General features: G+C 56.3%; 19 protein-coding genes across 19 annotated transcripts in view; 12 read left to right on the forward strand and 7 right to left on the reverse strand.

The window, feature by feature from the left end:
* Positions 1-4,761, forward strand: part of BESB_027330 (uncharacterized protein) — a gene marked incomplete at both ends in the record, with an annotated part of 8,828 nt that extends 4,067 nt beyond the window's left edge. Inside the window, 11 exons of the mRNA XM_029361407.1 lie at positions 109-246; positions 593-747; positions 998-1,077; positions 1,510-1,621; positions 1,854-1,938; positions 2,561-2,622; positions 3,095-3,225; positions 3,428-3,519; positions 3,682-3,813; positions 4,140-4,281; positions 4,662-4,761. Coding sequence (XP_029215307.1) covers positions 109-246; positions 593-747; positions 998-1,077; positions 1,510-1,621; positions 1,854-1,938; positions 2,561-2,622; positions 3,095-3,225; positions 3,428-3,519; positions 3,682-3,813; positions 4,140-4,281; positions 4,662-4,761 — 1,229 coding nt within the window. The remainder of the gene's footprint in view (positions 1-108; positions 247-592; positions 748-997; positions 1,078-1,509; positions 1,622-1,853; positions 1,939-2,560; positions 2,623-3,094; positions 3,226-3,427; positions 3,520-3,681; positions 3,814-4,139; positions 4,282-4,661) is intronic.
* A 3,967-nt stretch (positions 4,762-8,728) lies between these two features.
* BESB_027340 (Tubulin-tyrosine ligase family protein) lies at positions 8,729-14,210 on the forward strand (the record flags this gene model as incomplete). The annotated part of the gene is made up of 15 exons (XM_029361408.1): positions 8,729-8,800; positions 9,168-9,253; positions 9,602-9,638; positions 9,948-10,066; positions 10,328-10,461; positions 10,818-10,870; positions 11,130-11,211; positions 11,485-11,590; positions 11,971-12,049; positions 12,522-12,589; positions 12,936-12,976; positions 13,314-13,389; positions 13,511-13,560; positions 13,840-13,890; positions 14,119-14,210. 15 exons carry the CDS (start codon positions 8,729-8,731, stop codon positions 14,208-14,210), a joined length of 1,146 nt encoding a protein of 381 aa, XP_029215308.1.
* A 980-nt stretch (positions 14,211-15,190) lies between these two features.
* BESB_027350 (uncharacterized protein) lies at positions 15,191-18,169 on the reverse strand (the record flags this gene model as incomplete). Its single annotated transcript, XM_029361409.1, has 5 exons — positions 15,191-15,301; positions 15,763-15,880; positions 16,276-16,534; positions 16,926-17,065; positions 17,382-18,169. 5 exons carry the CDS (start codon positions 18,167-18,169, stop codon positions 15,191-15,193), a joined length of 1,416 nt encoding a protein of 471 aa, XP_029215309.1.
* Positions 18,170-21,340: 3,171 nt separating this feature from the next.
* On the forward strand, positions 21,341-26,501 carry BESB_027360 (putative O-acetylserine (thiol) lyase 2; the record flags this gene model as incomplete). The annotated part of the gene is made up of 8 exons (XM_029361410.1): positions 21,341-22,132; positions 23,318-23,455; positions 23,882-23,925; positions 24,254-24,453; positions 24,998-25,101; positions 25,351-25,459; positions 25,806-25,888; positions 26,382-26,501. The coding sequence occupies 8 exons, from the start codon at positions 21,341-21,343 to the stop codon at positions 26,499-26,501; spliced, it is 1,590 nt and encodes a 529-aa protein (XP_029215310.1).
* A 987-nt stretch (positions 26,502-27,488) lies between these two features.
* BESB_027370 (putative protein kinase) lies at positions 27,489-31,045 on the reverse strand (the record flags this gene model as incomplete). Its single annotated transcript, XM_029361411.1, has 5 exons — positions 27,489-27,526; positions 27,959-28,103; positions 28,458-29,011; positions 29,495-30,206; positions 30,863-31,045. 5 exons carry the CDS (start codon positions 31,043-31,045, stop codon positions 27,489-27,491), a joined length of 1,632 nt encoding a protein of 543 aa, XP_029215311.1.
* Positions 31,046-33,127: 2,082 nt separating this feature from the next.
* On the forward strand, positions 33,128-39,210 carry BESB_027380 (uncharacterized protein; the record flags this gene model as incomplete). Its single annotated transcript, XM_029361412.1, has 9 exons — positions 33,128-33,659; positions 34,471-34,638; positions 34,807-35,210; positions 35,617-35,733; positions 36,096-36,245; positions 36,669-36,757; positions 37,080-37,248; positions 37,455-37,823; positions 38,149-39,210. The coding sequence occupies 9 exons, from the start codon at positions 33,128-33,130 to the stop codon at positions 39,208-39,210; spliced, it is 3,060 nt and encodes a 1,019-aa protein (XP_029215312.1).
* Positions 39,211-40,912: 1,702 nt separating this feature from the next.
* BESB_027390 (GDA1/CD39 (nucleoside phosphatase) family protein) lies at positions 40,913-41,566 on the reverse strand (the record flags this gene model as incomplete). Its single annotated transcript, XM_029361413.1, has 1 exon — positions 40,913-41,566. The coding sequence occupies one exon, from the start codon at positions 41,564-41,566 to the stop codon at positions 40,913-40,915; it is 654 nt and encodes a 217-aa protein (XP_029215313.1).
* Positions 41,567-41,719: 153 nt separating this feature from the next.
* On the reverse strand, positions 41,720-43,747 carry BESB_027400 (GDA1/CD39 (nucleoside phosphatase) family protein; the record flags this gene model as incomplete). Its single annotated transcript, XM_029361414.1, has 1 exon — positions 41,720-43,747. The coding sequence occupies one exon, from the start codon at positions 43,745-43,747 to the stop codon at positions 41,720-41,722; it is 2,028 nt and encodes a 675-aa protein (XP_029215314.1).
* A 3,200-nt stretch (positions 43,748-46,947) lies between these two features.
* Positions 46,948-59,122, forward strand: BESB_027410 (myosin F; the record flags this gene model as incomplete). Its single annotated transcript, XM_029361415.1, has 20 exons — positions 46,948-47,182; positions 47,576-47,760; positions 48,148-48,584; positions 49,005-49,177; positions 49,666-50,035; positions 50,456-50,910; positions 51,171-51,373; positions 51,434-51,900; positions 52,284-52,706; positions 53,138-53,379; positions 53,720-53,860; positions 53,999-54,973; positions 55,307-55,830; positions 56,146-56,394; positions 56,758-56,849; positions 57,014-57,158; positions 57,593-57,751; positions 58,090-58,235; positions 58,646-58,805; positions 58,982-59,122. 20 exons carry the CDS (start codon positions 46,948-46,950, stop codon positions 59,120-59,122), a joined length of 5,922 nt encoding a protein of 1,973 aa, XP_029215315.1.
* Positions 59,123-61,691: 2,569 nt separating this feature from the next.
* On the reverse strand, positions 61,692-65,293 carry BESB_027420 (uncharacterized protein; the record flags this gene model as incomplete). Its single annotated transcript, XM_029361416.1, has 6 exons — positions 61,692-62,606; positions 63,330-63,433; positions 63,688-63,760; positions 64,182-64,228; positions 64,729-64,799; positions 65,238-65,293. The coding sequence occupies 6 exons, from the start codon at positions 65,291-65,293 to the stop codon at positions 61,692-61,694; spliced, it is 1,266 nt and encodes a 421-aa protein (XP_029215316.1).
* A 4,895-nt stretch (positions 65,294-70,188) lies between these two features.
* On the forward strand, positions 70,189-73,076 carry BESB_027430 (DHHC zinc finger domain-containing protein; the record flags this gene model as incomplete). The annotated part of the gene is made up of 6 exons (XM_029361417.1): positions 70,189-70,775; positions 71,387-71,509; positions 71,791-72,004; positions 72,275-72,358; positions 72,738-72,851; positions 73,071-73,076. 6 exons carry the CDS (start codon positions 70,189-70,191, stop codon positions 73,074-73,076), a joined length of 1,128 nt encoding a protein of 375 aa, XP_029215317.1.
* Positions 73,077-82,334: 9,258 nt separating this feature from the next.
* BESB_027440 (uncharacterized protein) lies at positions 82,335-84,786 on the forward strand (the record flags this gene model as incomplete). Its single annotated transcript, XM_029361418.1, has 3 exons — positions 82,335-82,641; positions 82,856-84,244; positions 84,530-84,786. 3 exons carry the CDS (start codon positions 82,335-82,337, stop codon positions 84,784-84,786), a joined length of 1,953 nt encoding a protein of 650 aa, XP_029215318.1.
* Positions 84,787-86,559: 1,773 nt separating this feature from the next.
* BESB_027450 (glucose-6-phosphate 1-dehydrogenase) lies at positions 86,560-97,571 on the forward strand (the record flags this gene model as incomplete). The annotated part of the gene is made up of 21 exons (XM_029361419.1): positions 86,560-86,613; positions 87,605-87,659; positions 87,984-88,217; positions 88,874-89,274; positions 89,468-89,628; positions 90,055-90,184; positions 90,714-90,889; positions 91,435-91,492; positions 91,897-91,958; positions 92,183-92,260; positions 92,834-93,000; positions 93,525-93,622; positions 94,008-94,091; positions 94,460-94,550; positions 94,792-94,926; positions 95,497-95,564; positions 95,780-95,878; positions 96,127-96,243; positions 96,505-96,598; positions 96,843-96,938; positions 97,363-97,571. 21 exons carry the CDS (start codon positions 86,560-86,562, stop codon positions 97,569-97,571), a joined length of 2,667 nt encoding a protein of 888 aa, XP_029215319.1.
* A 3,729-nt stretch (positions 97,572-101,300) lies between these two features.
* BESB_027460 (uncharacterized protein) lies at positions 101,301-103,002 on the forward strand (the record flags this gene model as incomplete). Its single annotated transcript, XM_029361420.1, has 3 exons — positions 101,301-101,788; positions 101,849-101,884; positions 102,315-103,002. The coding sequence occupies 3 exons, from the start codon at positions 101,301-101,303 to the stop codon at positions 103,000-103,002; spliced, it is 1,212 nt and encodes a 403-aa protein (XP_029215320.1).
* A 779-nt stretch (positions 103,003-103,781) lies between these two features.
* On the forward strand, positions 103,782-106,481 carry BESB_027470 (chloride transporter, chloride channel (ClC) family protein; the record flags this gene model as incomplete). The annotated part of the gene is made up of 4 exons (XM_029361421.1): positions 103,782-104,006; positions 104,247-104,318; positions 104,989-105,081; positions 105,627-106,481. The coding sequence occupies 4 exons, from the start codon at positions 103,782-103,784 to the stop codon at positions 106,479-106,481; spliced, it is 1,245 nt and encodes a 414-aa protein (XP_029215321.1).
* Positions 106,482-107,972: 1,491 nt separating this feature from the next.
* BESB_027480 (uncharacterized protein) lies at positions 107,973-115,495 on the reverse strand (the record flags this gene model as incomplete). Its single annotated transcript, XM_029361422.1, has 6 exons — positions 107,973-108,362; positions 108,591-108,673; positions 109,025-109,678; positions 109,742-112,249; positions 112,539-114,092; positions 114,565-115,495. The coding sequence occupies 6 exons, from the start codon at positions 115,493-115,495 to the stop codon at positions 107,973-107,975; spliced, it is 6,120 nt and encodes a 2,039-aa protein (XP_029215322.1).
* A 2,915-nt stretch (positions 115,496-118,410) lies between these two features.
* On the forward strand, positions 118,411-120,358 carry BESB_027490 (Tctex2-related light chain; the record flags this gene model as incomplete). Its single annotated transcript, XM_029361423.1, has 5 exons — positions 118,411-118,484; positions 119,015-119,148; positions 119,403-119,472; positions 119,930-119,993; positions 120,311-120,358. The coding sequence occupies 5 exons, from the start codon at positions 118,411-118,413 to the stop codon at positions 120,356-120,358; spliced, it is 390 nt and encodes a 129-aa protein (XP_029215323.1).
* A 2,229-nt stretch (positions 120,359-122,587) lies between these two features.
* Positions 122,588-125,308, forward strand: BESB_027500 (uncharacterized protein; the record flags this gene model as incomplete). The annotated part of the gene is made up of 4 exons (XM_029361424.1): positions 122,588-122,920; positions 123,384-123,498; positions 123,932-124,039; positions 124,362-125,308. The coding sequence occupies 4 exons, from the start codon at positions 122,588-122,590 to the stop codon at positions 125,306-125,308; spliced, it is 1,503 nt and encodes a 500-aa protein (XP_029215324.1).
* Positions 125,309-127,472: 2,164 nt separating this feature from the next.
* The window catches only part of BESB_027510 (uncharacterized protein), a gene marked incomplete at both ends in the record, with an annotated part of 5,556 nt that continues 993 nt past the window's right edge, over positions 127,473-132,035 (reverse strand). Inside the window, 6 exons of the mRNA XM_029361425.1 lie at positions 127,473-127,802; positions 128,257-128,332; positions 129,100-129,316; positions 129,876-130,170; positions 130,597-130,664; positions 131,036-132,035. The exon at positions 131,036-132,035 is cut by the window's right edge and continues 993 nt beyond it. Of these exons, the coding sequence (XP_029215325.1) occupies positions 127,473-127,802; positions 128,257-128,332; positions 129,100-129,316; positions 129,876-130,170; positions 130,597-130,664; positions 131,036-132,035 (1,986 nt within the window). The remainder of the gene's footprint in view (positions 127,803-128,256; positions 128,333-129,099; positions 129,317-129,875; positions 130,171-130,596; positions 130,665-131,035) is intronic.

Raw genomic sequence — 132,035 nt, forward strand, 5'->3', positions numbered from 1 at the left:
ACTTTATTCAAGGAGTGCATGCCCACAGTTCACGCATCCCCCACGTGCTGGTCTGTCGGTCGATGTCGCAGAACCTGTCCTCCTTTTCTTGTGTTTCTTCCGTCCCAGCGTACAGAAAATTCGGCCAGGCGAACTGCGACCAGTTTGTGGAGCTGGCGAGCTTTCCTTTCAACGTCAAAAAAGACTGGTTCTACGCACAGCTGAGCAGCATGAGGGTCCACTTCGCGCATTCCTGGGTTGTGATAGGTGAGCTGAAGGGTCGCCAAGCCGCCAGCCGGAGCGCGCGTCTCGCGCCGCATCTCGTCTTGCGTCGGCTGCAGCTGGTTGCTCAGTGTCTGTCGGACCGCGTAGGTGGGGCCGAGTAGACGGCGGCGCGCGCTAGGCTGCAGCACAGGTTTGAAGAGGCCCGTTCGACCGGATACGTCAGGCATGCGTCGGTAGTTGTCTCCACACCCTCCCTACTGGGATTGCAGGGGAAGAGAACTCGCTGGCACTCTGCCCTTTGATAGAGTTGCACGTAAGTGGAAAGAGGGATTCACGTGTCTCGCACGTACGGCGGTGGCGTGCGTGGTGACTGGCGCTCTTCGTCCAGATGTCCGTCGACACGAGCTCTTAGAAGCGGCGTTCGAGCGGATGCAGTCCCTGTCGCCGCACGACTTCCACAAGGAGTTCAAATTCCAGTTTCAGGGCGAGTGCGCGGCCGACGCAGGAGGCCCGACGCGCGAGTTCTTCACTCTTATCTCACAGGTGCGCTGCAGCGCGTTCTGTCGTGGAGAGTCGGGTTCGGGGCGCCGAGTGCCGGAGCTGGCAAGCGGTATAGGGTCGCCAGAGGGATAGCTTCTAGCCACGCATACTGAAACACATGAGAGGGCGCGGGAAGGTGTGGACGCGTGGACGCCGACGCACGGGTGTTTTGTAAGTGTGCGCATGCGTCTGTAGATCCAGTTGCACGTGACTCGTGACAGCGAGTGTTGGACTGCTGCGCAACATTTCTCAGAAGATTTTGGACGCGAACGTGGGGCTCTTCAAGCAGTGCGAGGTCGACGAGATCACTTATCAAATCAACCCGCTCTCTGGGTGAGACTCCACCGGAAAAGGAGCGATGTATGCATTCTTTCGCGGTGGATGAGCTTCCACGTTTGCGACGGCGACATTTCGGCCCGTAGTCACACGCGCCCGAATCGCAAGCTACAGGCCGACTAGTCACGCGTCTACGCGCAACGGAAGTTGTGCGGGCACTGAGACATCGATGGACACACAGGGACTGACGCCCCCTATTTCAAAACACAGATGCTTGTAGAAGTGGAGACAGACAAACACGCGTCGAAGTTAGCAGGGGAATAGAGCGATCTCGAGTGAGCGACCGCCAGTATGTGTGGAGCTGTAGTTATATACACATATATGCATATATATACATGTAAATCGATGTCTCCCTCCGTTCCGGTCTCTGCGCGAACGCTCAGTTCCCTCTGGTTTGTCTGTTTTGGCGGTTCGCGGTGCTCGATGCAGGATAAACGAAGGGCATCTCGACTTCTTCCGCTTCGTCGGGTGTGTCCTCGGCAAGGCGGTCTTTGACAGGCAGATTCTCGCGGCTCCCTTGTGCCGACCTCTTCTGAAACAGGTACACGGATTCAGAGAGACATACGTTGCGCGAGCGTCTGCAGCAGATTCGAGGTGTAAACCGACCCGGCCGGGCTCCACGAGATGCTAGAGCACGGAAGGCGCCGCCGTTAGATCAGGGAGTCTCGTCTGGCTCTCCTTTCACAACCGCATGCTTCGTAAGGGCTTTTCTGCAGAGGGCGGGGTCTCACCTCCTTGCCGCGGCGTCCTGCTTGTGCTGATACGCTTCTCAGCTGCTGCTCCAGTCTCTCGAGGTTCAAGATCTAGCGCAGATGGACATCCAGCTGCATCGCTCTCTGCAGTGGCTGCGGCGACATCGTAAGTTCACGCTCGCCGAGAGTTTCTCTCGCAGCCTTCTGGAAGCGGACTACTTTTTCGACACGGTCTCTGTATCTCTTTTGCCGCTAGGGTCTGCGCCTGTCCGCTCGTTTTTCTGCGCGACCGCATCTTCGGCTCCGTGCGCGCCGGGAGTCGTTCGGGCACTCACCCGCATGCGTGGTAACAGCGTTGCTGAATACCTTGTTACATAGCCGTGGACAGATGCGTGTCTGTGTATCTTTTGACGCATACTACGTACATACCTGGTGCTCGTCGCTCTGCTTTGCTGCCTCTCCGATATTGAGAACTGATGCGCGATTCTTCGAGCTCGCCCGGGCTCTCCTTAGTACCTCCTTGGCTGTACGGACGTCGTTCGTGAAGCGAGTACTTCTCTGTTCCTTTAAAAATTTGGTTATAGACCATCTTTCTGAGAGCGTGTGTGAATGCAGCGACTGCCGGCGCACAAGTATATGTTTATCCATATATATCCACGTCTTAATGTGTATCCGTATATATGTATCTATATATGCGGACATAAATGCGCTGAGGAAGTCAGAGGCTAGTCCTTCAGCTCGTTCCAATCTGTGGCGAGCCACGGACGCTTGGCTGTATGTGTCTTCAGCAATCGAGGAGACAGTTGAGACGACTTTTGTGGCGGTCGAGGACTACTTCGGGACATCTCAGGTACGGTTCGTCTCAAGTTTTGGTTCACTGAGCTGCCGGTTAAGCCTTCGTTTGTCCAACATTTGTCTCGTCGTGGCGACGCGCTGCGGACTTGCAGCGGGTGTATTCGGTTTTGTCTGCGCTGCCCTCTGAACATTTGCTCCGCGGCCGCTCGATGTGTCCATGCGTTTCACTTGGTGCGCTGTCTCACCCCCCTTCTTGCAAGTTTTCGGCGAGTCGCCTCTCTGAACCGCAGGCAGCTGCGAGGTGTTGCATGCGTGAGCCTAGGCGCGCTTTGCGCGGCGGTTCACGACTGCGGCAGTCCCGAAGTCCGCGCGGCAGAGGCGGCGCATACACGCAAGGCGTATGTGGACGCCTTCATATATGTATGGAAATTAGCAAAGTATGTGCGCCGTCTGGGAAATGTTGCTTGGGGCACGCGGAACAGATTGATGAACGGAGGCGTTTTGTTTTTTGTTTTCTCGTTGCCCAGGAAGTTCCTCTGAAAGAGGGTGGCGAGCGGGAACGCGTGACCGACGCGAACAAAGACGAATACGTCTACCTGATGGCGAAACGCAAGATGGTCGATAGCGTTCGCCTACAGCTTCAGGCTCTTCAGCAGGGGTAGGAAGAGCTCGGGTCCTCCATGCGCCTAGACATCAGGCACTCGCGGCTAGCTCGCCTTTCTAAGATTTTTTGGGAGATCTTGCGCCACACAAGGGACGACCCGAGTGCTGCATTTTGGAAGGACGAGAAGTCTGCATCTCGTGATTCGCGGCGCACGCCTACATGGTGGCTGTGCGGCGCGCGGGCGTTCTGTGTTTAGGTTTTGGAGCGTCGTTCCGCTTCCCCTTCTTCGGGTCTTCGACGAGCGTGAATTCGACCTCATTTTGAATGGCCGGCCTTACGTCGATGTCGGTAAGCGTCTCCGCCCTGCGGTCGCTGCGAGGCGTGCTGGAGCATGAGAGGCTGAAGGCGCTTTGCTGCGTTGGCGACTCTCGCGCCGGGAGGAGGCTGCCTCGAGGGAAAACGTGTGATGTCTGTGTGTTTCTCGCGTGCGAGACCGCCGTTGTGCTGCAGAAGACTGGAAGCGACACACGCAGTACGTTGGCGAGTTCCACGACAGCCACCCCGTCGTTCGCTGGTTCTGGGACATCGTCGCAAACACATTCAACGACGACGAACGCGGGCGCCTTCTGCAGTTTTGCACAGGTACAAACCGTCAAGCGCACCCCCCCCCCAGGGTCTATCGATTTTTATTTTTTTGTGCACACTCTAAACCTGTTGTGAGCGAAATATCCAAGTCACGAGTGTTGATTCACCTAACCCCAGTCGTCCCACTTCTTTTCTGCAGACACTCATCTTTTTTCGGGTTGCGGCTGCGTACCTGTCGCCCACGTGCTTGTCTGCACCGGGAAAGCCAGTTCGAGGGGGCGGCCTCCGTCCGCCGAATGGACTTTTTCCCGATTTTTGTACCTGGCACAGTGATAAACCTGAGCACTACGCTTTACGCATGCGTCGCATCCATGCCTGTGCAGGCACCAGCCGAGTGCCGTCTGAAGGCTTTCGAGTTCTGGAGAGCAACCGCGGGCAGCTGGCTCGATTCACCTTGCAGCCCATTGAGCGCGGAGGCGAGAGCTGTCCAGCGCCGCTGCCGCGCGCTCACACGTGCTTTAATAGGTACGGCTGGCACCAGAACTGTAGAATATCTGACGTCACATATATTCCCATTCATCTGATTATCAGTGGGAAGGGGCGTATGTGAGCGCGGCGGTGCATGCAAACGTCCGTTCGCTACCCACACGAGCTAGAGATAAAGGCAACGTGGGGGGATGGATTGTCGCTCTAGTGTGTTCGTTGAGAAAAGGCACTCCGGTTTTCTCTATATTTGGCTCGCGGTTTAGGGTTCGCGATAAGAGGCGCGGAGAGCTCAGGAACGGATGAAGAGCCGCATGTTTCTGGGGGCCGCTGGGCGTGGACGGGACCTCACGGGGAGGTGTCTGAGCGCTGTGCAGTTATGCGCGTGTGCGGTGGATGCGCGCTGCTGTGGTATTTTTCAGGCTGGACTTGCCCAAGTATCATTCCCGGGACGAGCTGCTGCACTACATGGAGATCGCGATTCAGATCGACCATCTCACGGGGTTTGGTGTTGATGAATGAAAACGCAAGCGTCACGCGTAGAGACGGAGTGATTGAATCACGCGCTTCGAAGTTTCATGGGCGTGTGCAGGCCGGCGAAAAATGCCTGGTTGGCTACGGTTCACGAGGCAGCATCACTGATGCTACCACGACGAGATGACTTGGAGGGAAGCAGCAGGAATTCGATGAACCTGCAGATACGACAGAGGACACAAAGCGGCGTGCGATAGACCAGCAAGAGAGACTTGTTAACGCTATGGCGAAAACGGTCCCGCCGTTCAAGTGTGTGCCGTAGGCAGCTGACATTTTCTGTATGCGGGAGCTCCGCAAGTCAGCGCGGCCAAGTGTGGCGTTATAGGGTGGTATAATTTGACGGATATAGTCGTGTGGCGCATATGGTCGCGCACTTCTGGAGCGAGACATAGTTACGGAAAACAAAAGGTTTTACCAAAAAACGGATAACAGGTTGCTACGTGTGTGCCTCTCCGGGGCAAGGGAGACTTTTGCACCATTCTCATAGCTAGAGAACAATATAAATACCCGGTGAAGGCCTAATGTTTTTTTATTGACTGTGGCTGGACTCAGTCTGCCCTGTAGAACTTTTCTCACTGCGGTACTTCCTAACTTCTGAGGGATCCCACGAGTTATCCGCGGAATGTACGGGTGGACCGACGAAAAAATGGTTTAGTGAATTGGGGTCCATGGGTATCTATCTCTATGTTGGTGTGTGTTCTCTACACGTGAAGAGGGTCGAGGAATCAGTTTTTTTCTTGAGAACGTAATAACGGGTGTCACAGGACCTTCCCCAATGGGGTCTGACGAGAAATTCTCGTGTACATATCGGTATTCACAGGTGCATTCGTTCTTGTTCTGTAATAGTAGATTTTGTCAACAGTGTAGCCTAGTCGCCCCGCGGCGTATGTTAGCGAGCGCGGTGACCGAGCTTCCCTGCGCAGACGTTGCACAAGGCGCGATTACGGTGATAGATACAAGGTTGAAGCGAGCAAACGTGCTGTGTGAAGGTCGGAAAGGGTCGGAGGTAGAGCGCTGTTTTTCCTAGGAAATGGAAAACACAAATCATAGATCTATCGTGTACGTATGCTGAGTCCATGCTTTGGGGCCGTGTTAGCCGTTGTTTATGCGGGGGCCAAAGATATGTATGTCTGGAACTGCATATACAGGAGCGCGATGGCGTATACGCTTTGACACTACTTCCTTGCGCGTCCGGTACGCTTTCGTGTATCGTCTTTCGTTCCAAGTGTCAATCCAGAATGAAGCCAAAGTCCTGAAGAAGGGCTTCTCAGAAGGGGATGCACGCAGGCATGCGTTCTCAATCCTAATTCGGAACGGAGGCTGCACTGACTAGTTCACCGCTCAGACTTTTGGAAGTCTAAACATATCGACTTGTAAACCCATGCGAGCCCACGGAAGCGAACTGTAGACTATGGGAATGGTAGCCCGCGTAAAGTATCTACCCCAGTTCGGGATATCTGTATGTCCTGTCTTTCACGGATCCGCAGCACCGCTGTATACGGGTTTTCCCTCGTTAACGGAGTATCTCCTTCTTGTGTAGGGGGGGCAGACCCCTATTGACGTTGTCGTGCCTTTAGAGTCATTTTCCCGTTTCCGCCCGTATCTTTATCGGCGTGGTCCTGGTATTTATTGTATCAGTGTTTCAGTGTATGGAAAGGGGTCAGCGAACACGTAGTGCTCTACCGGAAAGCAGTTCAATCTGTCGTATGTCCTGCTATAAGCTTCTCAAGCCCTGTGCGCATGTATCGTGAGGCGCGACTGCGCAGCAGCCCTCCGCCCTTCTCGACGGATGAATAACGAGAGCAGTTGCGTGGCTGGATTTTCCGAGCACACAGCGTCTGTGAGATCAACTAGTCTCAGTGAGAGTGATACGTGGTGGAACGTGTCTGAGTTGCCTGATCTGCTGCTGGCAAATATGAGGCTGTACCGAATGGCTGCTTGGGTTCGCTGTGGCAGGATAAACTAGTAAAAATCCACCACATCCGGAGAAGAAGAAGTTTGTGAGCAATATTTCATCACATGTGTCTCCCCTCACTTGACGACGGTGCCCAGGAGCACTCCTAGAGTCCGCACACGAGGAGACATGACAGCAATAACCAGGCAGTTGGCAGTGCAGAAGAAGCTGGGAAGCTCGCACACACATGAACGCACGTACTCTCCATTTAGTGCAAATATTACCATTTCGAAACGGACTCGGTTCGGACTGGCGACAGCATTCTCTTATAGCCCTGCATGGGCGACGCGCTCCATCTCTAGGCGGCAACTGGTTTGTCATCCTGCAGCTCTCACGAAGGCATAGAAACGAAGTCTCCAGTGTTGCATTACGTCTTCTTCAGCATTTCCACTCTCAAAGCGAACCAGCAGGTGTGCGAGCGTAAATCACTGGAAGCGTGGGCATGAAAAGAATGCCTTCTGCCGGTGTGTGGAGGGAGCGGGTGTGCGGTGTAGCCTGCGAGTGACCCGATCGCCCCTTCGCCCTTCATCCCTGAGTCACAGTAACCAAGATCTCTTTCTTTTCCTTTTGTTCATGTGTAATTGTAAGCACTGCGAGTGGTCGGAAGCCTAGAGCAATGTGGCTGCGGAGCCGTCAGGCTGTGTTCGGAAGTCGATTTGAGTAGACCCGTAGGCTATGCGTCTCATGAACTGTCCGGCTCGGCGACTTCGGCGTCCTCCTTGGAGGGGCGGTTCGTTCTGCTTTGTCTGCGGGAAACCGAACCCCTGCTTGCTCACGCCGAGAAAAGCGGCTCACTGACGTAGCTCGGCCGCTGTAGTCCTTCGCCGTCAGGTTTACGTCAAATTGCATGCCGAGCGCCCCGCAGAACGGCTGAGCATGACGCATCGCTCTTGCTTGGTGAACAACACAATCAGTATCTAGTGACGTTGAACAAAACCGGAGAGCTGCGATCTGACACCCCACCGTTACCTTGTATTACTTCTCATGGCAGCACCTGCCGGCTCGCTTAAGTAGTTGTCGGTCTGGACTATATCGTTTTGTAGGCACCACGGCTGAACATAGGCAGGCGACGGCATGTCTGCTATCATGGAAACAGCATGCGAACGTGTGCATGCTTATACAACTGTTGTTTGACTGACTAGGTAAGCGGGCTGATGCGCTGAAAAAGCTGAGTTCCATGTGGATCGGGTCCGCTGTGTTCCGTCCACTCCCATCTATGAAGAACAGAAAATAATCTGTATTCCTATCAATGTTTGGGGGCCTTTCAGCTATCGGAAAAACGGGGAAAATGCGGATGCGCCACTGATTGATCCACTGCGAGCGAGTGCCCCTGACCGCCACACGGGCAGTATCATCAGGCACATTACACAGCATGCCATGCGACTAGAAAACATAACCCTGGCAGCTTGGCAAGAAGAGGATGTCGGAGTATCTCAGGAAATACCTGACCAAAGACGGACAGCACAGGTAACTCCTTCTCCGAGCACTGTTCTGAGGATGACGCGTGTCGCCACTTCAGCATGCCGGTGGCGCGCAAGAAGGGTGTGCGTGGAGGGATGCCGCAATGTTCTATGTGCCAGTCAGAAACTGTTCATGCGGTCATCCCTTTTCTCCAAAATGGATGTTGCGTATTTACACACATGTTGTGCCCAACTGTGCCCCGAAGAAATGGAGGGTATTCGAGTCACGTGTCACGTTCTTGTTTTTACAGGCCCTCTGTGCGCTTCCGATCGGCCTTCCACAACACTGTGTATGATGCTTTAAAAAACAGGGGATGGAGAGAGACTGACAGGTGCGATTGCTCACGCCCTGAGAACAGGGGAGCGCATACTTTTCATTCAAGACGCATCCAGTGGACGCCTGTAAAGTAATACGGATGCTGTAAGCGTTTCCCAGAACAAAACGGAAGAGACGATTGTCAGGCTTTCTTCATCGGAGGCCGCTTTATGTGTCATATGCAGCGACACAGATTGGGATTTCTTTTGGTGCGACAAAGAATGGATGTCAGAGAACTTTGATAAATTCCGTTTCCTGCCTCATCAGCGAATCAATCACTTCCGCAATCACTACGAGGTGAGCTGAAGGAAGGGTGAAAATTCGGGAATGCCACCCGTGATGTGAACAGCCATCTGACGCGGCGAGTTCGTCGACTCTATCCCGAACTACGTCCTGCCTTTATACCGCATAGACTCTGTTTCTTATATTTTCTCCGTACACGGTCAATCCTCTTGCCACTCAAAGTGGCATTCAGAAGGCTCATCACCGAAGATGGCTACCATAGATGCCTCAATTTGGCGAAACAGACGGTTCCACAGAATTCTTCAGCTGTAGATTCTGAAGTAACACTAGTCACCACGCCGCGTGGTAACGCCAGTGCCCCAAGGTCAGCGCTGACGCGAAGTATCATTGTCTGTGTCCATGCGAGCGCAATGTCGTTCAGTTGACCCGGAAGGACTTGCTCATTAGGAACCTCAGACGTCATCGGCGGCAGCTGGAACGCGATGGCAAATTAAAAGAGGCTCAGAGGTGCGACTGTGCACAGTTGTTGCTGGCCCGCACTGTCAAGGGGGCCTCATCGTATTAGTATTAGGTTTAGCGCAGCAGCAAAGTGCGACATCCGGAACAGAGTTTGCGTGCGCTCGCCTGTACACTCCCGCGTACAATGCCTGCACCCTGGTAACTCGTTTGGCGCTTCCCGCGGAAAAGATCGATTCCCCTGGCGACATGCTGGTGCTACCTCAAGTCACTCGTTTCTCGCTTCCGCAGCATTTGTTGCTTCAGTGAAAGTGGCGCTGCTAAGCAGCATGAACAATGAAGCTGATGTTCCTCGCGGGGATCTTAGCCAGCATGTCTAGCTTTGCGTGTGCGGTGCAGCTTCAACGTATGTCCAACGACCTTTCTGCTTCCACTGGTGAGACCGAAACCTGCGCGTGAAGACAGTCCGGCTCCACATTGGAAGGCTGGCGCCTTCTCTCACGGATGGCTACAGGACGAGCTTCGAACTGTTGGAACTCCCAGCTCGCCCTTTGAGTTTCGTGGATTCGTGAATAAGACCCATCAGCGGTCTAATTTTATGTCATCCAGAGCTTGCGCCTGGCGGCAGCACATGCCGCCTATCGACGGAGGGCGGACTCGCGGCGGAGCTTCCTCTGCATCCGTGCTGGGGCTGATCGTGCCTCGTATGTTGGTGGTCGTCTGTGCTCTTCACTGTGACGCCCAGGAGTACTCTATGTTTGTAGAAGAGTTCCGCAAGACCCCGAATGCCATGTGGATTATGAAACCTATTGGACGGTCGCAAGGCAAAGGCATATTTCTGTTCGAGCGTCTCTCTCAGATTAGGTTAGTGGAGCGTTATGCATGGGGATGAAGCGGCCATCAACTCATCGTATAGACAGGTCCACGAAAAGGGCGATCCTTCTTGTGATGGCATTGGATAGTGGCGCGGTGTCACACAAAGAGGAGCCAGCTTCACTTCTGCGCGGAGACGTAGTCAGCACTACGACCGAGCCGAGCAATCATTCCGACTGCTTTGCTACATAAATTGACGGATGCTGACAGATACGGTTCGCGAATCTACTCTGTCGAAAACGTTCTCAACAGTGAGTGGAAGAGCGACTTGAAATGGAGAAAGACTGAAGCAGCGAGCTCGAGGATGGACAAGGCAGTCGAGGAACCGCATCAAGCTGAAGCGTATGTCTGCCAGCGTTATATTGAAGATCCTCTTCTTATTGGCGGTAAGACACGCGCATGCAACTATCCCACGCATGAGGAAGCGATAGACCGAAGAGATGCGAAAGACGGAAGAGAAGTCATGCAACGTGAAAGCACAAGCTTGGCCCCCGGAAGCGAAGTGCGCAAAGCGCATGCAATCCGTCGGCGTGGTGCCTCTGTGAGGGCGCAGTCCCATCAATATGAACGAAAATCGCCACTTCCGGAGAGCGAAGCACAGCAAAAATAACGTATTTGTAGCTACGGCATGGCAACGAAATGTGCCGAGCAAAGGGATCACTTTGCTTTGAGGTACCAGTGTTCGCCGCCGGATCTGGCTGGTAGCGAAAAGTGTTTTTTGTGGCTGCTGAGTCTCGATTAGGGAAGAAGTTCGATCTTCGGCTGTACGCATGCGTCACGTCGTATTTACCTCTCGTAAGATGGATAACGCTGCCGATGCCTCGAACGATGCACAGAGCCTCGCGGGGCTAGAACACAATTAGCTTCGTTCCCGCGATAATGTTTGCCTCTCGAAGAAGTAACAGATGCACACTGACCCCCTTCGTTCACGGTAGTAGGCATGTGAATACGTCTGTATGAACGCAAATACGAGGGGCACATGTGAGAGACCCACGGATGCGACGTTGTTTTCTCTTCTGTCGTGTATGTCGCGCATGCCTTGCTCCGCGCTCAGACTGTGTACGTTCATCGCGGAGGTTTCGCCCGCTTCTCACACATGCACTTCAGCATGGAAGACGAGCACAGGGGAAATTTATGTAAGTCCCCGGAGCGAAGGGCGCTGGCAGGCGGCCCCCTCAGAGATTCAGTCTAGGAGGTCGACGTAAAACAGTAGATAGGCACTGATGAGCAAATTCACAGGAGGCGCGACAGAATAGCTTTATTTGACGCATGCGCTGCGGTCAAACTGAGTGCGCAGAAACGACACGGGGCTGATATCAGACTGCCACGCGGAGAAGAGCTGTGCTTTTCTTAAAGTCTAAGTGAGCTGTTCTCCCGATTGCTCATTTGGCCTTTGGGCGATCTCACAGGCATGCACTTAACGAACGTAGCCATACAAAAGCTTTCTGACAATTACGACGAAGAGCTCGGGGGCAAGTGGCTCCTGCGCAATGTCAAGCAGTTCCTCATCACCAAGTGAGGTTCTTCTTTCGATGTTGTATCCATATATGGGCACAGACAGCCTCCATAAGAACGTATTTTGGACCTGTCACACAGAGGTCGGCTGGCACACGAATGACGCAGAGACTTCGCTGCAGCGAGCTCCTCATATCCTTCTCCGATGCCGATGAACGGAAGCCGCAGGCACCTGTTTCAAGCCGGGTCCGCTATACGCTTTAGTTTTGTGGACTTGTGCGTGCGCCGGCACCTACGTATGATTCGAAATATAGAGCAGCATAGGTTCTAAGGGAGGTAGAAGAATCTGAGAGGACTGCCTCTGGATAGACGACTAGCGCAACGGGCGGCTCAGGTGACTGGTTGGCTTTTCCGTTTCGTCCTGGGTGGCGTGCGTGCAGGTTCGGGGAGGAGCGGGTCAACGAGCTTATGTTGCAAATTCAGCAGCTTATGTTGAAGCCTTTGATTGCAGTCTCAAAGGTACATGTGCGGGCTTGGAAACGAATCGATAGTTCAGAGCCTGAAATATGGTATACATATATATGTTCATATACTTACCGGCATATCTGGGTGCTGCGCACTTTGCGGGGCGGGCGAGACATCGGTGCCTTCTCACACAACAGACGTCATGGCGCTCCTCGAAGCCGTGAACTGGTGCTAAGCTTCAACAGCATCGCCCCTTATGACCCTCTATTCGCGAATATGCCTCTTTTTTCCGTTGCCTTTCTGCCATATGAAACACACGCCTCTGCATTGCTTTGCTCGGAGGCCCGTGGGTGCTGAGTGGACAGCTCGCTTGGCGTGGACTAACGCCGCCGCGGCAAGTGAATTGTCTGGATCGCCTCACGAGCTGCCTGCTTCGGATGCCGTGGCACTTTCAACGATGTGTCTGGGGACACCCTTTGGATCATTGGAGAGTTCGAAGGCAACGTGTAGTCCGCTTGTGCCTCAGGTCATGATGAATGACAAACACTGCTTCGAGCTGTATGGATACGACATTATCATCGACTCGCAGCTTAAGTGAGTTGGATCCAGGCACTGTCTGCTTTCCTGTCTTAAGTCGACGGCCTGCGTTGATTTCTCAGGCACGGTGAACTCGTTGTTTGCGTGTTTTGCCACCAACGCTGTAAACAATCAGCATCCGTAGATTAGCAGCATACACGCATTCGGTCGTTCTCAGGCCATAAAAATCTCTGTCATCGACGGCATCTGCAACCAATTAGCCGTTCAGGTGCTGTTCTCAAGCGTTCCCCTGGGGCGGCGGTCGCTCGCCCCACAGTTTACGTCGCAGCTGCCTGCATTTGCCGTCGCTCGGCGCTTTCCAGAATTCTTGGGAATAACTCTTTCTCTGCGTCCTGGCCTGCAGGCCCTGGCTTCTGGAAGTCAACGCTTCTCCGTCTCTCACAGGCAAGCCTAAATGCTTACCACTAGACGTCTTGCACGTGCACGTGGCAAGAACGCGACGAAAATGTTTTTCTACTCCAAGGTCGGGCGTCGCCTGCAGTCTCAAGACTACAGAGTGAAGAGACTTAGTCGCGACTGGAGGGTCATCAGCGTACTGTTCGCCCCAATAAGATACCATACACGGGGAATGCAGCATCTCTCTTGTGTTCGTCCCCGTTCGCGATAGGCTATAAGTCTTGTCTCGTGCAGGTACCGAAGCTGGTAGCCTTTGTCGTCTGCAATCAAATTCTGAGAAAGCATCGCGACTCCTGCGTACACGATTTCTTCTGTGTTCATTCAGCGAGCACGCAACTTGACTACGAATTCAAAACCGGAATGCTCGACGACGTTTTGACGATAGTGGACATGGAAAAGTTGTAAGGCATACGTCTGCGAAACGGTGGCGAGTGCCAGAACGCTTGCTGTGCCCAGAAAAGGATTGATCCCGCGAGACAAAATGACAAAACGGCGTCGCGCCTTCCCATCCGTGTTCTTCAGTTTGGCAGGCGACGAGAAACTCATCGGCGGATTCGTTCTTCTCTACAAGGGTGAGACCTCTGAACAGCTCACGAAACGCTGCGCGCTCTGCGGGCCTTGCAAGTCTGACAACATTTGAGGATGCGCGAGGCGTCTCCCGGGAGCCGTGAGCACCACCATCAGCCGATGGGCAGTCCAGAGGGCAGCATCCACTTTAGGGATTCGAAGCAACGCAAGTAACAGCGACCGTGACGGGGCTTTGGCGCCGAACGCCAGCTTACCCCGGTGTCCGCTTCTTCACCAGTGTAAAGCAGACTGCTGTGCGTGGTGTCGGGTGTCTTGATTCTCAGGAGGCCCTGTCAACGAAATGCCCCCAGAGTGCGCAACGCTCAGTTACCTAGGTACGGAGCTTGGCCTGAATGGCATCCACTGCTTGCCGCGTTCCAAGCGATTCTCTCACTGATTTCCGCAGGCCCGCAACTGGAAAACTTCGTATGGCTCGAACGCCATCACACCGTCAAAAACGCAGCTCCAGTCGGTTGAGGCGCAGCGTCCTGTGGCTGAGGCCGCGTCCATTCCTGCCTTCTCAACTGGGTTTTCGTGATAGGCAATACGTACGCTGTGTTCAGGCACTGACACCTCGAGGACGTCCTGTCTCAAGCGTCTCGGGAAGAAACTCGCCGCACAACGCGACGGTGCCGTTGCTGAGCGAGCCAACTGAACTAAGACTCGCTCCTTTGTCCTGCGGCATATCCTCCTCTCGCTTACTGTGCGCATGCCCAAACTGACGCCACCCGCCGCTTCGCATGTCGCTGTGCGTTTGCGTGGGCATGGTGCGCCGCGCCATTGTGTCTACCCCAATATTTTATCTGCGGAGAGGGAAGCCGGCGTCGCTGTCGCCTTTTCTGCAGCGCGACTCTGCAAATCCCACCCGGCTAGAGTCTCGCGGCGTTTCACACACTTTCTCTCACTTCTGCCGCTGCACCGCTCGGTGTCTCTCTCTACCGCTCGGCTGCGCGGAGAGAGAGGGCTCGCTGAGCTCTCTTTTACATGCGGCTTGCGGCTGCCTGTCTTGCCTAGCCGTCACCCGGCGCGAGCCTCGCTCTTAGCAGTTCTGCTTAACTTGCAGTTTCGAGGCGAGAAAATTCTCTCTCGAAGAAGACACCGCCCGCGCGGCCATAGAGAGCCACTCCATCCCCAAACAGCTTTTTTGTATGCACGATCTGCGAGAGCGCTTTCCGCCAAACTACAGCAGAGAAGCAAAGTCATGCCACAGACAGAAGCCTCGCGTGATGCTCGAGCGACACTGGAGACGAGTGAAGCACATGGTGTGCTGGCGTGTGCCACAGCACACGACACAAAAACAAACGTGCACGAAGGGAGTTTTTTCGCGCACAGAAAAAGCAGAGAGGCGGTGAAAAATGGCTGCATTCAAAAATGTATTCAAAAGCCGGCAACGTGAACGTGACACTTGGGCATTTCCATGCAGCCCCGCGGTGATAAAGAGAGAGAGAACCGCGCATGCGTCGACTTCGATCAAAGCTGCGTTAGAGCTTTTTCACGTTCGGAGCCATTTGAAAATCGGGATCGCCGACCGGATTCGATTTGATGAGGTCAGGGTTCGCGCGAAAAACGTTTTTCAGTTTTCAGAAAGCAATGCAGCATTCTGGCGCGAATCGCTTCGCTGTCCTCGGGTCGGCATCACGCCAAAGGAGCTTTGCGAAGCCTCGTGAGGCTGAAGAGATCGACTGCAGCGAGGATGAACAGGACGCCCGCCATCGAGATACCGACGTACTCCACGAACTTCACCCGCTGGAGCGCAGTCGTGCCGCAGAAAACCACAGAACACAGAGCAAACGCGAATGGGGGTTATGACGAAGGCAGGGGGAGCTGAACTCGTGAGACTATGTCAAACAGACCGGCAAACGCGAACGTTTCCAGCTGCGAGTCCGCGCCTGTGGGTACTCAACCCAGTGGGGACTGGCAATAACATGTGGACGCGAATGCCGAAAATTACACACGCGCGACACGAGCGCGAGCTACCTGAGCACACGCCCATGGAAGTGGGGCTTTCTCCATCCCCCCCCCCGCCGCAAAGTTGGGAACGCATGCAGAGTTCTAGAGAAGTTTGTGTGACAGACAGCGGCGTCTTCTACTCCGCCAGCACTCACCCCCGGCGTCCCTTTGGGGGAGCACTGAATCCTCTCAGTCTTTTGAGCATGAACGTCCAGTTGTGCGCGGGCAGCTGCTCGTGTAAAGCGGAGAAGTCTCACCTCTTGCGCAATACCGACGATCGAATCGGCTTTAGCGACGGCAATGCAATCGTAGAAATGCGTCCAGCCGTTCGTGAGGCTGACAACAACCTCGGCGCACGCGGTCACCGCACTCGCTCTGGGGAAATAGAAATAAAGCAGCGAAACGACACAGAGCGAAGACTCACACCTGCACGCCGAGACGTCCCTTCAAGTGTAGGGAGATACAGGATGGCCGCTTTCGTGCGCACCGACAAACCAGACGCATATTCAGGCTGACGCGTGGGTCGTCTACTTTTTACAGTTTTGCCTTAATATGTATTGCATCCGCTCAAGAAGCGGCGTCCGTAGCGCCACAGGCGAGACACCGTGTGACACAGCCTAACGCGCTGAACGCCTCGCGCGGTTACCCTCAGTTGAGAGAGGGACAGAGCGCCCGGTTAAAGGAGTGGAGGAAAGGTGAAGTTTGGCGGTGGTGTATCCCACACAGATGCGGTAAGAAAGCAGGGAGGCAGGTGGAAGAAGGCGTCGTACTGCATTGCTTTGCTCGCGATGAGCCGCGCCGCGAGCCACGCGTAGACGGCGAGAACTGCGAAGACGAAGGCGCTGGCGAGCTGGCAGATGGCGACGATGAGAATGGTTTTCTTCACCGTGCGGAAATCGACACGGCCTTCCGCTTCTTGCTGGTGCGAGTGCAGGCTAAAGGCGGCGACGATGAGGAGGAAAACCGCCAACATAATTCGAGAGACATTTACCAGGAAGAAGGCGCGTCGGTCCCGTGAGAACGCTCTCGCTGAAGCGCGAAAACGCAAACGAAAGCCGTCAAACGCGCGCAGCAAGACATCTCATCTTCGTGCCAGTAGAAACTGCAGTCGTAATAGTCATAGCAGAAAAACTGTAGTCTTATCACATGCGTGTGTGCACATACACTCGTCCAAGAGACGCGTGGACAGACAAAGAAAAGCCTCGACATTCGTCTGCAGCTGAGCAACTTACCCCCTATCGCCTGTCTTGCACGAAGATGCATGTGTGGGTCCAAATATGGAGGAACAGAGAAAGCCGCCGGTGCGCAGAAAGCCACAGAGAGGTGCAGATGTTTGCACAGATCCCGGATTGCGATCCGATGCGAAGCCGGAAAAGAACAAAACGAACTGATGAAAGTGTTATTTTTGATCTCTTCTCACCGCTGTTTGCTTCCTCGTCGTCGTTTCCGTGGAGATTCCAGAGGACAATGGCCGCCGGCAGAGCGTACGCGAGGAACGCCTCGCCGCCCACTGCAGCCAAGAGAAACTGGTAATGCGGATGACGGATTCCCGTGCCCTTTCTGAAGGGAAACGCAGGGTCGGTAGCGCAAGAAGAGAGTGTTTCAGCGCCTCGCCTGAGGCCGACGGAGCGCACAGCGGCGCTGGCTGCAGATCGCAAGCGACCTCGCCGTCAGACAGTGCTCACAGGCACCTCGTGCGCGCGAATGCTGTCCACTACATACAAGTATGTGCGTAAAAAGCAACCACGAAGCCGGTCGGCAGATGAATGGGGCCGTAGCAGCAATACCGCAGATGAAATATACACGCTGTGAACTCAATTACGCAGTTTTTTATACATGTATAGACATGCGTCAGGGTAGTTTTCTGGGGACTTACAAGCAGCTAAGGAGCATGGGTACGAGTGCGGCAGCGAGGGCGAAGAAGAAGGTAAACCAGAGGATGATTTTGGCGTTGCTGGTTTCGTGTGAGACTTCGCGGAGCCCCTTGAAGAGGCGCTTAATTGCATCGCCTTCTCGGTCTCGCTCAGGGAAGCCCGCGCTGCCGGCGCTGAACAGAGCTTCCGCGGTTTTTCGCGCGTCTTCGCCTCCTTCTTGGAGCAAGAGAGCCGCGCGGGCCTCATCCTCCGGCCCAGTAGGCACGGGAAGCAGGTCGGCGAACCCGCGAGGTGGCAGGCGCCCCAGCCCGGCTTCCCCCCCCATGCCGCGCGATTGCGACGGAGACAGGAGACAGTAGGTGGGGTCACTGACAGTCTTGAGCCGCGGCGAAAGAAGCGGCTGCTGCTCCTCAGGCGATTGCGAAGACGCCCGCGCCGCAGGGACGGACTCGGACGGCGAGGTGCTGAGGAGGAGTGAGCCATGCGAGAGCGAAGACGTGGGCGAGGAGGAAGAAGAAGACGAAGAGAACGACGAAACAGAGGGAGATGCGGAAAGCAGGACGCTCGAGCCTTCTGCGGACGTCGAGGCCCGCGGCGGAGGAAAGGCAGAAGAGGCCAGAGAAGAAGAAACGGAGAAAGAAGCAGAGGACGAATGCGCCAACGACCCGCCGGTGTTGCTCCCAGGTTGCGGTGTAAGTACACCCGAAGTTGTCGAGGGAGCTGCGCGGGAGCCTGACGCCGAAACTGTCCAAAAACCGGAGGAGGAAGGAGATAAAGCCGACGAAGTCATGGCGGTGGAAACGACGTGATCCACCCAACGGGGAGGGCGAGGAAAGGCGAGAAAGCAGGATAGGCATCAAAAAGAGAAGTCTGAAAATGGGCGAACGACTTCCAAAAGGCCTGCCGGAGACAGAATCAGAGGGACCGTACCAGCCGTACATGCGACGGCATTCTCGGTGAAGACGAAGAGGAAGAAACACGCGCGAGAGAGAACGAAGAGATAACGATGCCACCGGAGGCAACTCTAGATCAAAAACGATACCGACAGATTTACCAGTTTACCCTGATTTTGAAAAGAGGGGAAGTAGAAGTTGACGCGAACTGAGGAGCGAATAATATACACAGACACCATTCGTTCTCCCCATAAGAACCCCTTTTACTTATTTTTTTTTTATACAAGCCCTAGGGAAGTGCCGAAGGAGCAGGGCGCCATTTTCCTTCCTCCCTCCTATTTCGTTTCTTCGCACTTCAGTCGACGGCTGAGGTTCTACAGCGTTCTGTGTAATTCGTTCGCCGCGCTGCGAAGAAAGAGCAGTGATCCAAGTGAGTGAGCTACTCCACTCTCAGAGGGGCAGAAACAGGTAAAAATAGAGAAAAAACTCGATGGCAGAAAAGTAGGGGCAAAGACGAACGAGATCCTGGACAAGGGCAGGGAAGTTCTACGCGAGCGGGGCGGCCGACCCTAACGAAAGACAGCCAAGAAGACGCAGGGAACGCGAAAAAGCGAAGAAAACTCTGCACGCCAAAGAGAAGAGAAAAGAAAGTCCAGCCCCGCTGGATGGGGAGCTAGGGCAAAAAGCTTATTCAAAAACATGCGCTGGCGGAAGCCACGCCGAGGGAGTGACGCAGAGGAGATGAACGCGAGTCGCCGGTCAGGGACCGTGAGAGCCGCAGACGAAAAATGTTCAGAGAAGAGAAAGGAAAAGCGACTCTTCTCAGTTGATTTTAGTTGAAGGGCGTACAGTATATGGATTCCGAGGGAAGAAAAGAGCAAAATCTGTTCTGTGTGACACATTCAAACTCCCAGTCTGCGCCCAGACACGCGACACGCCGGAAGAAAACTAAGGAGATTCGCCGGAGGCCACTTACCCTCCAAGACAAAAGAGGTAAAGGAACGGTTGGAATGAAAATGTTCCGGCGGAAACAGCAGCAAAACATGGCGTAAGGAACTCATTTCTACGGGCTCGCACTGCAGCTGTTGCCTTAGCTCGTGAATGGCTTGGATGCCGAACTTGACACGTGTCTTGTTGGCGAAAGCAAACGCCAGCCGTTCACCTTTTTCTCTGCCTCTCATCACGCCTTGGCTTCGACGATTTCTTGAACCATGACCTCTTTTACCAGGGGAAAACCCCAGAAAAACCGAGTTCGCGTGTCTAGTTCTCGACGGAGACTCTCCTCCCCCGCGATTGCCACATACTGCCGTCACCGCTAACTAGCTGGAACAAGACAAGCGCTGGCTGGGTAACGTACCCGCGGGGGGAAAAGTTGCGGGTTCGAATCCCCCGGCAGCGTACATTAAAACGGGGAAATCTGGTGGCTAACTGTCACTCTGCGGATCCGAAAAGCTTAGAGACATTCGAGTCTGGTATTCAACACGGCAGTGAGTAGTTAAGACACATTCAGCTGATCAGGTACGTCGATTACACATATGTAGCGCCGATGCAACGCTGAGCTGCTCGGGAGTGTGCGCATTAGAGTTGTGAGCAACTTCTACGCAGATTGCGGAGACTGACTAATCAGGTCGGCAGCGCAGTCAACCGATGCAGCGGCAAGCGGTTTCAGGATGGGGTCAATAGCAGGATGCGAACTCGGCACAGTTTTCCTCGATACTCAAAGCCAGTGCGCGTCCTCCAGGCTCCCTCCATGTCAACACCGCAGGCCGCACTTATGATCAAAGAGTGAATCATGCTGCTATGACCAATGTGCATCATCTGAGTCGTCTAATTCATCCGCTGCCAGCACACTGGCGTTGTTTATACACGGGAAGGCGACAGACATCGACACTGAGGCTTCCTCGTCGAGGGTGTGCATCGGCTCCGTTGTTCTGAAACCAGCGCAGAGATATGGAAGCCGCTCTTTTCTTTCGGGGATTTGTATGGTGGCGCGTGCTCGTTGAAGCAGCTGTCGACCCGGCAAGTGGGCACAGAAATATCTAAACGCAGTAGCTTAATGTCACTGAACTGGCGTGACAGGTCGCCGCGTTACGTCATGTCGCACAAGTTTAAAACCGTCTAGGCGCATTGGCGGGTCTCCCAGCTCCAGCTCATCGCCTTCTGTCCGCAAGGCTGTTCTCCTCCAGCACGCGCAGTGTCAGCAAAGCGGTGTGCTGCTGCGCGTTTGCCTCCAAAGTAATCTAAATTTGGCTGCCCTGTGCACAGTTGTGTTTTGCCTCGTTGCCTCATCACGAAGGCTTTGCCTGGCGTTAATGCTTCACCACTGACACACTAGGAAAGTTCATAACGCGCAAATAGGCTGATGTTCCAGACCAAAGTCTACGAAAAAGCCGTGAGCGGAGTCTTCGAGACCGCGGCCGTTGTCGGGAAACCAGCGCATGTCAATTAGCGTCAAGCGCGCGCTCTGCTCATGGGCTGTGTATCGAGAAGTACCGGCTGCCGTGTGAGCAGCCATTTAAAAGAGTTTTCCTGTGCCTTTGACTTACACTTTCAACCGTTCAATTAGTTAAAAAACCCGACCAGAAGATTTACACGTGCGCCCTTGACCTTGTTCCATGTAGGCGCCGGCTAACACCAAGACTTGCGTGCGAAAACGTCTCATAGTTTTGTTCAGAGTGCTCTCTATTAGTGGTTCAGACCGAAAAATCGGTCGGCAGCCAGCCACCCAATGTGCCTGCGTCGTCCTGCACTCCACGTAGTGTGCTGACTGACTCTTACAGTTTGTCCATTTCCATTCTCGCTGCGTCACCGTCACACTGACGCAGCTGATTCTCAGTGTAGTGTTTATTCAGTGCAGTCTCGTCGCTATCAAGTTTCACGTGTTTATCGTGGCGCTGCAGTTATACCCATTCGGCTGAAGAGCTCGTACCTGAGCACACCTCGCCTCTCGTTTCTGTTTGGTTGGCGTTCACGTCCCCAAAAGACTGAGGAATCCCCGCAGCCAAGCTGGGCTCTGCGCTGCTTGACACGTTGTCTCTTTTCCCAAGACTAAAATGAAGTTAGCCAGAATGGCGCAGGCCAAGCCGCTCTTGTCTGGTGCGCCTTTCGCAGCGGTCGCCTGCCGGAGGCTCGCTTCCTGCACTGTCAGTTCGTTCTTCAGGTCTTCAGCTTCGATTTTCTGCCTCTCGCAGGGTCAGCAGCAGGACAGGGGTGCAGAGCATCTGGAACCGGGGTTCCTTCAGTTGTTCTGTTCACCCGAGAAGCACTCAAGCCGGAGCTCGGCGGCAGCGAGTGCAGCGGGTGCTATCCGCGCAAGCTCGCATCTCTTACCGTTTAATGGCTCATGTTTCACTCCGCTGCTCGCCTATCGCCCTGCGTGTGCAGGGGCTTCAGGGTCACCACGCAGACATACGGTTTCCTCTTTTGGCGAGAGCAGGCGGCACATTTCATCGGCCGGAGGCCAGGAGTCAGATCCTAGTTCGTCACCACGCCAGAGCAAACGTAGATTGTTTCGCACACAGTCTATTTCGAGCGACGATAAGAAGTTGGACACGATAAAAGGTGAAGGTGTCGCCCCCTTGTCTCGGAAGACCAACTGTGCTCCCTCCCCGCTAGGACGCGACGAAGGAGGTGTTTTTGCAGCTGAAGCCAAAGAGCCAGGGAACCAAAGGAATCCGGCTCTGCGTGTTTGCAGAGACTTCCTCGATGCCGTTGGCATGACGCCTCTGATTTACCTGAGACGGGCGAGTGAAGAGGCGAGATGCGATATCTTCGCAAAATGTGAATTCAACAATCCTGGCGGGTCCGTCAAGGACCGACCCGCGAAATACATTCTCCAGCAAGCTGAAAGAGAAGGTACGGTGAGAACTCAGGATCAGAGAAGAACCAGCAGCGTGAGAGGCGTCGCCAACTACTTAGATACCGAAACGGATTGTGAGGAAGCACCAGCGCACATATCTGCCTTGCACAATGTATCGAGCCGGCATCCGCCAGGCGCTGACTAAACTCGAACCTTAGACGCGGCGATTTTGCACGTGCAGAAGTCTACAGTTCCACAAGCGTTCTAGCACAGGCAGAAGCGTGTGTGTCGCATACACCTGTGTATGCTCTCGGTTGCTCCTGAAGGCATGCTTCCCTCGCGCGTTCATAGGCCTCAGTGAACGCGCACTTTGACGCCCATACACACCGCTACGTAAACGGCGCACGCGCAGACGTACGTCGTCCCCTTACCAGTTTCAGACCCTGTTTCGATCCAGCTGGACATGCGGCGCCGTTTCTTCTCTACAGTGCCCAACGATCGGTGCTCCGTGCCTGCGATTTCGGTTTGCTCTGTCTCAGGTCGGCTCAGCGGCTCGCAGAAGTGGATAGTTGAAGGATCCGCAGGGAACACGGCAATTGGACTAGCGCTCGCCTCCAAGCCCCGTGGCTACCGCGTCGTCTGTGTCATTCCCGACACGCAGACGCAGGATAAAAAGGCACGCGAGTCTTCACACACTACGAGACGGGAGAACGGAATCAGCTCATGAGCCCTGCATTTTAGCGAAGCACTGCCGTCAGCCAACGTGTCCGTATCAAAACCGCGCCTGAGTAGTTGCCGACATTGGTGACGTACATATTCATGCGGGCAGGCAAGCATATACTTATCCACTAGCAGAAGTCAGATCAACCTTGCGCCACTCCGTGCCTATTCGTGCGTGTATAGTCATATATACGTATATATGTATATATTATCCCTCGCGGCAGTCTCGCAAAACAGAGACAAGTGCGTCGCAACGTGGGCGCGCACCATCGACAAAGCTCTGCTCAGCCGGAGAGTACTGCCTTCTTGGGCTGGCGGCCAGCGAAACTCGAGCGTCTCCTTAATCGTTTCTAGGAATTCACCTACCGCTGAATAGACACTAATTCTGCTGAGTCACGGCAAACGTATCTATATCTATGAATATAATATGTATACGCCTGTATTTGTTGCAGAGGGGGTCGATCGCTGGAGCAGTGCCTAGAGCACGTTTTCTGACGTTTTGTTTTCGGCTCGTCTCGGTGCTCAGGACATGCTGAAGGTGTGTGGGGCTTTGGTGGTTGAGGTCCCTTTCAACAAAGTCTGGCATCCAGATCATTTTGTTGCCTTCTCTGGACGCCTCGCTTCTGTTCTGAACGCGTGCTGGGGGAATCAATTCGATAATTTGGTATGTTGGACATTCTGAGTCACTTCTTTCGCTGGAAGCCGATCCTCTCATGCATCTGTTCCTGCACTCTATACACCCGAAAACTGCGTAGGGATCCGCACACATGTGTCGTGAGCTTCTTCACCTACTCGTCTCGGTGCACTCTCGAGTTTTATCACTCTTCTCGCATGCCGGATCAGCGCAGTGGCCGCAAGGCAATCCCTAGCTGCGTCTTCGTAGTCTCTTGTGTGTTCCGGTATTCTACATTTTCTTACCTTGCCTTTCAACACTCGCCGGAAATATTGGCATGATTGGTTTAGTTCCGCTGCACGCCGAGTCGCGGCACAACGTTTCCAGAAAACGTCCCCCTCCCCCTCTTGTTACTGAGTAGTCGGAGCTTCTCCCGCTCTCCGCCAAGACTTTTTTTTTTCTCCGGCCTTTTCACAGGCCAACAAGCTCTCCCACTTCGAAACCACGGGCCCTGAGATCTGGTGAGAGCCCACTGAGCCACCTGTCTTTGTTGTTTACATATATAATTGTATTGTTGTGTGCCAAGCGCATTAAGCTTCCTGCGCACTTCGGGTCCCCGTTGCATCCTTTCTGAGGGTCCCCACGAGCATCTTGCGGCTGAGAGGAAAGAGAAACTTCTGTAAAATCCCGAGTCATGCAACTCTGATTCGCGAGGCCGTTCTCGGCCGCATCGTACCCTCCCACCAGCTGACGCGACCAACAGATCTACAGCCATGCCTCTTTTTTTTGGGTACAGCGTCTCGGGCGCATGCATCGGCGGCGGCAGGTTGCCGATGTGCTTCAACTCAGGGATCAAATGGACGGCCGCGTCGACGGCTTTGTGTCTGCGGCTGGCACCGGCGGGACTGTTTCTGGGGTCTCGGAGTTCCTGCGCACTCAGAATCCAGACATCCAAATTTGCTTGGCGGACATCCCCGGCTCAGCGCTCTTCCGCTACTTCACAGAGGGCGCGCTGCGCGCAGAAGGCTCTTCCGTAGTCGAAAACATCGGTGAGAGGGCCGGCAGCGGACGCGCACCACGGGAAAAGTGACTGACAGAAGCCTGGTGGCGAATGAAGTTGAGAACCGCGTGCCTCCGCGCGAATGCACAGAAGAATGAAGTTGATCGCTGTACAGCGGACTCCACCTTGCCGTTTAAGCGGAGCTGTACGGAGACGCAACGGAGACAAACTGCCGCGTGGCTCCTCAGACTGGTCCAATCGGCACAGAAACTGTTTCCAAACCCCGTCTTTCTCTCCATCCAGCCTCGATGCAGTCCTCCCCGCTAGGGAAATATCCAAATATATACATATACATATATATTACTTATATGCAGTCGCACGAGTCGACCTCCATAAGCATATATATATATATATATATATATGATTTTGTTTTTGTACACATACGTGTGTGCAGTCTCCCTAACGACTCTCTTTCCACAAGGATTTCCTCGCCGCCGCGGGCAATCCTTTGGGTTTTTCGGCTCGTATGCTTGGTCTACGTTGTGCCGCTCCATGTTTGCTTCCCTCTGGTCTTCCGTTTTTTTCGCTGGCAGGTCAGGGTCGCATCACGGGGCAGCTCGCGGGCTTCCGGCCGAACGTCGCCTACGAGATACCCGACGCTGAGTCTCTCTCTTGGACGCACTCGCTTCTTGAGGACGTGAGAGAAAGCACAATCGAAGAAAACGTGGCAGTCTTCTGTGAATGGATAGCGCAAAATGATGTGCTGACACAAGGGCAGCTCTCTGGAGCGCGGGGGCAACTCAAGCACACATGAGGAGGAGACAGATGTGCTGTGGAATAATAGGGCGGCATGCACACAGAGGTCGCAGCTCGTTTTTCTCAGACCTCTCCAGATTTCCTCTAAGCACAGACTGGGACTGTTTCTATGTGACGATTATTTCTGCAGGAAGGCCTGGCTGTCGGCATGAGCAGCGGAGTCAACGTGGCAGCGGCTGTGCGCTTCGGAAAGAAGCTCGGACCAGGTCATCGCATTGTAACAGTCCTGTGTGACTCAGGCAAGCCTTCCTGCAGAACGCAAAAAGACACGTTTCGTAAAATTCATATACATATATATAGGTGGACTTGGATATTCTTGCCTTGACGAAGGCAGGCATTGCAGATATATATACAAGCACTGCGCATCCGTATATAATTCGACTTGTGAGAATCCTTTTCGCTGCTCAGGAACGTGAATATGGTCATTCACTCGTCAGCAGTCTTGTTTACTATGTCCACATATATATATTTATGTATATGTATGAAGCGGTGCGGGATGGCTGAACAAGTGTGGACCGGTACGCGCGGAAATCCAGCTGGTCTGCGAGTGTATTCGTGCTCCTTCCATTTCACGTGATGACGCAGGTGTGAGGTACGCCAAGAAGCAGTGGAATGTCCCCTTCCTGCGAGAAGAGGGGCTGCCTTATCCTCGACTCCTCGCCGACCAGGTACGCCGCTTCCACGTGGCCTGGGGATCCTCGAGCCGCACTCACAGTTTCAGATTCCTCAGCTGCGGTACCTCCCTCTCGCATATACATGTATATAAGGACAGAAGACGGATGTAGTTATAAATAGCTAGATAAATAGATAAGTAGACAGGTAAATGTGTATTTAGAGGTGCAGATAAACCGACAGATAGATAGGTAGGTAGATAGGTATATCGACAGATAGGCAGATATATAACTTGACAGTTAGATAGAGGAAGAGACAGGGTATACAGAGAGACGTAAGAGTAGGTGTATACCATTCGGACGCTTTTACTGGAGCTGGAGTCTCCTTTCTCACTATCGAAACATTCTGAGAAGTCCGTTCCGCCGAAAGTTCGCTTCCGCCTTCTCTCCGTCTCTACCTGTACCTCGCTCTAGAGGGTTGTGCAGTGGCAGGCTTGTGGAATTCGCCCTTTTCTCTTCTGGTTTCTCTGTATTCCTCTGCTTCTGTCAGAAACGCGAACTCGGTGGTATCATGGAGGCTGTCCATGCCGCGTACGCGCCTCGTGACCTCGTCGCGAAACTCGAAAAAGCGCACGAAAACGATATTTCGCCGCCCGGCAGCAAGTTGTAGCCCTTTTTGCCAGCTTCCACGAAACAGCATGTACCTTCGCGTATGTTTTGATATTCTGGTTACTGGACATGAATATCTGTTCACGTATGAACTCCTGGCTCTTCATCGGCTCACACACACGTTGCCTTAGGCGCACGTGAGCAGTGTACCGAATTCTACGCGCACGCAGCCTTTCAGATGTGCATATATCGAATGCGTCTTCGAGTATCGACTTGAATAAGGTGCTCTCAAGTCGACGGCCGTAGAGTTCGAAGGTGAAGCAAACAGTTGAAAAACGCCACGGTTGTGTCAGCAGCGGAGCGAGTGTAAACTTATATGTTGGCGTAGTGCGGATAGGCGTCCATACCTATACAGGTGCCTAATACTGAATGTGTCTGCATGCCTCGAACTGACGATAGCGCACAAGCATATCATCTGCCTCCTCTCAGTCTGAGGGCCTCGTGGTAGGACGGGATCGCGCAGAGTGACTGGCGCGCATCGTGTCCTGTCATTTTCTTTCTTCCTCTTTTTTCGACGTGAAAAGATAGGTTCAAGCAAAGAGTCTCTGTGGATCTTTCCCTCTCCTACGCATTTTGACTCAACAGAAAAAAGACACGCCGAGCATGCGGGCCAGAACATTGAGACAACTCTCTCTCTACACGCTTCAGCGGAAAGAGATGCCCACCTCGAAAGCGGCAACTCAGCCTTCGAGAAAAACCGACAAAAACAGACGCCTCCACAGATATCCGTTCACGCATGCGTAAGAGGCTGACTTACAGGCCGAAGCAGTTACATGTATATGAATGCATTCGTTATTACTGGCAGACGGAGCAAGTTTCCTGGCTTCTTCTCCAGAGTGTCGATAAACGAATATAAATCTATATATATGTATCTGCGATGGACGTGCAAATGCTTCTTATGCGCAAAATACGCTCCGCATCAAGATTCACAAACACAAGTCTGAGCGTCTGCCGAAGACGGCTGACTGAGGAAGCTGCTCGCGAAGCTTCAGCCAATCATCAACCTCTTGCGGCCGCGCATCCGAACTGCAGAGCAAAAACAGGAAAACGAAGACCTCAACGTGAAGGAAAAGAAGCTCGCCCTTTCCGTGATGCGACAGTGCGCTTTTCGCGCAGACATACAACTCAGGAAAATCTGGCGTCCGAAAGAAACGAGAAGAATCACAGAAATGAAAACAGTTCCTGCTGCCCGTCCGCAGATTAGCTCGCGTCCTCAGCACAGAAAACTCACGCATGTATACTCGCGTGTAGCTCGGCACACACGCCTGTACATGCATGGGTGTAAGTATACTAGTTAATTTTCAGCGCCGCGATACGCGCCACACGGGGCCTGGATAGAAATACAAACGTCTCTCTCTACCTAGAGAAGCGCCTCCCTGCAAGCCTAATCGTCGCTCCACAGTGCCTCTCGCGCTCTTTGGTGGCGATTTTTGCAGATATTTTCTAGAAAAAACTCACCTGCGTCGAGTCGTGCCAGTGTCTGAGCCGCGCCCTGCGCGTAGCGTTCATACGCGGCGAGCACGGCCGCAAGAAAGGGCGTAGAAACCGAGAAATGGGTGCTGTGAACTGCGCGTTCGAGGACGAAAAGGTCCACGGCGCGATCCTGGAAGCAAAGAAGCGCCGCTCTCTCTCTCGTATCGAAACTGTGCTTCCCCCCCAGCACACACCGCCGCACATGCAGCCTCCAAGAGAAATACATCTACACGCGCGACCGGAGATACACGTGCATCTTGTCACAGCTAGCTACAAGTTATCCATGCTCGGCGACGCAACCATAAATATACGGGTTTATATATAAATATATATATGCATATATTTATATATACATATGTTTATATTTATGTACGCATATATTTATATGTGTATGCATGAAAGGGTATGCGCCTGCAGGATGGCTTCCTTGTCTAGCTCGTTGTTGGTTGCCTGAAAGATAGGCAGCACACTCTCTGCTTCTTACTTCCGGCAGCGTCGAGGTCGACGCCAGGCCGAAGTCGATGATGGAGACGGCTGGCAAGTTCTCTTCTTTCCCTTGTTTCTTTTTCCCGGTCTCCTCGGCGCTCCTGTCTGCTTCGCCCCCCTTCGATCCTGCGGCTTTCTCTTCTTCCTGAGTCCCAACGGCCGCCAACAGCGCCCGCGCCTCCTGCGCCGCGACTTGCTGCAGGGCCTTCCCGACGCGTCGCCGGAGCGTCGCCTCCACAGACAGTCCCTCGACGGTCGTTTCAGCGCAGGCCTCGGCGGCGGCCTGTGCGGCCGCGGCGGCGATCGGCGCGTGAAGCGCCTCGGCAACTGCGACCACACAGGCTGCAGAAGTCTCCTGAGGCGGCGCCGCTGCCGCCTCCAGGCGCCCGAGCGTGCAGCGCGGCGGCGCAGGCCACGTCGCGCAGAGAGACGACGAGGGCGCCGCGCTGGAGGCCGCGGAGCGAAGAAGGAGATTCGACGTTGTGAGGTCGCCATGCACCAGACTCGCGTTGTGCATGCGCGCCACCGCGCGCCCGACAGCTCGACCGAGGCCTGAAGACGCCCTCAAAAAAAAACCAGGCAACTGCAGAATGCAGATGAGAAAATGGAGCATGCAGCAACATGCACACAGCAGCGAGGGATTGGGAGGGGGGAGGGGAGGGGGGGGAGACGGGGGGGAGCGGCGCCCTTCGGTCGAGCGGGTGTGGGAGAGAGAGGAGAAGAAAAGTGCGGAAAATTGAAGAAAAACAACAAAAAAAAGCCTGGAACTGCGAAGTCAGGGAGGCTTTGTGGTCTGCGAAGAAGAAGGTAGCGCAGACGCAAGCCGAGCGAATTCAACGAAGAATCCCGTAAAGAGACGGATGCATCGCGTCACGTATGCGGCCGCCAGGCACGCAATACCAATCAGAAGACAACAGAAGCTAGATTCCCCGTTGCTTTTGCTCAAACGAGATACCGAACTATATTCAGACTACCTTTTTCTGGGGAGTATATCCTACGAGTGGAACGACTCAGGACCTGTCGTTCGGCGCTTACGCTCGATCGCTTTCTCCTCCCAGACTCCGCAGGCGCAGGAGTTCTCAGGAGCCACGTCCTCGTCGCTTTCCGGTTCGTCTTCCAAGAAGTCTTCAAAGTCTCCACCCGCCACGGTTTCGTTCTTTCTCTCCTCTTGCCTCTTCGTGTTCTGCTTCCTCTCGTGTTGCATTCTCTTTTCTTTCCTTTTTGCGCCTGCAGGCGCGTCAGGGTCCCGCGCGTTTTCGCTCTCCTCTCCCGAGCGCGGCGCCTCCGTGGCGTCTTTCTGGGCAGGGCGCCGGTCGCTGGCCTTCGTCGCCGCGTGCGACTCTGCGTGTCGTGGCTTCTGCGTCTGCGCGGAGGCGATACTCTTCTTCTCGGGGTCCTCGAGCTCGTGCAGCACGGCCTTCACCGCGACGCTCTCCAGCCACTCCATCAGAATCAGACCGCCCTCAGGGTCGCGCGCCTCCACGCCGCCTCTGCCGACGGAGCCCGCGGTCGCCTCCGCCTTCGAAGAGGTGTTCGGACGGGCTCCGAAGGCGCGCGCCGGCAGCCGCACCCAGAAAACCTGCGGCGCGTCGACGCCGGCTTTCCGGCAGCGCGCCATCGCCCGGACTTCCTGCTGCATTCGATGCACATGCAGCTTGAAGTCCAAACTCGGGTGAATGTGAGGCTTCCGCAGACGCTGCTTCAACACGCCCAGCCGCCAGGGAGATAGCGCCACTAGGAAGAGCCGCTGAAGCACAAAAGCAGAAACAAGCCAGGCACCGCGAGCGCTCATGCACGCACATCGAGGCGCACATGCATCTCCCCCCCGCCATACAGACAGAGGCAGCGCGCAAGAATCAGTGCGGAGGCAGAGTGCCGTGGCGGCTTCCGCGTGTGCGAAGAATGAAGGATGAGCGTGCCTTCAAGTGCAGATCACAGAAAAAGTAAACAATCTGTGAGAATGCGAGCATGCACACGCTGAGACGCCCCAATTGGCGCCCATATACAGTCATCCTTTAAATACATACATATATACATATATATATATATATATATGCGACTGTACGTGAAGACATGTGTATAGAGATACAAAAATGCAAAGGTTTACATTGGCGAAGTTGTATTTGGCTGGATACGTGACGCACGAGGGTCGGTGAAGGCCGGCAGTCTCCATGCTAAAGGGCGCTACGCGCTCGGATACCAGAGTCAAGAAGTTGAAGACCTGGCTGTCGTTGTATGCATTTCCATCGCCACAGCAAGGCTGGAGATGGCCTGGCGCATGAAGCCAACCGACAGAGGCAGCGACACCTCGCGAAATCGATCCACAAGTCGCGACAAACATTAACAGTTACGGACATCTCGCCAGCAGGCGATGCAATCTGCCTCCACGAGCTGGATGCTTACAGCTTCCGCGCCTTGGTAGAGAAGCACGCTGTCGTCGAGGAGTCTCTGCAGCTGGGCTCGGTCGGGGTCTGCATGCGCCACTTCGTGGTAACCATTTTCGAGGGGCGGTTCAGAGAGCCGCGCGCGATTCATCGTCGCCTCTCCTGCGTCGGTCTGCGAGTCTCCACTGCGCTGTCTCTTCATCGCGATCGGCGCCGCCGGGAGACAGGAAAGAGGCACACACGAGGCGGCAGGCAGAGAAGAACGCGGACGAACAGAGAGGAAAAGAGGGAGGCAGAGAGCAGAAATCGCTCGCGAAGGACCGGCAAACGACGAAGAAGAGAGCGAGGAGACGAAAGAACGAGGCAGGCGCGTTGGGCGAACAGAGACAGGGGCGAGAGAGGTTAGGCGGGCAGGAACGAAGGGAGGACAAGAGCGAAGCGCAGGGTTGACTGTTGGACTGAGGCACGCGGAGAAAACCGCAAGAGAGAGAGGAGAGGAGGGCGAAGAGAAGCCGCGAAGCGTAGCGGGGGCGAGGCGCTCGGAGCTGGAGCGAAACGCCTCAGATCTGGACGTCGGCGAAGGGGAAATATTCCCTCGCGGAGAAAACGAGGGAGTGCGAATTCGAGGGCGAGACAACAGAAGGGCAACGACTAAATCGAATGGGAACACGCCAGCCAGCAGCGTGCATGACTTTGCGCAATGCGACTCGACCCGTTCGACGCGGAAGGCGCGGAGAAGGAGAACAGTTCTGGGAAAAGAAAAGATAAATCTCCTCGCTCTGCTGCGGTTGTCCTCTCGGTCTAAGGAATCGAATGGGAAAGAAAAGTGCGGAACAAACGCCAGGCATCGACCACAACTAGAGAAATGGGGTCGTTGTCGCTGTGAGTGTGTCAAGCGTCTCGCTCTCGCTCTTTCTCTGTCGCAGCGAGAGACTACTAGCGTGCCTCGAGACTTTCTGTTTTCTCATTTCCGCCGGAGTCGAGAAGTGCGCGCTTAACACATCCGGATAGGACAGGCGTCTACTGGTGTCTGCAAGGAGACACACTCGTTTCGTGTAGGTAAAGTCGCGATGGACTTCAATATTCCGCTGCCGAGAAAATCACACACAGGTCTCAAGGCTTGAGAAATCGCGGGAGACAGGCCGACTCTGAGAGCGGGTGTCTCGGAAGTCTCTCTCGAGTCTGAGAAATGCCCAGGAAATTTGAAGAACTGTAGAACCGACTCGCGAATCGTTCGTTGAATGCGAGAAGGGACACGGAGAAAAGGCGAAAAAAAGCAGTGCGGCTGTGTCGCGGCTTCCCTCCCGCGGCGGAAAGCGAAAAAAAGGAGCCGACAGACGCCGTGAGAGGATTCAGTCTCTCTTTCGCGTGCCTGAAGTATCTTCCTGTCCTTTGGAAGGACATATGGATTAATTTCTGCGTTTTGTAGTCGAGTTACTTTCCAAAATGGGGGAAGGTGGAGTGTCAGAGCCTTGAGACGCTGGGAGACAGGCGCTCCTTCTCGCTGGCGGTTCTGTCCTACTTTCGGAAGAAAGAGAAAAAAGCAGATTCTGCGAGCATCAACTGCATTTCCTGGCCTGGCAGACGCCGAGAAAAGGAGAAGAATGTCGCCAAGTGAAACTACCTTTTTTTCTCCCTTCGCTCCTCAAAACCGGCGCCGACCGACACGCGGAAAGGCACGATCCGTGTATCTCGCTTCTGCGTGAGGACGAGCCGGGTCGTTTGCTTTGAAATCTTTCTCTTCTCTAACTTCTTTCCTTCCTCTCCTGCGAGTCCACAGGCAAGCGCAACACCACGCGTCTTCTCCACTCCTTTGGTTTGTCTCTTCTCCCTCCGTTTTTCGCCTTGTCTGCCTCGCGTCTTCTCTCCTCTATTTATTCGTCGCTTCCTCTTTCTCGAGTGAGATGTACCGCCTGTCGCAGCTGCTCTTTTTTTGCGCCGAGAGGATCCGTGAATCTCTCTCTCTTTTCCTCCCTTTTTTCTCCCCTTCTGTCTGGCCTTCCCTCCTGTGACCGCCCTGTCTGCGGCATTCGTTGTCCCTGTCGGGACATCTGGTTCTCCTCTTCTCTCTCATCCTTGCCGTCTTCTTCAGGTTTATCTCTATCTCTCTCTGTAGCCATCTTTCTCCCTTCCCGTCTTCTTTTGCTCTCCCGCGTGTTTTTTTCGCCTCTCGCTCTCCTCCGCTTTCGTTTCGCTTGCCTCTTCGTTTCTCAGCCGGTTGTCTCTATTCTTTGTTCCGTCCGGTTCTGCGTTTGCGCTGCTTCCCTTATCTCGCGCTTCGACAATGGATTCTCCAAAGTTCTTCACGGAAGAAGAGGCCGCGACCGGCTCGGCGGAGGTGAGCGCGGAGTCTCTCGGGCTTTCACCACAGAGTTCGCAGGGCGCCGACTCCCTCCCCGCCTCCGCGGCGCGTCTGCCTTCTTCATCTCGTTCTGCCTTGTCTACCGCGCTGCCTGAAGAGAGAGATGGTGCCTCTTCTTCTTCCCACTCCCTGCCGCTACGCAAAGCCAGCTCGAGGGCCTCTGAAGCGCCTTTCAAGCCTCCCGCGGCTGCGCGGCATCGCGATCGAGACGCTTCAGCGCGAGCTGAAGGACGCGTGGAGACTTCGCCGCAGGGAGACGGCAGGTGCGCGACTCCGCCTTGCGCGGCGACGCACTCCACTCACGCGGCACGCCTCACGAAGCGCGACGACGCCGTTCAAGCCTGGATCCGCGTCTGGGCGGAGCTGGGGCCGGCGGCGAACTTCTCGCGGGAGATCGAGCGCGCCAAAAAACAGGCCGTCGAGTCCCGGAAGAGACTCGCCAGCGACACGAAAGGTAAAGAGGGTCTCTCTGAGAGTACACGAAGGACACTTAGAGCTTCCGCAGCTTCGCGGTTTCGCGCGCCGAGGAGAAACCTCCATCCTACACATTTTTCTGGCGTTCTGCACGCGTTTTTTTTCGTGCGAGCCCCTCTGCCGCTCTCCCGAGAGGAAGATCTCTTCTCAGCCTCTGTTGGCGAAAAACAGCCTCTCGGCGACTCGAGGCCTCAGCGGGGGTGGGGTGGCGTTTGAGGCGATCTCGCGTGCTTCACCGCGTGCTGGATAGAACTCGCCGCAGACCCTCTCCCTTTGCCTCCCGCGTGTCTTGACTCTCTTCGCATGCTCACACAGCCTCTCGAAACCGTGCATAAGTGTGTCAGTATGCTGACTCAAGAAGTAGGGGGGAAGGGTTTCCTCTCGCTGTTAAGATGAGTGGATACAGGAACATACATATGTTTCGACTATAGGGTAACTGACGTGGAATAGTTTTTATGGGGGAGCATATTGGACTCAGCGTTTTCGGCTGGTTTACGCCGCTTGTATGGATACTCAAATGGGTGTGCGAGGCTTCCCTTCTACTGGAAACTTCGTCGGCGCTGCCGCAGATCGTCTCTCGCTCTGTGTCTAAGCGGCGCGCGGCTTCAGGCGGGTTTACGGTGAACACGTGCGAGGACTCGGACGCCTGGAAGCGCGCTTGCGCGTGAATGCGTGTTCCGAACTTTTCGAAAAAGTGTACAGAGGCCTCGCAGCGCGTGTGGCTGCCTACGGAGGACGGCCGTCGCGCGAGGCGTCTGCGTCGGCGTGCGTTGATTATTTTGCATTTCCAGAGTTCCGGCGCCTGGCGGGATCTGCGCAGGTCTCCGAAGAGCAAAAGCTACGGTCTTCAGACACCCTCTTGAGGGCCTACCAGCAGGAAATCGACAGTTTGACGCGCCGCGCGAAAGGCGCCGAGGCGACTTTTCTTTCGCTCATTCAACTTCTGCTTCAGCAGCCCGGTGAGTCACCGCTGTCACCGCGTAGGTGCGCTGGCGTGTCTGCCTCGTCTTCTTCTTACACCGCATTGCCGCGTTGGAGCGCGTCGGCTTGCGCGTGTTTGCGTGTCGGCGGCCTTCTCTCATTTCTTGCGGCGCTTCATCGCGCGTCTGCGGTTCCCTTTCGCTCAGACCTCACGGGACTCCTCCTAGGGCTGCAGACGGATGCGGCGGCGGCGCTCGCCTCCGCCGCGGCGTCGCAGCAGGCGGCGCTGGTCGATGAAGAGCATCAGTCGCAGCTTCTGGCGTCTCTGCGCGAGGAGACGGCGTGCCGGGAGGCTCTTGAGCGTGAGCTGCAGCGGCTGGAGGAGGTCGCTCGCCAGCAGGACCGCGCGCGGGAGAAGCTCGCGTGCGAAAACGAGGCACTCAGGCAGCAAATCCAGGACTTGGAGAGCGAGTTCGCCACCCTGACCAACCAAGCCGTCACAGTTCGCAGACTCGAGGAGGAACGTGAGCAGAACAAGCGCCTTTTCGAGCAACGCGTCCAGACGGCAGTCGCCGAGAAGGAGAAACACCTCCGCGCGCAGATGGGCGCAGTACGTGAAACAACAGGAAAAACAGAGAAGAGAGAGGACACGCGAAACACGCGGGGCATGCACAGAGAGACGCAGCGACAGAAACGGCTGCGGAGAGGGAGAACGGGGGGATGTCTGTGGCTCTCGAGAAAGTAAGAACTTGCAACCTGCGCAGTGCGTGAAAGAAAATGGGCGAGACGGGAGAAAGGCCCGATTGCTGGAGTCAAGCGACGTGGAGGCCCTCAGCCGGAGAAAGGCTCGAGCAGCAGGAGACTGAAAACGAAAGAAACTTGGAGAGACGGTTTGTATGTCTCTCGGCGGCCTTCGACTACCATCGGGAAGGGGGCTCGCCCCCCAGTGTGGGTCGGTGCGGCGTCCATTTCCCCTTTTTTCCCCTTTTTTTTCAATTTTTCCCATTTTTCCACAGAAGGATCAAAAGCAGGCGCGGCTAACGGAGCTGTTGAAGCAGACTGCACAAACGCTCGAGGAAAGAAATCTTGTTCTCGAAGGAAAGGTTGCCGAGGGACAGCAGCAGCTCATCCAGGTACGCTCTTAATTCGTGCTCAAGGAATTTCCAAAGTGCTACAAAAGCACGCGTAAGCATGCATGCAAATATAAAAGGACAGCGTCAGTGTGCCGAGACTGCAATAGGTTTTACTATTTACACGCGTGTATATCCCTGGAGGGAGTAAGGTCATCCGCGTCTGCCTCGCGTTAACGGTGTAGGGCTCTCACTCACATGTGTCTGTGCGTATGGAAGCAACCTGTGAGACTGTAGATGCGTCGTCCTCTGCGGGCGCACACACATAAAGACTGGTACAGATACGGCAAATGTTTTCCAGTCCAAAGTGCGCCGTCAGCTAAGAAAAAATTGCCGCTCTTTCATTCGCTGCGGCTTTTTCTTAGCTGAAGGCGGAATCGGAGAAGAGGTGTGCGGCGCTGCAGAGCGAGATCTCGGTGTTGAATCTGCAGCTGGAGCAGGCGCAGAGAGAAGACGCAAACGACAAAGCCTTTCCCTCCCTCGCCGCGGAGGGAAGCGGCTTCGCGCCGAATGCCGCGACGCAGCAGAGCGCCGCCCAGCTGGTCGGTGGAGTCGTATGCAGCGTCACGAAAAAAGCTGCCGGCAGATGCGGGAGGGCACGAGGAGAGCGAGCGAAGCCCGAGTTGCTTAGGGCAGCTGCGCGCTTCTTGAAGCTAGCGAGTGTAACGCGCTCTGCTGTCTCGAAGAAATGGAGAGGGAACAACCGATCCAAATAGAAGGGCTGAGGAGGCAGGGGGCGCGGCAGCGAAAGGAGGGAGGGCCTCTGGAGGAAACATGGAGGTGAGACGGAGGAAGGGGGTGCTGCGGTGTCGCTGGAGGATGAAAAGAGGGCAAGAAAGACGCGCTCGGGCGCTGGAAGTCGCGCTGTCTCCCTGTGCCGCTGCCAATCATGGTTGCGATGTTTTCCGCAATTTTTCCGGTTTTTTGTGTTGTCCCAGAGAGCCCTCGAAGTAGCCCAGCAGCGCATCGCCGCGCTCCAGCAGGAGGAACGGCGTCTGCTCGAGCGGCTGAAGCAAGTTGAGAAAGAGTGAGTGTGCGTTTTCTTTCTCTCTTCGCGTCTTTTCATCTTTCTCATTCTTGCGTATTATTCCTCCGACTTTCTTATCGGCCCTGCGCCGCCTTCGCCGTCGCATGTGGCTAATTCCGCGGCGCTGAGAGTCTCTACGGTCTGCAGCACATTCCCCCCCTCCCACCTGCCCTCCATTCTGGTGAAGTTTCTTCGTGCTTTTCATCTTCGTCCGCGTTTCCTGCTCTCCGCATCTTTCCCAAGTGTGTTCACGTCCTTGTGGGTCCAGGGTTTGGGGATGTATCGCGTGTGTCTGTGGATTTCCTCCGTTTCCTCTTCGCAGCAAAGAGGCCGGCGAGCGTCGCTGGCGGGAGGAGAGCGAACGTCTGGCAAAGACACACGCACAGGAGGTTGAGGAGCTGCGGCGTGCGCTTCGGGAGCGTCCAGCCGAGGTAGGAGACCCCCAGGCAGAACGAAGTCTCTCTGAGACGGAGCCGTGGATGGAGAGTCTCGTGCGCGAGGGGATTCTCCTCTGCAGCTCGACGAGCGGCATTCAGGGCGTCGGCGTGTAGTCTCTGCACCCCTCGGCGCCTCGTCTCTCGTGTGTCGCTTCGATTGTCCGCAGGAAGAAGTTCGTCGCCTTCGAGAGCAGGCCGAGGCGCTTCAGAGTCAGCTAAATCCGGTTCGGGCTGCCGCGTCTGCGTTTTCCTCGGCGCAGGCCGCGCCGCGCGACGAGAAAGACGATGCACCTGCGGCAGCCGCGCTGCTTCAGCGCCTCGAAGAGCTCGAGAGGCGCCTCCAGACCAGTGAGAAGGAGTGCCAAGCGCGCGAAGCGGATCTGAAGGCGAAGCTCGAGGAGGAGCGCAGACAGCACATGGAGGTTGTGGCGGCGCTGCAGCGCAACGCGGGAGAGTGCGCCGTACGCGAAGGAGCGAGAGGCGGAGGCCACGCAGATGCAGATCAAGATCAGTGCGGCGACGGGGGTGACGAATGCGGAGACGAAGGCAAGCGCAAACTCCCTTCGATGCTGCAAGTCGTTCTGAGCCAGCGCGAGCAGTACCGGCTGCGCGTTGCTGCGCTCGAAGAGGTACGTGACGACAGGCTGATGCGCGAGGCCTGCAGCACGCATACGCGCTCTCGATGAGGGAAATTGAGTCAAAAGGAAACGTCTTGGCGAGGTCGCGTCGGTTTCCGCAGAGAAGACGGCGGGTTTAGGGTAAATGCGCTGCGATTTCGCGCGGGAGTTGGCACAGTACTCTGCGTGAGAGAAACCTGCGTCGAGAAACGTACGTGTCGGCGTGTGTGTGGGAGAGTCAACGCGGTGCGGGTCGCTTTGCTTCCTTCTCTCTCGCGCCGCTGTGGCGCACCGCGTCCCTCAAGAGTCGCTTCCGTCTTGTTTTGAGTTTGTTCAGGAGCTGGAGGCGGTGCGAGCGCGGTTGATCATGCAGCGGCAGGAGCTACTATCACCGCGGTGTGCCGCGGCTTCCGCCGGCGAGACGCCGGCGGGTCTCTCCTCGCAGGGCGACCCTCTTTCGGCTGCCTCGCATGCAGCGCCTCGATTTGCGGGCGCCGACGGTGAGCGAGACGGCGCGGCCTTCGCGTTTTTCGCCGGCGCGCCGCGGGTGGATCGCGAGACCGAGGAGGCGCAGCCGCCCGCAGCGGGCTTCGGCGCGGCACTTCTGGCTGTCGCCCGGGGCGTCGCGCGGGCTGCGAAGCACACGGCCGCGAGCGTGTGGGGGCCGCCGGCGGAGCGGCGGCGGAAAGGCAAGCGAAGAAGAGGCGAGCGGAGACAGAGCAGGCAGAGGAGAGGCGAGCGCGGAGACTGGCGAGCGTTGCCCGCCGCAAGCCCCGGGGACGCGGCGCGAGAAGGCGACGGGTGGAGGCGAGATCGCGCGTGCGGGCGAGACGAGGAAGCGTGGCTTGGAGGAGGTTTCTCTTCCTCTCGCAGCGACTTGAGTGACAGTGCAGACGCCGCCGCGCTGGCTACTTCGGACGAAGAGGACGCGAAGGCCGCCGCGATGGCGCGCGCGTGGTCAGGTCAAGAAGACGAGACGCGGGGGGGCGAGGGGCCTCGGCGACGCGAGGACGGAAAAAGGAAGCGAGAGAGCGAGGCTGGCGAGTTTTCCGTGTATGGGTCGAGTGGCGTGCACTCTCTCTCTCTCCTTCCTGTGGCTTTCTCCGCGTCCGGAGGCCGACGGTCGTCTCGCGAGGGAGCCGCGAAGGAGACTGCATTCTTGAATCAGCTTCAGACGCTGAGCGCCGCCGAGCGCATCGTCCTCATCTGGGGGCGGATGCTTCTGTCCTGCCGCGCCACGCGGCTCTTTGCGCTCTTTTACTTCCTTCTTCTGCACTTCCTCGTCGTCCTCATTCTCTTTTACCACGCAGATGTCCAGAGTCGAGGCGCCGCGGAGCGCGGCGGGATCCTCGACACCGACGCGCCGCATGCGCACTACCACTACTACCTCAACGAGTGAAAGAAAGAAGAAACAGGAGACGGAAAGGTGCCTGGACCGCAGGAAAAGGGGGGGGCAGCAAGGAAGACTTTGAAAATAAATTGGCTGGCTTTTCAATCAGAGAAAAAGGGGCCTCGCGTCTTCTGTCGCGGGGGGGAGGGTTGCAAACTTTCGAGCGAGCTTTTCCGGGGGGCAAAAACAAATCTGGATGGTGCGAGACTCGGTCCATAAAAAGGCGCCTCTCCTTCGGCTTCTCAGGGCGACTGGAAATGAGCACCTTCTTCCGTCACACGTGATGACGCGCTTAGCAATGCACGAGGCACAGCTGAGGCTCTTCCTTTGGGAGCGTTTCGCAGCCTCAGCGGGTAGTCGATCAGACGATTTTTTTTCCTCTATCCTGACTTAGGCATCCTCAGTTGCTCGGCTCACAGTCGCCGGCGCCAAGCAAGTCACGGGGTCGCTCAGCGTGGGCAGCCGGGTGCGGGCTGCGGAAAACCCTAAACCTTCAAGTCGAGCGAGAGCGCGGCGGAGCAGCGCGTTTGAGCGAGTCGCGTGGTTTTCTAGACTTAAAGTGTCTGAGTTGGATTTTAGATTCACAGCGAAGCGCGAATCCGGGGGCAGTACCCCCCCCCCTCTCACGCACTCCCCACAGGTGGCAAAGAAGACGATTCCGCAGCACGTCGGTGCACAGCGAGTTGGAAGTTTTTGTGCCAGTAGGACTCGCAGTCACAGTCATTACAGAAGAGAAACAAGATCTCGTATCTCGTACCTTTAAGCAGAGACGCCGCAGAGGCTCTTTTCCACGATAGAGGAGTCCCTTCGAGCACCAAAAGCGAAACGGCGCGCGGGCGCGGATGCTCTGGACTAGCTCTGAGCATCGTGAAGTGTGAACTTCACAGAGGGGTTAGCAAGGCACGATCTGCGTTGCATGGCCTCTTTTACAGGGTGTGTGACTAGAGTGTGAAGTAGATGAAGTCGACAGATAAAAAAACAATATGGGAACCTTTGACTAAAGGAAGATTCCGCACCCCGGCGTCCGCCGCTCGGTAGTGGGCACGGGAACCGGTCGGCGACCACTTCCGAAATATCTGCTTGCCTCGCTTGGCTCTCAACGTGTGACTGCGTATCTATGGTCGTACCAGTTCGTAGTCAACGCCACTGCGAGGCTGCGGCTCCTTTCTGCGTTTGAAACTGGGAGCTGTGGGATGGGAGACAAGTCCCATTCGTCGTTGCAGGAGGAGACTGAGGGATGAAGCGCGTCGAGACGGAGCGCTCTAACGGGAGTATCGGAATTCGTTGCTACCTGCGAGGAATAAGTTATGGTCGCGGAGTGAACGCATCCCCCTCACCCACATACACGCAGCAAAAAAATACCGTACGTCGGAGAGAAGGCTGAGCCGGCAATTGAGTCCGACCAAAAAAATACCGTACGTCTGAGAGAAGGCTGAGCCGGCAAATGAGTCCGACAATTCAGCACATTCCTACATGTGGCAAACACCAGTGCTAGTCGAGAAAGCGGACATCACTCCAAAAAAGACGCCAACTAAAAATACATGCCGGCGCAGCCCCAGCGGTCTACGCTCTCCACCGCAATCACGCTACGCCGGCGAGCTCCTCAGATGTAGGTCGTCCGCAGACATCATCAGCGCCTGCAGAGATACTCTGTCGGTGACGGCGCAACAACTCAATGATCGTAATCAGACTCAACGCCAGAGCCAGCGCTTCACAAATTGTAAGTCCATCCGGACTCATATGCCATGCGGCCAAACTTCTCGACATCAAGAATCTGCTGCAAGATGGCTCCAACGTGCCAGCCGAGATCCGCAACTTCTACGCCTTCGTCGTTCTTCACGCTCTTCTCCCAGCTAATCGACGCCGGTCGCTTTTCGGCTGCCATCATGTGCTTGACTAGGGCGACATTCATCGCGATGACTTTGCAAATATCGTACGTCCACACACCAAGCTTCTCGTGGTGATTGGGGAGATGAATTGCGGCGCCTTTTCCGTCCTCTACCTTCACTGACGCACCGCAGAATATCCGCGCCGCTTTTTCAAGTTCGTGAGGGTCGCCAGAAAAAGAGCTGCCTAGAAGGTTAGCCCTTTTCAGAACGCGGATACTTCCTACCATTGCCCCCCCGGTGATCACCATTGCGGCACTCGTGGACGCGAACTGAAAGACCTGCTTTAGAGACTCAAAGCCGGAAGATGCTGCCTCGATATTCGCTGGAAGGGGATATTTAGGCCCGACAATGAATCTTTCAACCAGGGCGTAGCACCGATCGAAGTCTCCTGTGCCTTTGATCCTCTTGCAGCCTTCAAATTGCAGCCGTTGCTCCAGAGGCTGGCTAGGGTCAATCCGGTTTTCCCTACAAAGCATCTCGTTGGTCGCCTTCATCCGGATTTCCGAATTGCTCAGTGAGCAGTAGGTTGCAGTCGGCTTGAGCTTGTTTTTCCTCGTTTCTGTACTCACAGTAACGTCCCCGTCAGGGGGTCAATGATCGTAATCAGACTCAACGCCAGAGCCAGCGCTTCACAAATTGTAAGTCCATCCGGACTCATATGCCATGCGGCCAAACTTCTCGACATCAAGAATCTGCTGCAAGATGGCTCCAACGTGCCAGCCGAGATCCGCAACTTCTACGCCTTCGTCGTTCTTCACGCTCTTCTCCCAGCTAATCGACGCCGGTCGCTTTTCGGCTGCCATCATGTGCTTGACTAGGGCGACATTCATCGCGATGACTTTGCAAATATCGTACGTCCACACACCAAGCTTCTCGTGGTGATTGGGGAGATGAATTGCGGCGCCTTTTCCGTCCTCTACCTTCACTGACGCACCGCAGAATATCCGCGCCGCTTTTTCGAGTTCGTGAGGGTCGCCAGAAAAAGAGCTGCCTAGAAGGTTAGCCCTTTTCAGAACGCGGATACTTCCTACCATTGCCCCCCCGGTGATCACCATTGCGGCACTCGTGGACGCGAACTGAAAGACCTGCTTTAGAGACTCAAAGCCGGAAGATGCTGCCTCGATATTCGCTGGAAGGGGATATTTAGGCCCGACAATGAATCTTTCAACCAGGGCGTAGCACCGATCGAAGTCTCCTGTGCCTTTGATCCTCTTGCAGCCTTCAAATTGCAGCCGTTGCTCCAGAGGCTGGCTAGGGTCAATCCGGTTTTCCCTACAAAGCATCTCGTTGGTCGCCTTCATCCGGATTTCCGAATTGCTCAGTGAGCAGTAGGTTGCAATCGGCTTGAGCTTGTTTTTCCTCGTTTCTGTACTCACAGTAACGTCCCCCGTCAGGGGGTCGATAGACACGTCTCCCGCTGAGCAGTCTTGTTCATATCCCTTGAAAAAGCACGGATTGTAGCAAATGCCGTCATTCAGGAACTCTTTTTCACTGCATACTTGTTTCAAGAAAAGACCAGCAGAGCTCGCTACGCCGACCTGCATGAATGACACAGATACGACGTCAGCTTGCGGATACCGCTCGGGCAAGAGACGTTCCCGCTGAAGATTCACAGCTTTCACAGAAGACGGTAGGACGTCTGCAGGTGCAACAGGGAAAACAACCTGAGCCGATGCGCCTCCAAACTCAAGAACGCCAGCCAATTCGCTTCGGCAAGCCTGCATACCGTCCGCCCCCAAGGTGCAGTACGAGCTCTCCTCAGTCAGGCGGCCTGTGAGGTGATTCAACGTCATGAATGCATACAGACCCTCTTCGGCGCCGCTAATGGGGCGTGTGAGTTCCGGAGTTGTGAAGAACTTGTATCCAGCCGTATTCGTGAAGTGATTGAGTGCGAAGCGCAATGCGACGAAGAACCCGTCGCGGTACCAGTCATGGAAATCTCGGACGCCTGCAGTGCTGTAAAGGATGACCGGCACGCCGAGAGCTTGGACTTGCCTCTTTTGCTCATCCGCAAGTTCGCGCTCCATCAAGCCCACGATTTCATCCTCCAGCACCTTCATAAACTTTTGAGCGGTCTCCAACATATGGCGGAAGTTTCTGAGCAGGAGCCTGGAATCGACTTCTCGAGATTCCCAGTCCTGCCCAGCGTGCTTATCCAGCCACTTCTCCAAGACCTCGCGCAGCCCCGGGTGGCGCTCTCCAGTCGCAATTAGACGAATGGAAGACGGAATCACGCGACGCCCCTGGTGCGGGCACGCCAAGGTGGTAGCCAGAAAAACGCTTGCTCGGGTCGCGCTGCTGCCGCCATCAATCACGACGAACGCCTGTGCGGCTCGATGGCATCTCCGTTCTAGCCCCCTCAAGCGCATCAACGCTTGCCGGCCTTCCTGAATTCGTGACACGGCGCTTCTCGCCAGTTCGGCGAACTTGTTCTTCTTCGACTCTTGAGACACACGCAGCCAGTGCTGCGCCTCCGCCGGCAGCTCCTCGGCTGATATGGTGTTCACAGCCCCTTTCTGTGGAAACTCGGGGGGCTGCACATCTGGGTCGCCGGAAACTTCGCCGAAGTCTTCTGGATCAGCCAGAGCTTCACGGGGCGAGAAGGCGACCGAGCAGACCAGCACCACGCTCCACGCGACCGCCACGACGTTCTTCATTTTCATAAAAAACTAGTCGGCACACTGAATGCCTGATGAGGAAATTGGGTTCAACGACGACTGCAGGTACGCAGTCGCACACGAATAATGTGACTGCCCTCTGCTTCGAATTTGACTGGCACGAAACAAAGAGACGCGTCAGGTAAGAGACGCGTCAGAGAAGAGACGCGTCAGAGAAGAGACGCGTCAGGGAAGAGACGCGTCAGAGAAAAGACGAGTCAGGGAAGAGACGCGGCAGGGAAGAGACGCGTCAGGGAAGAGACGCGTCAGGGGAGAGACGCGTCAGGGGAGAGACGCGTCAGGGACGCGACGCGTCAACAAGACACGTATCAAGCAAGACACGCCACGACCGTGGCGAAAGCAAGTTTCACACCGCGTCGTAGGGCAGACGCTCCCACGAGCGATGTGCACATCTCCCATATGCGATATCCTCGCTAGTAGCGGAACTTTCGGGCGGCTTACACTCGAAGGGCCGCAGGTATGAAACGAGTGGCGACATGTGCGAAACGCGATTGCAGGCAGTACCGCCGCCTTGCGCGCTGCTCCGGTCGGCTACCTAGCCACACACACCCCTGTCGCAGAGCGTCTCCTTCACAGCATTCCTTAGTGTCTGCCAGACAACGCTTGGTGAAAGGAACTTGACGGCGTTTCGATTCCGCGCAAACTGTGCGAGGGGGAAATGTGCAACATATCCTGCACTGCGCCCGAGCGCGCGTTCTGGTGGCTGTCCGCACCACTTGGGGACGCCGAACCACTACTTGTAAGAACGGTAAAGCGTCGTGGCTGCCACCACTAGGAGAGACTGCTGGCACTAGCGGCAAGAGTAGACGTGTGGCAGTGAAGGCCAAGGACCAAAGGGGTGCGAGGGAAGGGGGCTGGCGACTTAGTTTGAAGTGCACGTCTTCCCGCTGCCTGCTGACATGCAGAGCTGCCACACGTCACGGAGCCTTCAGTGGAACCGTAACGTTGACAGGCGGGTTTTTTGCCAGCGTTCTGTCCATGGACCAAGGCGCGCTCAACACAACTGATGCCGCATAGTGAACACTGCAGATCGGACCGGTGTTCTGGAGCGTGGGGGGGGGGCGCGGCGGAGAAGGTCATCCAGTCCACTGCCGCCCCGCGGAGGCCCTGTCTCTGACGGGAGCTGCTGGATTTCACGGTTTAACGATGACCGACCGGCGACCACACTCATGTTGCCAACAAATCAACCCGGTGCTCCAAGCTCCCGGGAGCTGCCGCTGCAAGGCATAGACGGACACGGCCAGTGTGCGGCACAGACTGTGCGGTGGTGGCATTTTCTTCGCGAATTCTGCCTGCTGACGATACCTCCAATACCTCACTGGGACGGGAAAACCTCTGCCTCTAAGCGGACTGTACCTTCAAGCGAACCGGCTCTGTTCGCGAGAGCGTCAACGCGGCGCCCTCACGACCGGAGCGCCTTCGTCAGCTCTAGTAACCCTGCCAGAAGACGGAGTGCGAAACCCCTCGGTTCCCGAAGCTCCGTGTACACTGACGAAAGAGACTGAAGTCGTTAGACACTGAACGAAGCAAGCTATCTGAACTGCAGGCCGCAGTCTCTTTCAACGGCGACACCCTGTAGCCAAGCCGCCGCTCCCGCGATTTGACTGTAGACTTCGTCGCTTGTGCCTCAGACTTGTGAACGAAACTGCCCTTCGTTTCTGCGGCCTGGCTTTGCGTTTTGTCCTCTTCTTTCCTCGCCTCATCCTGCCTAGTGTGAAGTGGGCGAGACAGCCGCTTTGTGGTGGCGTCATCGACGTTTGTGTAGGTTCCACCGAATGCGCCTCCGGCAGGGCTCGAGCCACCTTTTCTCTGGCCGCTCACTTGCGCCGGATGTGATTTTCGCCTGGCTCTGACATGCTGCGTGCGCAGGTCGTCAGCGCGACACAGCCGTTGCTTTTCTTTGGCGGGAGAGAAACAGAGCAGCGTTCCGTGGGTTTGTCTCAGAGGAATAAACAGGTTTTTCACTTATATCGTCCTCTTGCCATTCTCCGGTCCTCAACACCCGGGAGCCTCCTTCCGCGCGCTTCGCTGGTGTTGTCTTTTCGGTGCACATAACGCCTCTCCCTACCAATATAGGCCTGGGAATGACACAAGACGAAGTAGACTTGCGCTCCAGTTTTCGTGGCGTTCCTCCTTTTGCGCGGCGCTGACGCTCGCTGTCTGTGGATTTAGCCACGTTGCGATCTCTCCATACTTCTTGCGCTTCTGGGATTCTGTCTCTGCCCTGGATATTTTTCTTTCCCCTTTTGCGGCGCCTGCGCAGGACCGCCGACTGGGTAGCTGCCGGCGCTCCAAGGACTTCGTCTCGTTTTCTCAGCATTTCTCTTTCTCACGCGGCACAGCGAAAGCCCAGTCGACAGTAAATCCTTCGTTCATGTTGTGGAGTAGCGGCCATTTTTCATGTGTAGCGCCATCGTACCGCCTTCGTCGTCTCCTTTGTCTTGCACCGTCGCGTTGTTCGCAAGGAAATCTCCGGTCTTCCGGTTTCTCACGCACGTGCCAGGGTCACTCGTCTCTCTTTTCCAAGTGCCTGTCCTTTAGTTCTATGTGTTATCGAATGAAATCGTTTTTATCGTCGTGGTGAGTCCAGGCACTCCTGCGAGCTCTCGAGAGTTCCCAGACACACGCCTGTCACGCATTCGTGCCTTTCCATAGTCCAGCCGCGTCAGCGGAGAAAAGGGACTTGGTCGTCCTCTTCATTTCGCCGCCCTCGTATGCGTGCGTCGATTTTTGTTCCCGAGACTCTTGACTTTCCATTTTTCTACATTTTCCGGACCATCTGGTCCACTCGTCTTCTCAAAATCCGTAGCTGCGGCGTCAGGTCGATCCTTGAAGCGCCCCCTCAAGCGCTGATTTCCGTTTATGCTTCCTGCTGTTACGGTCTTTCGTCCTCGACGTTGTTTTCTTGTTTTCTGTCCCCTGCTTTGTTGTTTCTTCTTCTCTGGACTCTCGCAGTATCTCGCTCAGTTCGCACGCTCTCATGTAGCAAACCGACTTTGTCGTCGCTGTACCTACACTCGATCTGCTTACGTCCAGATCCAGCGCTTGTCAGTCTGAGCGTGACTCCAGGTCTCAGGAATCTCCGAGGCGTTTGACACGTGCACCGCACTTTGTAGCCTCGCGCTCGGCCTAATCCGCGCTGTGGATACCGCTTTTATTCTTCGCGCGGAAGCAACAAAATGACAACCGCATCTGGGGACGGGGCGCCGCCGCCAGGCGGAGGGAGCCCTGGCGCCCAGGAGGAAGTTCGCTGCGCAGTTGGAACGAAAATTTACGTTTCAGATCTCGCTGCAGTCTGGCAAACAGCCGAAGTTGTCCGCATCGAAGAGGACGGGTCGATAACTGCGCGGGTGGATGCTGACAACGAACTGGTGCGGCTCACCAAAGGCGATACCTGGTATCTCTGCAACACGGGTAGGTCGAACAACTGAAAGAAGCCTGAGGCGCTTCGGGTGAACGCTTCCGCTTCCGTGCGCGAGGCCTCGTGCAAATCCTCCACGCGCTCAGACTCGAAGGTGTGCCTGCTGTTGAGCGGCAACGCGAGAGTTCTCTACACGCGGGCTTGAACGCGAAACACCCCCGACAGCTACATAGCTTTTCGCAGCTGCTTGCGAGAGGGTTTTTGTCTCAAGAGCGCGCCCGTGCGTGCCGGCGTCTCCTCCGTGCGCGGTGAACGTGAAATTGCGGAATTTGTCGCGCGCGTCCATGGGCGAGGGTATTCCGCGTATACGTGTGTAAGTCGGCTGATAGGTACGTGGAACGACACACGGAGGTGGAAAATGTCCGCTGACTGTTGTCGTGCTTCAGACGTCTGGAACACGACCGGCCTGAGTGCGCCGACGGATCTGACGATGCTTACTCACTTGCACGAGGCGGCGGTGCTCGATTCGCTCAATCTGCGTTTCGACATCGACGAAATCTACACCTTCACCGGCCCCATTCTGATTGCAGTCAACCCGTTCAAACAAATCGCGGGCTTGTACGATATGAAGGTGAGTGGACGTAGTCTCTTCCTCTTGGGACACTATACGACTCACATGTGTCCGTTTCACTTCGGGCGTATTTTTCCAGCAAAATCTTTACTATTGAGCTTGTACATGCGTGCGAAACGCAGCGTACATACGGTTTTCTGTGGCTCTCGCGGCATACCCACCTCATGCGCGGGAGATTTCCTGTGCTCGACCTGGCGCTGGAAAAGCAGCGGGTGTGTCGAGGAACCCAGCACGAACCCTGTAGGCAAGCACTTCGCGTTCCGGCCTCTTAGCAAATCTTCTCAGTTTGGTGTCTGGTCTCGCACTTCGCCACGTGCATCGATGAAGACGTGTCCATACCCATGCGCGTGCGAGTTTCACTTCTCTGTGCACTCTCTATTTTCGCAGCAATTGGTGCGCTACATCCGGAATCCCCAGTTTTCCTCGCCTCTTCGCGCGGCTGTGTCTGCGGGGGACGAAGAGATTTCCTCTGCGCCAGCGCATTTGCCCGTTTCGCGTCTGCCTCACGTGTTTGCGTCGAGTAGCGCGGCGTATGAAGGCATGTGCAACGACAAGCAGAGCCAGACGATCCTGATTTCGGGAGAGAGTGGCGCGGGGAAGACAGAGAGCACCAAGTTCGTGATGAAGTTCCTCGCCTGCGCAGGCAGCGACGACCTCGAGCGCAGGTCGCAAGTCGAGGCGCAAGTCCTCGAGAGCAATCCGCTCCTTGAGGCCTTCGGAAACGCCCGCACGCTGCGCAACGACAACAGTAGTCGCTTCGGGAAATTCATCGAACTCCAGTTCGAGACCAGCAAACGAAAGGGCGTCGCCGGAAACAAAGGAAGGTGAGAGCGGCTCCTGACCACGCGGCTGGGACCGGGGGGGGGGGGGGTGTATGCATCTGCTGGACTGCGCGCTGAACACGCGGTGGAATGCCCAGAATAATGAGAAAATCCAAGCGAAGATCTTAACGTGCAGGTCTACACGTCGTCCTGTGCAAGTTTGTGATAATTTATATATTTATATCTTCGGATAAGTCTAGCTCTTTAGCTCTCTCTCTACCCATACATGCACCTGTTCTGTTCGCCGATGTGCTTATATCCATCAATGTACATCATCCTTCTTGAAATAGTCCTCTGTCTGCCTTTCTCCCGTAGTTCTATCTTTGTGAGGAGCTTGGCTGTTGTGCCTGCACGTCGGTATCGCGTGTTTGGCGTTATTCGCGGCTAATTTCCCACGCGTGAATACGTGTGTGACTTTCTCAGGTTGTGCGGCGCGCGAATTCAGACCTATTTGCTGGAAAAAGTCCGCGTCTGTGATCAACAGGAGGGCGAGCGGAACTATCACATTTTTTACCAACTCTGCGCGGCTGCGGAAGTCGCCGCGCAGAACGGCGGAGTCTATCGCTTTCCTTCTGCGAATTTTCGAAAGGCAGCCGGTAGGTGGCCTCGCGTCCGCGCGTGAGGAAGCGGATTTGAATTGTTGCGAAAAAGATCGCGACAACCACAGATACTTGGCTACGACGCCCACTGGGTGAAGTGCGAGCATTATCCTGCATGCGTATCCGCGCGTGATTTAGCTCGTGCTGCCCTTTTTTCTTCTTTTTCTGATCTCACGGTGCTCGCTTCTCTCGGTTCTGCGTACCTTGTTCTCTGACTCTTGCCGCTTCGTCGCGCCTTCGCTCTACTTCCGGGCTTCTCCGCTTCGTTCTTCCGCATCACTTTTCTTTATTTCTAGAGGCCTCTTCCTCCTTTCGCCCTCCTTTTCACTTTTCTCTCCCTTGTGCCTGACGGCTGCCTTCATCTCAGCGTGTTTTGCCTCCGTCTTTCTGACCTCGCTTCCTTCTTCTTTTCTTTCCTCTGGGTCTTCTTCTCTCGCCTCACGCAGAGGGGGGTGGTGGTTCTCGCTGTTCTTCTTCTCCTGCAGATGCGAAACCGCAGGAGATGGATTTGAGCTTGTTTGAACCGCGCGACAAGTTCAAGTACCTGACCAAGAGCAGCTGCTTCCAGCTGCAGGGGGTGGACGACTGCGAGGAGTTCGACAGCACGGTCTTCGCGATGCAGACTGTCGGCATCGCGCTGGAGGAACAACTCAACATCCTCTCAGTCGTCGGCGCGGTGCTGTGCCTCGGGAACGTCCTCTTCGAGACCCCAAAGGGCAACAGCGAGGCTTCGCAAGTCGCCGCCAGCTGCGCCGAGTACGTCGCGAAGGCCTGCAGACTCCTCGGCGTCGACATCGAGACGCTGCAAGAGGCCATGTGCTACCGCACCATCAAAACAATGCACGAAAGCTACAGGTGAGACCCCCCAAAAATGCGGCAAATTCAGAGTCTAGGAGAACTCGCCCACGAAGGGAAACGCGATTCAAGCGTGCGCTTGGTAACCCTAAACCCACGTACGCGTTTTTGCAGCTCGGCACAGGCGTCGTGAGCCGACAGAGAACGGCGGAAGACTCATCCGTGCCTCCACCTGTTCACCCACACACGGTACCCAGTCCGTCTTCATGTACTTATCTTTATCTCTTTTGTCTCTGTATATGTGTATGTCTTTATATATCTGTCCATCTGTCTCTACTTATGTATCTGTCCGCCTGTCTCTCCTATCCATCTATTTGATATCTATCGATCTGTCTACATCCATATATCTGTTGATGTGTGTATCGTGGTGCAGTTTTTGCTTGTTCTCACTCGGCATTTCGTTTGTTTCTTTGTGTGCAGAAAGCCGCTCAAGACGGACGAGGCGTTTGAGATGAAGGACGCGTTGTGTCGGGCACTGTATGGCTGTTTGTTCTTACAAGTCGTGTCGCGGACGAACGAGTCGATCGGTTACTTGCGCGTGGTGCGGGATCCGTCGAACGTGTTGCTGTTTTGCGGAGTCCTCGACATCTTTGGCTTCGAGTGCTTCACGTTCAACTCGTTTGAGCAGCTCTGCATCAACTTCACCAACGAGCGCCTGCAGAACTTCTTTAACACCTTCGTCTTCAAGTGCGAAGAGGAGCTCTACCGCGCCGAGGAGATCCGCTGGAACCCCCTCGATTTCCCCGACAATGCAGACTGTGTGGCTCTGCTGCAGGACAAACCCCTCGGCGTCTTCTCCATGCTCGACGAAGAGTGCATGGTGCCTGCCGGCAAAGACCGCGGCTTCAACAACAAAGTCTGCCAAAAACACGCAGGTGGGGGCAGCGCACAAGATTTCCCGCAGAATCTGCCGCAAAATCCTCTGCAAAGTCTCGCGTAAAAGCATGCGTAGGATCTTTTGCAGAGCGCCTTGGTGTCTGCTTGTCTGCGAGGTCGCGTGGACTTCCTGTCGCCTTTGTGTTGCGGCTTTCTTTTCCGTTTTTTTCGCGCGTCGCTGCTGCCTGTTGACGCAGGCGCCGCGTTGTGATATGTCTCACGGTGCATTTTGTGTGTGGGCGTGCGTCTCGCTGTGCAGGTCACAAACGCTTCGGGGTGATCAAGACGAAGCCGAATTGCTTTGTGATTCGGCACTTCGCGGGCAGCGTGGAGTACTGCTCGGACGGCTTCCTGGAGAAGAACAAGGACCAGCTTTCGCTGGATCTCCAGGAGGCGATAAAGACCTCTTCGGTTCCTTTTGTCGCGCATCTCTTCACGGCGTTTTTGAATCGCGGCGCGCCCGCGGAGGCGGAGGGCGGGCTGCAGCGCGCAGGAACGATGGGCGGTGGCGTGGGGACGAAGAAGCGGAGATTCGTGACGGTCTCCAGCGAGTTCAGGGAGCAGTTGTCGGCGCTGATGGAGACTGTGGACAAGACCGCGCCGCACTTCATTCGATGCATCAAGCCAAATCCGCAGAACTTGCCGGACCTCTTTGACCGCGTCACCGTGAACGAACAACTCCGCTATGGGGGTGTGCTGCAGGCGGTTCAGGTGAGTCGCGCGGGCTACCCCGTCCGCCTGTCGCACCGCGACTGCTTCCTCGACTACAAGGCGCTGGCGGACTCCGCTGTCCTCGCGCGTCTCGCGCAGACTCGCCTGCCGACTCCACAGGCCGCAGACTGGCGGGAGGCCGCCCAGCAGCTTCTCACGCACCTCGACGAGAAATTCAACTTTGAGCGCGGCAGACGCTACGAAGACGAATCCCGCGATCACGCACAAGACAAGACCTGGGCTGTCGGCAAAACGCTGTGCTTCTTCAAAAACGAGGCGTAAGGAGAAGAGCGACGAATCGCCGCCTCCGCGCGGGATTCGTCTCCACGGGCACGCGGACCTCTGCAGAAAAAAACGCAATCTGCTCTGCACACACCTCTATGATTGTGCATGCATACCTTGAGGATCCCACGCGCCAACGTCACTCGCTGAAAGCCATGCTTCAAAGCGCATACAAGCACATATATATACATATATATGTACATACATATACACATATACATACATATATATCTGCGCATGCATATATCCAAACAGAAATACATGCGTACATATATACATATGTATGAACTTATATGCGCCTATTTATGTATATACACATATATACCCATTTATTGTGTATATGTAGACGTGTTTAGATGTTTGCCTATGTGCGTGTCAGGTTTGAAGTGCTTTCGTCGAATTTGATGAATGCGCGGATCGCGGCGGCGACGAAGATTCAGGCGCGTTACAAGGGCTTCGTGCAGCGGCGCTTCTTCGTGATGTATCGGCAGACGGTGATCTTCCTGCAGGCGCATGTGCGTTCCTTCCTCGCGAAGCTGGAGCTGCGCAGACTGCGTCGGGAGCGCGCGGCGCGGCGGCTGCAGTGCTTCGTACGCGGCGCCCTCGCGCGCGTCCGCTTCCTCCGCGTAATCGCCAACGTGAAGAAGATCCAGGCGGCGTGGAGAGGCAAGAAGACGCGCGCGCAAGTTCGCTCCATGGTCCTGGACCGCGCCGCCAGCAAAATTCAAGCTACGTGGAAGATGCACATACAAAGCGTCTCCTACAGAAAACTCAAAAAGGCTGCCACCATCGCCCAGCTCAAGTGAGTGAACGCCAAAAAATCGAGGCGAGAGGACAGCGACGAAGTCTCCGTCGCGCCTTGCTTTCAAAGTTTAAAAACAGCGACGAGGGAAGCACAGCGAGCACCTCTGGGAGGCGGAACGCGCCAGAAAGAAGCAGAGGAGAGGGAGGAGGAGGGAGAGGGAGGGAGGAGACGCAAGAAAGGTCGGGGGGGACAATGCGCGATGAAGATATGTCCAAGGTCTGTAGGAAGAAAACGTTTTTCAGAAGAAAAAATCGCCGGCAGAGGAAAGGAGGAGCGGCCGCGTCGAGCGTCTGATCGGTTGCTCAGTTTTGATGAAACATGCTCTTGGCAGTCTAACTTCTTAGAGTGCGTGTCCTTGGTCGTGTTGGATCGCCCGCCGAGTGCGCCTCTCTCGCGCACGCGGTCTTCCACTTTTTTTGTGTTTTCAGATGGAAGCGCATTCTCGCGCGCAGGCTGCTGCGCCGTCTGCGCGAGGAAGCGCGAGAGGTAACGGGGTTGTTGAAGAAGGCGCAAGATCTGCAGCGCGACTTGGGGGAGGAGCGTAGCAAGCGCGGCGAGGCCGAGAGCCACGTCCTCCAGCTGCACGCGAAAAACGACGACTTGATGAAGGAAGTCCAGCGGCTGCAGAAAGAGCTCGCACACGCCGAAGAGGAAGTCGCGGCTCTCAAAGGTACGCAGAGACGCGAACCGTGGGCTTTAGAATTTACGGACCTTTTTCGCAGACGCACCTGTCGAGTTTCTTTGTCAGTCCCGGAGCACATCGGTCGCGTGGATTGACTTTTTCTTGCATTTGTTTTTCCGGGGGAAGAGGAGGCGCGCAGCGAGGCAGACGCTGATTCAGCACCCGGGGCAGGAAGCCTGAGTGATCAGCTGTTGCGGCATCCCGCGCTGTCCAAATACATCCGCATGGGTATATGCATGCACATGTATCGACGTATGTGTACTTTTGTAACATGTTTCTGCCTCTCATGAGGCATGCACATATGCGAGTTCGTGTCTCGGGGTTTCAGCGTCGAACGAGGACTTTGCGTCGCAAGTCAAGCAGCTGAAGGAGAGCTTGACGACGGGCGCGGCTTCAACGCCGACAGCTCCACAGCAGACGCTGACGACGAAGCGGCGGATGTCTGGTCAGGAGATGCATCCCTCACAAGGTGAGTGCGTCGTTGCGCATGTGCGTATGACTGGTCTATTTTCTCGCCTGTGTCTCATGAAGAGAAGCATTTTTGCGTTGGGGTGTCAGGTGGCTATTCATTTCTCGACGTCTCTGGTGGCGTGTCGCGCGCGTTCAGCGGAGAAGATCGCGGCGCAGACAGAGGAGGAGCTACGCGCGCTGCGCGAGGAGCTGGAGAAGCGCGAGGCGGAGGCGCAGCAGCAGCAGTCGGCGCACGACACGTTGATTTCCCAGCTGCAGGCGTCGCTACAGTCTGCGGAGGCTGCCCTCGAGCAGGAGAAGCAGCAGCGCAGCGAGGCGGAGGCGCGCTACAAGCTCGTGCTCGAAGACTCGAGCTCGCTGCACTGCCGCTTGTCTTCCTCAGGCGGGACCAGCCAGCCGCCGCCAGCCAAAGTGCCTCCGCCCGCGGCACCGGCAGCGGAAAGCCCGGCGGCGCAGAGTGCGCCCGCCCCTGCGGCGGAGGAAGCCGCGAAAGGGACGTCTGCTGCACCGCTGGCGTTTGTGCCGTTTGCGCCTGAAACGTGGGAGTGCGTTCTCCACGACCAACGATGGATTGACTTGCTGCTGCTGGGGCCTGCGGGCGTCGGAAAGACTGGACTCGTGGAGCAGTTCCTCGTCAAGCTCGGCGACGAAGTGCACCTCGAGCAGTTGCGCGTGAGCCGCAAGATGGAGGAGCAGGCGCCCTACAGCAAGCTGCCGCAGCACTACGAGTTGGTCTACTCGCGCGGCGAGGGAAAGCTCGCCGTGCAGCACCTCGGCATTGCCCCGGGCGCCGGCGAACAACCAGAGGAGGAAGTCACGCGGCTCAACTTGCTGGACTTCCCTGGGCTCAGCCGCACGAAGCAGAATCCAAATCTGCGCGTCAAACAGGCCTTCGTCGTTGCCGTCGTCTACGACCCCACACAACCTGAGACCTGCGAAGAGGCGCTGCGCATCCTCACCAACGTCGTCCTTCCCAACCGACCCAAATTCGACAGACCCGACGCCGTCACCGCCTGCTTCAGCGGAAGAGTCTACCTCATCGAGAACGGATGGCGTGTCGCCTCGCGAGAAGCGCCCATTCAAGTCCACACCGCAGACGTGCGCGACAAAGGTACGCGCCGAAAAAACACAGTGACGCTTCTCTCATCTTTTTCTTCTAAGTCTTTCCACATTTATATATATATATATATATATAGTTGTTTGCACAGAGCGATTCGTGTGGAGCACTCCGGTGCCTGCATGACGGCGCTATGTCTCGCCGGTCTCATGCTGGAGTGTGGGTGTCAGGATTCGGCTCCTCGCCTTGCGGACTCGCCCCGCTCTTTCTCCCTGGCGAGTAGTTCGCACGTGTGCATACATATACATGCATGCATATACATATATATACGCTTTTATATATATTTCTGTATTTTTTATATTTTTTGCGTATTTCTTTGATTTTTAGCGGCTGGACTTCGCTGCCACTACCGGGAGCTGCTGCACCTTGAGACGCTGGTTGACGAGATCGTGCCACTGATGGCGGAATGGCGGGCGACGCTGCAGCAGCAGCGGCTGGCGATGCTGCATCATCACACGCGGCTGATGCAGGCGCCAGAGAAGCCGTCTGCGACGCCGCCGGTCGTCTTGCCCCGTCTGGCGCCGGCGAGCGCGCAGGCCTCGTCGCGGTTGGCGCACAGTGCGTCGTTCGGTCGCGAAAACAGTCTCGAGAAGAGTTCGCCGGCGGGCGTCAGTCGGCACGGAAGTCTCTCGTCGAACTTCTTCGACAGCATCCGTTCCTTCCTCTCCCAGTCCTCGCGCAGCAACTCCGTCAGTGGCTCGCTCTTCTCCGGTCAGGGCAAGCCTCCCAGCGAGCTGAAGCTCCTCAGGCCAAGCATTAAGCCCGGCGGCGCTGCGCTTCTCAAAAAATTCGGGAACGCCATGCAAAAGGGCGCCGACGCCCACAGCGTCGTGCCCGTTCAGGAGCTGCAGGTGAGAAAGGCGCTTTCAGAAAGGGAGGACGCGTGCAGGAGATGCCTGTTGCATCTCCGAAGTCGTGAACAGGGTCGCAGACGAGCGACGCCTAGACTCGCAGGCGTCGCGGATGGATACGCGGTGAATATTTTGGCGCGATTCAGCGAGCCGAGACAAACAGCGTCCCTCGCAGGTACCTGCATCTCTATCCATATATATATATATATGCGTATATGTATACAAGTATATATATACGCATATACACAGATACATATATGTATGCACACGCATGTGTGTGTGTCTGCCTTTCACGCGTGCCTGTTGGCGTCTCAGGACTCGGACTCGGCGATTACGTGCGTCGTGTTTGGCAAAGAGAAGGACAACCGGGACTACATTTTGCTGGCGGCGGCAAGCAAGGATGGAAGCGTCGTGATTTACCGGTGCTACCGACTGGAAGCAGAGCGCCAGATCTTCGATCGGGAGCAAGTTTCACTGCTTGTCTCGCCGTCAGCCGCGAAGCCCGTCGACCGCCTCGACGGCAAGGAGCGCTACGGGCCCTCGGTCTCCGTCCACTCGCGCCTGGTGAGCGACCGCAACAATGACGAAATGGAATTCAGAAAATTTCAGGAAATGAAAAAAAGCCAGTGGTGTGGGAGGTGTGTCTCGCGGAAGTCGGTTTAGAACACAGCGTCATCGCGGAGGCGACGAGGAGGGGAGTGATGGCAGGGTACTGGGAGACCGGAGGAGCGAAAGAAATTCAGTCAGCCAGCAAAGGAAGACGACAGAGGGCAACGAAGGTTGCGGGGTTTTTCCATTTGAAAGCATATTTTCAAGTGCTGGAAATTCAGGTGAAGGAGAGGAAAACGCGTCTCTCTTCGGATTTTCTCCTCTCTTTGCATGGCTTCATCGGAGTTTTTCGTTCATTTTCGCTCTCTTGTTTTCCAGGTCGGTCACAGCCGCGCCGTCACTTGTCTCTTCTTCTCTCTCCTCGAAGACCAGCTCATCACTACATCCATAGATAAATCCGTTCGCTTCTGGTGAGTTGCCGTCTCCCGAGTTGGCGGCACTGGCTCAGGAGTCGCGTTTTGGTCGTTTGACACGCTGCGACTCTGCTTTGCCGCTTCGTCTGTGCAAGTGAAGAAGCATCTCATTCTCTTGGCTTTCTCACGGCGAGGGGACTCGCGTTTTGTTTGACTTATAGGCACGTGGATACCGGAGACATGCTCAAGGTCTTCACGGACTCCTCGCCTGCGCTCGCCGCCGCATTCCTGCCCTTCAACCCCACGGCCTTCGTGGCATCCAACTCGAACTCGATTCTCCGCCTTGTCTGCGCGACCAGCGGAAGAGTGGGGAGGAAAGGAAATCGGGAGAGAAAAAGCTGGGAAAACCGGTTATTTATGCAGACGCCAACTTCAGGGCTAAACATCCGTCTCCACAGGGGCACGACCCCAAGCGCACTTCCATCTTTTAGTGCGTTGAATTTTGTTAAAGATCTACATCTTTACCTGTCTATTTATCTATGCGTACATTTGCATATGCATATAAGCACTAAACCTAAACTTGATTTTCGAGTCCATGCATGCGAAGGCCTAGCCAGGGACGTGTCTGCACGGGGAAAGCCGCTGCGTGGACCCCCAGCGAAGATCTTTCCTCATCGATCTCAGTTTTCTACACGTACTATTATGTATTTAAAATAGACAACGAGTCGCTGAAGAGGACATGAGAGAGCGGCTGGGGCGTTCAGTGTTTGGTTCATCGTCTGTACCTTTTTCTTCTTCAGGTGATTCAAAAATTGAAGGTCGAGAGTGAAGTTCGCGCACTCAAATTCGATGACACCGGTTTATTCTGCTTTGCGGGCACGAAGGGCGGCGCAGTGCATGTCCTCGAAGCGAGTGACGCGATCAACATCCGCTTCAAGTTCAAGACCGCCCTCGGGAAGGTGAGTGTCAGAAAAGCCTCAAACAGATCGGCTGGAACAACACGCGTTCCGCTCTTTCTCCTGCTTTCGCCTCTGGGCTGCGCACAAGTCATCCCATGCAGAGCACAAACACCTATTCACACCTCCAGGGCGCGTAAACACATGCACATACACACATATATGTATATACGCATGTGCAAATATATATATATATATATGTATATCGTGTGTAGGCATTTATTTTTCAAAGAACCGGCGCATCAGCGAACCACGCAGTGCCCAACTCTGTTTGTCGTGTTTGACAGGCTTCAGTGCATGCGCCGCGAAGCAGCGTCTCGATGCGTGTTTCGTTTTTTCAGGGCGCAGTGACTTGCATTACGTTCGTGCCCAGCACCGGTCCCGGTCAGTATCCGCGACTCTTGATCAACTGCTGCGACTCCAGCGTCGCTATCGTCGAGTGCATCTATGGACCGCCACCTGGCGTCCTCACGAATCTCCTCGTTCGGTGAGAAGCCGCGCCAGCTCAACGAAACCGACCTCGAGGCGCAATCTTGCGCAGTCACAAGTGTGTATATGTGTGTTTATATACATATACGTACGTATGTATATATGTGTTTGAGTATGTGTGTGATTTTGCATGCGTGTGCATGTGCTGGCCTTTATGTGTCGGGTGTCTGTTCGGGGTTCGGCGTCCTCACGGCGCGCGGCGCTCGGATTGCGCGGCGTTCCTCCCTATTCTCTTTTCTGTGCCTTTCCCGGAGACAAAAAAAAGGCTTTTTGATTTCGAAATGCATATGCGCGGGTGAATGCATGAGTGCTTTCGTTGTGTGTCAATCTTTTTCAGCTTCATAGACTTGCCTGTGTGCTCGCGCGGGTGGAGCAATGCTTTTTCGGCGCGTTTTTCCTTTTCCGCAGACACCGCGTGCGAATCGCGCACAGCCTCCTTCCGCTTCGCTGCTGGTTTTCTAACTTTGGGGGCGGCTGGCTGATTACTGGAAGCGAAGACAAGGATGTCTACTGCTTCTCGCTCCAAAACGGCGCCAACTTCAAGTCTGTCTCGCTCAAATATCATCAGGTATGCAGCAGAGACTCAAGGTATCTGCGCACTTGTTGACGTCGGATCTCGACTTGACAACTCGCGCGGTGTCTTGGAAACTCGCGTGCCAGGGTGACGCGCTTGCCGAGGCCAGAAGGAGGCTGCAGGCTCGTGAGACCATGTTCACTCCCGTCTGTTTGTTTTTTCTGTTTCAGGCGCCCATTTTGGCGGTTGCGACGAACCTGCAGGACACGCTGCTCGTTTCCGCAGACTCAACGGGGAAGTTGGTGCTATGGCGCAGCCTCGACTTCTCTGGAGTGGACGCGGGGGCGAGCTCACGCGCGCGGGTGGCGTGAGACGAGGTCTCGGAAATTGCGAAAAATCGGGGAAAATGCCAAAAATTGAAAAAAAAAAACACAAATCCTGCGCCCGCGTCAACTGACGACGACTGCTGCTTTCGTGTGGAACGCCTCAAAGTGCCGCGAAAGCGCGCGGAGGAGTGGTCAGCGAAGAGGCGCGGGCGAGAGGACACGGCGGTGTTTTCGAGCGCGATGCGTTTTATTTAGTTTTCTGTTGCACGTCTTCGTTTAAGCGACACGAGGGCATGCCAGTGTGAAGCGCCTCGAGCAAGAGGAAAGAAACGAGGGAGAGAAGAAGCCAGATAGGACGGTATGGATGGATGTCGAAATTCATCGAAGTTCCGGGGGACTGTGTGGGGAGCAGTTGCTCGCGATGTCGCCCTGCATGCCACGTCGCAGACTCTGCCGCGTGCATGAGTCGCTTTCGCAGCGCGTGCGCTGAGTCCCATTTGTTTGTTTTCACGCGCTGCGTCGTTTGTTTCCGTGCGGGTCGCGGCTGTTTTCGCCGTCGAATCTTCTTATCTTTCAAGTCATGATTCTGTCTCACCTTTCGTCCTGATTCGCGGCTCGTCTCCCCCCCTCCACTGCATACCCTCCCCTCCCGCCCGCGTGATTTTCGCTGTCGCAGCTCGTTCATCGGATTTCGCGTTTTTGCCGTTGCGTTTATCCATCCCAGCCCGCCCGTGGTGTCCTGCGTCGTCCCCTCGAAGCCTCGCGCCCCTGCGTTTGTCTCTTTTTCTCGCTTGACGCGCCCACGAGGCCGCGCGCAAGATCGCCGCGCTAAGCCTCCGTCGCGCCGTGGGCTCTCTTGTGCAGAAAGCAAGGCGTTGGACTGCCATCGCCCGTCGTGTGAAGCAACTGTCTTCTCCGCATGTTCGCAGTTGCCTCTGTGGAACGCGGGAGCGCCGCCTGAAGCTAGACTCCATGGTACACTTGCTAAAATGGGATTCCTACTTTTATAGAAATTACCGTTTTCTGGGGATAATAAACCACGGATTGGTCCTGCCAGCTTGGTGAGCGCCCGCGGCTGCGGGGCGTAGACGCCTCTGCGGCGGCGGTCGGCTTACAGTATTGGACGCAATTAAGCGACAGAAATGAGAGGCGCGGCGCCCAGGAAAGCAGGTGCGATACACTGTGAGAATGAAGAAAAGGTTCTGAAAATACCGCATGCACGACATCGAAGGGCGCGTCCAGCGCCATTTGACGCATCAACTCGGCGAGAGAAGCAGAGGAGAAATAGTTGAATGTGAGATTCTTTTTGAGAAGACTGCGTGTTCATTTGATTCCGCAGCGCGAAACGAAGCGATACGTCGATACGCGCGAGAGACGTAAATCGCCTCGGTCTGCACGCGTTAGCTGAGGCGGAGAGAACGCAGCGAGGAAACAAAAAATGCGACGTTTTTGCGACAAGCGAATCGCGCAGATGTCTTTGATAACACACAGGAAGACCCGAGAGCTTTGCTTCAACGCGCTTTTTCCTCACAGAGCTTCCACGCATAAATATATACGTGTGTATAAGTGGCTATTAGTGTCTGGTTTTGCGTTTGGACTCACACGTGCGCCTTTCAAAGTATGCATCGCATACATAGTATATATATATATATGCGCATATCTTCATGCGCACCCGTACAGTATAGGTACACGTACGTAGCGTAAAAAGGGCTCATGCTCGCGTTCAGATTCAGACGCTTTCGTAATTGCCCAATGCTTGAAACATATAGAAAGGGATCTGAATCTCAGTGCCCTGTCCTGTTGAGTCGCGTCCCCGGAGTGCATTCGTTAAAGCTCTCAGGAGCCCTTTGGTTTCAGCATCGGGAACGGTCGATTGCAAAACGTTTTCACACGCCTCCTCCGCTCACGGAAAGGCAAGAGAGAAGCATTTACACGACAGATCTCTTCGAAACCACTCGCCGGGAAGCCTGTGCCTCCGCGGCTCCTCCCCGGCACAGTTGAAACTTTCCACGCAGCTTTCCAGCTTCGTCACGCGAGAAGAGGGGCTGAAACAGGATGTGAAGTTTCCCCTGCGCACTGAGCAAAATCGCGGTGCGGCGCTGGTTTGGTTTCGAAGTGTGGATTTCCTTCTGCTGTTTGACGACTGTTGTCTGGGGAGTATATCCCCCAGGAGTTGGCTGCTGGTTGGATCTGAGGCTGACTGGATCTCAGTTCTTTTTTGTTTTTGCGAAGGACGAGAAAGGGCAGATTCTCGCGCTGACTACCTAGACGCACAGCCCGAACTTGGCTTTGACTTCGGGGCTAGGGATCATTGATGGTTTGTAAAATGGAAAAGTGAGGGAAGCTCCACAAAAGAAACCCAACGGGCGAGAGGGCATACCGTACGGCTGGAGGCCCTGACTTCGAAAGCCTCTTTCAATATCAGAGCATCCCACAAGCCTCAACAACTACTGCATGCTGGCGGAGACATGTTTCCTTCGAATGCGGTATGTGCTAAACATGCTAAACGAAGCGAATCCCAGCCTCAATCCTTTTTTCTGTCTCGCATTGGCCTTCCGGGGGGCGAAGGTGCGACGAAGCAGCTTCAGTGAAGGCAGGGACGCAGACGAGCCCGTTACTCGCGCGATTCGCTTTTCTTTTTGCTCTTCTTCTCGCCAGGGTCGCAGTCTCTGCTTTTCTTCTTCTTTTTCTTCTTCTCTTCCTCGCCTCCGTTGCCTCTGGGGCTGTCTTCTCCCTCGCCCTCTGCCTTCTTTTTCTGCTTTTTCTTTTCTCCGCTGTCAGAGTCGGGCAGCGCCTCCGCGGAGCTCTCGCCTTTATCTGCTTTTTTCTTCTTTTTCTTCTTCTCGTCTCTGCTGCTCGCGACCGAGCCTGCCTCGGATGCGTCTCCCCCTCCCTTGTCCTTCTTTTTTTTACTTTTCTTTCTGCCGTTACCCGGCTGGCCTTCTGCGGGAGCCGCCGGATCGCCTGCCTCGCTCCCTGCCTCTGGGCTTTTTTGTTTCTCCTTGCCGCTTTCCTCCCCCCCGCTACCGTCAGTCGACGCAGGCTCGCGGGACGAGGCGGCGTCGCTCGTCTTCGCCCTGTTCTTCTTCTTCTTTCCGTCGTCCTTCGCTCGCGGCGTCGGAGGTTCGCTGCTTTCTCCGTCGCCGGCTTCTTGACTCTTCTTTGCTTTCTTCTGTTTCTTCGTCCCCTCGTCGTCGCCTCCTTCTCTGGGAGTGCTGAGCCCGCTGCCCGCCTCCGACAGTCCAGCTCGATCGTCCTTTTTCTTCTTTTTCTTCCCGCCACTCTCTCGGCGCTCGGCGCCTTCGCCAGCCGTCGCCTTTCCGCCGTTTTCGCCGTCGCCTTCAGGGCCGTCGGTCGCGCGCGGCGACGACGGCGCGTGCTCGTCTCTCTTGTCGTCCTTCTTCTTCTTCTTTCTTTTGTCTGAGCCCTGCGATCCCTGCTCTGCAAGCGACACCGTGATGTGCTCCTCCGGCCCAGCCGCCGGCGAGCTGTCGCTGACGGGCGAGGCTGGCGCGTCCGGAGAGAGGGCCTGCGGCACGGAATCCAGAGGAGGCGCACGGCGTGCGTGATGGAAAGCAAACGACTGCGGCGCTTGCAGCGCGGAGGAATGGCAGCCCGAAAGCAGGCACCTTCGTCGCGAAGCCAATCTTCGAAGCAAGATTGAATCCGAGAAGAACTACGTGGCGAGAGGCGCGATCACCGGCAGCGGAGACGCACACGGCTCGCTGCTGCAGCTCGAGGTGTGCTTTGTTTCTTTATGCCCCTGTGACCTGTCGAGTTTCCATCCGCATGAACCGCAGCTGCGCGGTTCAGCTTCGCGCGGCTGCCGCGGCTGTCAGCGTCGCCGTAAGCGGAAAGACTTGCCTTCGATCGGAGACCCGCAGGCCGCGTGCGCAAGGGCGCAGGGCGTGGAGGATGAGAGCCGAAGAGCAAAAAAGAGACAGAAGGCCCTGAACTGAGCGCGCGCTTGACGCGGTCGGCGACGACGCTGGGGTCTGGCCATCGCCCAACTGCGAGCTTGGAGAAGATGCACTGAGGAAAGGAAAAAAGACACAGTGAACCAGCAAACTCTCCACAGCTTCGCGCATGCACCTCGCCGCTCTCGGGTCTCCAGGGGGGAAGGAGGAAGGGGAAAGCTTCTCTTCCAACCTCGTGCGGTCGAGCCTCCGTCACGAGTGCAGCCGAAGCGGCGTCTTGAATCTTAGCGGCAAAGAAAGGACAGAGAGCCCTCAGATGAAAGCGCGCGTCTTACCAGCTTCTGATTCGTGAACGGGTTGTGAAGATACACCTCGAAGGCCCCAAGTTGCGGATACCGGAAGCGCCGCAGCACTAGGCCGGCGGCATCCCTGACCACGTCTGCGCGGAAAACGACATCCGTTCACGCAGAAGGCAGACAGCACGTGCGATATATATATTTCTACATGTATAGATTTTCTAAGGCATGGCGGTGTATGAGGAGAGACCTACCGATTCTCCGATGCACATGTGTTACACGTTCCAACACAGATACAGCTCTATACATGCATGTAGCAGCAGACCTGAGTCTGTGTCTAGGATGAGTATAATTAGACACCGCAATTGGCGATTGGCTCGCTCAGGAAGTGCCATACAGAAGTGGCTGCAGAACTGATCTTCGAGGAATCGGTATTCGCCGCGTCGCCCGACGTCTGGCGGAGGATTGACCTGACATGAGCGAAGCACAACCGCGCGGTCGCCGTAAAAAGCCTGCCTGGTTCTCGAGCAGAAAGCCACGCCATCAGTTATGCGTAGAACGACTTCAGCCACGGAATATGGAAAGACGTGTGCGTGCTGCGCTGAGAGCGGCAGACCATTGCAGGGTTCGATAAAGATTTCCCTCGAAGAGAGATGGCGACTGGAGGGCGGACTGGCGAGACACCTAGACGGCACACAGCGCTTCCAGCGCCGCCACATGGCGTGAAACCTATCTTTTCTGAGGCGATGTGCAGAGGAATGCTGATCCGCGGTGTAGACATACAAGACAGCTGGCGCTCCCCGTGAAGGTGGGAGGTTGGCAGTGTGTATTACCGGGTTTTTCGTGCGCGTCTAAATCTGATGAGGACGAGATGCTGGAAAAAAGGCTTACCAGAAACACAAAATGCTCGTCTACCACCTCCGCTATGGTTTCTTGGACTGTGCGGACACACCGGAGGGGGCACACACGCACCACGACAGTGAAAGGGGAGGAAGAAATCTGTCAACGAGTGAGTCACGGTCGAATGAGGAGGAGGTACTGAAACAGGAAATACGCGGAGGAGGTACTGAGGGAATTCCACGTGAGTACACCATACAGAGCCGCACAAGCGCGCGGAGGTGGTGTGTTCTCCGAAAATTGGAGCCAGCGCCGTGAATGACGTGTTTTATGCGTGAAGGCGTGGTGCATGTGACAGCGCTAGCTTCCTGGAGTCCCGCGCTTTCTGCCGGCCGCGCTTCGTCCGTCTGCCCACGCCTAATTCCTGCCTCCTTCACAGCAAAAGTGGAGGTTACTTATTCAAGGAGGTCAGGATAGACCACGGAAGGAGGGATATTTGAGGACTTGGAGTCTTCTGTGCTCCTTGCTCTTCCTGTCCCCTCTGAAGAGGGCTTGTGCGGTCGAGGTGCCTCCGCTTCCCACGGCAGACTGCCGATCTTACCGTGCCTTGCGTACTCTTCGTATTTGCGGCTGTCGTGATGCGTGCAGTGAAGGTGATCTTCGCAGTCGACGCTGAGGACCCAGAAGCAAAACGGGAAGGTTCGGCTCAATGTCTGTCAGAAACGACGCTTGTTTGAGTGCCAGAGCGTAGGTGCATCCTGTCTAGCCGGTGGCCGCTACCCATCAACGCTGTAGACAATGGATACGTGCTGGCAGTGGCGTGTGGATCTATGAGGTCTGTAGTACCGCCGAACTGAATATTGCACCTCTTGACGGTATTCGTCAGCTGGATGAGAGCGCCTCAGTGTGAAGCGTCGTTCTCTCTGGACTTGACACCGGAGCGACAACCGATCACCCGCGGAGGGGCGAAACTAGAAGGCTCGCCTCCTTCTCGGGGTTGTTCTGCGAAGTCCCGTTTCCCCGTTATGCTGTTCGATAAACCCTTCCCCATGGCCTGCCTTTGCACTTCAGGAAGTGGGGTCTCCTGAAAAGCACGTTGGCAAAGCTCACCAGTGTTCGATTTCGATTGTCAGTCTGTTGTATCGAGAAGGGGGTGTTGCGGCCATGGTGAGGCTTCCTCCGCAGGAAAAACTGGTTAACAGAGTGAGAGACTAGCGGGAAGTTGGCAGACAGTGCGTAGCGATGACGGGTTTGAGACGAGCATGCAAGAGGAGCAGAGCAGAGGGACGAAGAGCTCCTTTCCATTCCGAGTGCGTTTCACACAGGCCAGGCTGGCGGTTGTCAGGCTGAAGCTAGTGACGATGAGTCCCTTTCCGGCTTTCGCAAAACAATTGCGAAGCTCCAGTGGAGTTCGAGCGAGAGCGACGTAACGGTTTCTATTCTTTTGTATGAACGGATTGTGCGACCATACTTTAGGCCCGTTCGTTCTTCACAAGAAAACGGTCGCGCGGCTGCCGTTGAACCCAAGGGACCGCAAGCCAGACTGGACTGCTGCACCCCGTTTGAGGCAAGATTTCGTTACCCTCTGGTCGCCGGAGAAGAGACGCCAGAAAGCTTAAAAAAAGTACGGACTCGCAACAGCAGTTCTTGTTGAGCCACCATTGTTACGGACAGTGGAAACCGGTAACGAGTATGACGGTGTGAATAATACGTCGTCGTAGGTTTCATATCCATGATACCTGGATCCTTGTCCGGTCAAATGCTTGAGATGCCGCCGTGAAAGGCAAGCAGAACGAAACGAGAGCACGCAGGTGCAGAAAACTAAAGAGCTCGTCTTGGTGTCGACCGCGATTACAGCGTTGCAAGGAGAATCGCTTCAGTTCAGAATGACCACCTGTCCTCGTTCATGGAGTCCTGAATTTCTCGCTTGCTTCATGCCAAGTTTCCCCGAGAGTCGCTCAAAGCAGGCCTCGAGTTGCGTTTCCATTTTGGTCGCAAGCTACTGTTCAGTGCATGTCGCCCCGTGATACCGGAAAAAGGGCGAAGGCGCAATAGCTACGTCGAGACTAGATTAGAGATGTTTCGCGCCGAAACTCACTCAACTTTACGCGTAATTCGACTAACAACTGGGCGCAGTCCATCATTCACTGTGGCGGCGAGTGATATGGCAAAGACTAACTCTCTATAGGCGCCGCCCTGGTCATATCATACGCACTGTATGATTGCCCTGTGAATGTTTCAGACAAAAGCCTCAGTGCGCGAGGATTGCTCAAAACACTCGACTCCGTTGCGTCGTTTCAAGCAGCAGGGCCCCGCGCACTGAAATACATGGACAACGCTCACATGCACCTCTGGACGACCATTACATTTTCGTCACGACAAGCGTCTGCGGCTAAAGAATGTACGCGTCCCACAAGCCTGACATCCTACTGCTCCAGTAGCTCGTAAGCGACTGAACTCACCACACACATATTCCCCTGCGTCCGTTTCCCAAGGTCCTCGCTCGCGGCAGGACTGGGCAGGATTGAAGCTGATCGACTTTGCTCTGTGTCGGCGTTCGAAGGGGCCATTACTAGCGTGGGGGTGTGTCGTCGTCCACAACTTGAGATGCTCTATCGCGATGAGTCAAGCAAAAGACGGCGTGAGCCGCGGCTATGAAACGAACATTCTTGTGTGCATCTTACCGCAGTGTCTACATAAACACGCCCCTCTGATGGTGTTTCCTGACCTGCACACAGGAAGGATCCTACCCCACTCATGACGTGAAGTACGTCCCGTGCAATTTCACGGTTTGCTATGTAGAGTCCAGCGCGATACGTATACCGTTAGCGGCGAGACTCAGGATCTTGGAAGCCTATACGGTTGTTGTATGCCACACAACAGCCTAAGGAATCCTAAGCCTTTCTGGGCGTACGGCTAAAACTGATGATCCACTGCTTCAGCCTGCTCTTGAAGAACCGCGACATAGGCACTGCGGCAGCCCCTCTCCCTGCGAGTCCTGTACGCGTCCTTACTTGCGTGAGTTTTCTGAGAAACAGCGGGATGCAAATTTGACTACGCTAGGAAAGATAGCAGCGCGGTGCCTTTCCGCAAGAAAGATGCTGCTTTCCGGGGCGTACAGGTGTCAAGGCGCTAGACACGCGCCTAATCGTTCGTTGTCAGCGATGCCTTCGTGTAGTGCAGAAGGCCGATCTTCTTTTTTCGAATCAGCCTTCGAATCAACGAGAGACATCAACACGAGAGCTGCTGTTTACGCTCGAACATAGTGACTGTTCAAGACGTATCAGCACGAAACTTCTGTGCGGCAACTCTTGCCTTGTTGCGGATCCATATGCAGTTAAAAACTGCACAGTTCGATGCTTGCACTCCCAGCCGCTGAAACGCTGTTCGTAAGCACGTAGCTATGGTGCACGACTACTAGCGTACGTGAGAGGAACTCCCAGACGAGAGGCGCCGGCCTGTCCAAGCATACGCATCTGCCTCAGAGGAGCTGCGAGATCCCTAATTGAGCCAGAACTTCCATTCAGCAGACCTACTGGCGCAGGGGAATGGTCGGGCTGAGCTCGCCCCGGCACGCTCTCCACGGAAACTAGATTGCTCACTGCCTCCTTCCCTCGACTCAGTGGAACGCTGAAAGCCTCTCACCCCAGCTTCGGGAATTTTACTGTCCAACTAAGGCTCCGCACCTAGTGGCATGCCCTTCGACATTCCGGTGGCGTGTCCACGCTAGTGGTCCAGACAGACGTGCAGGTGGCTGCCACAGTTTCTCGTTTTTCAAAAATTGCATTGAGCAAAGCAAGATTACACCGTCCCACCGAAGCTAGACGAAGAAGTCGCCGGCCTCCGCCAGACGCGGACCCGAAAGCGTCTAACCACACAAGTTTCATAATTCTCGGAAAAACCATGCAGAAGTTTCGCTGCTGGCATTTCCCCGGTGACCGCTCCGTCAATTTGACTCAGATTCCCACTGTTGGCTGCGCGTAGCTGACAGAACCAGCACCGGACGCTAAACTTTGAGCCGGACGCCTCGAGAGGGCACACCGCCAGCTGTGGTAAATTGAAAGGCGCTTAGCGTAGGGGCGCGCGCGCTCGAGCGATTTTCTGTCCGCTGGGTCCGAGCTCGGAGGGACCTTGCCGGTCTGTGGCGCATCACCCTTTTTCCACTCAAAACTCTGTTGTTTTTCGCATGGACGAATTATCACGTGCGCGATCGTGGGTGTTTTGCAGCGCCATTTCGATCCTGTTAGACGTTGATACCGTTTTCGCTCCTTTCGAACTGCGCGCTCTGGTAGACTTAGAAGACACTCTTCAAGAAAAGGTGACGAGCGTGTCCGCCCCCGGTCCAGTTTGAGCGCGAGAGAAGACAGTCCGCGCATCCGCTCAACTGGGCTGGAGCTACCTCTCTCATCGGGCTGCTATTCATAGCGTACTCATTTTCAACTTAAAATTTTCTCTACGTCTGAAATGCCTTAAAATTAAAACTGCACAGGGGGCGTGAAGTGGAGAGACGACGGAGAGAAAATGATCTTGCGGTTCTGTGGTGCCAGCGTTCGCGCTATTTTGCTGGATAATTCCTCGTCCGCGTGCCGACATTCCGTAAGGTCCTTCGCTTTTCTCCTTTATACGCGCGCGTATTTGAACAGCGTTCGACCATCCGCTCTGCGATTCTTTCCATCGTGTTTTTAATTATATCTCTTAGGGTCTGTTTCTCCTTTTTACACATTTACGCTGGGGAGTTTTACAGTTCGCCCTCTTACTGCAGCATCTTGGACCAGGGAGGACTTACGATTGAGTGCCGTGCCACTTTTTTTTCGCCCCGGGTGCGTTGAGAAAACCAGGGAGGAACGGACCTTCACTCCCGCCTTCTTTCCCTCGTTCTCCTTCGTGACTTGCAGGCCGCTATCGGCTGATCCAGCCTTCTCGCGGACTGTGTTTCTAATCGCGAATAGCGTCTGTGCAGAGTGTCTTTTCCTTCGTCTCCGCACAGACTGCTCCCGAGCGTACCAGTACTCGACTAACTGTGTCTCTGTCCACAAGGAATCCTGTTGGCTTCCTCCTTCCTTGCATTGAAGCTCTTCTTTTCCACTTTCTTCTCTCGGCCACCCTGCGGAATCGCTGCTTCGAGCGGTGTCCTGTATCAAACTCTCTACAGCTTGCACAGCCGTGTCTTCTTTTAGATGTACGTACACATCGACTCTGCGTAATCAACTCCAACGTTACACGTGCCTCCGGACACTTCCTCTGTCTGAACACTTTCTCAAATCGTCCAGTTCCAATTTCGCTTGCCTTTCCCCTCATTCGTCGCAAATTGTACCTCCGTAAACACAACGTCCTCTTGTCTACTTACGATATCACCTCGCCGTCCATGTCTTCCTTCGTACTGTCCTTCGTGCAAGTCGTGTGGCGTCCGCCTTCATCTGTACCGATAACACAGCGTTTTCCTCTCTTCGAGCCTCCTCTGACTGCATACACTCCCCTAGTCTGTTCTGTGGTTCCTCCTGCCAACCCGTGCCCGTTTTGGCTCCTAGCCTCGTCCACGCTCCTCTCTTCGTTACGGCGTCGCGTGCCCAGAATCGTGCCTCTTTGAATCGTTCATCGCCACCGTGTGGTGGGGGGACCCGTGCCAGAATTTGCCCGCGTTGGCTGCAGATACATCGGAGCAACGTGTTCGCGGTCACCGGTCGCTGCCGTCCGCTCTCATTTAACGTCCTTCAGCTTCGTTCACTCATTCCAGCAAGCTGTTCACAGCGGCTGTGCTGCGACGCCGCCGCACGAGACCACACGCTTTTTCCATTCTGTTCCGTCTCATATCCAGTGTGTTCATGCAAGTGTTCCCGAAGTGTCGCCTTTATTTTCCTTTCCTGCAGTCCTGAACGTCTTGTCTGGAGGTCTCTCTGTGAGATTTCGTTCCCGCACCTTCGCGACCGTGGCGTTGGCTCTGCCGTTCTCACTCCTGCCGACGACCCCTTCCCGTTCCCCCCGATTCCTCTTCTCCCGCCTCTCTTCCCCGTTTCTCGCACTTCTCAGCGACTTCAGCCTCTTTTTTCCGTGCGTCAGTAAAATGTACGCGCACGGCGTCAGTCCGCTGGCTCCGCCCAGCCTGTATCAGCACCCGGAGGGCTACGCGCCGGCGCCTGTCGGGTCGCCCGCGCATGCACCGCGAGGCTCGCCCAAGTACGCGAACGGCGGGTCCGCGACCCCGGGCCTGGTGACCCCTACGAACCGCGGCGGGGTGCCCGTCGCCACGAGTTCGCACAGCTTTCCGCCGTCGGCTCCGCCCGCAGCGGGCGGCCAGCCCCCTCCGGTCGGCGGGACGGCGCCTCCGAGTCGCAGGGGCGGGAACGGCTGCTTTCTGTTTGCAGTGATCATGCTGATCACGTTTCTCTACTTGGGCTACGTTTGCATTCTCCTGTACCCACTGCTCTGGCCCGAGCCGTCCGTTCTCGGCATGACGCTCTTCGCCGCCTTCCACGTCTGCTTCTGTCTCCTCCTCGCCGCCTTCTTGAAGGCCGTCTGCACGGACCCCGGCCGCGTCCCGGCTAACTGGGGCTTCTACATGGGCGACGAAAACAAACGCAGGAGATACTGCAAAGTCTGCAACGTCTGGAAACCCGACAGAACGCACCACTGCTCCGCCTGCGGCCGATGGTAAGCCGCGAGACGCGGCTCTTCTCTGCGGATCCGCCCGCTGTCTCCAGTGGCGCCGTCTCCTGAGTCCGCAGAGGGTGCGGAGACGCGAGGACGCGGACGGGAGGGAGCGGCGAGCGCCATGAGAGTCCTCGCGCATTTACGCGTTTCGCAGCGCGGTCCTGGCAACGAGCCGCAATCCACATTTTCTCCGGGGGATATCGCGCTTCATCCGGGGTTTGCGGACGCAGAGGGCGGCGGAAAGCTGCAGCGTTCCGAGTTGCGACGAGATGAAAACTCGTGCCGACCGGTTAAGAATGATGCGTAGACCGCTGACAGACTTTTTTGCGATGCAACCACGAAGATGAGCCACAGTTTTCGCTTGGCGTCGGGGTGTTGAGGCAAGGTCACGCTTGTTTGAGCATCGGACGCTTTTGGAATTTTTCATCTACCAGAGACGCTGACGCCAGTACGACGCGGCAGATTCGCACAACGTGCAGCGCATGTTTATAATATGGATGGACCTGCGGTTGCAGGCCTGGCTGTAGAGCGGCGGTAGTCCTGGGGTATATGGAGGGCGCCGGTCAGGTCGCGAGCAATCCCAGGACGACTTGTTTCTCTTTTCTTTTCAGCGTGCTGAATATGGATCACCACTGCCCGTGGATCAACAACTGCGTGGGCTTCTACAACCGCAAATACTTCATCCAGCTCCTGGTGTACGCGCTCGCCTGCCTCTTCTTCATCTTCGTTCACGGGTGAGAAGAAAGACAAACATCGGATCGCGAGCAGTTTCGTGTGCGTGATGGGCCTTTCGGGAGCACCTACGCGTATGCGCTTCTCTTCTCACAAACCTCAAGGTGAAGAACCTAAATCCGTGTCTGCATCAAATCTACAGGTGCAAATACATATCTACATCATATATGTATACTTCCTGTAGACTGCCAGTGCTTCGGAACTCAGTGTCGTTGTTTGACGCTCAGTGTGCAGCTGTCCGTGAGGATTTCATTCCCTTCTTTTCGGCCTGTGGCGAGTTCAGGTTTTACTTCATCTTTTTGGAGAGCGTCCGCACCACGACGCAGCGCTACCCGACGTCGCCGACGCATGCGCACGAGGGATTCCCGGATATGCCCGAAGCGTCCGCGCTGACTGTTTTGAAATACGTCTACGTCTGCCTCATGCTCTTCTTTTCTATGGTTCTCATCTTCGCCCTGATTCCGTTCTCCAGATTCCATTTGAACCTCGTTTTGAAGGTGCGTCGCCTGCGGCTAAATGGATGCATATGCGTTCGCAGGGACTTGCGGCGTGGATTCATACGCAAACGCGCGCGCCTCTTCTTTGTGAAATCTCTCCATTTGTGCCGATATCCTACATCAATCTACCTATCCGTATATGTCTTCCGATTTATCCCGTTTATCTGTATCGGTATATGTATAGGCATATATATATATATATATATATATAGGAGTTGTAAGCATGGCGGCAACCTTATACTTCCTCTCGAAGACTTTTTTTGGCTTCAGAACTCGACGACGATCGAGAACATGGACGTCGCGAACCGAGACCGGAATCGCTACGACCTCGGCGTGAGCAGAAACATTGAACAGGTACGCAAAACTCGTTTTTATTGATGCGAAGGTTAACATATGCTCCGCTGTGCGATCCGCAGTCCGCCACTAAATTCAGGAGAAGCGTAGTAGCATCGAGGCGCGCGCGCGTTGTGCTGTCGCACGTGTCTTCCAAGGACCGTAGTCGCTTTCTGCGTCGTTAGACGGCACTTTCGCAGGGTTGTGAGGTTTGAATGCCTTCGCAGCTGTGTGCCTGGCAAGCGCGTCGCAAATCTGTGTATGCGCACATGTCTTTCTCTCCACATCATGCATGCCAAGACGATTGCTTTTACGGAGAGTCTTTTGGAAATCGATTGGGCGTGTGGGGAAGTGTACCTTTTCCGTCAGGCAAGAGCGTCGAGTTTCTCTTTTTTCTTAGGTTTTTGGAGCGAACCCGTGCTGCTGGATGGTTCCTGTCCAGTTCGCTGCCAATCGCCCTGTGGGCGACGGCGTGCGCTGGAATATGCACTACATGGTCGCGGGAGAAGATCAGGTACAGAGCAACTCTCTGCGCCTGAAACCACATTTCCACTTCAGTTTCGAACGGAGATCGCCTGCGTCTGCGGCGATCACTTTTTCCAGTCACTTTTGCGCGGTTTAGACGTCCGTAGAGGCGATCGACCTTCGCGCGAGATGCATGTCTGTCTTGCCTGTTTCTTTCCATGGCGGTCACTCTTGTAGAAGGCTCTTTTGTCTTCCTTGTCTGCTTCAGGTCTAGAAAAAGCTCGCGGTTCGCCAGCTCGTCTTCGCATGCGCTGCTGTCGCCTCTAAGCTCGCGGAACTTGGACTCTCTGTGCACCTTTTGAAGAAGGGCACCTGGGGGCTGTCGTCGTCTCGCTTCCACCGCATGCCAAAAGAGAGAGACAGCCGACAGGCCGGCGGGCGGCGCCTCTCGGTTCGCTCGTCTATCCGAGGACATGCGAAGGCGAAAGCGATCCCAGCTCTTCGCAGAGTGCGCGATGCCGCTGTCGCGCGTGTTGTCAGCCTCGAGGCCCAGTGACTCGAATTGAAGGGAGGGAGATACGCGCCGGCACCAGGCAGCTGGCGCTCGCTGTTTCACCAGCTGTTCGCTTGACGGTGGGGTTATTTCGTTTTTTGCTTCGTCGCGCTTCCCTTTGCGGAAAAGGAAGGGATTGCGCGCGCCACATTAGTAAACGCGGAGGTGTCGCGGCGCGCGCTCGCTACGTCTCGCTGAACAGCGGACGACGTTTTCTTTCCGCCGTTCTTGAGGCTGGGATGCGACGTTTAAATTCGTCTCTAGACGAGCCAAGAGGCGTGTGCTGACGCCTAGCTCACAGGCGGCCGCCACGGGACTTCGCACTCCGCCGCTCCATTTCATACGCATCTGTGGGAGACTCGCCCACTGGATGTCTCCTCTGCACACCTATCAACGCATTTGCACACTCACAGCTCCTTCCAGGCGCCTGCTGTGCGTCTCTGGGGGCATCTGGCGGTGTGCAGAGCAAGCATAACTTTATGTCAACTTGACATTTATACTGTGGACGCGCCTTCGCAGCTACATGTGTGTCTATGCATAGAGATATACATGTATATATATTTTGGTTCCACTTCGAGAGGCAGGCGCCTGCAGATCGAGACGCATTTCGCTCGAATACCGTTTTTGGTTTGGGCCTTTTGCCGTTTCAGCGTGCTCCTGCAGCGGTGCCCAGCGGCAGAGGTCGAACAGGGTCGAAAGGAGACTGAGGAGGCTCAAGTTTCACAGCTGGGATCGCTGGAGGCCGCATCAGCGCGGCTGCCAAGTTGAATCGATGGGGGGTTTCCGGAATTGCGCGAAAAAACGGAGCCAGAGGGGAGAGGGACGAAGGAGCAGCTAAGCTGCGCAGCCGTATATAAGGCGAAGGGAGGGGGAGGGGGGGGAGTTGCGCGGAGGGCGGGGAGCGAGGAGTGTATGAGGCTCGCAGGGAAGAGAGGGCTGAGGGGAGATTCGAACGGAGAGAAGGAAGCCTCATCTTTCTGTCCAGGGCGTGCCCTCGGGGGAGTGAAACGGTCGGGAAAGCAAAAACAGAGTTGAGACTCGAGGCACGCATAGGTTTTTTTTACGCTACTGCACTTGCAAATTTGCAGTATGACTTCGCTACGACTTTTGCGTATCAAAGACTATGAAGTACCACGCGCCACTGCGGTGGAGGAGACATCGCAACGTCTAGCTATAAGTAAATGCGCGATCACCGAAGGCAGTGAGGCAAACAGCGCACACAGAGTAGCCCCCTACTGTTTTCAGACTCATCCGCAGAAAGGCGAGAAAGCCTTTCGTCTTGCCCCGGCACCGGAGCGCAAACACACGGAACCGGCGTGAACCACCGGCAGAAGCTCTGGAACATGCCGAAAAAGAGCGAAGGAGACGACACTTTCTCTCTTGATAGGCTTGTCCGCGTATGCGGCGAGTGTCAGTTTGCTTTCGAGACTCCGAGTTACCACTAGAAATGACGGCTTCTCCGCTCGAATAGAGAAACCGCTTTTGAAGAATAACCTCCTTGTCCCTGCCCACGCTAGCCAATGTGAAAAGGAAAGAATGCCTTCCACGTTTCCGCGTGAACGCGAGACGTGTGATCACCGACGTATTTCTAGCCACACTGGCTCACCCTCATTTACCCATACACGGGTCTCCTTAGCGAGCGATTGATTTTTTTGCCGGCGTCACAGCGTTTTTTTCCAAAAGAAACAAGAGATCGCGAGCTTCGGGGGAGAGCAAACGGACAGCTTCAGCTGCAACGCAGGAAAGCGGCCGCTCGTCCCTCCGTGTTTCCGCCAGTACTCGAAAGCTGGGTAACAATTAATTAATTGAGGCGTGCCGCAAGCCCATGTAGCCGCTCTGCAGTCTTCGAATGGAACGGGGAGACGACAGCATTCCACGACCTGGAGAACGGCGGAGAGTGTAGCTTACGCATAAGCAAACCTGTTAGGGTTGTCCGCGGCGTGTCTTCGTAGCGGCTGCGAAAAACAAATCCCTTTCCCACAGTCTGCAGTGATTTTTACATATATATCTCTATGCGTATGCGGAGCTGGCATCTTCGAGAGTTTTTCAAGGAAACAGGTCTCTCTTTTGCTGAGTCCCACGCTTGTGTCCCTCGCGTTTATTCTCCGACCAGTCGTACGAATTTGTGGACGACCAAAGGAGTAATATTTTCTAATCAGGGCTTAGGCTGCACCGGAGCCTGCGGACCCGAATGGATAGGCTATCGGTTGGCCGTTTTCGTACTCGATTTGATGAAGAAGCGGCGTAAAGATGCGCCAGGCTTCGGTCATCTCATCTGCAGGAACGCAACAAAACAACAGACACACACACCTCTACGGCGATTCAGCGGGCGCTGGTGATTCGAAGTGACCCCCAGCGGCCTACGTTCCCACTGAAACCGAAGTTTTCACACTCTTGAACGCCGCTCCAGTAAACCTCCATCTGCCTGTGGATGCGGAGAGCTGCATCCCTCTCTGCGTGCACGTAACAGAGACATCCAGACCCGGGTGAAAGCTGCATTGCCTGGCTCTCCTATTCTGACGAAATCTTCCTTGTCGCCGCGAATCACATCAACGATAAGCCTTTCTTACGCGTCTGGCAGACGGGCAATCTTAAAGCTGTTCATTACTGGCCACACGAAATCGAACACGAGGAACTCACCGCGCGCCTCCGACCTGATGAACCTGAGCCGTACTCGTCTCACTCCACTTGGTGTGCGGCGACCACACCCACCAAGGAAAAAAGAAGATATACGGAATTTTTCAGTGAACAGCGAACTGATTGCCCCGTGCCTGAGTCCAGCTATGGATGTATTTATGTCCAGATCGGGGAGGGGGGGGGGGGGAGAGAGAATGCGAATAGGAGCGAACCGGACTGAAGGGGCCGTAGTACGGTGCTCGTGCGTAAATGCATATATGCATGTAAGCACATATACGTATGCAAATTTATATATATATATATACAAATTCATATATATATATACAAATTCATATATATATACATACAAATTTGTATACGTATCCGCCGGCGCACTCCTAGCTTGCCTGGTTTCGGCGCATGTGTCAGCTGTTTTTATTCGCTCTCTACTTGGCAAGTCGAGTTCGGCCTGCCTTAGGTCGCGCTTTTTCAGCTCAAGCATATGCCTAGAGAAAGAGAATTTACAGCGGCAAGCAGAGAGAGCTGCTTCCTTTCTGTTCTCCCCTACTCTAAATTGTTCTCGGAATTCGCTTCGACTCCCATTCTCAACTTCAAGATAGAGGGCTCGCTGGTCCATCTCTCGTTTTCCACGCACAGGATGCAGGTGCAGAATGTGAGTGTGCGCGAGTTCGACGCAACCGTCGGGTCCTGAAACAAAACCGAGACTCATTCCGCATCGCATCATCGGTGGGCTGACGGCCTCGATAGACCAAAGTGAGGCGCCGCTTTTTTGTTTTCGAGCTCGAGACGAAACGCTTCGTGGCATTTGCTTCTGCTTCGTACGGGCGCTCCGCGCCGCGAAAATAATCGAAACCTAGTGTTGGGTGGACCGACACCGTTGCGAGAGGCCTCGGATTGTGGTGACCGCATGACCCACAGAGAGCTGTGTATCAGGAGGGACTGCGGAGAGCTCTACGTACAAAGCGCGTCTCATCGATGAAGTTGTACGCTGCCATGGAGCATGCCACGTTCGTGGTGCTCTACTCGACTTGGCCCTGATCTTCCGCCTGCGGCTTCTTCCGCTGTGCACAGCCTTTGCGGGATTCCTCGCGTCTTCGCCTCGCCACTCTCACGCTTCCTCTCTCGAGTGAGTTCCGTGCGTTGTCTGAGGGGTGCTGCCCTGCTAGCACGGCTGCCAGGATGCAAAGCAACGTTACATTGCGTTATCCGGGGTTTTGCCACACGCAGACGGGCCGCACAGCCCTAGAACCGTGTCGCCGAGGCCTGCAGTGCCCGCACGTTGATTCGCATACTGCCCGGTTCGGAACACCGACGACTGAACATCGGTGTTAGCGATGTATGTCGAGTCTTCCCGGGTCTCCGCATCTTGTCGCATGTGTCGCGGCGCAAGTGCTCTTTCTCTTGCCATCTGTGAACATTTGCGTAGCTGTGTTTGGCGTCAGAGGCGTCGGGGGCCGCATGCGCGACTGTATTTTGAACTGCGCCGTCAGAGACTGGTATTCCCCTCCTCCTCGTTCCTCGCGGAACAGAGTCTGTTCTATGCCAACCACTCTTCCCTCGCACACTCTTGCACTCGATCGTCGGGCAGTCGTTCAACCGCACAACACCTCTAGCTGCCTTGTTTATATCTATCTCTGTCTCTATTTTTCTTCCTGGACACATATGGAACTCACACTTTTCTACACGGGTACGCATGCTAGAAAACTGTACACACGGACTTGCTTTTGCGCAAACCAGGACTGTCTCCCGAACTCCTATGTTTATGTGTGACATAGTCTTGGACTCAGGTTCCTATTCTTTTGACTTTCGTCGGCATCTCACGGATGGGCGGTATCTGTTGGAGGACTTCACTTTCTCGTCGCGAACCTCGTCGTCCTTCAACGTCGCCGGTCTCTCCATGGCGCCAAGCGTGCGAAATTGTAGCCAGTGATTTTGCATTACATCCCGAATTACGCCGGAAGGAAGTGATCGAGGGCCAAACGCGAAAAAACACGGTGAACTGCCTGTTGAGTGGGCTGCCTATGCGCCTTGCCTCAGCTGCTGTTTCTGCGGTATTTGTCAGCAATTCCTCCTGCAGACTACTGGCAGAGCATTTGCTTTCAGGGGAGCGGCGCCTACCATAGCGGTCAAAATAGGGACCTAGTTCAACACCAATCGTGTCCTTAAGCGCAGTGAATACAGCTCGCGGAAAACAGCTGCACGATGCAACAGAAAATAGAACAGTGTACCGTTCCGAAGATACCATGACCCCGTGCTTCAGTGCGCTCTCCTCTCTTAGCTTCTTTATCTTCTCGTAATCCTTTCTGCTGTCGCGGCGATGCTTCCGGGATGTTTTCCATACCCTTTCGCTTTTCTGTACACCAGTGCAAGTAACTGGTGCTGTGTGACCGCCCTGGCTTTTTATTCCATTTTTGACTCTACGTTGCTGATTCTGGAACGTGCTGGCTTCGTTTTCTTTTCCTCTCTTCTCCACTACCTGGCCTTCACCCTTCTCTCAATGGCGGACACTTCCCCTGTTGAGACGGCCTTCTGCCAAACTGAAGAGATCGTCTTGCACCGACAAACGAGTTTCTGGCAGCACATACACGCCTCATCACATGAAACGCTAGTGGACCGAACGCGCGGCGTCTCCACAGCTTACTCGCGTTGCGTAAGTTTGGTGTTTTGGCGGCGGCCGTTGACCAGAGTCCCTTGTTCTATGCTTTCGTAGAGATGCAGAGTGGAATGCCTCGGTGTTTGCTCTCTTTTATGCTCCTCTTGCTTTCTTTCTCTTTATCATTCTCTTCTGCCTTCGAAGGATGCATGGTGCATTCCCGCCGCTGTTGGCTAGAAGGCGTTCTGATCCACCGGAATGAAGGTGTCGTTAGCGAAGCGCAGGTCCGGGAGGCTCAACGCAAGGTAGTGGTATATTCGATATATCTGACGGGAATACGCGCACAGCGCAAATAGCGAAACGGTTTGTGAACGGCAACTCAACATTATGTCTGATGAATGAGACAAGAATGCGGCGAAAATCGACGGAAGGACTTCGTTTCGACCCTCGAACACATAATAGTGACCTCTCAGCTATCCTCAGAGCGGATGCATTTCATGTTACTAAGAATCGGAGGACTTTGTTTGAACTGCTAATCCCCCTGGGGTACATACAGCGATATTGAGCAGCTGGGCGAGAAAGTGGATCGCTCACGACAGTTGCTGGAAGGGTATCTGCTCACTTCGTCTTCTCGAATCAGGGCTTTCAGCTTTTTCACCAGCTCGTTAGACGACGCCAGATCTCGACCAGAGGGCTTCTCTACGACGACGCGGTTCCAGCCTTGAGATGAACGCAAGCCGGTGCTACAGCTGAACATGAGGAAAAGTATTGTTCCTGTTCCACACAGCCTCTCCCACCCCCTACAATCGCTGAACACCGCTCGTCAGCTGGAGGCCCAGGCTTCAGCATCTCCTGCACATGGCCAAACCCGGCACAGCTCGCGGTAATGCGGAATGCAGATCGACCAAGTTACATTCTTCGTTCATCAACAACTAACGCAGCACAACAATGCCGTCGTCCTATTCGTGGCTTCACCTTGTGGAGACCAGCATGTGCGGCGGATTGTCGCGACGGAAGGCAGAAATACGCCAGCAGGTAGGGCGAGGTAGAACAGACGCACCCCCGTAGCGGTGCTTTCTTCGAGTTTACGTAAATCTGCGTTGAAGACTGCGCTGGCGGCCTCGCTGTAGTGCCCGTGCCTGGAGGTTATAATTGCTCAGCAGAATGAAAATGCGGTGTACAGAATATGAAAGAGATGAGGACAGGGGATGCCGCTATCGGGGCATGACGGTGAATGAATGAGCACCATGATCACGTCATGAGAGAAAAGAGACCACAGCCGCAACGGAGGGGGACACGAGTACGACGAATACGAAACTGATGGATGAAAGGTAGCCGGCTTTGCGGCGGTATGCTGAGCATCATACATTTGGAATGGCCCGCGTGGTACGCTCCTTTCGTGCTCCCCCACACAGGAAGACCTGGGCAACGACCCAACGTGAATGAAGGGTGGCTATGCATTTCCATAATCACCAGCATGCACTCTTCACCATGCCCGTTATGGAGGCACACCACATTACTTTGCAGTATGGGTGGACGTTTATTCAGTTGTAGACTCGAACAGGAACGACTCAGCTTGTTTTCGCACCATCTGCTCACCTGTAACGGCAGTGAGACTTGAATTCTGCAGCTAAGTATCGATTGCACTGGTGGGATAGAAGACAACGACGCGTACAATAATGGGAACTGAGAGAGCCGGACACAGAATAAGCATCTACATACATCCACGAATTCTAGGAGGGTACAAAGGACTTTGGTACGACCATAACAGCACTTCAGAGTTTCTTAGTAATTCTGCTTTGAAAAAGCGAGGGCCACCATGTACGTGCGATACCCGTTCAGTCGTGGGCTTCGCGACTGATCGGTGACTTCGTGCGAGGAAGACGGAACACGCCGCGCCGGTGAAGGAGTAACTTGAGGGATAAAGGTGCGAAAGATATACCAGACATTGACTTGCATGGTTACACAAAGCACACATGCATATAAAGTAGTGAATTCGCAAGCATTTGGCTGTGTCTGCCTGGCGCTGCCACGCTGGAAAAATGTGGGCTAGGCTGCCGTTTTCGGTGGCCAAAGGCTGAAGCAATTCACGCAGCTCTACAGTTATACAGGCACGTGTAGGTGGTTCCAGGGAGGACGTTTATCTACACGTGATGTTTGGCTTCTATATCGGAAAAGGTATTTTTGCCGAACTTACGGTTCAAGTTTTGCCCAGCGCTTCTCGAAGGCCATAACGGTCCTGCCGTAGCCCTAATAGATAGGTGACGTAACACCACCTCGGACCTCAGCCAGAAAATAACACGTCGGCTCTCCTGATAACTGGAGCCGCTCAGTGGGAGGATGAATCGTCAGAGTGAAGGGGTGCATCTCATGTATGGGAACGATAGACATCGATGGAAGGCTGTGTGGTCGAAATGACGATGGAATGGATAGAGGCGAATGATATGTTAAGCGGCAAACCGGCATAGAACGGAGGAAGAAAGTAAACCACAGGCAGAAACAAACGCAGCACGGAAAGTGGCGATGAACAGGTTGGCTGATGGACGACGAAGAGTGGTCCGATAGGAGGCGTCACGTGCCTCAACTTCGCGAGGGGTTACGAATGTGGCAAGCATTGCTAGTGTAAGCTTCCTAGACGTCACTTCTCACATGCCAGCGGCACTGTCGACGAAGGCCTGGGAACGAAAGAGAACGCGTCTCGAGTTCGTTTATTTGTTGAATCCACCAGATTTTTTCACGTTAACGGTTACGAAGGGGCGGAAGCAAGTATTGCAACTCGACTGTCTTGCAACAAACTCATCCGTGCCTGTGCCAAGATGAAGGGAGACTAAATGTTGTCGTGTCGCAATATCAGCTCCTCTCTTGCGTTCTGTCAGAGATATATCGAAGATGTGGCCTGTGCGATACGAGCAGAACTGCGGTGCCCTCAGTGCGCTTGTCCTCCACTTTGGAGTTTGTTCTGAGCTAGCAATAAACGGCGATACGGAGCTTCATGCAAGTCGTAGCCGTTCTGGCGTAGTTGCAACTGGAGGTGTGCCCAGCATCAGCAGTTCAATAAGACCATAAGACTTCTTGAGCACATCGCAAAACGAAGAGTCTGTACGCGAGTCACAGTCTGGACAGGCTTTAGCGCAACGAACTGAACTATCACGTGGGCGGTACAGCGTGCGGAGTGTCGTTTATGCACGCGGCGTGTCTGAGGCAGACTGATCGGTGCTCGTTCATCGGCTCGGCGTGCAGTGACAGAGCTAGCTGAGCTGCAATTACGAAGTCAGTCTCTAATGCCTTGTGAGGAATATTTGGCGCACTGCCGGCAACATTTGACCATCGATAAAAACGAGGTTCGTGAAGAGGCCTGATATCTAGCTTTCACCCCCATGCTGTGCGAGTAAGTAGACCGCATGATCCATAACCACGATTAAGCCGTACTGTTTTCGCCGCTATAAAGTCCTTTCGGCAGATTTCGCGTGAATCGCTCCTACCGAGGGAGTCGACTGTATCTGGCTCACGCGGTGCGCTACTACTGTGCGACCGTTCCGAACCCGTCTACAGCTACGTCGGAGCCCATCCTGCGCCGGCTCTGTGAGGCGCTCGCTGAAATGCCGGTTAATGGTGTCACCGCTTGGGATAGGATGCATTGGCTAAGGTTTCCCTTTCGCTGGAAGTTTGCCCTCAGTTCCTCGTGGGCTTTTCTTGTCTACGTGGGGAACTGGTTTTGGGCGACACCATCGTCGGCCCAGTCTGGGTCCATGTTCTCACCTGAGTTCTTGTGCCTTGGCGCCGCGTGTGATCTAATCAAATGCAGCAATAATTCGGACTGTCCGCCGTTCCATACCTGCACTGGATATTCCACAGCTTGGTTCGGTAAAGGAACCGGGCTTTTTGGCGGAAACGGTCTTGGCGTTGGACAGCTGCTGGGGCAGCCTATACGCGGATCAGGTGGTTTCCTGTCCGCTAGCCCAGCAGTGGCAGCAGGGATGATCGACGGCGTATGGAGTGCCCTGGCCCCTGAGTTGAAGCCGCCAATCAAAACCCTGTTCAATCCCAACTTCTGCGGTAAGGCGCCCCCGTGTGTTCCCGGTCCCTCCAAACAGACATGTGTGTCCGTTGCGACACTGGAGGTGCTCGTGATGTGCGGGGGTGCAGAGCTTCCCTGTCGTAATGCCGGTGTGAAAGCCACACACATCGTGGTTCTGAAGAGCAGTGGACTAGTACAGGCCTTGCACGCACACTCGATCAATCTGCCATCTTCTGCTCCGTGTGTGTGCAGAGCCGTCGGAGCTTCGGCAGCCGTCGAATATCGTAACGCCAGGCGGATACTTTGTGACAGCAGACATGCGTGCGTGGGCACCTCCCGGTCCACAGCGAGTAGTCGACCTACCCGAGGCCAGCGAGATTGGAACTCTCTACAACACCCCGTCGGTAAATGAGGCTTTTTCGTTCAAGTCTACGAGGATCAACACGGATTCCGGAGTTCAAGCCACGGGAACTGGAAAAGAGTTCAGTTCCCGACGGACGCATCCGCAGGCCTCCATCAATGGAGGGTTGATTCAATACGAGCTTGACATGAATCACCAAGGGCAAGCTGTGATGGTCGCAAAGTCTGTCTATGACGAGCCGAACAACACTGTCAAGGCAGATTTGTCATTCGACGACACGAGTGAGTCTGTAAGGAAAGAAGCACACGCGCACCACAACCACTCAACGAGAGGAGCAGACATGTCGAAGTCTCCTGCGGGTGAGATCACGACGGACTCACCATTCAGGCCTCGCGCGTACAAAGAGGTTCGTTCGACGCTTCGCGAGACAGACCCGACGATAATCGCTCCGAGAGATGCGGATGCGGAAGCCCACAACGATGACCAGGAGTCTCCGGCAGGTGCGCCTCCTGTGATAAAGCCATCCGCACGGGCGGATAGGATGGACGGTCTTCCACCTCCGAATATTTCGCTGACGCAGAGAGATAAACAGCGCATAGAGAAACGTAGTCTGCCGACACCTGCTTCAGCACGAGCCCACGCTCCTGAGACGACGGTCGAGTCAGCCCTTATGCACCAGATTCAATCGCTCGATGACAAGCAAGTTGATGCCCTGTTGGCCAGGCTGCTAGGAGAACCTTCGCTCCCTGATGGAGAGTCAGGATCGGGCTCTGGCAGGGTCCGACTACTCCGAACCCTGCAAGAGACTGAACAGACGAAGACTCCAGAGGGCTTGGATGTGCTCTTCGATTTGGCCCAGCTTGCTGCTGAGTTGCTCCCCCTGAATAAAACTCCGTTACTTGGCTCAGTGGGACTGCAGAACCCCGCGCAGTTTGGTATGAATGTCATGAATGCAAAATGGGAGGCTCAGATTAAGTGTCTTATCCCAGTTGCAGTCGCCTACTCTCCGTTGGGGACTGTGATTCTGGATCTGTCAAATCGCAGCGAGTCGCCCTCGATAATACGAAACGACTTATTCGAAGCCTTCATCAAGGGCAACCACGACAACAACCGAAAACCTTTGGTGTCTGTCGCTGAGGTATCCAACATGAGGGACGTCCGCCGCGACTTCGTCTTCATAGTTTGCAGCCGGCCCGGTCGATACATCTCCAAGTTCGAAGTTTCAATCTCTTTCGCCGGCCAAGATGGAAAAGTGGGCAACGTATGCCCCGTAGAAGTCCGTACGTCCCTCCTCACACGACATACGAACCGCGCACCTGCCAAAGCGAAGGACGTCTTCAGCCTTAGATATTTTGGGAGGAAGTGGTAGACAGTATGTTGCAGAAACAGAGTTGTGCGAAATACCTTTCGCTGTTCTCTACGCCTGTCGTGCTATCCCTAAGATATTTCACTCCTCCAGGGGTTGCGCGTTGCGGTAGCGAACTGGAGAGTTTCCGTCCTCTTCAGTGAGCGCTTTAAAACACTTAACTACACCTCCTGTGTTTCACGTTTCTGTGGCGTCACAGTGTGCGAGGAGAGCACAGAGATCCCGGCGTCTGAGCTCGCTCTTCGCTTCGAGACGATCACGGAAGAACAGGAAGAGGAACCGCCCAATGAAGAGAAGGAGAAGAAGAAGAAAAAAGAGAAAAGGGAGAAGAAGGAGAAAAAGGAAACAAAGAGGGAAAAGGGCAGGAAGGAAGAAACGGAAGAACTGCAGGAAACAGATGAGGCACCATTCTTGGAGTCATTTGAGCCTATCACGCAGCCGCAAATATCAGCGTAATGGAAACCGTCGGGACTCCTGCATCAATGAAGTCGTTACTGTCACAGAGGGATCATGCATGGCGTGTACAAAGCACCACACTCTGTCGGAAGTACGCTTATCTTGCCCCTTTAACGTAGATGCGGCAGCCCAGTCCGTGTGGCTTCTCTGGTAGTTGTCCTCTGCGCTTACTGTCATCGCAAATAAACAGTTGCTGGATACAAATTTTTGATGGTGTAACTCCACAATGACTGATAGCAACGCAGTGTCTGCAACCAACAATTCAATGTTTCATGCTCATTACGAACTACGGACCTCACACAGATGAGCGCTGGCAGTGTGCCGCTGTGGAATGTAGTGAAATGGAGCTGCCGGCGGAGCAGCTGCCAAGCTTCACCGAGGTGTCACCATCTGGCCTTACCACACCCGAAGCACGACGGTGAGCACCAAGTGCGGAGGTGGCGCAAAATATAGGCCACACTACCTCGCGTGGGACTCTTTAGGGTTTAGGGTGGGGGGGGGGGGGGGGGGGGCGGGGGGGGGGGGAAGGGAGGGGGCACGAAACCACGATAGCCGTCAGGGCCTCTGTTCATGCATCTTCTAAACTTCCCACAACTACGCAGCATCCGGCAGCGCGTGTACCCGAGAAGCAACGGTGGTGCAGATGCACAGTCCTCTATGCCCAGGAATGCAGACAGGCACGCTTCTTGTTTTCGCGACGCCATCATCGGAGGCATTTGAAGATGACGTTCTTCCTCGTTCCGACGAAGAGAGAGGGGCGGCACCTAGACTGCTTTTCGGGCTACAGCAATGGTGTTTCCTCTGAACGCGGATACCATTCTGCTCCACAATCCATGCTCTCGATGGTCGCAGACTCCTGCTGTCAAACGACTGGAGCGCTCAGAGCTGCTGCATTGCAGCACGTGCGGGTCTACGAAATCGACGGAACCTCAGACGCCGAGCAACTGAGCACCTGCGAGCGATACGGGGTATTGCAGCTTGTATCGAGGTGCGGATTCTGTGTGCGTGTGAGATAACTACACTGCTGCCGAATGGGGCGGTAGCGGCTTTGTTGACACGAACCTGCTTGCCCAATGAAGCGAGCCGGTCGCCCGCGCCTCACCCCCGTCCGTGTTGCGAGAGTTGTCGTCGCACGGATGCATGCTTTACGCCCTTGCGGGCGTCGAATAGGTTTCACGTAAAGCTAATTGCTGACGCGAGACCGACAGCAAACAAGCAGCAACACACCCGGTCATTCTCTGTAGCCTTGCACATCTGGCCTGCACAGTGTGCGTTGCAGCTTCTCGCGAGCGCGCAGGTGACATCGATCGCGAGCTCGTTCGAGCGAACTAAATACCGCAGCATGCCTCAGGAACTGTAGGGAGCAACCGTCGCCAGGAGGAGCGGAGTCGCTGAACTTGCTTACTGCGCCGTGCCGCATCTGTGGCGCCCCCCTCGCTCTGCCGTTCAGACAGGCAATCGCGCGCTTCGCGTGCTTCTGACTCGCACAGCGCGCGCCTCGAACGGCCACGAGTGGACTGAGCTTGTCCACGCCGGAGACGCGCGCGTCGGTGTGCTGCACATGCGCACGTAGTCTGGAGTGTGGTTTTGGCTAGTCTCTCCCGTTTTTCAGTTTCTTTCGGAGAAAAAGCACTTTCTCCAACTTCGCGAATTCGGCGTCATTGGCAAGAACGCAAGAGGTAAGCGTGCGGCACTCTCTGCCTGGTTTTCCTTCGCCAACTACGTGCCTCGCTACTGAACGCTTTTCCTGTACAGACTCTTCGTTCCCTTTGTATGCGCCCGCCACCACCTGTCGCGCCCGAGCGCGAGCCGTCGGATTCTGACGAAGTTAGGTGATTCTTCAGGTTTTTCCTCCCACACCCAGGAATGATTGCTGTTTTTGCTTCCCTCGAAGCAGAGGCAACCAACATTCCGCCATTTTTCCGCGGCGAAACCAGAGGTCTGCCGCGCGGCCGGCGGCTCGATCGCCGCGCAGCCAGCTTGACCTGAGCCCGTCCGAACCAAGCGAGAGAAGGAGGTCGCTATTGAGTCCTTCAAGAATGCAGAGGACACCTCTGTAGCTCTTACGGACTCGGCGATTACCTGAATTGCATTTCCCTCTTTCCTGCCGGCCTTGCGCATCGCATCGCATCAAAAGCGAGCTTTTTGGACTCTAGCACACCGCCGACTGGAGAACTGCGTGTATGTTTCGTCGCGAGAGCGGAGAGGCGCGGGCGCGGCAGACGAACGACCATAAAAGCGAATTCTCTCACCGCAGGCGAGGAAAACCGAGCTCCTTTCTTCGGCATTTCGTCCGTCGAGGCAACCGGAATTTCCACCGCATTCAGGACAGCTTCCTGCATGCCGCGTATTCGAATGGCGCTTTCAGCAGTGAATGCAGCCGCCTCACCCTCTAAACCCCGAACCCGGAGCACCAAACGAAAGACAGAGGAGGACCTACTCGAGATTTCCGTGGCGTGGAGTCGCCCTACGGAGCCATCTTCACTGGCTCGCGTGTGTGCACTGCGTCCTGTAGAATCAGATCTCCGCTCATTGATGCTGATTCACTTTCTGTAATTAGGTATGTAACTCGGCGTGTCTCATGTGCGAAGGCTTGTGGACCGGTCGGGCACATGTCTGTGTATGCATCTGTACAGCGGGTGTGTTTGCAGGCGTGCAAGCGCCCCATACACACATGCATACATTTCTTTCCTCCTGCGGGCGCTTCCGTCTCTTGTGAATGCGCGACGCCTCCTAGGCGGATCTCCCGTTGCTACACACGGTCTTCTCTGCATAAGTTCCTCGATCCTGCCTCTCTTTCTTTTTTGTCTCTGCTCAGGACTGTCTTCGGATCCGCAACCTACGCACCAGACAGCCACTCGACAACATGGAGGGTAGGGGGGACCTGCAGGTCTCTTTGTGCCATGGGCTCCTTCAATCAGTGCATGCAAGGGCGAGGCATCTCTCTTTCTCTCCCGCCTTCTTCTTCTGCGTCTCTGCAGCCGTAGCTGTTCACCTCAACCTCCCCTTTCGTAGAACCCGCTTCAGAACCGTGCAGACCGCGCGCGGGAGCCCCTCTCTGTATCTCACAAGCGTAGTCATCTTGCATGTTCAGGAACTCTGTTGTCTTTGTTTTTTGATTTGAGTTGCAGAGATCTTCTTCAGCGGCGGCTTCTCTCCATGCATGCCGCTGTGGCGTTGCGTTGTGTGCGTCTCAGGTTCGCAGAGTGCAAGCGGCGTCTTTCAGACCTTCTCGGTTGGGTCGCTGCAGCCGCTCGCATCGGGCGCGCCTGTCGCCACGCGAGGCATTTTCGACATTCCAGAGCGCCCACGCGAAGTGTCCTGCCGCACCGAAGAGGCGTTTGTTGCTCACGGCGCGTACCTGCTTCTCAGCTGCATTCAGCGGAAACTCGCAGAAAGCGGATACGCCAAGGTAGTCGTGGGCTTGTCCGGTGAGCCCGCGAAGGCAATCAAACACAGAAAGAGAAAGCAGAGGCCAGAGATTCCGCGCGACTAACTCTTGTGACGTGATCTTTGCGCGTCTCCGGCTGTCGCGGCGCCCCAACGGCTCGAAAGCACAACCCGCCTGCTCGCCGGCATATGCACACACACACGTGCATATATGTACATGTATATGTTCAGTTTCAGAAACATACATACATACATGTATATACGATTGTTTGCAAGCATGGGCGGACGTGTGTGCGGCGTGGGGTCCCACTCCTCTTTTTACTCTGTCGTCGTCTCCCGCAGCCACGCGAGCGTTCTTCAGCTGGTTCTCTCGCTTCTTTCATGCGCGTGCGTTGTTTTCGCCTACGTATACAAATTCATATATATACATATACCTATATATAAGTACATAATCGTCTCTATATATACATCTATGGCTGTCCACATTGGCGTACCCACTGGTATATATATGTATGTGCGTGTATATGTTTGCACCTCTCCTTACCTATGCTCATGCACATATACACGTTTGTCTGGAGGCTTGCGTGCGCATGCGTTTGCCAGTGACCGGCCTTCGTTCCCGTTTACGCGTGTGTGTGCGTTCCTTTTCTTATTTCGTGGCTTTCGCGTGGGCGCGCGGTGTTTTCCTTCCTCGCAGGAGGGTCGACGCCGCTGCCGATTTACACCGCACTGCGGCATTTGGCGCTCTCCGCCGCAGAGCAGGGCTTTGCCCGCGCGGCCTCGGACTTTGCGTCAGACTGGTCGCCGTCGCTGCAGCAGCAGATCGAGGAAGATGAGCAGCGCCGGCATCTGGGCGCAGAAGTCGACTGGAGTCGTGTCTACTTCTTCTTGGTAGACGAGCGCTACGTGCCGCCGGATCATCCGGACTCGAATCAGCTGAAAATTCGCCAACACCTCCTCGGACAGCCCAACGGCGTCGCCTGCGACCGCGAGGGCGCCGCCTGCGATCCTGACGAGGCACTGCACATCCCGGAGGCGAACCTGATATTTCCCGACACCACGCTCCCGCTCGACGAGTGCATCGTCAGATACCACAGCGTGAGGCGCGCGCGGGTCGAGCTAGCGGGCAGGAGAACTCGACTTGTCTGCACCTGCCTCGCAGGCGCAGACTGCCCACCGGGCGAGAGCGCTCGATGCGGTTTAGGGTTAGGGTAGCTGGAGAGGAGGCGGCCTTGGCGGTGTGTGAGAATCTTTTCTCTCTTTTTGCGCTCTTCTTCGCTTCGCTCTTCAGGCTCTCCTCGAGCTTCTCTCCTCGACGCAGAGTATCGACCTCGTGACGCTGGGCCTGGGACCCGACGCGCACATCGCCTCGATTTTCCCGCCGCTCTCTGAGGAGCAGCTGAAGGAGCAGATGAACCCGACCTCCGTCGTCCTGCACACGCGCCAAGACCGGTCAGCCCGCAGCGCCACATTCGCGCCACAAGAACCACGAGGATCGACGTGCACACTGTACAAATACATGTATTTCGATAAGTCCATATATAGATTTATATAGATATACACACGTAGGTCGTATATATATATATATATATATATATATATCTGCTCTCCGTCTGCTCATCGGATTATACGCCCGCGCGGGGGACACTGCGTGTGGCGGGCGCTGTCGTTTTTTGGAGTTGTGAATCCGAGGCTGTCGCGAGCGCGGTGTGTGTGAATGGACATAGTATTCACAAGTGTGATAGAATGTTCATACCTTGAGAGTCTGCAGTCAGGCATACAGAGTAGGTGAAGTTAGGAACTGCGGTATCGCAGTACGTGTGGAGGGAGGGTCCATCGAAGAGGGACAGGCGGCTGTTTGCTCGGTTCTTTTTCCAGATTTCCTGTCTCAGACAGAATCACGATTTCGCTTCAGCTGCTGTGCGGCGCGCACAAGAAGCTTTTCTTTCTCAAAGGCGAGGAGAAGATTCGTCTCTGGCGGGAGATGCAGGACAACTCTCGCCCGAAGGTACGCTCTTCACTGCCGAAGCTCGCGCGCGGCGCTTCCGCCAGGCGCATTCGGTTTCTTGGGGGCACTGCATGCGCTCTGTGCTACTTTCTTTTTATTTATCTCGCCTCCACTCCTCTCCTCTGCATCTCGTCGCGTGGGTGCGTCTCGTGCGCGCGTCACTCCCGTTCGGACTCTGCCTGTCCCTCACGTCTCTGCAGAAAAGACGATTCTGCTGCAAGCGTCGCGCGCCTCTGCAGAAAATATCATTCTTCCGTGGTCTCACTGGGCCGTCGTCCCCACGCGCCGCCGGCTGATTTGCTTTCGCGAGCTGCGTGAGCGAGGCCGCAGCGTCTGGTGCAGCGCCTGTGAGTCGCGCGTGCGCGCTTCTGCGCCAAAAGAGATGCCGCTGGCTACTCCGCATTCGCGAATGCGCGAGCCTCGCCTTTTCTCGAGCCTGGCTCGCCCGTCTTGGCGACGCTGCGAGGCCTCTTGCCTTTGCTTCTGCGGCATTTTTTTCGGTTTTTTCTTCTGCGTGAGGCGCGCGCAGACCGTCCTGGAGCACCCCGCACTGGCAGTTCTGCAGTCCGGGAACGTGCGCGTCGTGGCGAGCCCGCCGCTGGACGTCGACGAGGTGCGCATGCAGCAGGAGCTGCGCGACAGAAACACTTTTCTCTCGGTCATCATCCTGGGCGCCAGCGGTGACCTCGCTCAGAAAAAGACATAGTGAGCCAATACACCTTCAAACACACCTCCGAGCCTGGATATATATATTTATATATATGCATTTATCTGTGTATGTGTATGTGTACAGCCATATATACATTTATTCCTGTATATGTGTATATGAGAAATATATATACGTGTACAGGGCTTGCGGATGGCTGTGAGAGATTTTTTTCAAGTATTTGCCTCCGCGGGCGCAAGAGTGCGTCGAAGAAGCAGAGAAACAAACTGAAGCGGCAGCGCGTGCTTGTAGCAGTGTTGTGTACACAGAGATACGAGTATAGGCATACATGTAGCAATGCATATGTATAGATACATATATTTGTTTGAGTATATGTGTGGCCTTTTCGATGTATAAAGCGCCATGAGCCTTCGTGGGGGCTGGATTTCCCGGGGCCTTCAGCCTTTTTCCACTCGCCTCAGACTCAGGCCTCGAAACGACGCCGTCAAGCCGTGAAGAGCGTCACACGAGCGTTTTTGAAGATTCCTATTGCGCATCCCTTGAACCATGAACATTCTCGTTTCGCTGTTTGTGCGTCTCGCAGCCGTGCGCTGTTTAGCCTCTTCTGCGAAGGGCTTCTTCCGCCCGCATTCCAGATTGTGGTAGGTCTTCGTGGAAAGAAAAAAGTCACTTCTTTCCAAAACAAGGACGGGCGCGTCCGTGTCGGACGCGGGAGGCCCGGGCGGCACGCGCACAGCCTCACCGAAGCGAAGCGCGGACACGATGAACAAAAACGTTTTTCTTCAGGACGATGTCAGGGGAGCGTGCACGCTTCGTAAAGTGCTTCTCTTGAACCAGACACGCCGAGGCAGCCAGCGGTGTTGGGCTGCGAATTCAGTGTCGTCCGGGAATCGGTTCTCACGAGGGAAACGGCCTGCTGTCGATTCTCATCCGCATTCCACCGAGGCGAAGACCGCAAGATGGGGTGCTCTGTCGAAAACAAAAACAAGCGGAGTCTGCGTCGCGACTGAGCCTCGTTTCCCTCTGGGGTTTGTGTACTTTTCAGGGTTACGCTCGTTCGAAGATGACGTTTGAGCAGCTGTGGGAGAAGATCGTTCCAGGCATGAAGTGAGAGACACGCGCGCGGAGCGAATGCAGGCGAACGGCGTCAGAGAGGTTTGAAATCGAAAGCGACTGTCTCGGGAGCGTGGCACCTTGGGTCGCCCTTTGAGGCTCGCGGTTTCAACGATGGTGGGGTCGTCCGTCATATTTTTCTTCGCGTGTCTTCTGCGTCGCCTCGTGAAGCACTCGGACGGGCAGAGAAGCGTTTGCTCTGTTTTCGTTGTTTGCAGACCGCTGAGTTCCTTCTTCTGCCGCAAAGGGAGTTCTGGCAACCTCCTCTCGCAGTTCAAAAGTCACTGCACTTACGTGTGAGGACGATTCCTGCGCAAGGCGCATTCGCAGTCCATCGCTTCGGCGATTCGTACCTTTCGATGAGTGAAGAGAATCGATTCAACACCCAGAGTGCTGCATAGTTCGGAGGGCGGACAAGGAAGCCTCGATCTAAACTGTCGAGCCCGGTTCAAGATGTCAATTCCAGAGCTGTTTTCTGCTGTCTTGGCGTAGCGTGTCCCTTGAAATGCAGCAAATCTTGAGCCGGAGTGACTGTTGTGCCGTTCTCCCGTTTGTGTCGATTTTTTTACGACTTTGGGCTAGATAGGAGTGAGAGGCGTTCGGCTAATCGCTTCTGTTTCCGTCCGCTCCTTCGAAGTTCGCGCGAGCGAGAGCCAGTGTGTGCGTCTTTTGCCTGACGCCTCGGCTGTCTTCTTTTTCGCGATTTGGGGGGTTTTCCTTCTCCTCAGCTGTATCTGCCTTTCGGTCTCTCCATCCTTCACCTCGTCTTTCAGCTTGGTTCGGCCTTCGTCTCCCGCTTCGGGGTCACGCCAGCGTTGCGCCTCCGCATGCTGGTGTCGCTGTCTTCCTTCTGTTCGCTTTCGCCTCAGGTCAGGCCAATACGACAGCACCGAGGATTTCGGCGAACTCGCAAAAGTGCTAGCGAAGGCCGAGGGGGGCGCAAAGCACGTTGGCAGGCTCCTGTATCTCGCGCTGCCGCCAGAGGTCTACCTGCCGAGCGTGAGGAGCTACTGCCACGCATGCTGGAACGAAAATGGTAGGAAAAATAAAATAAAGGCACAGTGGCGTTAAGTGGAGGCTCAGCCTTTCTATATAAATTTGTACCTGCACACGTACATATGTATATATCGATATTGGAATTTGTATGTGCATGTATGGATGTATGCGCTGAGTCCGTGTCTGCTTGCTCGAGACGCTGCGGGTCATGCACTAGCCGCGCACGTTGTGTGTTGACGGGAACGCAGTGCAAGGAGACGAGAAGAAAGAAAGGAAGAAGGGCGATTGGGAAAGACTTGACTTGAGTTGCCTCCGATGCGCGGCGGTCTTTGAGCCGCTGAGAAAGGCCGCGTACAGCGCGTCGCACACGCGGATTTCTTTAACCTTTGCGTCGCTCCTGCGGCGTCGCCTGCCGTGGCGTGCCAGAACGTCGAGCTCTCCTTGGCGGGGGGGGTCCCACACCGGCGTAAAGCATTCCGGGATTTTCCTGTCGGCTGTCTGTCTGTCTAAATATCGCGAGGAGGCGAGGCGCGTTGTGCGCAAGCTCGTGTTAAATTTTTTCAGGCTGGAATCGGGTGATTGTTGAGAAGCCCTTTGGCCGCGACCTGGAGACGTCAGACAAGCTCGCAGCGAGCATCATGACACTTCTCCAAGAGCGAGAGGTAAAGGTGGCGAAATTCATGGGCGACTCGTCAATCGCAAGCAACGTCTTCAAAGAGAGGGAATTTGAAAAGAAGGGCTACCCACCCCCTCCAGTGGACGTTCTCGGCGAAGCCCACGAAGTCGCTTCGTCAAGCGCTCAGCGAGAGCACCTCTATATCTCTCTAGTCATACACACACATTGATGATTACCTATGTATTCTTGCAACATATATATATATACACGTATATGTTTGAATCCATAAACGTGCATATACTTACTGATATACGTACGCGTAATTCTTCGTGCATGCAGCCTTTGACATCATGCTGCAGACAAGGTGGCGCGTGTGTGACTTCGAGTCGCCTCTGCAGAAGACGAGAGTTTGATTTTTCCGTTTTTCTCAGATTTTCCGTATCGATCACTACCTCGGGAAGGAGATGGCGCTGAGTCTGATTGCGCTACGCTTCGCAAACGTGGCCTTCATGCCGGTGCGTCAAAGCGAGTCTAAACCGTCAACTGTATCTCGCGGGCATTTTCTCTTCCGTGCGACATGCGACTTCGCGCGGGCGCGTGTGCCGCCTTCGCCGCGTTTTTCTCTTTGTGTTCCACTTTCTGTCTCACCATCTCGTCACTCAAAGTCTGCGTGGCTGGCTGCGTTTGCAGTTCACTCGTGCGTCGTCGCTGAGTCACGTTCCTTCCGCTCAAGAGGTCTCCTCATCTTGTGATGCGTTCATCTCGCGAGCCTCGGTTCTCTCTGCACAGACTATACTAGGCGCGCGCGTCGTGACGCGTGCATGGAAAGTGTTTTCAGGTTTCGAGACCCTCGGTTTTGCGCGTCACGCTTTTTTTCCTTCAGCTTTTCCACAGAAACTACGTGCACAGCGTCAGGATCACCTTCAAAGAGGAGGGCGGCACCTGGGGGCGTGGAGGGTACTTCAACAACTACGGTGAGCAGGAGGGAGGCTCTGCGCGCGCTGCCTGCGCTGGCGGCCGGAAGCTCGACGTGCTTCTCAAACATTTCGCGGCCTGCATGGCTTTTTCGTCCTTCTCTCTCTTCTTCACGTGGCTGAGTCAGAGGCTTCGAGAGGCCGCGGTGCGCGGGCTCATCTGGCGGGGTTACCGAGTGGTTCGTCTCGTTGGCGTTGCATGCGCGGCGGCCGCGTTGTCTGTCGCGCGACATCTCTTCAGGCATTATTCGCGACGTGATGCAGAATCACATGATTCAGCTGCTCACACTCGTCGCCATGGAGCGACCAGCGTCGCTGAAGGACGACGACATTCGCGACGAGAAAGTGAAAGTCCTCAAGCAGATGCCACCAGTCAGTACGCATGCAAATAAAAAGACTTGAGAGTCACGAAGCCTGCCTGTTCGCGATTCCCTGACGCAGAAATCTGCGTGTCTCAAGCGCAGTTCAGGGCGACGGAGATTCCCTCGCGCTTCAGAAGGAGCCCGTTCGGCTGCGAAGAGACATCCTGCAGCGCGAAAAGGAGACCGGCCGTGTCTACCGGAATAGGCCTCTCATACGTGGACGCCCGTGCATATATATATATATATATATATTTGTACATATGTCTATGTGAAAAAATAAATGTATTCATGTGTAGTCTAAGATGACAACGCCGTTGCACGCTCTATGCGCAGCGGCACCGAGAGCCATATACAGATATATATAGGTACATGTTTGTATATAGGTGCATATATATCGAGATATTTATGTATGTGTATAGATGCGTATGCGTATATGTAGGGGAGGGTTAAATCTGTCGAGGAGCGGACCCTTCATCAGCATGCATAGCCGCAGCTGTCGGAGGAATATGCGTCGTGCACTGGGAGAAAGCGGACTCCACCTGCTTTCATCTCGCCGCATTTTTCTGTTTTTCTTTCTTTCGCAGAGCTTTCTGAGACAGTCCTCGGGCAGTTCACCAAGTCTGCAGACGGTAAACTGCTCGGCTACACCGATGTAAGCTGGCGTGACTTCATCGCTCGCCCCATAGGTGCCTCTTTTCCAGCGCGGAAAGGCCTTTCATCCGGCGTGCTGCGAGGCCTGCGCTGCCATGAGAGGCGCGAGGCCGCAGCAGCAAGGCAGCAGACTCTGTCGCGAGATCACCTTCAGCAGGATCGCTGTTTCGGAAGACTTCTTCGCGTTTTGACATCTCTTTGTGCGCCTGCTTTCAGGACGAAACCGTGCCCGATGACTCTAAGACTGCGACGTTCTGCACGTGCGTCCTCTGGATCAACAACGAACGCTGGAACGGCGTGCCCTTCATTTTCAAGGTTCGAAAAGCCGAAAAACTCCCCAAAAACCGCAGAAACAGCGAACGAAAATTCAGACGCAACCGGACGAAAAACTGAAGAAAAACCGAAGAGACTCAGGCAGTCCGAGGCTCAAGCGCGGCCGCAGCGAAAGCCTGACAGCGACAGCGGGGAACGGCGGAATCGGGTTGAAAATCCAGGGATCGTCTCTGCGAGGAGAATCGTGTGTCGTGAAGCCTGGCGTCGTTGCGTGCGTGTGTGCGCTTCAGGCGGGAAAGGCGCTGGAAAGCAAAAAGACGGAAGTCCGCGTGCAGCTGCGCGAAGCGCCAGCCGGCGACTCTTTCTTCGGAGAACCGAATCTCACGCCAAACGAGCTCGTTATCCTTGTAAGAAGACGGCGAAGATCTCGATATTTATGCATATATGTGAATATATATATATATATATATATATATGGAGGTTTCGAGGGTACGTAGAAATACCGTCCGACTGACTTCGCGCCTGCACCAAAGGCTGCGCGCAAGCTTCCCTCCACGTTCGGGGTGCGAGGCCGGCCTGCAGCGTTTCTTTACGTAAAGATAATCGTATATATATGTTTGCGGTTACGCGCTACATATATATAGATGTATAAATGTTTTTTTCTTCAGGTGCAGCCTCACGAAGCCGTGTACCTGAAGATTCACACGAAGAAGCCCGGCCTGCTGAGCTCGGGGCTGCAGCCCACCGAGCTCGATCTGAGCGGTACGCTGCCTGCCAGAGTTCCGTCTCCTCCCGCAGTGCCTCTGCGGATCTGTTCGCTGTCTATGTCTAATCGAGCAAAGGCAGGGCTCGCACCCGACGGTGTAGGGTTTGGAGACTGGCTCCTTCGTTCGTTCGCAGCTGTGCAGCGCGAGGATCGGCGGCTGGGTGTGTAGTTTGTCTGCATGCAAGGCCCCGGGTGTCTCTGTCTTTAGTTGAATTTTTTTCCCGTCCGTTGCCTCCTCAGTGATGGACCGCTTCGACGTGGACCGCCTACCCGACGCCTACGAGCGCCTCATCCTCGACGTCGTTCGCGGCGACAAGCAGAACTTCGTCAGAACCGGTGAATCGCCGTCCCATAACCTTTTCACGTGGCGCGTTTCGCAGAAGCGCCTCCAGTTGAGGCCCCCCCATCGTGCCAGTCTTGCTTCCACAGCTGCAGCAAGCCGGGGACGCCAGCCGGCTCCCGACAGAGCGAACTGGCGGTCACTGGGGTTTAGGGTTTGGTGCGTCGCTTTGAGGCCTATGCAAGGGCACAAATACATACATGCACATATACACGTACCTACACATATGCAAACACGTATACACGTAGCGGTGTGCTACGTCTTCAAATAATCGAATGCGTGGAGGACCGCATGCAAATAGTGCTAGTACAGACACAGACACATCTGTTTACATGTATAAAAGTATATATCTGTAGCCGCGAGTGTGGCGTGTGCGTCGCTAGTAATTTGTTGACGGATTGTTTGTGAGTGTGTTTGTAGACGAGCTGCGGGAAGCGTGGCGGATTTTCACGCCGCTGCTGCACGAAATCGAGGAGAATCAGGTCGAGCCTATGCCCTACCCGGCGGGATCCTCCGGTCCGCAGGCGTCCTACGAGTTGATTCAAAAATATTACAGCTACAAACAGAACAGCTACACGTGGTCGCCGCCTGTGAAGAGAGAGTGCTCCGCGACCGACAGCGCCGAGTAGCGGCAAAAGTCGCGCAAAACTGCAGGCCGCGCTGTGCGGGAAGCCAACGCGCAGAGCCCCAGTCGCGCACGCGTACTCCGTGCCAGAGCGCCACACCTACACCGCAAGAAGAACGCAGAGTCCTGCGCATACTCTGCAGGCAAATGCCTAGTCTGCAGGCAAATGCCTAGTCTGCAGGCAAATGCCTAGTCTGCAGGCAGATGTAGATGTATGTGTTGCAGCGGCGCGTGACCCGTGGCTTCTGTCTGAGGCGCATGCACTGACTTCGCGGCACACGTGGGCAGAATAGAAGCCCGCATACAAATGAGTGTCATCCGATCGTGACTGTAGGTCAGGAACGCGCGTGGTGCCTGTGGAAGACGCGAAAGCGGATGTCTTCGCAGGGAATTCTTTTTTGCTCTGGAGGCGGGGTGGAATCTGGCAGCCAGGAGGCATGCCGTTGATCTATCCCGTGTTAGGCTGCGCTCTCCTGTTGTTAGATTCCGGATAACGGTGTCTCTCCGCAGGCAATGACACTCGTCTCTCGCCGTCTAGATGTCACCACAAACGCGTAGAATCGAGCGGCTGGCCTTCGTGTAGGGATAGCTGACGCGTCGCTGATAGGCACAGGATCTTTGCATGCATATATATATATATATATATATATATATATATATATATATATATATATATATGCATGTATTCGTACAGATATATCCAGTTCGTTGTTAGATGATTATCCATGTGTGAGGTGTTTTCGATGGGAGATGCGTGGCGACGAAGAGGGCGCGAGGGACGTTTTCCTTTGGCCGCCGTAATAGGTGCCGTGAGAATGCAGGCTTTCGTCGGGGTCGGCACTCGTGTGGTCGTACGCCTGAAGCATCTGTATATAAAGGAGTATTTGTCGCATCAGGGACAGCGCCCCTGGTTCAAGGCAGGGCTCCCTTTCCGCTGTCGGTGCTCTCGGCGTCCGGCAGAGGCTGCGTTCTACCCGCGAAGTCGAGGGCGCCGGTTTTCTCGGACGTGTGGGTGTTTGAGTCCGTCAAAACTTTGCAGGTTTTTCGCGTAAACACCGTAGTCCTGTAGTGCATGTTTTTCTCCAGTGAGTGTAGGTTTGCCTTGGTCCGCGTTTTTGTCGGGACCTGCCGCGATCCACGAGGAGTAAAGGCCAAGATAATTGAGAAAGCGACGTGTCTTCCTGATGGTGTTTTCTTTCAGCGTCTCGCCGTGGCCGCTGTGCCTGTAGGCGATTCCCCGTCATTGTTGGCGGCGTCGCCAACTGCGTGTCAGTGCGTGGTTTCGAAGTACTTGTTACGCTGAATGCGCAGCAGAGCCGCCCAGGCCGTCGAGCAAGTCGTGCCTGCGTGGTGTGAGTTCCAGATGCATGGAAGAAGCGAGAGAATCTGTGCCACGAGGTGGCTTTTTTCGGGGGATGTGCGGACTTGAAGACACAAACCTGTAGAGGGTGTTTTGCGGCGTCGTGTGTGCGGTCAAGTCGTTATGAAACAAAACCAAAGCCGCCCAACTCGAACCGTTGGAGACGCAGACGAACTTTCAGGAGTAGGCCAGCTGCAGGCGCCGCGTCCTCCTGGGTAGAGGTCTGCGTGGTGAAAAGATATCTAGACAAAGCTGCGCCGCCAGCAGTGAGTGTAGGAGCAGCAGAACGCGTGCGTCTAGGACATGCAGCGTTGTTCACGCTTCACGCGAAATGTGCTACGAGCTCAGTTGGGTATTCGACACCTATAACAAAGGCTTGAGCTAACAGGTCTACAGTGGCTTGTAGATTTCTGGTCTGGATTAGGGTTTCGTGTTTCAGCCGCCCCACTAGTTGTGCAGATCGTTTCCCCAGAGAGTTCAGACTCAGGTCAAGAGATTACGTTTTGGGAGACGTGGGAGGAATCGTAGCAAACGACTCCTAGCAGAGAGTTGTTCGGTAACACTTCTCCAGCGGTGGCGACAGTCTGGGGGCACAACCCCTGACCGCGCAGTTTCCTGACTCGGTTAGCTCTCTCCGTGCTCCCCTGTCCTGCCCGTCCACTTCTTCCTCAGTCATCCCTCGCCTTCTGAAAGTCACCTCCGCTGCATCTGCGTCTCCACGCGTAGCTCCTATGATTTTGTCTCCGCTAGAGACCGGTCGGCTCTGCCGCCTAACTCGTGCGAGTGCGTGGCATTGTGCCCCTTCTCCCGAGTCCCTCTCTCGTCTGCCGCCGCGCCCGCGTCCCCGCCTATCGCCTCTTCTGACGTTTATCCATTCCGCACGCATTCGAGTTTCGACTTTTTTTCTTTGGCGACCAGACCTGCGCACATGCCGCTTGACTCGCGCGAGCCATTCCCTAACCAGCTGCCTCCCGCAGAGCTTCTGCTGCGAACGAGACAGCCACGCGGAAAGACCAAACGACGACTCATGGGCGCGAAGGCCTGCAAATCATTACCCCGATTTGTTTTGTTCCGCTGACCAAGCCGACGCAGACACCCGACGCCGAACTCTCTGCAAGTCCTGCGCGGAGTTCGCGGGCGTTAACCCCACACCGAATCGCAAGGAGCCGGCGACAGCCGACGACGATTCCTCGCCTCTGTGGCTCGAGGACGACAAGAGAACTGAGACCTTGGTCAAGTTCTTACACCTTTCAGATTTATTCATCGAAGGCTGCAGCACGTCCCGCGTGGGTGGTGCCGCAGCGGCTCGGCTCTCCGCCGATCCCCTACACGAGGAGGATGCGACGAGCTCCGTCACGCGGCGCTGGCGCGATCTGCGAAACCAGCATGCAGCCGGCAGTGTCACGGAACTGCAGATCTACACACGGAGTGTGGAGCGAAAGCAGGAATGCGCGCCGTGGGCAGACGCGGCAGCCATGAGGCAGCGGATGATGCGATGAGAGGACTCCTCGCGGACGGGCACAGCGAACCAAGGATCGCAGAGCGTGGTGATTCGTAGGAGAAAGACGAAGGCCATTTTTTGCCTTTCATCGCTCTCTCGCTCTTTCTTCGCTTTCTTCCGCTGAAAGACGTCTGCCGCCTCACACTCACCTCGCGTCTCTTGTACATACACCCCGACATCATCACGTCGTTTGCTGTCACGCATCTTGAACTCGTCTTGCAGCAGACGCCGCGCATATCCCGTCACTCCGCGTCTTGAGCCGTGGCCGCAGCGAGACCCGAAGGTCTTCTTCATTCGCTTTAACGCGTTTCTCCTCGAGCCCCTGGCTCTCCATTGCCTCGCCCGCCGCCAGCCTGTTCCTCTCCTCCGTTTTGCCAGCGATATCAAATGTCACCTCCCTCACAGAGGCGGTTGCCCCTATCTCTGTCTCCCAGTGCTGCGCCGTCCTCCACGTCGTCGTCTTCACTTTCTTTTCGTGAGATCTGCGCGTTGCCGTCCACGTCCCTCGCCCCTCCATCTGCGTCCGCGTGTCTCCCCGTATTGTGCGATTCGGCGCGCACCGGCAGTCCGCTCCAACGGCGGCGGCTGCACGACACGCTGGCAGAGCGCGGCGCTGACGGAGGAAAGCCTTCCTCCGTAATCATCTTGAGACCCCTGCGGGGCCTCGAGGGGCTTACAGAGGAGCCTTCGAAGAGCGGGACATGGGAGGATCATTTCAGCAGAGAAGGCGGGCTACTCTTCCTCTTCTCTTTTGAGGAGACGAGGCACCACAACGCCCGCCTGGGATGCGCCTATCTGGCAGCGCCATCTGCGCGTTTAGAAAGCAGACGAAAGAGTTTGCTGTGTGCACAGTCTTTCCTCTTCCGCGCCACATGTCCGACTGCCTTCTCTCCGGTCTTGGCAAGGCCTATTTTCGTCGAGAACGTCGGGTTTTTCCAGGGGCGTACACCCCCCTCCCGAGGGGCGTAAGGCCCTTTGGAGAAGCCCCACCAAGGGTCGCGGCCCGGCCCCTAAAGGACGCAGCTACCCCAGGCGACGGCGCGGCGGTGCTGTCAGATTCCGACCCTAAGCGCAACGGAGTGAAGACCGGCGTCTTCGGCTTGCCTGCGCACAGACGGCCCCTCGCGTGGACCACCGGCTCCCGCAGAGAGACGCCCGGAAGCGGCAGTGGAGAAGCCAAGGTCGAGGGGGTGTACGTACAGCCGGCTGAGAGACCGGACGCCGGGCCTCGGCCTCGGCGAAGCCGGTTCGCATCGCCGCGTTTCTCTCTGGCGCAGGCGGCTCTGGCTGCGGCCTCGCATCGCCTTGTCTTCGCAAGACGAGACCTCCTACAGACAAACGCCTCCTTCTCAGAGTGCACGTGCGACGCCCCGACCGCAGACTGTCATTCGGCTTCGTCGTCATTCCTTTTATTCTTCAGGCGCGCTCGGCTCGAGATCTCAGCAAAGCATCGAACGTGAGGCCTCTCGGTTGAGCTCGTGCCCCTCCATCGACGTAACACATTTTCTCTTCCGCTTCCGTGTGCGCGCCTCAACCGCGAGAAGCGGGTCGCTGTGGAGTCCAACTCCGCATCGTCCGCTGACCTCCCGTTTGCTCGCCCCCATGGGCGCGCTCCGGCCCTGGCGCACTGTGTGCACTTGCCTGCGGACGCTGCGAGTTGGTTTCATCTACTGCTGCCGCGTCTGCATCACCTGGAGACGCTCATCATCGAGTCCGCCGCCGTGACGACCTCGACGCCGTCGCCTTCTGTCGCCTCGTGGCCGCTTTCTGATTTGGAGCCGTCTGCGTCCTCTGGCTCGTCGTCGACCGCCTTTGCGTTTCCTCGCCTGCCCTGCGGCCGTGTGTTCGTCATTCCTCTTCGCGCAGCGGGTCTGCACCCTCGTCAGCTCCTTGCGCCTCACTTCCGCGGACGCCCGCTCGCTGGCGACTTCGTCTGCGTGTGACGCATCTGCCGCGCCTGCTTATTCTTGTTGCATTCGCCCCGACTGCGCCTGTCCTTCGGAGCCTTGGGCGTCGTCGCTGCCACACGCCGGCGGCGGCAGAGACAGGAGCCCAGAGGCGCGCGCCGGTCTCGGCGTGCAACCACGTCTGGAGCGCAGCTGCAGCTGCCGCGCCGTCCTCTGCGCGTGCGCGGCACCGGCTGCCCTCGATGTCGCGCAGGAGGAGACGCGAACGCTCTCCTGGGCGCAGCTCTTCGATCTGCTGAGAAACAACACAGCCTCGCTCGGCACGCCACACGTGGCGGTCGATCGCCTGCCAGACTGCTGCAAGGGCGAGACCGGGCCAGAGCCCCCACAGTCCCCACAGTCCCCACAGTCCCCACAGTCCCCACAGTCCCCACCGACCCCGGCGAGCCCGCAAGAGGGAAGAGACGAGCCCGGAGGCAAAGCAGAGGGCGCCAAGGCGACTCTGGGAAATCGCGCGCCTGCGGCCAGAGGCAAACGCTGGGAGCTCCTCGGCGTGGCCTCGATTGCACAGGGCCCGGGGACGCCTCCCTTCGCGGACGGAGACTCGGCGCGTCTCGAGCTGCCTCGCCTGCGTCACCTGACGCTCGGCCGCACCCATGAGGTGTAGCGACGCCTCACGGAGACGTGCCGACTCCCAGCGGTGCAGACCTGCTGCTTTCTGCTGGAGCTCGACGAGCTGCAGAGGAAGTCGTGCCCTTCGCGCTGGCGGCTGCCGCCCAGGCACAGGCGCGCGCGCGAGGCGGGGGCTGACGCGAGGCGAGCCCGCGCGGAGACGCCCCAGACGAGACGGACAACGAAGAACCGCAAGGTGAGAGGGCTCCCTCCCTCGCGAAGCAGAAAGTCTCTTGGGTTTCAACCGGCGAGCGACCGCCTTGGGGAGGAAGCCAGGAGGACGAAAGCAGGGGGATGTCGGCGCGCGGCGGGGCCCTGGAGCCGCCGCTAGAGAGACGAAGCAGCCGCGAAGCCAACCGAGACGAACGATGGCCCTGCAGAGAAGACGAAGCACCCACTCGGCGCGTGCGTCGGACGGACGCCGCAGACCGAGAGCGGATTACCCACGAGGCAAGCCGGAAAGGCGAGGAGAGGCAGGACGCCGGCGCCCGGGAAAAGTCGCTATCGCCGCCGAGTTCTCCATCCGCTGCGGTCTGCGCTGCTACCGCGGTGCCTCTGTCCCGCGCGGGTGACCGAACGGCGTAGGCGAAGCTCTAAGAAAGACCCCCACGCGAAAGCAAAAGAGTCGCAGGAGGCGGCCAGCAGGGAGGCGGCAGGCGCACGAGTCGCCGCGCCGCGCAGGCCCGCGCGGCGGAGGTGAGACCGCGCGCAGGTCTGCGGCGAAGAAAAGAAGGGCACGAAGGGCAGATCGGCGACGCGGCGCGCGGGTCAGGCATGCGAGCGCACTACGCGGCCGCGGCGAAGTGGCTGCCGCTGCTGCAGCTCGCGCGCGAGCTTCGCAACGTGCGGGAACTCGAGTTGGTATTCGGCGACAGACTGTGGTGTGCAGTTGAGGCGGCCGTCGAAGAAAACTCGCCTCGCAGTTCGCGGCACATTTCGTCTGGTGACTTGCTTTTGCGCTTTCTCTGGTGCGCCGTAGTAACGCAATACTCAACTCGCGTGAGACACCGCTGCAGCCCACTGCAGGTCGATGGCAGCCGCCTTGCTCGCACTAGCGTAGAAGTCGTTATAGAGGCCTGCTAGGCGCCAGTCTCGCCAGATCGAGACGAAACTTGCGTGGAGTTTTTCCCTGAATTTTTCTGGATTTTTCGCATTTATTTTGTTGGCCATCGGCGCGCCGAGGCGCTATTCTTGCAGCGGCTCTTGCCGCGCGTTTGGCGAGGAATTGAAACACTTCAGCTCATCAAACTCATTCCAAAGCTTCTCAAGCTCGTCCCCGAGAAGGCCGAACCGGCGCTCGCTTCTCTGAACGTACGCACAGTTTAGTTGCATTTTCATGATACTCACAAGAGGACGTGACTCCGGCGAACAAAGACCTTCATGATCTAAACAAATCGTCCAACAGGGAAAGATGCCACAGACAGCTGCAGATCCTGCTGCGCTGTGGTCACCTCAGCGACTGGAAGGCATATGCGTGCGTATTTTTGCGGTACGTTTATATATTGTATATGCATATAGATATATATTGCATATATTGCATATGTGTGTGTATATATTCGTCAAAGCCTGGGATGTACGATATGCATTTGCAGTTACTGCGTATCAGTCTCCTCGTCAAGCGGTGAAAGCGCAAGAGGCCCGCAACTGTGTGAGATGCAGAGGAAGCACGTTGGCATTCCAAGCGTATTTGCATTCACCGTCTTTTCCGCAGATGGGAAATGTCGCGTCGCAAACGCCCTCTCGCAGGCATACCGAGCTTCAGCACGTTTGACTCGCGCTGGAATGCAAACAGACTGTTCTGCGGTTTTATCCGGAGTTCTGCGTGTTAAGTTCAGTTTGAGATTGAGCAGCTGGAAGTCAGCTAGCGCGAGAGAACTCTCGCGAGCTCGACGTCGCCTCCTCTGCCTTCTCTTTCGTATCTGTCCCTCTCCGCGTTCGTCGGCTTCCTGGATCGGTACCGGCGAGTTTACGTACACTTCAGCCGCTTCACGGTCTTTATCCGCACCCGCGAGGTGCAGCAGCTGAGGCTTCTGGCGAAGGTGCTGACGCGCATCGAAGTTCTGCAGAATCTCCGGTGAGCTGCACGAGCTACCCCCCTCGCGGACTCTTCCGCGCGAGAGGGTTAGGAGGATGACAGGCTTAGAGAGCTCTCCACCGGCTGGCGAGGCCGCCTGCAAGTTGTCTTCCGCGTGAGTGATCTGAATCTTTCAAGGGAGCTTTCTGGGCACCGGAAGGCGCCGAGCCGTCGAGCGAAAATCACGAATTGCGGAGGGGTTGCCGACGTCGTTGAGGGGTGCGTGGCGTCACTCTGAGATTCACACAGTTTCGAGATATGCGCGAAAGCCATCCGCTCGCGCGCGGCGTCGGCTCAGACCCACAGCGGCCGCCGAAACGCGATCGCCAAGCAGGCGGGCGCAGGTGAGTCTGCGCCGAAGTCTGAACCGAGTCCTTCTGACCTGCGTTCAGCCGCAGCATACAATCGCCCGCGTGAGTGTTGACCAACGAGGATGCCTTTGTACCCGCTCTTGCGGCATGCAGCTGAGTGTCGGCTCGCACTCACAGGACAAAACATTCACGCGCCGCATCGGGGCTCTCTGTGCGCTCTCTCTGTGTCTGCAGCTACGTCTTTCAGCTTCCTCCTGTCGCTCGCGCGTCCTCCGTCCGCAGCCACCGCCGCCCCGCCCCCATGGAAGCTCAGCGCTGCCCAGCCTGCGGACTGTGGCGATTTCTGGGCGAAACAAACGCAGCGCCCTCGCGGTCGCGAAGTCACTGACGCCCCACCCTTCCGCTTCGGCTTCGGCTCCTGCCGATTCTTCTTCCGAAGGCAACACGTGTGGAGCTCAGTCGGAGGCGTCCGCTGCTGGGGAAGGCCGGTCGCTTCCTCGTTCTTCTCCCCGTCTCTCTCCGCCCCCTGCATCCGGCTGTGTATCTCTGAGCTGCTCTTCTTCGTCTGCTTGTTCGCGGTCTTTAGCGTCTTCTCCGTCGTTGCGTCCTCGCTCTCTCCGCGACTCTCCCGAGTCTTGTCACTCCGGCGAGTCTTCCGCGCGCGTAGGCCCTCGTCTGCCCCCCGAACCTCATGTGGAAGGCTCCACAGACCCGCGGCTCGCAGCGGCGTCGGCGCCCCTCCCTTCGGCGCGTGGGGGTTCGCCAGTCTGCGCGATGCAGTCTAACTGGCTGGAGGAGATTGCGTTGCTGCACATGCCGCTGGAGAGCTGCGGATTCGCCTTCGCCGCCGTGCGAGAAGCGGGCGACAGCGCCGCGCGCGTCGTGGCTCTTCAGTCGACCACTCTCATGTACAAGAAGCTCGAGTTTTCACTCTCCTTGCAAAAAAAAGCGTCGCTCGCCTGCTTCAACATCGTCCTCGTTAATTGTGCGTGGCTTCGTCGTCATCCAAGCGCGCAAGGGAGGAGACACTCGACGCTTTCAACACAAAGGGCGCGCTTCTGCGTCGGGTGCCTCTCTGAAGGCTCCTGAAGCTCCCCGGCGGCGTCTAAAGTTAGAGGGTTGATCTCTGCCGCCACGGCAGCCTTTTCCTCGAATTCCTTTCCACCGGGCCTTCCAACGTCTCGGCGCCGGTAGCGGCAACTGCATGCGACCACGCGGAAACGAATGCTTTCTTCTTTTCCAAATTTTTAATGCGTTTTAGGACTTAGCATCCACCGCCCCAAGTGGAGGCGGAAGGATCTGGAGATCAGATGGAAGGGTAGCGAAACAGTCTTTTTATTATTAAAGTATGTCGCAAATCCGCCGGCTTGTCCGGCCTTGACTCTCATGCGAAGGCCCTCCGAGCTCTGCGCGGCGAGTCTTTCTACTTTTTTCTGTTTTTCCTTCGGCAGAAAGCCTCCCGTCCGCTATCCCTTTGCGCGCGTCAACATGTCTGGCGGTAGAGACACGCAGCGGGATCGGAGTGTCTACTTCAGCGCAGAGAAGAAGCAGGCGCAAGTTCACATGTTCAACTCAATTTGGATCAGCAAAGACTTCTCGTTTTTCGAGTGCAAACGAATTTCATGTCTTCCCGTCCCGCAAGCCGCACTAGCTCCTACTGCAGCTTCTTTTCCCGTATCTTTGGTCGGAAACAAGCGGATTTCTCTCCTCGGAAGAGTCGCCGTGTCGCGAAAGTTATCTCGATTTTAGATTTTTTCATTTTCCTGGATTTTTTTAAAGGTGCCCCCATGATAAAACGGTGACAATGTGGCAACGTGCCCCTACACGCCGCGAGCGCCTTTTTTCCTGAAAAGTCCTTTTTGGCTACCGGGGCAAATCTGATTCTCTTTCTCGCCTGTCTGCGAGCATGTTCAACGCTATTTCTCTCTCGTCCCGGTACCGCCGAAGCAAGTGAAGCACCCGGAGTGTCTGTCGCAGCTGCTGTCAGTTCCTCTAGATTGTCTTTAAAAAATCAGTCTCTCTTCAAAACCCCGCAGTGCTCGGCAAGACGAGGCTCATACGAGTGTGTCTCACGAAACAAATCCCGCAAAAATTCACCTTTCTGACCGCAAAAAAAAGTGCACCACCTGCGTGGGCCTGAAGCGCCTTTTTACCTCACGCGCAAGCCCTGTCCGCGCCGCAGACGAAAGGCGCGCAACCAGAAAAGAAAGGAGAGAGGCGAAGGAACGCAGCGCCGTGCGAACAAATTCAGCCACGCACCACAGACGCCCTGCCCCCGAGGTTTCCACGCTAGACGCCCCGACCACGCAAAAAGTACGTAGCTATACGCCTCTGTGTACATACAGACCACATATATTTCTATAAATCGGTCTACCCATATATATATATATATATATATATATATATATATATATATATATATATATATATATATATATATGAATAGATGCATGTAGGCGTCTTATAGGTCGCGTGGCTCCCTCGTCCTGTGCGTCGTTGTGTCCGATGCCAAAGGAAAGAGGTCTTCTCTGGCGGTTTAAAGCGCTCGCGAAGCGCTTTTGCACATGGACGTTCGGCGCGTCAGGCCTCGAAATTCTTCTCTTCGTCTTTTTTCCTTCGGCGCTCGCCTTGCTCGGGTCGGCAGCCGCGCGCCTCTGCGCAAGTCAAGTCGTCCGCGAAGGCTGAGGAGATCGCCTGGGCGTAAAGACGTGCAGGCTTGGAAGCGCTCCACAGGGGCTTGCTCTCAGGCGACGGCGCGCGCCCGCCGCCTCGAGGGAAGCCGCACGCGCCCGCCCCCTGACAGTCCAGAAACCGCGAAGATGCGCACGAAGCGGCGAGCGGGGCGCCCGCGCGAGACTCCTCCAGGCACGCGGGCAGCAGCAGGAGCGCCGAGGTCATACTCAGCACGCACAGCAGACCGAAGAGTGCGTCCCAACCGAACTGCTCTGCGACACTCGCTGTGCAGACTCCCTGAGGTGCGACAGCAGCAAAACACGCAAAGGAAGCTTCAACATCGAAAAAAACTGGAAAATGACACATGCGAGAACGACACCTACGTGGTCCTCCCCCCCTCACCCTCGCCCTCCTCCTCCGCCCCCCATGGACGAGCTGCACATCTCGGAGACACAGCTGGGCATTGCTCCAACACCCAAACGAGGAGAGGACAGGACGAGGAATTAGGGAGAGAGAGAGCCTCACCTGCAGAAGCGCCCCGACGGCGCCCATGCCGTTGATGAAAGCAGCGACGACTGCCAGCGCTTTTTCGCGGTTCGGGCCCGGCGCTGAAGGCGTGAAAAAGAGTAAACAACACACACGCAAGGGCATCGAGAAAACTGTACGCAGCTTTCTCAGTGAAAAGCTGCCTTCCCCTGTCTGTCACCGCCCGCCCATCCCCCCATCCCCATCTCCCCCCCTCTCCCGATTCGTTTGAGTCTCTTCGCCTTTTTCCCGTCTTCTTTTCGCAGAGATCTGTCTTTCTTGACTCTCGCTACCGAGGCCCACGTTCGTCTTCGCTTCGCCGAATCCGCAGCTGCGATCTCGTGTCCCTTTTTCTTTCCCTGCCACCCCTCCCCCCCCTCGCCCCCCACATCCAGGTTTCATGAGCTTCACCCCCCTTCTTTTCTTGCACTCACTCGTGCCGCTCCTCTCGACGAGATCCTGAGCGGCGGTCGCGCCGAGAATGGAGTCGGGAGAGGCAATACAGAACCCGACGGCGAACATGAAGAGGAGGAGGCGGAAGAGTTCGTTCCACCTTTCTTCTTCCTTCTTTTCTCTTCGCTGGCGCTGCGCCTCCTGCAGCACGAGTCTCTCCTGCTCCTGCTGCGCCAGAAAGCTCGCCTCTTCTTCTTCCTGCGTCCGCTGGATCTTCTCTTTGGCGCTCTCCAGAAAGAGCTCCTCCTTCTTCTCGCGGCGGCGCCGCTCCTCCTCCATCTTCGCCTCTTCAACGGCCCCCGCGGCCTCGCCTCCTCCCTGCGAAGGGGGCCCGGGCGCCGCGCCCTCCTGCGCGGGAGCGCCCCAAACTGCGGCGCGGCTTCCGGCGCTTGCCGCGGCGTCGGCTCGCGCCTCCAGTCGCGCGCCGCCGAGGCCAGTCTGCCCCGCGACGGCGGCGGCGCCGCTGTCGGGCGCACGGCTCGCCGCCGCGCGTCCTGCGCCCTGAGCGTCGGCGGCCTTGGCGGGCTCGGCGGACGCGACGCCGTAGACCGCGGAGGAGGAGGCGGGCGAGGGGACAGCGGGTCGCGGCGGCACCTGTGCGCCGTCCGGTAGCCACATCCCCGAGAACGCCTGGCCTTCGAAGGCGTCCCCGACCGCGCTGTCACCCAGCTGGCGAGGAAACGGCCGAGTCAGGAGACGGCCGCCCTCCGGCGCGCCTCCATCGCGCCGTTCCACGCCTTCGAACCCTTTGCGCGCGGCTAGAGGCGCCCAAGAAGCCTCTGCGGCACTGAGGCGGCGGAAGGCGGACCCCGCCACGCTCAGTCGCCCGCGCGCGTCGCCTCCGCGGAAGGCGGCGTCAGGCGCAGCAGCGGCGCGCGCGGAGGGCAGGGGAGGCTCCCCCCCGACCTGTGGAGGAGGCGCGACAAGGGCGGCCTCAGTCGCGCCCGCGAGGGCTGACCCGGCTGCGGTCTGCTGCGCGAGCGTTTGCGCAGCGGGGAGCACAGGCGCCGACGGCGGCGGAGTCTCCAGAGGTCGCGGACCCTGCAGGGAGGGGCGGAGGAGGAGCTGCGCCTCGAGCTGCGTCTCTGCGTCCGCCTTCTGCAGCTCCTGCTGCGCCGCGAGCGGACGCCCCGCCCACGCGGGCAGACCGGGAGACGCCGGCACAGCGTCCTTCTTCGCGAGAGACGACGGCGACGGCGCAGGAGTTTCAGGGGCCGGGGAGGGCGCCGCAGACTCCGCGCCCGGGCGAGGCGCTGGCACAAGCGGCGGAAAGCCCGCGTTCGCAGGCAACGAGGACGCAGCGAAAGAGGCCGGCACGAGGGGCGGCTGAGCAGCCGCTGGGACAGGCGCGGCGCCCGCTGGAGACAGCGACGGCGGAGACAGCGACGGCGGAGGCAGCGACGGCGGAGACAGCGACGGCGGAGGCAGCGACGGCGGAGGCGCTTGCGCAGAGAACGTACGCGCCAGCCTTTCGCTTGTCTGCGCCGTTCCCGTGAGAGCTGACTGCAGCGCGTCGGGCGCGACGGGGGGCGGAAGGGCAGGCCGCCCCACAGGAGCCGCGCCGCCGAGGGTGGCATGCGCCGGCAGCGCAGGCGGTGCGGGCGGTGCAGCAGGAGGCAGCGCGTAGCTCAGCGTCCCAGAAGCCTGCGACGGCGACACGGCAGGAGGCACGCTGCCGCGCTCTAGGCCCCCCGTCTGCGCGTCCAGCGGCGGCAGGAAGGCCGGCGGAGCCAGCGGTGACGCGCCTTCTTCTGCCTGCGGAGGCACATACGACACCGCAGCCGGCGCAGCGATCGCAGGCGCCCCCAAAGAAGGCGCGGGAGGAGGCCCGCCAGTGTCCGCCGCCGCCGGCTGGGCGTAGGGCACTGCAGACGCGCCGAACGCAGGAGAGGCCTCGGGCGCAGCCGGCGAGCCGAGCTGCGCAGCTGCGCCGGGCGCAGGCGCCTGCTGCGAGACGTACTGAACAGAGGGAGGAGGCGGCGAAAGAGAAGAAGGTGCAGAAAGAGGAGCCAGAAGAGAAGGAGAGGGAAGAGAAACAGAAGGAACAGATGGAGAGGGAAGAGGGGGAGAAGAAAGAGAAGACACAACTGCAGGCGCAGAGAGAGGAGGCGAAAGAAGGAAAGGCGACGGTGGGATACCAGCCGGCGCAGGAAGTGCAGACGCAGACAGCGCGAGAGAAGGCGCAGCGTACTGCAGAGGCGCCGCCACAGCCGTAGGCGGCGGCAGCTGCTCCTGAGGAGACTGGATGTAGCTCGGCGGCAGCGCCTGCAGCGTCTCCGCTCCCGCCTGTGGAGCATACAGCACTCCAGGCACAGAGGAAGCAGGAGAGGAAGCAGGGTGAGAGGCCGATGCGAGTGCTTCAGGCGCAAGAGGCGCGACCGGCGGCAGCGCCGGATGCAGCTGCGAGGCAGCGAGAGGCGGAGACGACGGCGAAGGCAGCAACACAGAGGGCACAGGATAGGCCGGCGGGGGAGGAAATGCCTCGAAGGCCGCGGCCCCTGGAGGCAGAGGCGCAGGCGGCGGAGCTGCTGGGCTGGGAGGGGCTTCACGCGCTTGCGTCTGCGGGGCAGGAGGCATATCAGGCGCGGGCGCCGCCTCCGGACTGCTCGCTGCACCGGGCGGCTCGAGGTCAGCGAGCGACGTGTCAACTCTCTGCTTGACCCAGATTTCTGAAAGGTTTTTCACTCTTTCTTCCTCTTTCTTCTCTTTGCCCTCGTCTCCTCTCACCGCGCCCGCGTCGCTCCGCCGGGTGGCGTCCTGATCCGCGCGCGGCAGCTTGAGGAGGTCTCCGGCGCCCCTCTCGCCTCCCTCCCCTCCTCCCTCCGCGGCCGCGGCTGCGGCCGCTTCACCTTTCTTTTCCGCGGTGCCGCTCTCCGCCTCGACGGGGGCCTCGCTTTCCTTCTTCTCTGCGGCGCGCTGCCTCGCGCGCGTCTCCTCTTCGCGCGCCTGCTTCTTGCTTTCTTCCTGCTCCAGCGACTGCTGCAGCCGCAAAGGCAGCTGCAGGCGACTCTTCTTCTGCAGATCTTGGAAGCGCGCAAGGGCTGCGCGCTGCGTCTCCTGTAGGTGCTGGAACTCGCGAACCTGAAGCAAGGTCTCCTCCTCGAGCTGGTGCAGAAGCGTCTGCTGCTGCTGGCAGGCGAACGCCAGCAGCAGAAGCGAAAAACCGGTCAACAGCGACATGGCGGTTGCGCACGTCAAGCGCCGCCCTGAGGAGACCGCAGAGGCGACAGCGCGCGCACGAACAGTTGCAGAAAAAGAACGAGTCTCAGAGAAACAGAACCCGACACGCCTCCCAAAATAACTCCGCCAGAGCGCAGAAAAACTAGACACAGAGATAGATATTGATGTAGATATGGATATAGGTATATAGATATAGGTATAGATAGATAGCAATAGATATAGATAGATATAAAAATAGATAAATATAAATATAGATAGATATAGACAGATAGATATACCGAGCAAATTGAGGAATCGAAAGAGCGCTGCGCGTACCTTTCATCACGCGATCGGCGAGGAAGCCACCCGCGACGGCGCCCCCAATGCCGCCGATGTCGAAGATCATGCTCGCGTATCCAGCGGCTGCGGCTTTCATCCGCGCTTCTTTGGCGAGGAAGAAGGGTAGCCAGAAGAGGAGCGAGTAGCGGATGAGTTTGATGATGAAGTACGCGCAGCTGCAGCAGAGGACGAACGGCACGTTCCACACGATGGAGAAGAAAGACATCGCCGCGCGGGGGGCGGGCTCCGCCGCAGCACCCGCGAGCGTCCGGTGCGGCAGCGGCGCCGCATGGAGAGACTTCTCCTTTGATGGCGACGTGGAACGTCCTCGGGAGCGCGGCTCCCGCGACGCCGCCGACGCAAGCGCCGCCGACCGGTGCTGCGACGCCTCCCGCGAAGCGTCGCGTCCTCGTATCTCGGCTTCGCGCTCCTCCGCGCTGTCGCACAACGGCCCACAGCTCGGTTCGTCGCCCCAACCCTCCTGGGCCTCCCGCGCCTCCCGCGCCCGCGGCGCCTTCTTCGTGCCGCGGATGTGCGGCGCAGACATGGCCAGCTCCAGCCCCGAGAAAGGCGACGGCGTAGACGCGCCCGGCGACGCCGGCGACAGGCTGTCGGGAAACGGACTGTCAGAGCTCTGCGTGGGCAGCTCGTCGAAGCTCTCGAGGCGTTGCCGCGGCGCGAGGCCCTCACGCCGCAGCCTCCCCGCCGCCTCCTTCGGCGCCGCCTCGGCCTCACAAACGGCGCGCGCGTCGCTGTCGCCTGTGCCGCCGCTCTGGCGGAACAAGTCGTGAGGCGGCGAGCGGCCGCGGTCTCCCCCCTCTTCCTCTGAGAGACACGGACCGGGGGACGCCGCGAGCGAGGCGAGGCGCCGGTCGGGGGAAGAGGGCGATGCACCTTTCTGGGTGCGCGCGCCGCCGCTCAATGAGCACGCAGGCGACGGGCAGGAAGAAGCAGAGGGGTAGGCTGCCGACGGATATGAGGCGGAAACGAACGCGAGAGACGACGGAGGCGCCGAGTGATCAAAGACGCCCGTCGTTTCACTGCTCGCAGGGCCCTGAGGACGCGAGGGAGAAGGCAGCGAGGCCGGCTCGCCATCGAGTCCCCTTCGCTTCTGCTGCGCGTGCGAGGCACGCGAGCCTCCACGCGCGCCCTGCCTCCAAGGCTCCGAGGCTCCACCGACTTGACTTCGCTGTCTCTCGTCCCGTGTAGACAGCGTCCCTGTGTCGTCGCTAGCCCTGCGGAAGTCGCTCCTCGCGGCTTCTTCGTCGGGCTCAGTGTCTACGCGTTCGCGCTCCTCGGATCCCTGCGTGCTCAGCAGAGAAAAGCCCTGTTTGCGCCGCTGCGACGAAAGGCGCGAGTGCGCTTCGCGGCTCGCCTGCGAAGCAAATGGCTCGCCCGGGGCGATCCGCGGGGGAGAAGCAGAGGACGAAGGCATGCAGAAGAAGAGAAGAAGCGTCGCCAACCCGCAAATGAGAGCCGAGAGCAGAAAGACCGCGCGCCAGCCCATCCGGGACGCCACGAAGGCCGCAAACGCCGTCGACGCAATCGCTCCTGAAGCAGGGAGAGGCAAACACCAGAAAACCGGCGTATACTCACGAGAGAAGAAGAGGTACAAATCCGAGGCAACGGAACAAGCGACGGACGCCGGCACGCAGAAGGGTAATGAGAGGAATGAGAAGGAACCCCTGCGGAGGGAGGGCGACGGAAGGCAAGCAAGGCGCGCTAACAGATGCCGAGAACAGAGAAGAAAATCTACCACAGGCACGATACAGAGTACAAAAACTGAAGCCAGCCTGAGGAGCGGACCCTGGAACGCAGCGCAATCGGCGCATGAGACACGGCAGCAAACAGAACTGGAAAGAGAGCAAGCGACACACATCTCCACGGACTTGAGCCACATATCTCACGAAGCGTTCCGCGGCTTCACTATAGACGGAGCCTGGATTGGAGAGAGTCCATGCAAACAATGTAATTGGGTAAGCTCATGTCAGAAATCCCTCCGCGAAGTGGCTCGGAGTCGTACCTGTTTGCTGGCTGGTGGTCCAGAGGCCCATAGCCCTGCCGCGTTCTGCCTTCGAGAGACGCTCGGTCAAAACTTTGACAAGCAGCGGAAAAACAGCTGCATGCGCGATGCCATTGAGACCCCACCACAAGACGAGAAAAGCAGGGGAGGAAGACAGCCCAAACGCCAGCGTGGTAAACGCAGAAGCCAGATAACACGCGCCCAGGCCGATGGAGAGGCGGACGTTGGCGAGAGCTGGAGGAAGAATGAACTGTCCTATCGCGTACATCGCAAGAAAGGAAGTGTCGACACACCCCAGGGAGTAAGTGGACAAGCCCAACTGTCGATGGACGTCCTCCTTCACTACAGAGAAGGGCTTCCGGGTGGAATACAAGATTGCGTAGCAGAAGTAGGACACAAGGAAGAGATGAATGTGCTGAGGAGCAAACGGGAGGAAGCGCTGAAGCCTGTCTTCGGTCACTTTCCCTGACGGCACGATCTCTCCGCCACCACAAGCTTTTGAGGGAGGTCCCGCTGCAGGCGTGGGAGCTGTACATACAGCCGGCAGGGAGGCGCCGCGACTCGGGAGAGGGAGCGCCATCAACTTTTCTGTTTCGAAAGACTTCAACAAATTTTCTCTCCGGCTTCTTCCCCCTGATCCCCGTCTCTTCCTCCCCCGAGCATGGCATTTCCTCCGTCCTTTCTTGAATAAGGCAGAGAGAGATAAGCCCCTCCAAGCCCCCCAGTCAGCGCCATCTTTGGCGACGAAACTTGACGTTTCTGCCGTGTCTGAAACATCGGAGCCATCTTCGGCGCCCTGCGAATGTGCCTCCAGTTCATCGTCCGACCACAGACGAGACTCAGTCCAACTGGACGGAACGCCTTCACAATCCCGCGGTTCCCCGACGCTGGCGCTCCGGCGCCTGCTTCCGAAAGACTGCATAGTAGTCATGATGTCTGCGGAAAGAGGACCAGGACTCAGACATCGCCTCACCACAGTATTCGCCTAAACTGGACTGAATGAACCTGCCGCCGACGGCATGCGGGGGCGGAGACAAGCCGAAATCGAGGCGCGTGAAAGAAGGGACGAAAGCTGGAGTTGACAAGGCAAACAGATGCCAGGCAAGGGCAACGAGCCGTTGGAGAGTCGACAGAGACGAAGAGGTGTGGCAGACAAGCAGACGATAGAGAAACCAAGAGCCGAGAAATCTGCGTTCGATCGCTGCGCCCGGCGAGGGAACGCTAAGCGAATGGCAAGGGCAGGGGCGTCAACGCCGGAAGAGAGGACACGTAGTTTACGCCATGCGAACAAGAACGTGAAGAGGGTCTTCACGAAATTGCCGCCTTCTGGCATTCCCTAAAATAAAAACTGCATGTTCGCTAACAAAAAGTGTCACTGGAGAAGACGAGGAAGCAGGAAGCTTCCCCAACAGACATGTATATTCGGAGTTAGTTGGCGTAACGCAGCACCCCCAAACTCTATACATAACGGTGCAAGCTTTTTGCCGACACGGTATCTGTGAGTGGAGCCTATGGTTTCGACCCAGAAAAGCATCCTTTCAAAGAAGATAAAAAGACGGGGCATGTCGGCACGCTTGCCGTTCCGACTGCGCAGAAGCTTGTAAAAAACGCGCAGCTTGCACGCAGAAGTTCACGCTGTCCGCGGCACGGGAGGGAGCGAGGCGGGTGGCGACCCCCCACGCTCTTTGGAAAACTGCCGTTTGTCGGTGTGAAATAAAAATCTAATCGAGAGGCCAGCACGGAAATGTGGCCGGACAAGATTGTGTACGACGGGTAGAGCTGCGGGAATGTTCGTCAGTTACTTTACCGGCGCATGAATCGGTTTTGTGTTGAGAGGGAACCGATACAGGGAGGACAAGCGCGCAAGTGAACTGGCCACGGAATTAGTGCTCAGCCGAACATGGAAAGGAGCTACGTATCCATTCACAAAGGGGAGAAATGCGGGGATTAAATTCACACTTTTGACCAAATTTGCCACGATTGCAGTCTGCGGCGCCACTCGTCTTCAAGTCGCCATGCAGAATCGGGTTGGAACGGCCTGACAGGAAGCTGCGGTCACCGGCGAATTCCAGATGGCTGCTGTGTCATAATAGGTTGCTAGACGGCATGAGAGGCGTGTAGAAGTTCCAACAGCATCTGGAGAGTATCGTTGGCATGGGGGGCTTCGACGTAACCTTCCTGCCTATGAAGCGCAGCGCTGTTTCGCGGCAGTACACCTATACTACCAAGAGTAGACTGGCAGCGCAAGCCGAACGTCAGTACCTACAGGATTGTTTTATAGGAAACGGGATCTGAAGACGACATTGTTCTTGGCGGAAAAAATCAGTCGTATCCTCACGAGGTACGAGTGCTGGTCTTCCAAGGCACGAGGCTCCCTGCGTCCGTCGGCATGGATCCCGAGACATTCAAGTGGGGGTGTTCTAGGGAACTACAAAGAAGCATTTCACCGAGAAATCCAGCGCATGACGGGGGATAAAAGTCCATTCCCGCAGGCGACGACTCATTTCTGAACGTCTCTTGGACCAGCGTCGGGTGTGTCTTGAAAAAAACCGTCGTTGTTCGTGGCATCACTGTACAGCGGTCGCGTCATCACTGTTTGCGTATTGAAAGAAGGGAATGAGGCTCGCATGCCTCAACGACTCTGTCCGTCTAATGTGGCGCAACGTGGTATACCATGTCTGCCGCCATAATTCGTTTCCGTGACGACTGAAAGACAGGAGTGTTAATCCGAGCCGGATGGTTCCTTGGTAAGCACTACGAAGGACTCACAGCCTACACGTGAGCACTCTTAATCAATATAGTGTATTGCGAAGGGGAGAGCACTACAACAGAGCCAACCAGGTAAGCATGTTTCTTCTATGTAGATACCATGTCCAGTTGCAGTAACGTGAGAAAAACACCGGCAAGTTCTAGGCGGACGCTGCAGTAAGTTTTGCGCCGCGGCGCGCTCCCTGCAGTGTGCGCAACTGCGTTCAGCCCCTGAGTGCTTAAGCTGGCTTGCTTGGCGGGCTACTCAGCCGCAGCGCGGTTTGCAATTCCTTTACTGCAAGGGGAAGGAATAGCTTTTTCCGTGCGCTGTTCTAGCCTGCCTCTCGAATACTCATGCCGAAGCTGGGTGTTCGAGGACACGGTTTGAGGTGCAATCGAGTAAGGCTGCATTTAGTCACCAGGCGTATCCTCCTCAACAGACTTCAAGAGAACCATGGTCGCAGTCTGATTTCCTCCCAAGGTTGATTTGTTCCCGTTCTGTGTCGAGCCTCATATCTCCAGGCACACACAGTTCTAGTCCGTAGAGGTCGCTGATCATGGACATCTTTGCGGTGCGTCAGTCAAAATGAGCTACTAGAGGCATCTGGCCATGCAAGTTTGACGGTCAGCTGGTAAGGAATCCCCCCACCTTGCCTCCTTCGAGATAAGCAAGAAGAATTCTAGTTGTCTGCTGAATCGCTTGGCTGCCTGCTCGCCGGCTTCTTTCGCCTTTCGGACGAACTGTACCGACCTCTCGTTGCTCAGTCATGTTCAGGTTTTCCTAATGGAGCCGATGCGCATGCGCCGTCGATTAACGCCACAAAACGGCGACTGCTCGGTTGTGAATACAGGAGTTGATCGTTCCATCGTTTGGCAAGCAAATGTTCTTAGGTGCATCAATGAAGAAGCCCGTTATCCTTGTTAACGAGCTGCAGTACGCCTGATCCTTACGGATCTGCAGATTATGGCACACTCTTGTCCTCCCTCAACTGCCCCTCTGTTCGACGTAGCCAAGTAAGGGGGAGCTCATCTACGCACGCACGCACGCACTTTTCGATAGACTTCATTTCTCTTTTCCGTAGCCTCTGGAAGTCCGAGATGGCGTACTGCTCGCTCGCTGGAGAGCCTGTTTTACCGCAGACCCAGGCGGTCTTTCCCGAATACAAGCTAAAGTAAGCTCTGAAAAAAGAATACACCGCGTGTTAGTCCCCAGTATTGGCCGCCTTCCCGTGCGCGGGCTAGCGCCGCACCACACCGTTATTAGGGTGCACGGAGCATTGCTACTCCGGAACGTCTTTCAGTGCGCCTTACGGAAGCTGAAGCACAGTTTAGGTATATGAACGATTATTAGTCGCAAATAGAAGCGGTTCTTCGATGGCATCTGCATTGACAATCATGAGGATGCGGTACGGCATGCCGTTCTCGGTGTGTGTGGCGTGACCCACGGCGGGAAGCTCACCCAGAACGCTGCTTAGCCAGTGACATTGCGCCGGCGCCTCAGCAGCTTGTAATTCCTGACGAACATTACTGTATCACCTAGCGTGCGTCAGGGAACTCTTCATCAACTCGGTTTCGATCTCCAGTTAGCGGCACTAAATCAGGCACAGTATACTTACTCGCGTTCTGCAAGACCTATGAGTACCCCGCTTCTACTTAGCCAGGGGAGGGAAGAACTGCCACTGCGTGCTGTCTTTGGCCCCAGGTTCAAAAGCAAGCCTGTCAAAGAAATCATGGAAACTGTCTTGAAGGAGAGGCTGGAGGGTGTCGAATACAACGCCGAAGAATCACCACTTCTGACCAAAAGGATTGCCGGCGAAATAAAAGACAGACTTTTAGGTTAGCATGCTACTGAACCGTTTAATTGTACCCACAATCCACTACTGCAGGGAGAGCAGGCTAGTCCGTAATGTATGGCTCTGCCAGTCTGTGCCATCGTGCGGATGTCCGAAATGGCAGCCTGTGCGAATCAGATCCGGTTTTAGGAGACGCTTGTCTGGCATTCGCCCGAACACATTGCTGCACTCTTGATTCTCTTCACCCAACCGGAGAACGCAGAATTCTATCCGCTGTTCTTGATGTGGCCGTCACAGACCTTGAGGTGCCTCGGTACAAGATTATGGTTAACGTCATTCTCGGAGAGCAACGACGCCAGGGTATTAGGTGAGCTGCCAACAGACCAGAGAGGCGACTAACTCGTCCGGTACAAATTTGGGACAGGAGCACAGCATCCGATAGGTGCTGACCTTCCCAAATACACTAGTCCTCATATTCCTTGGCAAGGAAACGTGATGATTCATAATTTGCTTGAGCTGGAATCAGCATGAGCGTGATCCAACAGAAGCCACAAAGAAAAGGCACGGACGCAGCACTTCAGCCAGTATTTCAGAAACGGCGCTGTCAAACGCGTCCAGCCGTGTTTCACACGCAGCACTCGCGTCAGCAGCGGCGTTGTGTATTCCCCTGCAGAGAGAGCTAGGAGATATGGAGCTTGCTGGAAATTACCGACATGAGCTTCTTACACAGTAGTCCCGTGGTATTATTGGCTTGCGTGCTCCCATAATACTCTATAGGGGTCACGTATCAGACCGACACTCTTTCTGTTCCCCCCTTGCCGCAGGCTGGGAAGGCGCTGCTTCTGGGACGGGAATACAGACTCTCTCGCAAATGAAACATTCACGAATGTGAGTTCTCCGGATGGCTGCTTACGCGAATGCATTATTGCGGCCTTGCATAGGACACAGGAACGTACTCGTATCCAATTTGCGGCACGGCTATTCACAAAAAGTGAAGCATGCCTTGCGCTGCATGAACCTTCCTGCTAGAGCGCAACTTCACCTTGCTGTTTTCATATCGTACCCTCTGTTGTAAAGCGAGACATATAGTTTCTAAGAACCCCCCGTTGATGAGGGCTTGCTCCCACCGACATTCTCCACCTATACAGCAGTCTACACATCAGGTATAGTGTTTATGTGTTTTGTGGGAACGTGCGTGACATCAGGGTAGCCTTTTTTGCATTGCGACAGCGTACGCCGTCTACCTGTACTAAAGCGGCTGGTGTCCGGCAACGCAGCCGCTTTCAACATCCCAGATTCACTTAGGACAGCCGCGAGCCACGCAACTGAAGGGCGTATGGCGTCATTTTCTCGTCAGAAAATCGAGAGACCCTTTAGAGGCCCTCCTGCGACAGAGCAAATAAGCTCTGCGTCACTGATTGTGACCTCGCTGTGGAGGATTCCTGCAGTTCCAGAGGACGCACCGTGTTGCGAGCATTCGCGGGCTCGAACTCCGCTCTCCGGTACCGTAAAACGTCCTCAAACTATCATTGGCCTTATGTATAAAATGCCTCTGCGTAACCAGCCGTGCCGACATACTTGCCCAAAGACTCTCTCGGGGCGAAGCTCCTGCAGATTACACTCACCTCACGACTTCTTAACTATCAATCAGGAGCGGCGGCTCCTCAACTACTGATTCTGCGACGACTGACGTGGTACTTTCTGGAGTCCTAAAGGCTTGCTTCAGTTTCCCGGTGGCCTGCGCGCTGCGACATTTATGCGTCGCACATATATATATATATATATATGTACACGTTGACGTGTCCTCTGCCACCGAATTGATTAGTGCACTATCGTGGTTGCGCAAGCACGTGTCTTTCACTGTAGGGGGGAGTGTTGCCGCCACTAAAACTGTTGTAGGTCGCAGACTGCTTCACCCACGGATGCCACATCTCGCGTGAGGAAACATGGCGTTTCTCCCTTGGATAAAGCAGAGGTTTTGGGTTCTCCGTGACACACGTCACTGTGGCCCGTCAGCGAGCGGAACGCCATGACGTTGCCTGGAACGGAGTTTTGGACCCTGTTTCCACTCGGACGCACGGCAAAACACAAACGAACAGAGAATATAGGAGTGGCCTACTCTCGAGGATGGGGAATCAAAGAGTCCGAACGAACAGGACAACAGCTGACTGGCGTATTCACGAAGTAGACAGAGTGCCCAGAGGACCCGTGCGATCGTCGCGACGCGTGGCTGCCGGCGACCACCAGCACTATGCACCGTCTTCTTGTCTTGAGCTTTTCGTTCTCGACCGTAGGGAAAGAATAAGGCAAATTAGCTGAACTGCACGTGAGCCAAGAGCGCTGCCTGCCTTCCGCTTGCTCAGTTTGCCGCAGGTACACAGAGGCAGCTGTCAGCGGGGGGGTTGTCTAGCTGCTTGCACAAAGCGCGCGCGTGGCTTGTTGAGCGTATGCGATGCGGTGTTGCTTTCGAGCGAATTTTCCGCAAGAGAAAGCGACCACAAACATCGTTCCCCGTTTCTGACCTCCTCTCAGACCTCAACTGCAGTTTGGGGTGCCTTGCCTTCGTACCGAAGCAAACTTGGGTCCGTTGTTTTGCTGTGTCGCTCCTTTACGCGTCCCGAGACAGTGATTTTGCAGACAAGCCAACAAGACAGAAGCCGTAGTTATCCACGTTGTCTGTCCTCGCCCGTGCAGGGGCTCTGTCTCCCTCCATTTTGAATCTTCCCGTGCACGACGACAATTTTAAAGCATTTCTTCCAGTATACGTGCGCGTTTTTGCTTTGCGTGGGAGGTCCCCTGCCCTGCGACTCGACAGCTGGCTGCTGCTGCGCGAATGTCCAAGCTGAGCCACTCTCATGCATAGCCATCTCTACGACAGCCAAGAAATATCTTTTCTCTTCACATGGCATAGCAAAAAGCCTCCTTGTGACCTTTCCTCTCGCGCGCTTTCCCGTTGCCACCCACTTCTCCATCTCAGCCACACGTGTTCTGCAGCCTCCAGCTGACGGGCGAGTCAGCCCACCTTTCTCGGCCAATGGTACGAGGAACCAATTCCAGCGACAGTGAACTTTCCTCTCACTCTTCCTTGATCAGCGATTTGCTGCCATGTATCCCGATCCCCTCTCACGGTCGTCTCTACTGTGCCGCCCCCGTCAGTAGGCTCTTCACTGGAGACTCTCTCTAGTCCTTTCTCGGGTGCGCCCTTCCCTTTCTCTCAGATCTTCTTCTCTCCTCGTCCATACGCTCCTTCCTCCTTCTCCCTATCTTCCTTCCTCTCCGTTTTTTGTCCCCCTTGCCGCACTCCCCTCCTCGTAACTGCAACCTCGGTTTCGTCTCGCAGGCTGAACCCGGTGCCTGCCCTCTCCTCTGTTCTGTTTGGTTCCCTTCTTGTGGGCTGTCCCTTTGTCGTCGTGCCCGGCTGGCGGTCGCTTCTGCGTCGTATTTTCCCGTTTCACTCTCGTTACACAGAGTGCTGTTCCAGCATGAGTCTGCGCCGACGCGTCGACACGTGCTCGCCCTACTCGCGGCTCTCGCTGTCGCCGCGCCCTTTCGAAAAAGAGAGTCTGGGAGGAAAGGAGCCGGAGGAAGCGAAACTTTCGCCTTCTGCGTTGTCCTCGCTGTCGGACGACCCGATCGCGCCCTCTAAGCATGCCTCCCCGCCATGTGTGCCGAAGTCGCTGCCGGGGTCGCCCACCGATTCGCCGCGTTCGCTGGATCGATTCCTCGCGCGCGTGGCGGGGGATCTCGAACTCGACGGCCGCGCCGTAGCTGACATCAAGGCACGCCTCAAAACCTCCCATATTATCACTGAAAAGGTGAGCGCTAAACACGAAAGTCGAAAAAAGGAAACAGATTGGCCAGAGGGACAGGCACCTCTGAGTGGCGCTGCGCAAGGAACCTGGAACAACTTGTACTCTTAAACCTCGATATACACTGTCGAGTTCTCTTCTTCCTACTTTAGCGCTAGGCTTTATGTCCTCACACTCGTACCCCTTTCCTCGCCACGACTTCCTCGCTGCGAAGGAATCAGCGCCTTTCTTCTCGAGATATATCGAATTACGTCTTTCCGCCGTGGTGCTCAGGCGTTCCGGCTTTCTCTCTCTCTTTCGCTCTTTCAGCTGTGTGTTTTGTTTCCTTTCTCTCCACGATGTTTTTCGCTCTGCTCAGGCGTTCCGGCTTTCTCTCTCTCTTTCGCTCTTTCAGCTGTGTGTTTTGTTTCCTTTCTCTCCACGATGTTTTTCGCTCTGCCTGTCTCGTTGCTCGCTGCTTTCTGCCCAGGAGCTGAGGGAGGCAGTTGCTGAACGGCGTCTTTGCGGACTGCTGCATCCGTACATCTCAGAGGCCATTGCGGCTTGCGTCTGCGGCCACCCGATTCCTTTCTTCGACCTTGATGGTGAGTTTTCTTTCGGTTCCTCGCCTCTGCGTCGGTGCCTTCCGCGCGTCCACCCTGGCTCGGACCTTCCGCACGCGTCGTGCACTTTATCCGAACTCCGGCCTCGAATGGCTTCCTAATACGCATATTTGTATGTATGTATGTATGTATGTATGTATGTATGTATGTATGTATGTATGTATATTTATCATTTTATATATACATGCACTCCGTTTCAGTATGCTACTGCGCGTAACGCAGCGCATTCGTGTGCCTCTCGGGGCGGAGGGAAGAGTTGTGCTGCCCGTCCCAGCTTTATCGAAATCCCCTCTCTGTGGCAGGAGTTACCTCGACCCTTTGCAGAATGCCTGCCGACTCTCCGTAGGACTACGCTTTCGATTTTAACATTCTCTCTTAGGTTGCTTTCGACTTGCAATTTTTATTTCCTCTGCAGATTACTCGGAGTCGAAAATCGAAATCCGGAATCCGTCCAACTTCCGCAACGGAGCTCTGTTCGTTCATCGCATTGCCCCAGTCCCAGGCACTCGCAAAGGGAAGATCGGTGAGGGATTTCGCGGCGACTGCCGCTAAGAACGAAGAGCTGCTCAAGAAAATCAAGGCAGTTGCATTCGTCTTATCAGCCTACCCTTCGCTTGACATCCGCGTTCTGCCGCTGCGCGTCTCTCTTCTCGTGGCGCGCTGCGCGGCTCGTTTGCTGTCCAATGCAGAGCTCTGTCGCGTGTGTGCGCAAGCCGAGAGGCCACGGGCGCAAGAGAGAGAGGGGGGTTTGCGTGTGTGATGAAACTCTTCGCGTTCCGCGGTCTTCTTTGCCGCCTTTCAAGCTGTGCCCACGCATGCGCGGTCTCCGTGTCTGTCGCATGCAGCGGTGACGTGGGCGTTCGACTTGGACTTGGAGAGAACGACTGTGGCGGAGTTGCTTCAGCGCCTCGAGGCTCTCGTGCCGGATGTGCCTGTGGAGCGCATGCGGCTGGTCTTCAACGGCTTCACCATGGCCGCGACGAGCACGCTGGGCTCCTACGACGTTGTCGCCGGCGACACGCTGTATCTTTACACCCTGCGGAGCCCTAACACGCAGGTCTCCTTCCTCTGCGGGCCGCGCCACGGCCCGCCCCCTGTAGTCCTTCCCTCGGCGGGCGCCGCCTGCCTGCCCTCGACAGCCCTCGCCTCGCCCCTCGCGCCTGCTGCGCCTGTTGCGCCGTACGCGGTCGCGGCGGCGCCTGGGTTTCCGGCCTGCGCCTCAGTCCCCGTGGCTTCGCCGGTCTGCGGGCTCGACGGGGCGGAACGAGGGTCGAGCTCGTTGGAGTCCGCGCCGTCGCTGAGTCAGAGCTCTCTCTCGAGCGCAGCTTCGACAGTGGCGCCTGTGCTGTGGACCGCGTCTCCCTGCCAACCTGCCGCAGTGGGCGCAGCAGCCCCTGGGGCGCCTCCACAGGCGGCGCCGACGCTTGAGCTCAGACACGCCCAAGCCGTGTTGCCGCCGTCACTGCCCGGCGCGGTGCTTCCCGCATCCATGCTGGCGCCCAGCCTGCAGCACGTGGCGGCGAGCGCCTCGCTGTTCCCTGCGGCCTACGCGCCAGCGCCGTTCGCCCCTGCAGCGGTGTGTCCCCAGGCGACCAGCAGCTGCGTAGGCGCGCAGAACCCGCTGACGATAGGCCAGCGAGGAGACATGTGTCTCCTGCCGCAGGCCTACGACCGCCGCGTAGAGACCTGCAGCTGCGGGGCCTGCACTGCCTTCCGGTACACGCCGATCGCGCCCCTGACACCCTCCTGCGCAAACTGCCCCGAGGGGGCGCAGTATGCGACGAGGCGGTGACGCCCGCGCCTGCAGGGCCACGGTGGCCGCGAGCGGAAGGCCATCTCACTCCAAGAAGAGGGGTCGGGGTGGACGAGCCCAAGGCGACTGGCCCGACTTCGACAGGGGAGGCCCAGGTCGGCCTCAACGGAACATGCGGTGGGGAAGCCAGGGAGTGCTGTAGCCTTTTCGACACGACAGGATACCGGCCGTGTGGAAAAGGCTACAGCACGGGGCGCTGCGCCTGTGGCGGCTGGGATCTCGCGCTTTCCTTCATCCTGGAAAGACGTCCAAAAAGGGACGCCACAAGCTGAGAGAGAGGCGCCTTTGGTGGCCGTGGAGCAGCTTTCGGCGGCCCTAAGCCCCTCTTGACTTAATTTTTAAACCGGTGGCGTTACTTCCTAAAAAGGAGTTTCTTGATTCAGGCAGCTACATCGCCTTCAGCAAGGGTTCGGTCGCCGCGCTCGGGAGAGGCACCGGCGCATGCGTTTCTGCCGCACACAGGCTTTGGATCGAGAAACATTAGAGACGCTTTTCTACTCGCATCCGTCGCTGGACAACCAGATGGCGGAGAGGAAGGAGACGCTGTTGTGCGGTGCGCGCTGGCAAAGCCCGGCGGACCGGTCTGCGTGACCTCAGCCGATCAGTGGGGACGTGCTGAGTTCTGTACACCTCCCCGCTTCGGCACGCGAGTTTGCTTCTGCGCGGCCGCCTGGAGTCAGTGCGAGCGTATGCGACGAACGAACGAAGCGACGTCTATAGATAGGGAAGTATGCATTTTGTGTGAGGGTCAGGTCGTGCACGTCTCGGTGATCGCAAAGGGTCCAGATGCGTTTCGTTTGCGTGTATATGCTCAGACACAAGCACCTGCTTTTGATACATTTATATTTGAATTTACTTATTTATGCGCGCATTGTTGGAGCATCCATCCAATGCGTATCGAGAGCGGCAATGTTGGGCGGACGCAGACGTTTCGGCGGCCCCTGTTTGGTCCGAGTGCGAAGGGGGGGATAGAGCCGCTTGCCGCACGCGTCGATCGCAGCCGAGGCTCCGCAGCCGCCGGTCCTCCAGCTCCCACTGCGACTTCGGGAGGCGAGGAGTTGTGCTCGTGGGGCCAGGCGTCCACCGTTGGAAACAACTGTGCACGACTGAGTCTTCGCGAGACGCAAATCCGTTGTAAATGTCACGCACCGAGCTGACGCCATCAATCGTCACTCGACGCGCCTTCGCAGAGTCTAGCCGCGCAGCCAGACACTCCAATTGCTTTCATGCTCTCACCTGCGTCGACTGCGCACGCGTTGCCACAGAAACAGAACTGAGCTGGATTCTCCGTAGCGCGATCTCCAGTCTGCATTTTGTCTCAGGACCGGTTTAGGGTTTCCAAAGCCGAAGTCCTCTCGAGACGAGCGCAACCTGAGCTTCAGAGGCAGAAGACTGGCGTCACGCACACGCCCAGCTAGCGACAGGACGCACGCCGCTACCTAGTCGTTCGCCACCCCGCCCGCCGAGGGACGGAGGTGCTGCGGCGCAGCTTGAGTGGCTCACGCACCGGCGCCTGTCAGGCAGAAAGGACGGGGAAGCAGGAGACGCTCTCTGAAGCCCCGGAAGTCGCGGCATATAGCAGGGAGACCGACACATCCAGCTCGCTGCAGGATTTTTCCTTGGACGTCCTTGTGTGTCATGCTTTAGGAAAAGACCTCCGTACACGACACAGTAGACATGGGCGTGAGTTTCGAGCAGTTGAGAGGAGACACGAAGATCTCTGCTCAGCTGCGCCGCCACCTCGGCACGAGCTCACTCCCTGCGATAGCAAACGTGGAAAATGTTTTAAAAGCAAAATATCGCGTGCGAGAAGCACCTGCGTCTGTGCGTTGCCTCGGCTCCCCCCGCTGCCGCGCATAGGGCAGCTGCGTGGGCGCCTCTCCGAAGTCTAAACGTTCACTGAATTCGAAAGCGCGCGCTGGCGCTGGCCGCCCTGCACGAGAGGACCAGCCGTTCCTTTCCCTCTAAGCCGCTTCAATTTTCAAAGCGACTCCTTCTTCATTATTCTGCAGCCGAGACTTGCCGCCCCGCCTTTGTGCCTGCCTGGCACGCCGTCGCCCACATCCGCACCTGCCCTCTGCAGGACTCGTTCTCGGCTTCCACAGCTGCGTTTCCAGTTATTCTGGCAGCCAGTTTCAGGCATTCACGCCTGTGTAGGCCACTCCCCAAAGAGCAACTCGTAGATCTCGCCCCAGTTCTGCGCCACATACAGCACCCGACAGCGCCCGCGCCGCTCCCCCCCCGCGGCCTCCGCCTGCGAGGGAAACTCCGCGACTGCAGCGGGGCAGCAGCAGCAGGTCTCTCGGGAGGGGAGACGGAAGCGAAAGCTCCCTCGCGCTCGCGACGCACGCGAGGAGCTCGTGGCAGACGGAAAGGAAGAAGAAAGAGTCGCCTGGTGCTGCTGAAGCTGCCGCCGGAAATTCTCAGTCAGCCACGCGAGCGGGCGTAAAACTACCCCGCCGTGGAAGAGAACCTGAGAAGGAGGACGCGGAAACAACCCAACGACGCACACAGTGAAGGCGACGAGAGGAAAGAACAGACACAAACACCCGCCCTGGCCTCCGCCCGCGTGACGGTGGTCCTCTGAAGACGCGAGGAGAGAAAAATGCAAAAATGGAGACCAACCACAGGTCACACACAGGGAGGGACGCGACGTGGAGTGACACATCACGTCGGAGGAGAGGGTCAGACAGGCGCAGCACGAGGACAGCCGCAAAATGCAACGGGGAGGAACTGACGAAGAGAGACCGACGCCCTGAGCCGGCCGAGGCGAGTGGCGCTATGTGGGCAAGAAAAAAATGCGCAGAAGTTCCCTGAGCGCTCGTCTACAGCGCCAGAGAAAAGCGACGAAAAAAGCACAAACCGAGACATTTGAGAGGCACCTGACATGAGAGATGCCTAAAAGTCAATCAGGGCTTCCCTCTCACCCCTTCCAGCTTTCGGTTCGGCGAGCCCATGATGATGCCGATGTCCGCTTCGAGAAGGGCGAGGATGTCCGCATACCTAAACACAGAAAACATTCATCGTCCGCGTGGTTCGTTGCCGCCGAAACCGAAAAAACCCGTAATCGAGAAGAAAAATCGAGCGGAATAAGGAACACAACGCCAGACAGCAAACTTTCCACCCAGAGCCGCTGCCGGTGTGCAGCGAGTGGACATGCAAAAAGTCGCCAATGCATGCGTACGTCTATCCGAGTGTGTCTTCTCTATATTCGTCCATATGTGTAGATACAACGCCACAGGGAGTATATGCGCCCCAGGCACAAATCAAAACAGAGAAATGCTGTCTGCGATACACGTGAATCGAGATTCGCGCTGGATACTCCACTCGGATGAGAGGGCACTTTCAGAGCGGCGCTTCACGCTGCTCTGCAGAAAATGGACATTCGACTCCCGAAAGACTGAATAGGGAAAACCACGAACTATGCTGAGGCTGTTGCAGAAGATGAGCACATTTATCGGCACCGGAGAGACACGAGAGAATCCAGATACGAAATCACTGTACGGAAACAACGAAGCCTATGCTGTTCAAGCGCTTGAAAAGCAGAAAGAGAAGGACATGCACAGCAGGAGAAACGAGAAACGAATCACACGACGCCAGAGACGGGACTGACGCACCCCACACCGTGGATGCGCGGCGCAGAAAAATCACGAGAAAAGCAAAATCAGGTTCGCGACACAAGCTGCACCTCTCCATAACCCCTCCATTCATGCCTCGCCGAGCCAGTTCGCTACCCTCCCTCAGACAGGCTTCTTTCCTTTCTTTCGTACGTGTCGCCGACAAAGACAAGCCAGTAGCGATCTCTGTCGCCTCTCTTTTCGTGCCTTGTTCCCCGCGAAGCGTCTCCTTCGAGGCCCGTGGCGTTCGGTGCTTGCGCGCCTTCTGCCGCGTCGAAACGCCGCCTCATAAGCCTCAGAGCCTCCTTCCGGGTGTGCCGCGTAAATCTGCGCTTCGCGTCCAGCGTCACGCAGCGCGGTTCAACGACGCCTGCACACCGCGCGACACACGAAACAGAAAAAGTGGAGACACCCGCGAGGCTGCTGCAGGCGAAGGAAGGGAAAAAGTGAATCCAGGAGGAGGGGCCGCCGCTTGCGCCACGGCAGCGCTTCCTCCTCGAGTCACTTTCTCTCTAAACCCTAAACCCTAGACGGCGTAAGCACGCAGGACGCGCTTGCGTGCGCCGCCTCACTGGAGAAGGAAGCTGGAACTTTCCGGAGAGGCAAACTGACACAAAAGGCGACCAAAAACCCCTGCCCGGCTAAAGCGCGAAAGCCGAACAGACCCCACACACGCGCCTTGCGCGCTATCTACAACAGCGCATGCACTCTGCTGTCTCCTACCCCCACTGAGAGATGATGTTATCAAGGATCTGCTGTGCCTCTGGTAGGATCTCGAGTGGACGTTGCTACCTCCTCCAGCCCGCACGCGCCTCCGCGTCGGCGCCGTTATACTCAGAGACAGCCGCGGGACTGGAGCGCAGCCGCGGAGACGCGGCGCTCGCCGACAGGCTGCTATAGACGCGAACGAGGCGGCGACGCAAGCCTACCTGTGCTGATTCCGTTTTCATCGAAGACGAGCTCGTTTGCGTAAAATTGAATCCCCTCCACGAGCGCAGTCGCCGCCCACGTCGCCGACAACTCTCGCGTGTCCTCGCCCTCGTCTTCGCCCTCTCCCTCGCCCGCCTGGGCTGCCTCTGGGCGTCTCCGCTGTCTCCTTTCGGCGAGGCATGAGGAGAGAGTCTCCGAGACAGCGTGCCGCAGCGTCACCGCCAGCAGGCGCGAACTCCAGGAGTGAGAAATGAACGTGACCGGTTTGCCCAGGGCACGCAGGCGAACAATCGTCTGTGGGGGAACCGCAGGCCAGACAGACAGCTCAAGGACTTCGTCGCGAGTCCAGCAGCGACCCAGGGAGGGAGAGGCTCCACTTTTTTGCATCAAACGCGCAGGTATATCTATCGTCTAACCGCGCAGAGACTCTCTGCGTGCGCCTCGATCGCAGCGCAGCTCATGCCGACTTTGGGCGAGCGCCGCCCTCGCTTTCTTGGGTGCACTCTTTGATCCTGTTGGTTAAGTCGCAAACTTCCCACGAAGAGGCCGCGACACCAGACACGTGCGTGACAGACTCCTCTGCACTACGCACGGGTTTTCAGCTATGTTGAGCTATGCAGACTCACATCTATACAAACGAATACTCCACATGCGTAAAGAGCACGGGCGTCTGCAGACCTGCAGGCATCCATCGGCTGCGCTGCGGGACCCGTGCCTCACCTCGAGCGCCACCGGTTTGATGAGCGAAATCGAGTTCGCCACCTCGAGGAGGTCAGATTCGAAAGTGTCTGACCAGGAAACATCGGCCGCGAAAAACACGCAACACTGCGCGTTGTTGCCCCCGCCGATCTCTTCGTTTCGACTGGATTGCGCGACGGATCAACTTTCCCCTCTCTGTCTCATATCGCTGCCCGCGAGTCGGACTTCAAATCACCCCCTGTCTGCTCTCTCTGAGTCACACAGGGGCCTCTGCGCCTTGATTCTTTCCCAGTTTCCTATTCCCTCTTTCGCGGCTTTCTCCGTGGTCGGCGCGTCCTCTCTTCTCTGTTTTGCCGACCCCTTTCTGGCTTCGTGCTGCGCCTTTCCCGCCACCCTCTCATCTCCTTTCAGGTCAGTTTCCACGCATTTGTGTTCGTTTAGCGTTTCCTTCGTCGCTTACCTCTGCGGATGCCCTGCAGGATGAACCGCGTAAGCGGCGTGTTGGCCATTTCCTGCTCGTACGCGTCAAGTTCCTCGACAGCGTGGCGCAGCCCCGCGGCGACGCCCTTCAGGCCGCGCGGGCCTTCCCCGGCGCCCACTTTCGCGTCATCTCCTGCCGCCCCCTCTGGCGTTCGCGCCGCCCGTTGCTCTTCTGCAGCCTGTGCGCCGGTCGCCAGTGGCGAGAAGGAAAGAGAGGAGCTCGGCGAAGAAACACTCGAGGCGAGGGAGGAAGAAGGTGAGACCGACGCACTCGGCGAGACCGGAGCGCCGTGCCGGTGTGCATACCTCGTCGCGTCCTCTTTCTCTGCTTCGACTGTCGCGGGGCACGCGCAGAGCCCACCGAGTTCACCCAGCCAACGCGAACTGTCTCCACTCCGCGTCGCGCGCGCCTTCTCGCCTTGGGATCCGGAGTCTGCCGGCAGGGTCGAAAGGAGTCGAGTCATGATCTTCTTGACGCCGGCGCTGTAGATTTTCACGGCTTCGTCCACAGCTGCATCAAAGACCGCAGGGTCGCTTGCGCGCTTCTTTGCGAGAGCAAAGAGAGTGACGCACGTGTCGACGTACTCCTCTTGCGGCGGCTCCTCCTTCTGCGCTGCCACGAGGGCGTGTTCGGTGCCGGTTCCTTCAGGCGTCGAGCCTTCCTCGGCGTCGCGGCCTGCGCCCTGTGGAGTCTCCTGGCGCGGGGCCGGGCGCTGTGTGTCTGTCACAGTTCCGTCGAAGTCGGTGGCGAGGCCAAGGACCTGTTCGGCAATCCCCTGAAAGACCTCCGGCTCGTAGGCGCCGCCGCCGGCGGCCTCGCTGCCCTTCGCCCTCCCACCTGTCTCTCCCTCTACGCTCACCCCTCTCGGGCTCGTCTCCCTGGCCTCGTCGGCCCCCACACCCGGCTCTCGCCGTGTCGCGGCCATCTGGACACCGCGCAGAGACAGGGTATTCGCCGTCTCGTCGCCTGCCATGAACAG

This window comes from Besnoitia besnoiti (assembly GCF_002563875.1).
Source record: "Besnoitia besnoiti strain Bb-Ger1 chromosome Unknown contig00015, whole genome shotgun sequence".
NCBI lineage: Eukaryota > Apicomplexa > Conoidasida > Eucoccidiorida > Sarcocystidae > Besnoitia > Besnoitia besnoiti.